A 144,179-nucleotide genomic window follows, 5' to 3' on the forward strand; every position below is an offset into this window, starting at 1 on the left:
TCCTCCAATAATCGGTATCCGCGTTGAAAAATCATAATCGGTCGACCTCTAATTTGAACCTAGGTGTGTGTACAGGCACAGAACAGCAGGGACTTCAGTTCTAACTTTGGCTGTCAAGCCCAAAAACTGCAGTGTGTACACAGTTAATCATAGTCTTTGTCTGGACTGTAGTTAAGTTGCATGCTTTGAAATATTCCACAGATACTTTCCTCCAAAAATGGTCTTCCCAAAAGAGATGTATCCCAGACTTAAGACATCACTTCTAATTGAACTGTTGTGAATTAAGATGAATTAAGATGACATGGTTAGGAAGAAAGATGCCACAACATTATTTACTTGAATAAAACTGTATATTTTACAGATCTTTGTACACTTTAATTACAAAACTGTATGATAACTACATTTTTTAAATCAGTTTTTGGTCAGAGAATATTTAAAATCGTCTTATGTGCAATTACCATGTATTTACAAAGTCTCATGTTAGTGATTTATCAAAGAAAGCAACCAAATAACAACTCCAAAATGTTCATACACAACATAAGACATGGCTTAAAGATAAATATATTAGTAAATAAATATTCAGAGAACATATTTCCATTTATGAAATGTGCTGCTATACAGATACAGAAATATACAGATTGATTTCTAACCTTTTTAAAATGGTAATGATGGAGAAAATAATTATATTTCTTAAATTGTTTTTTAAAAAGCATTTTTTTGTACACATTTTCTTTTTATATAATCTTAAGTGCTACAAACAATTAAAACAAATTAAATAGTGACTTGCGTACCCCCAAATGTTCATTTGCAACACATCTCTATGTAAAGGCAAGATTAGATTCTCAATATCTTTAATTTATTAGGGCTCTGGGTTAACATATAAATATTGTTATTTCAAAACAAATGCCTCTGTGAAGAGAATGGGTACATTTCATAGAAACAGTAGAATACAGTCTGTAAAACAAACAGAAAGAAGGTATGAATGAACAAACAACGTTGATATTGTTTGTGAGCATGGTGTGTATTGTGTGATTTAATCATAAAAAAAAAAATCTAAAATCAGATGTGCTGCCTTTTTTGTAACTGTGTTGTAAAAAAATACATCAACAAAAACACACAGCCACAGTATAAAAGAGATCCCTTGTGAATTATACTTTTTTCCTTTGGCCTATTTTTTTTAAGCAACACAAGAGCCTCATACGACCATCTACATTAGAGCTTAAGTGTTGAGGAGGCTAGATGAGTAATTGCCCCCCCCCCCCCCCCCCCCCCCAAAAAAAAACATGAGCTTCTAAACTAGAAATAGTAACTAAAATGGATATGAAACCAATCCTTTGAAGATTTCCAAATCTCTTTCGAGGAACTCAGAGAAACATTGTCACTATGTGGACCTCTATTCAACCAAAAAGTGACACAGTCCCGCCCCAGATAGTAAGTATGGCTCGCTGGCCTAAGGCTTGGTGTTGGACTGAGTATACCACAAACAGACAGAACTGTAGAGTAGTTTGTATAGCTTAGCTTCATCTTCTCAATGAGAGAAGTGGGCGACTGACTGACACTGGCTGTCCTCCAACTACCAAAAGATCCGAATCCCCAACAAACCCCCTAAAAAAAGAAAAAGGAAAGGTTTTGGTATTCTTACATAATCTTTCATCTGAGTTGGTGGTTTGTTCAAGCTGTATAGGTAACTAACTGTATGTCATAAAATAAGTACAGTACAGTACACACATAGTCAGGTCTAAAAGGTGAGCAAAAAAAGACGTATTTTATGCTAATACTATTGCTCAGAGGGAGATACTTTATTTAACAAGTAATACAAAAAAAGATAGGGGTCAAAAATATTGGTACTCAAGCACTCTCCCCTTGTGAGGATAACAACACTGTCTTTTTCTAAAATGTTTTATGAGATTGGAGAACACATTGGGAGGGATCTTAGACCATTCCTCTATACAGAATCTTTCCAGATCCTTGATATCCTTCATCTGCACTTATGGACAGCCCTCTTCAATTCAAACCACAGGTCTTCAATCAGGTTCAAGTCCCGAAAACATAATATAGCTCAGTATTTGTATTATTTATTGTATACAGTCTTTTTTGCTCATCTTTAACAAGGGTGCCAATCATTTTTGACCTGACTGTACGTATAGTGCATACATACTGCATGTACATCCAGGCATTTGTGTAATAAGAATTAACAAGAAGAGGGAAAAAAAGGGAAAGAAATCCTCAATCGTTTTGCACAAAATGGAGTTTCGATATCATGTGAAGAAAAACAACTCACCAAATCAGAAAATACAATCTCACAAACTGGGCCCAGCTAACACAATTAGTTGATCTTCTAATGGGTCTCATGACTGACCCTGGCTGGCACTGATGGTATGTGGTAGTAGCCTACATGTCGTGTTGTGCCCCTGCCAAGCCAACCACTGAACTTCCACCCATATGTCGTAGCCTGATTCTCTATCACAGCCTGTAGAAGCTGCTGGTGGGGCCACGAGGTGGGCTGAGCCACAGGAATGAACTGGATAGGCCTGGTTACACCAGGCAGGCCATCATATAATTTTCAGTAGAAATCCACACCATCACCATATAGGATTATAACATTCAGAGCTCAGCGAGCAAGGCTTAGAACAAGGCAACTGAGGGTTTGTTGATTGACTGAATGAACAACTGACTGGTTCGGTACCAAAGAGGCTGTTTCTGGGCTCCTCATATACCCCCAAGCCCCTCATCTGTAGCTTTACTGTTTCCCGACGCATCGTGGTTAGTGGCGTTCCGGGGGTGGAACAGGGCCCTGGTCTCTTCCTCCTGGGTGGGGTAAGTTTGACCTCTGAACTGTCCTGAAGTAAAGTACCCCCCTTCACTTGGCTCCACCCGCCAACGAGTCCCAGTCCGCCCCTCGCCCCCTTGCCCTTCCCCCGTGATGATGCTGCCTAGCAGTAGGCTGCTCTGGGTCTCCGCCCCCAAGCCCGGCTCACAGTCTGTGTCCTCATGGATTATGGGTATTCTCTGGCTGAGCTCGCCACAGCAGCCCTGTCCGGAGCAGGCGTCTGAGTCTGCAGCGTGGTGTGCGTACTGCACGTTCACGGCATAATCCTCGTTATAGCGCCCCCCTGTGGCCCGGTGGACCTTCATCTCCTTGTAGAAGAAGCAGGGCAGGCCCTCATAACTCACCTGCTCCGACGGAGCTAACAGGTGCTCCCCCTGGCCGTAAAAGTTCTGCTGATGCTGAGAGGCGGAGCTCTGCTGATGGAACTCCGCCCCCCTGTGACAGCCACGCCCCGAGGAGGCCAGAGACCCAGCCGTGTCCGAGTCCTGCCCCTGCTGACCTATGCACTCCATGTTGGGTGGGAGTACCTCGAAACAGCAGCTACACGCCCCTGCTCCTACTCCCCCCAGGACATGATTCCCCCCTATCTCCTCCCCTGTCTGCCCCCCCTTCCCTCTGTCAGCGGCTCCCTCTAGAGGGCCGGCTGAGGTAGTGCTAGTGGTGCTGGTGTCCCTGGGTTGCTCCAGTGACGAGCGGCTGCTGTAGTTGGGCTCCAGACTGCAGCTGGAGAGCTGGTCCCCCGAGCCGAACCCACAGGCTCCTTGAGGAGGCTGTAGGCTGCAGCCATCTTGGCCCCCCGAGGGAGCTGGGGTTAGGGAGTCCTCGGCTGTGGAGGGACAGCCGGTGGAGGCCCCTGCGGCTGTGGCCCCTGGCTCCCCTTGCGAACCCCTGCAGGGGCTCTTACTGCGGTAGACGTAGGGGTCGTAGTCAGAGCTCAGGGAGCTGCGGAAGGTAGAACAGGAGCCGTACACCCCCTGGTTGCTAACCTCGGTGCAGTCCAGCATAGAATCACTGGATGAACAGTGGCACTGGCCCGAACTGCTGCTGCTGCTGTCGCTGCCCGGACAGTCGGCCAGGTAACCGCTGCACACAGAGTGGTGGCCATGGTAACAGCCCAGGCCTGAGGCACCGCTCCCTGCCTCCCCTATCCTGGAGCTGGTAGCAGGGGCCATGTGGACCACCGTGGGGTAGAGCAGACCCCCCTGGAAGGCCCTGCTGTGGTGGCCCTTGTGGGGCCCGGCACCCCCAGCCACCCCCACAACGCCTGCAGCCCCCTCACCCTGCTGGGGGAAGGTCAGGCCCTGGAAGTAGTAGTGTTGGTACATGGTCTCATACTGCGAGTAGCAGGCAGCACGCGAGAAGCTGCGCCCATGGAATTTGGGCCTCTTGAAGGCTCCATGGTGGGGCCCGGACTGCTGGTGCTGGGGGTAGGTGGGGGGGTTGAGGCCCAGGCCGCGGTGTTGGTGCTCCAGGCCACAGTGGTGGGGGTTGAGGGAGTGGTCCAGGTGCATGGTAGTGTGGGGGTGGTAGCCCCGGAGGAAGGCCCCGGCGTGGGCAGACTGGGGAGGGTACAGGCCCTGGGGGTCTGGGTGGTGGTCCACAGTGAGCATTGTGATGGGGTTACCATGGGGGTCCATGGAGGTGCGGGTGGGGTAGGTAGTCACCTGCCCAGCACGGTGCACCCTGCCTGGGTAGTGGACGGGCAGGACTACCCTCTGCTGCCGGCTGTGGATGGGATTGCCATCCATGCAGACAGGGCCGGGGTTCCCCTTCTTTTGCTCTGAGAAGAGGGGTGTGAAAGAGGGAGAGTGCTTGATTAAGGTTAACCTAGAGAGTCAAAGAAGAGTCTTTCAAAGGTTAACTTTGTTACAGTTACAGTTTCATGTGTTGTAATATTTACTTTATTTCATGAAAAGGGTATTTTACAATCAACTGCATTTTGCTTGAACTGTTTTAGTGGGTTGTGTCGTCTAACAAAAGTGCTGGAAACTCTCATTAGAGAGCCACAGGTGCTCCCCCACTGGCACCCTGTTCCCCATATAGTACACTACTTTTGACCAGGGCCCATAGGGAGTAGTGTGCCATTTGGGATGCGGCCAGTGTGTACCAACTCACCGATAATGTTGTGTCTACAGTGAGGGCAGGTGTGGTGCTGGAGGAGCCAAGGGTCCACACACTTCTTATGGAACCTGTGGGCACAGGGGATGACCCGCAGCTCCTGTTGAGGGGAAGGAGAGCAGGAGAAGAGGAGGAGGAAGAAACAGGGGGAGAGGAGGAGAGGGGGAAGAAGAAGAGTTAAAGGTTAGTTAAAAGGCTTATGCCATCGAAGGACATCATTGTCGTTTGATGGATGAATGGCCAACAGGTGGCAGCAAAGCAGCAAGAAGGTTTCTCTTCTTTACCGGTGTCACATTATACATCGGTATACAGCTACACTGAACAAATCCAACCTCACCATCAAACCCAAGACTACACTACTCATCATGACAGCACAGAGCCCTCAAACTACACCAGTCCCCCTTATTCTCAAACCTGACACCATGCCGTTGGCCGAGCCAGAGAGAGCCTTATACAGAACACAGCAAGACTCACTGACACAAAGAAGGATCGTTATTATTCCGTTCTTGGACAGAGATGGCTCAAGTTTTTCCCTCCGTCTCTCTCGTCGTTTCCCTCTCTCCCACTCTCCTTCTCACCCTTCCTCTCCCACTGCCCCTTAGCATGACTCATCTCCTCTTTGGGCTCTCTCCCTCCCATCTTTTGTCTTACTTCACTGCTCAAACCCCTTTGATGCCATTCAGCCTTTTATATCACGACTATGCTTTGTTGTGTGTTTTCTTCCCCTGGTTTCCCAAGACGACACATAACACACTCACTGACTGGGTCCCCTGGGGGCCCGGGGCTCTGGGTTGGTCCCCTGATGTCCCCAGGCTGGGCCATGATTAGCAATGCTGTTACTGTAAACCTTCAAAGGTCCCAGATTAGGGTCTAGGAAACATCTTTCTACAGTGACTTCCGAAATTCAAGTCAGTTTGACCATGTGCCATAAACTCACCACTTTCAAATACCACTCCAATTAAAATGCCACTCTGATATAAGGCTCTTTCTTTATGAATAGTATTCAGTGTGTGTGTGTGTGTGTGTTCTCTCGCACCTCTCCGTCGATGTACTTCTCCAGGCAGATAGCGCAGTCGGAGGTGGAGCTACTGCTCAGTGAATCCGATGCCCCGCAGCTGCTCTCGCGCTGCCCTTTGACCTTGGCCTTGAACTTCCTGGTCTCCATCTTCTCCAGGGCCTGGATGGCCATCCTGTTCATAGAACTCTGGAGATGGGGAGAGGGAGATGGAGAAGAGAGAGGAGGGATAGAAATGGTCAGGCTGGGAATAATGGTACACAACAGGTACATAAAGAGAGGTACAGTATTGGTAGATAGTGTTGGTAGACAGGTACAGTGCTGGTAGACAGGTACAATGTTGGTAGACAGGTACAGTGCCTTGCGAAAGTATTCGGCCCCCTTGAACTTTGCGACCTTTTGCCACATTTCAGGCTTCAAACATAAATATATAAAACTGTATTTTTTTGTGAAGAATCAACAACAAGTGGGACACAATCATGAAGTGGAACGACATTTATTGGATATTTCAAACTTTTTTAACAAATCAAAAACTGAAAAATTGGGCGTGCAAAATTATTCAGCCCCCTTAAGTTAATACTTTGTAGCGCCACCTTTTGCTGCGATTACAGCTGTAAGTCGCTTGGGGTATGTCTCTATCAGTTTTGCACATCGAGAGACTGACATTTTTTCCCATTCCTCCTTGCAAAACAGCTCGAGCTCAGTGAGGTTGGATGGAGAGCATTTGTGAACAGCAGTTCTCAGTTCTTTCCACAGATTCTCGATTGGATTCAGGTCTGGACTTTGACTTGGCCATTCTAACACCTGGATATGTTTATTTTTGAACCATTCCATTGTAGATTTTGCTTTATGTTTTGGATCATTGTCTTGTTGGAAGACAAATCTCCGTCCCAGTCTCAGGTCTTTTGCAGACTCCATCAGGTTTTCTTCCAGAATGGTCCTGTATTTGGCTCCATCCATCTTCCCATCAATTTGAACCATCTTTCCTGTCCCTGCTGAAGAAAAGCAGGCCCAAACCATGATGCTGCCACCACCATGTTTGACAGTGGGGATGGTGTGTTCAGCTGTGTTGCTTTTACGCCAAACATAACGTTTTGCATTGTTGCCAAAAAGTTCAATTTTGGTTTCATCTGACCAGAGCACCTTCTTCCACATGTTTGGTGTGTCTCCCAGGTGGCTTGTGGCAAACTTTAAACAACACTTTTTATGGATATCTTTAAGAAATGGCTTTCTTCTTGCCACTCTTCCCTAAAGGCCAGATTTGTGCAATATACGACCGATTGTTGTCCTATGGACAGAGTCTCCCACCTCAGCTGTAGATCTCTGCAGTTCATCCAGAGTGATCATGGGCCTCTTGGCTGCATCTCTGATCAGTCTTCTCCTTGTATGAGCTGAAAGTTTAGAGGGACGGCCAGGTCTTGGCAGATTTGCAGTGGTCTGATACTCCTTCCATTTCAATATTATCGCTTGCACAGTGCTCCTTGGGATGTTTAAAGCTTGGGAAATCTTTTTGTATCCAAATCCGGCTTTAAACTTCTTCACAACAGTATCTCGGACCTGCCTGGTGTGTTCCTTGTTCTTCATGATGCTCTCTGCGCTTTTAACGGACCTCTGAGACTATCACAGTGCAGGTGCATTTATACGGAGACTTGATTACACACAGGTGGATTGTATTTATCATCATTAGTCATTTAGGTCAACATTGGATCATTCAGAGATCCTCACTGAACTTCTGGAGAGAGTTTGCTGCACTGAAAGTAAAGGGGCTGAATAATTTTGCACGCCCAATTTTTCAGTTTTTTATTTGTTAAAAAAGTTTGAAATATCCAATAAATGTCGTTCCACTTCATGATTGTGTCCCACTTGTTGTTGATTCTTCACAAAAAAATACAGTTTTATATCTTTATGTTTGAAGCCTGAAATGTGGCAAAAGGTCGCAAAGTTCAAGGGGGGCGAATACTTTCGCAAGGCACTGTACAATGTTGGTAGACAGGTACATAAAGACAGGTACAGTGTTGGTAGACAGGTACAGTGATGGTCATGTAGCCTACATAGAGTCAGCAATATGTTGAGGACAGAGTGTCCTTAGCATGCCCCAGTGTGAACTCAACTGGAAAGAGGTTTCGTAACGTGTGACAAACTGCTATTTTAATTAACACTTCAAGGAAGTCGACATGGCTCATCAGGAACACACACACGCAAACAGAAACACGTGTGCACACACACTGGCAGGTTTCTCTATATTAATCCCAAAAGCAGTCACCTGGAGTGTGTTCCTCTGTCTAACACACACACACAGGTGTGCTGGCAGGATTTCACCTGCTACTGTGCTGCTCTCCATCAATGTTAATTAGATGTTAAAACCTGTTTTGAAGACTGGTTTTTGTTCGGAATTTCGGATGACTGACGTGCCCAAAGTAAACTGCCTGTTACTCAGGCCCAGAAGCAAGGATATGCATGTACTTGGTAGCATTGGATAGAAAACACACTGAAGTTTCTACAACTGTTAAAATAATGCATGTGAGTATAGCAGAACTGATATAGCAAGCGTAAACCCGAGGAAAATCCTTTTGGAATATATTTTTTTTACAAGATGTCTCTCATTAGAAAAGTAGCCTTGTTGGCGTGTGAATGAGGTGCGCACACTTCATTATTTATCTTCCCTATTGAACATACTATTCTCCGTCTTAAATATTATCTTCATTTAAATATTAGCTTCTTATGGCTGGGGGCAGTATTGAGTAGCTTGGATGAATAAGGTGCCCAGAGGTGCCCAGAGTAAACTGCCTGCTACTCAGTCCCAGAAGCTAAGATATGCATATTAGTATATTTGGATAGAAACCAAAGTTTCTAAAACTGTTTGAATGATGTCTGTGAGTATAACAGAACTCATATAGCAGGCAAAAACCTGAGAAAGAATCCAACCAGGAAGTGGGAAATCTGAGGTTTGTAGGTTTTCAAATCATTGTCTATTGGTCATATTGCACTTCCTAAGGCTTCCACAAGATGTCAAGAGTCTTTAGAACCTTGTTTGATGCTTCTACTGTGAAGTGGGGGTGAATGAGAGGGGAAGGAGTCAGAGGTCTGCCAGAGAGCCATTAACAATTTATCTCTACTTCTGCTTTTTATGACTCCTCTCTTTGGTGTTTTTCTGTGACTTGGCTCTGACCTAACATAATCGTTTGGTTTGCTTTCGCTGTAAAGCCTTTTTGAAATCGGACACCGTGGTGGGATTAACAAGAAGTGTATCTTTAAAATGGTGTAAAATACTTGTATGTTTGAGGAATTTTAATTATGGGATTTCTGTTGTTTTGAATTTGGCGCCCTGCACTTTCACTGGCTGTTGTCACATCGATCCCGTTCACGGAATCTCAGCCCAAAGAGGTTAACTAGATGTGGGGACCAGAAGTCCACACAAAGTCAAATGCTATTCCTATGGTTCAGGGTTAAGGTTAGGAATTAGTGTTAGGGTTAGAATTAGGTTTAGTTTTAGGGTTAGGAGCTAGGAGCTAGGGTTAGGTTTTTGGGTTAAGGTTAAAGTTAGGGTACAAGTTAGGGGTTAGGGAAAATAGGATTTTTAATGGGACTGAATTGTATGTCACCACAAGGTTAGCTGCGCAAGTGTGTGTGTGTGTGTGTGTGCGCTCGCTCACCTGGCTTCTCCTCTGTTTTAGTTTGATCTTGATGAGCAGTATGAGGCAGACCAGAGATACCACTACGAAGAAGGCCAGGAAGATCCCCATGTCAAAGTACTCCGTAGGCTGCTGTCGGGAGGGAGACAGGGGGAGAAGTGGTTTGTTAAATTATGTCTATTACAGCCCAAGGCAGACATCTCACACACATGCTTGCATACACACGTGCAGGCACACCGGCACTGACGCACAGGACTGGGCATAGATGCACCCCTGGCACCGTCCATTGATAAAACGACTGTGTGAAAATTGTTGTGATATAATGAAGAATAGAGAGCGAGGGACTAAAGGAGAGGCTCAGATTTCTCTAGAAGAATGTCTTCCCATGTCTGTAACTGTTAGCTGCGGGACTAGACTCAGTATAGTGCTTTGTGAAGTGTGTAGGGTTTAAATAAGAGTTATGATCAAAATATGGTTTGGCTAGTCCATTCACTTGCAGTTGTGTGTGTGCGTACACACACACACACACACACACACACACACACACACACATCTAGCATCTTCCCAGTAGTTCTGGTTTGGCTTGTCTGGCTCTTACCCTTGGTGGTCTGTGCTGGATTCTGGCACGGGCCACTTTCTGCTTGTTGACTATGTTCATCAGCTTAACAGCATCGGCCCCCTTCACATAAACCACTGGCCTCTTCAGAGGGTCCTCCGCTACCTGGTTCAGCTGCAGGAAAGGAGAACACACAACAGGTCAGCTATACAAGAGAACACACACACACACACACACACAACGGGTCAGCTATGTAGGAGAATGCCGACACGGCCAGCTTCCACATTTGGCCCGGCCCACACCACATCAACCTTCAGTATTGTAAATTAAGAATAAGAACTGTGTCCTATCATCAACATACTCTCTAATTTTATTTCCCATTGAGAAAATAACCTGTAGGAGAGAGAGAGAGATGTGGAAACTGTGGACTGCCTCCTCCACTGAGTTCCTCTTTCTCCAGTTTGCTGTCGGCCTCCCTCCCTTCCTGCCCTCTCTAGTCCATGTGTCAAACTTATTCCACAGAGGGCCGAGTGTCTCTGGGTTTTAATGAATTAAGGTCCCCATTTTAGTAAAGAACAACCCTCACCTGGTTGTCTGGTCATAATTGAAAGGATAACCCAAAACCCACAGACACTAGGCCATCCATGGAATGAGTTTGACACCCCTGTTCTAGACTGTCCGCCTGCCTCCCTCCCTCCCTCCCTCGTCTGTCAGCCTCCCTCCCTCCCCCTCCTCTCTAGTCTCTCCAATCAGTCAGCCTCCCTTCCTTCCTACCCTATCTGGTCTCTCTAGTCTCTCAGCCTCCCTCCCGGTCCTCTCTAGTCTCTCCATTCTGTCGTCTCCCCTCCCTCCCTGTTCTCTCGTCTGTAATTTAGAAAGGCCAGGGGAAATACCAGGGATATTCACTTTTCAATTTCTTCCCGTCGTCATGTTACCAAGTGAAATATGCTCGCTCTGGTTACAGTATAGCAAATGGCAATTTCACATCTCTGCCTCTGCTTGTGTTCTTTCCCCCTGCAATCTACAAAGTTAATCTACACTAGACTCTCAAAAGTGCCAACACTTCTAGCAAAGTTATGCTGCATGTGCTTGAATTGAAGAACAAAGTGAATTTGAAAGATGAGATACTCAACCACTCAAAGTCCAATGGAACTTAAAAAAAGTGCTTCTCTATTATCAAAAACCATCATGTTTAATTCTACATTAAATTAAAGCCTTCGTAACAGTAGATAGATCATGTAAATGGCAAGAACAATTTAAAAAAGAGAGGTTAAAAACATTAACTTTCTAACCCTCTCTCTCCCTCCTAATTTCCCCCGGAGTACGTTAACTCTAACTCTCTGTAACCCCTCCTCCCTGCCCCTCGGCCTTGTGGGTCGTGTCTGTACCGATTGGGCAGCTGCGACTGGAAACCCTCTTAGGGGAATTTAACCCCGCGGGCCACACTGCCTTTCATGTGGTCCCTTCTCAAGCCTTTTATCTCTGTGGGTCGCTGCTACACTGCTGCTGTTGCCTACAGCCTGGAGGCCTGAACACAGAGAAACCTGCATGTCCGGGCCTGGTGCTCTGGGCCTGGCTGAATACCACAGGAGAATTCTTCTCTCTGACAAAGCTGCTATCGACGCTGCACCGGTGGAGGCTAGAGGGCGGAGGACAGACTTCTGTATTACAGACAGGGAGCTCACCAGCCAACAACATAGAAACAGGAACTAGCTCAGGTAGAATGGAAGGAGAGAGACAAAGAGAGAGAGGAAGAGAAGGAGAAAGAAGTAGAGAGAAAAAAATCAGCGAGAGAAGAGAAAGAAAAAAAAAGAGTCCGAACGAGAGAGAGATAAAAGCGAACGAGAGACTTGGATTATTCGGGGTACTAGGGGATGAGGTAATGTGTTGGTGTGCAGTAGCAGCTCTAAACTACCTCTGCAGTTATGAGCTCCACAGAGCACGGTCATGGTTGAGTAAAACCCTAACCTGAATATCAATTTAACGTCTCTCTCACACAGTACACTGTTCTTAAGGCAGACAGGGTAGGACTCAGTGTGCATCCTAAATGGCACCATATTCCCTATATAGTGCACTACTTTTGACAAGAGCTCCATGCACCATATAAGGAATAGAGTGCCATTTGGGACGGGTCCTTAGGCTAGACTCAAAGCCCCTAATAGTTGAATGAGCCTGCTTCATCCACATGGGTTTGACCAGAAGGGGAAAAAAAGTATATTGTTGGGCAAACACACAACCTGCTTGTCATAGCAGGGCATGTCTCAGTCAGTTGACAGTGGTCTGTTAGGACAGAAGGTCTTTGAAAAGAGAACAAGAATTTGGGTGTTTGAATGGAGAGGAATATGTTTTTAGCCTTAGCATGTTAGCTTAGCCTCTCTGTTTCCTTCATTGAATAAGTGGAGACTTCGAATGTGTGTGTGTGTGTGTGTGTGTGTGTGTGTGTGTGTGTGTGTGTGTGTGTGTGTGTGTGTGTGTATACTGACCTGATCGATGGCATCAGGGTTTTCGGACACGTCGAAGATGACAGCCGTCGCTCCCCTCTGAACCGCTCGCTTCGCCTGCAAGAAACAGAGAGAAACACAATCATTAGATATGCATCAATCATTCAAATGAAGGCACTACTTTCACTCTCTACTTTTGTTTACAAACATCACCTTGAACTCAAATAAGTACATCTGAAATGGAAATTGAAACCGAGAGCCAGACAGACAAGATCTTTGAGGTCGAGAAATAGACGTGTTGGCACAAAAAAAATGCACGCGCATCAATGTAGCCGGAAGGTGTGTGTTGTTATGATTCTGAACGGACAAATAGCTTGCAAAGATGACAAGAAGCTGCCTTGTGGGGAATCCTAGGTGGCTCGGTTCAGGACGTTGTAGCTTGTTATAGCTAGCTAACCAATGTAATTGAATGTAATTGAACAACAAGTGTGTGGGTTCAAATGGGTTTGTGTTTTCAATAAACATTTGGAGATGAAATATAGTTTACATGCTGTCAATAGTCTAAGACAACCCAGTCTGTTTTGCCCCATAGTTGCGCACTCGTCAGTTTTGTTGCGTAACATCCAAAGTGTGTCTACACTGAGTGTACAAGAAATTAAGAACAGGGTAGCCTAGTGGTTAGAGTGTTGGGCTAGTAACTGAAAGGTTGCTGACAAGGTACAAATCTGTCGTTCTGCCCCTGAACAGTTAACCCACTGTTACTAGGCCGTCATTGAAAATAAGAACTTGTTCTTAACTGACTTGCCTAGTTAAATAAAAGGTCAAATAAAAAATAAATACAATTTCTTCAGAACAGCCTCAATTCGTTGGGGCATGGACTCTACAAGGTGTTGAAAGCGTTCCACAGGAATACTGGCCCATGTTGACGCCAATACTTCCCACAATTGTGTCAAGTTGGCTGGATGTCCTTTGGGTGGTTGACCATTCGTGATATACATGGGAAACTGTTGAGCGTAAAAAACCCAGCAGCGTTACTGTTTTTGACACAAATCGGTGCGCCTGGCATCTACTACCATAACCCGTTCAAAGGTACTAAAATATTTTGTCTTGCCCATTCACCCTGAATGATACATACACATTCCATGTCTCAATTGTCTCAAAAGGCTTCAAAATCCTTCTTTAACCTGTCTCCTCCCTTTTGTCAATACTGATTGAAGTGGAATTAACAAGTGACATCAATAAGGGATCATAGCTTTCACCTGGATTTACCTGGTCAGTCTATGTCATAGAAAGAGCAGGTGTCCTTATAATGCTTTTTAGACTCAGTTGTTTCAATGTATTTTCCCCCCAAAGACATTGCACTCTCACTCCCAGCCACTGGAGGGGGTTGTGTGACTTTGAATGGCCTGACTCTAGCAGCAGCTAGGCCCAGCAGCTAGAGAGAGAAAGAGAGAGAGAAAGCGCGAGCGAGAGATGACCGAGGGTGTCGACCCCAGTCCATGGAGAGGTAAACAACACGATGATAACTTTGGAAGGATGAGCACATGTGGTCTGTCTCTCAACTTTCTTTCTTACTACATGGTGTCACGAGAGACAGACCAGTATACCAAATGACAGCTTATTGCCTATGTAGTGCACTTCTTTTGTCCAGGGCCCAGGTCTCTGGTTAAAAGAAGTGCACTCTAAAAGGGAATAGGGTGCCATTTAGGACACACTAAAGAGCTGCCTGTTTTGGTGGGATGGTGTTTTGGCCTGCTTGGTGACATCACCATGTGGTGAATTAGTTAACAGACCAATAAGACAAAGAGTTCCAAAACTCTGCCAGTAACAGCTCGTTTTCAGTTCTCTTTGAATTGTTCATTTTGATATCTCACATTTGGGGTTCACTAAGGATCGCCTACTCTCGAAAGTATTAATCTAAAACACTCTGTTGGAGACAGACAGGCAAAGCGGCGAATGAGGTGACCCTCAATTCCATCAAAGGATCAAAGGAGACACTCTCCCGCCCTCTGGTTATTCTCACTTCTCTTCCTCAAACGAAGTGTCACTACTCTAGTTCTCCTCATATCGACTGGATACCGGTTGCCAGCTCACAAGTGAACCGTGAAGGGTATCGCTGCCGAGCATAGGTCTTCAGACCCTGTTGAGAGGTTGACTTCTAACCAGGTTTTTGATTTAAGTAGAAATTTCTACTTCTCAGTCTCCGTTAGTAGCTAGTGTCACTGCTAGCTATTGAGACTCAGTTAGCCCATGCTGCAAGGCTTTGGCTAACTTGGCTAGCTTGCTGAGAGGCAAGCAAACCTCACTAGCATACCCTAACTGCAACACGGTAGCTTTGCTAGCTCCCTTCTATTGTCTAGTTAAGCTTCGTTCACCCATTGTGTTAGCGAGACCCACCCTCTGCCTTCACGGCACCGTCGGTCACGGGAGCATTTTTCTCTGAATGCTAACTCGGTCACTCTGGTTCCTTCAGCCAGCACTGAGCTAGCCACAGCACACCTTCACCATTAGGTGGCTGCTAGCTAGCTTACGCCCCACTAGCTTCGCAGCTATAGCGTTACAAAGTGCTCAATATTGCTTGTGCTATAACTAGCTAGCTTGGTGTCGCTGTTTACACAAGCTACTCTTTTGCTAGCCGCCAGCCGCAGGGCTTCTAACTAGCTAGCCTATGCCTTCTGCACGTTATTTTTACAACAGGCATTGTTCGGTCCCCCTTATCCATTGAAATGGCCACTGCTATCCCATCCCAGGATGAGCCTAGCCCAGCACTCTAACCCCCACGTTCTTGTGCTTGTGGCTTCATGATAGCGGGGAAAGATTCCCTCCCTCTATGCATTAATTGCTTGGGTAGGGAACATGTCTAGGAGGCGCTCGAGGACCCCGAGTCCTGTAAGCACTGCAGATTGCTTACTACAGCAGGTCTGAAGAGGAGGCTGAAATGTGCTTTTATCTCGTTATCCCCCTCATGCCTCTGAGCCAAAAGCGACAGCTGAGGCTCAGCTCCCCACAACCGAGCCCAGTTTGGGCAAGGTCATGGATAGCCTCGACTCCCTCCCCTGACTGTCGAAGTAGTGTCAAGGGAAAGCGAGTTAAGGGACAACGAGGATGACGATGGGATCAAGTCACGGAAATCCTTGATAGCACACAGGAGTTGGGGACTGATGACCACGTTCTCCCATCCTCCAGTGGAGTTTGGGCTCCTTAATGTCTACAAGCGGACCGTGTCCAGATTCAAAATTGAGTGGCTGTCTTCTATAGGCGCTCAAGGTCTGTCAAGGTCACGGGGACCATTATATTGATTTATAATGGCAAGGGTGCTTGGAAGGGCCCTCTCCTAGAGGAGTACTCCCTTAGTTTCGGGACCTCCGAGGGTTGCTATGTAGGGACTTCCCTGGCTTCAGAGAGCATGTGTTGCGATACGCAACTTAACCATATCCCCACATGTGAGATATATTTGAAAAAGAATACTTAAGTGTACCTGTGTAACCTCAGTTCTCTGATATTATGAGTGAGATATCTCACAGCATTTCCCTGCGCGCAAGAGAGTGAGGAAGAGAAGCATGCTTGATAATAATCAGAGGGCGGTCCTTAGCGAACCCCACTCAAAATATCACACTCATAATATCAGAGAACTGGGTTTCCCCTCCCCACTCAGACGTCTCCCAGACAGTCCTAGAGCAAATTGATCTTTGCTAAGAAGCTATTTTTGTTTATTTGACCATTTTAATTAAAACAATCACAGTAAGAAGTTTGCTAAGACCGTCTGAGAATGGTCTGAGTGGGGACGGGAAAACTGAAAACTAGCTGCTATTGAGGTTTGTAAATCTCTTGCTTGTTGGCCTATTAACCTATTTAACTCATGGTGATGTCAACAGGCAAGCCAAAACCTCATCCCTCTGTACCCACTGTTTCTTGAATAATTTTACTTATACATTTTGTAAACAAACATTGGAAGGGGCGGCAGGTAGCCTAGTGACCGTTGGGCCAGTAACTTGCCCCTGAGCAAGGTAGTTAACCCACTGTTCCCCGGGTGCCGAAGATATGGATGTTTATTAAGGCAGACCCCCGCACCTCTCTGATGCGGAAGACACATGGCGTGTAAAGGGCCCATGAAGTGGAACCTTTCATCAATTGGGCCAAAAGACCTTCCAGGAGAATGGAACTACACACATGGAACGTAAAGTACCAGTCAAAAGTTTGGACACACCTACAGTACTCATTCAAGGGTTTTTCTTTATTTGTACTATTTTCTACATTGCAGAATAATAGTGAAGACAAACTATGGAATAACACATATGGAATCATGTAGTAGCCAAAAAATGGTTAAACAAATCAAAATATATTTTTTATTTGAGATTCTTCAAAGTAGCCAACCTTTGCCTTTGACAGCTTTGCACACTCTTGGCATTCTCTCAACCATCTTCACCTGGAATGCTTTTCCAACAGTCTTGAAGGAGTTCCAACATATGCTGAGCACATCCCAAACCATCTCAATTGGGTTGAGGTCCGGTAATTGTGGAGGCCAGGTTATCTGATGCAGAACTCCATCACTATCCTTCTTGGTCAAATAGCCCTTACACAGCCTGGGGGTGTGTTGGGTCATTGTCCTGTTGAAAAACAAATTGTAGTCCCACTAAGCGCAAACCTGTCCTATCGCTGCAGAATGCTGTGGTAGCCATGCTGGTTAAGTGTGCCTTGAATTCTAAATAAATCATAGACAGTATCACCAGCAAAGCATCCCCACACCATCACACCTCCTCCTCAATGCTTCACGGTGGGAACCACACATGCGGAGATCTTCCGTTCACCTACTCTGCTTCTCACAAAGACATGGCGGTTGGAACCAAAAATCTCAAATTTGGACTCATCAGACCAAACAACATATATCCACCGGTCTAATGTCCATTGCTCGTGTCTTGGCCCAAGCAAGTCTCTTCTTCTTATTGGTGTTCTTTAGTTGTGGTTTCTTTGCAGCAATTAGACCTTGAAGGCCTGATTCGCGCAGTCTCCTCTGAACAGTTGCTACAGTGCCTTGCGAAAGTATTCGGCCCCCTTGAACTTTGCGACCTTTTGCCACATTTCAGGCTTCAAACATAAAGATATAAAACTGTATTTTTTTGTGAAGAATCAACAACAAGTGGGACACAATCATGAAGTGGAAGGACATTTATTGGATATTTCAAACTTTTTTAACAAATCAAAAACTGAAAAATTGGGCGTGCAAAATTATTCAGCCCCCTTAAGTTAATACTTTGTAGCGCCACCTTTTGCTGCGATTACAGCTGTAAGTCGCTTGGGGTATGTCTCTATCAGTTTTGCACATCGAGAGACTGAAAAGTTCTGTATGTGTGTTACTTGATCATTGGGCTGGGCTGCAATTTCTGAGGCTGATAACGCTAATGAACTTATCCTCTGCAGCAGAGGTAAGTCTGGGTCTTCCTTTCCTGTGGCGGTCCTCATGAGAGCCAGTTTCGTAGGTAGGTGCGTCCAAACTTGACTGGTACTGCACATCTGGCCAGGCCAGGCTGACTGGCAACCCTCCACCTCAATCCACATTCACCTTCATTTTGACTAGAGGAAGTGTGCAGTGAGCTGGCACTGTGTGTGTGTGTGTGTGTTCTTTAATACAGGTTCTCACCTGGTAGAAGGGGATGAATGATTCACTAATGCTTCACCATCGATCAACAACAAACTGACTCACAACAAAGTAGTACTCCACATACGGAATGCAGTATGCAATCCACACACAGAGACCAACGAGTTGATTCTAATGGGGTTAAATAGAACTCTTTGGCTAGTCCTTTCTTTAGGTCTACAGTCGTGTCCACTTTATAGGCGCTAACACGTTTATTTTTTCCCCAACTGCATAAATGCGTTTAAACTTCTGAGGCGAAGACTGAATTCTCTTATTCTGTTCTCTGTGTGTTTCCCTCTCACCCAGTTTCAGCTCTCCATTGCCAGGCTCTGGCTGTAGTCCATTCAATTCAGACGCTTTGATGTTAGCCATCTACGTTAATAATTAATAGCTCTTGGTAAGACGCTTCAAGAAGAAAGAGATCCCTGCTAAAGAATCTCCATTTGGGCATGCGCTGCAGTGTAGGGAGTCGCCTGCCTGATGACAGCAAAAATGTACCTACAGGCAAGCGCAGCTCCCTCTTTTAACGTAAAACACGCACACACACACACACACACACACACACACACACACACGTTGAGAGGAATGATGAGGATTGGGCTGTTTACATCAACAACAACAAAAACTATTTCCCCTGAGCAGAGCAGAGTGGAGTAGAGCACAACAGAGCAGAGTTGAGTAGAAATGAGTAGAGCACTGAAAAACAGAGCAGAGTAGCAGTGTGCTCAAGTCCCTATGAAAAGGGAAAAGGCAGACACTACTCCACAACGTCATATGTCTTGTCACACTAAAACCTTCTACTCCTACTCTTTCACACACTGTTCAAGGGTTTCTGTGAAGTAAAACAATAATATGGTGGTGTTGTACATGTGTAGCATCGGGCAAAAATAAAACAATGTTCTGATCAGTAATTCCATTTGCTTCATTCATTCAAAACCCCTCTGGAATTTCAAGTAATGTTACTTCCACAGCTACTAGATAACAATGTGAATCTCCATAATATATTTGTAGGAGAACTATAGAAAGATATGGCCTTGTCTTTGCGCAAGTAAACAGATGACTGAAATAACAATGTAAAGTTGCCTCTAAAGTTATTACAGTACATTTTAAAGTAAACAAAACATGAAACTCACAGGTCAGAAACTCTAAAAATTCTAGCTGTCTGCCATGCCATGCATATGGCCTGTCTGTCATAAACACTTACACTTACCCAGAGCTAGTTGGAGTCTCAAAGAGCACCCTACTCTCTACATAGTGCACTGCTTATGATCAGAACCCTATGGCGCCAATTAGGACACAGGCACTGACTTAAAGCCAGAGCCACAGTGTGCGGCCCAGCCGCTGGCTCAACGGGCTACATGTTGGCCCTGAGCATGAGAAAGAGGGTACAATCCAACCCAAGTGGACAGAAACCACAGCCTACAACGAGGAGAGGAGGAGAGCCTGGCGTCTAGACACAGAGGACAGAGAGGAAGAAGAAGCCTATGTTTAGAATGGGTACGTACATCTGCCAGCTTTTTTTTTAAAGGAAAGAAGATTTCACCATGCAGTCTGGAAAGTGACTTTTCTCAGGATAGATCAGCATGAACACTAGGTCCAACTGTTAGATACTGTATGTACACCAGTGGAGGGCGGCTCAGAATAATGGCTGGAATGTAGACAATGGAATGGTATCAGCCACATGAAAACCACGTGTTTGATGTGTTTGACACAATGCCATTGACTCCATTCTAGGCTATATTATGAGCTGTGCTCCCCTCAGCAGCCTCCTGGTGTACACAATGTGTGTAATCTGTACAGCTTCACTCACACACACACACACACACAAGTGCACACACACAGGCTGCGTTTACACAGGCAGCCAAATTCTGATTTTTATTCCCCAGTAATTGGTCTTTTGACCAATTAGATCAGCTCTGAAAAAGATCTGATGTGATTGGTCAAAAGACCAATTAGTGGAAAAAAGATCAGAATTGGGCTGCCTGTGTAAACACGGCCTTAGAAGCATGCACACACACACACACACACACGGCTGTGTATACACCTGTAACCTGTATACTTAGCTAAGCTCTCATCAGAGTTTAACTCTCCATTTCTCACTCTCTCCTGCTTGCTCGCCCTCTTTTTTCTTTCCTCTCTTCTCCCCCCCCCCACCCCCCCCCCCCCCCGCCCTGCTCTCCCGCTCTGCTCACTGCTATAATTAAGTGAATTAAGTCTTCAGAAGGTTCTCCTCTCCTCTGCTATTACACAGTCATTTCATGTAGCCTCCTGGCTTCTCCTCCCTTTATTAAAAGATAAAGGCATACTTTTCTCCCATGGATTTTCTTACATGTGGTCAGCTTTTTTTCTCTCTCCCTCCTTTCTTTTTTTAGAGACCGTGTGCCAGGGCATTATTTACATTCTGCTAAAATAAAACGCTCTGTTCTCAGAATGACTCTTCATCCGACACATATATGTAGACATGTTTGCCAATGGCATTCAAACCAACTGAACTTCGTTTCCCATATGTGACTAATGAACACTATCCACCGACTATAGGAGATGACATCACTACTGAGCAACATATCTATGCAGTATACATACAGCAGGAGACGCAAACTAATGGCGTGAGCACAATAGTTTACCTCAATAACACCATGTGAGACGACACGTTTAGCACATACAGTTTACATACAAAATACATTTCAACTCAGTTTTTCAAAATTCCTGACATTTAATCCAAGTAACAATTCCATGTCTTAGGTCAGTTAGGATCACCACTTTATTTTAAGAATGTGAAATGTCAGAATAATAGTAGAGAAAATGATGCCATTTATTTTGTGAAGTGCACCAGACCCTCCTGCAGCAAAGCACCCCCACAACATGATGCTGCCACCCCCAGTTGGGATGGGGTTCTTTGGGTTTGCAAGCCTCCCCCTTTTTTACTCCAAACATAACAATGAGTTTTAAACAAACAGTTCTATTTTTTTTTTCATCAGACCATTGGACATTTCTCCAAAAAGTACAATCTTTGTCCCAATGCTGTTGCGAACCGTAGTCTGGCTTTTTTACGGCGGTTTGGAGCAGTGGCTTCTTCCTTGCTGAGCGGCCTGTCAGGTTCTGTCGATATAGGACTCGTTTTACTGTGAATATAGATACTTTTGTCCTTTGCTGTAATTCTGTGATTGATTTGCACTTTTCGCACCAAAGTACATTCATCTCTAGGAGACAGAATGCATCTCCTTCCTGAGTGGTATGACAGCTGCGTGGTCCCATGGTGTTTATACTTGAGTACTATTGTTTGTACAGATGAATGTGGTACCTTCAGGTGTTTGGAAATTGCTCCCAAGGATGAACCAGACTTGTGGAGGACTACCATTTTTGGTTGATTTCTTTTGATTTCCCCATGCTGTCAAGCAAAGAGGCACTGAGTTTGAAGGTCAGCCTTGAAATACATCCACAGGTACACCTCCAATTGACTCAAATGGTGTCAATTAGCCTATCAGAAGTTTCTAAAGCCATGACATAATTTCCTGGAATTTTCCAAGCTGTTTAAAGGCACAGTCAGTGTATGTAAACTTCTGACCCACTGGAATTGTGATACAGTGAATTATAAGTAAAACAATTGTTGAAAAAATGACTTGTCATGCACAAAGTAGATGTCCTAACCTGCCAAAGTATAGTTTGTTAACAAGAAATTTGTGGAGTGGTTGAAGAACACGTTTTAAGGACTCCAACCTAAGTGTATGTAAACTTCCGACTTCAACTGTAGCTTCAATAGCACACTTCGGTTTACTCTCATAACCAGTGATCGAGGCAGAATAAAAAATAAAATAACCTGCATTGCTAAATCACGACTTGCTACTTATGAGCTATACACATTGTCCAACCAATCGCACAGGGACATACCATACAGCGCACGCACACGCACACTAACCCCTTTCTCCTCATCCTCAGTGTCGTCCCTCACGGCCATGAAATCCCACACTGAAACCTCCGTGACTCTGTACGGCTCTCCAGTTCTATAGGGGGTAAAAACACCACGTCCAGACTCCTGACTGCATGTGGACTTTGAGTGCCCTTGACTTCTAAGTGACATTCTTTTGAAAAAAACTCCACTCTCCCTCCGTCCGTAATTCTCCTTTTTAATATCACTGTGGCAGCCCGTTAAGTTGAGTGTTTTACATGAGTTGAGGGGACGTCAACGATACAATTTCAAAGTATTTTTGGGGGATGTAAAAAAAATGTTTATGAAGCACATAAAAAGCCACTTGTGTGTCCACTAGCCTTACAGCCCTCCTGGTGTAGGACCCAAATATCACCCGGATCCCTTTATAGTGCACTACTTTAGACCAAGGCCCATAGGGGCCTGGTCAAAAGTAGTGCACTAGCGTGCTATTTGGGACACATTCCTTGTGTAAACTAGCAGTTTACTGAATGTAAATACGGACACGGGATCACTTGAACCACTCTGGGAGCCACGGCGGCAGCCATTCATAACCCTGTTCCAGACGTGAGCTACACTGAGCAGAACAGAATCGCTGGTTTTGTTTGGGTATTGTATCCGTCCTTCGTCTCTTCCTTGAAGTAATCACTAATATAAGACAAATGAATGGGGGTTAGTACAGGTTTAAGTACATAGTTTTTTATCTATCCATTATAGTCGGATCAGTATTTACTTCAAGGCAGGGTGGGGGATGTTTTGTTTTTGTTGTGAATGGGGTCTCTGCCTCTTTAAAGGGGCTCCAAAAAGCAAAAGCTAGGAGCTAGGCCCAGGCAGGCAGCTACAGTATGACGAGGGAAGATTCCCCTGATCAGTGTCATCTGCTCAGTCCAACTTGTAGTCAGTCAATGTGATGGGTCTCACCAATACGGAAATGGCAACGTCACAGAATAGTTTTCCAAAATTCTTCCAGCTTCACCACCTGATCGAGGCCCAGAGACAGAAATGAGCCAGCATTAATTCTGGGGCCACCCCATCACCACACTGTCAGCACATGTGTGAGGGTATGTATGGAACCTTACTCGGAACACAGTGGGTACGGAAGGGTACGGAACCTCGATCGGATAGAGAGACATAGAGAAAGAGAGAGACAGATGATGACCTCACTAGTAGAGAGACAAAGAGAGAGAAGAGTACAGCACTTTGGGGCTCTGGTCCTCGGGTCTCACACCGAACACAATATAGCCAGCTACGGGAGTGTGTGTGGCTGATGTCATCAGTAAACCCATTCTGTGGACAACAACATGTTAGATGCTTATGCAAGTTTCTACACTAGATGCTGGCGCAAGGTGCTAATGCTATGTGCTACGCTAGGTACCACTAGACGCTAATGCCAGAACGTCAGAGACTATGCTAAATGCTAACGCTAGATGCTAATACCAGGTGCTCCCCTCTTCCCCTCTCCCATTTCTTTCCCATTCAGTCTCCCCCTATCTCATTCCCTTTCTCGCCCACTCACTCTCCTCCTTTCCTAACTCTTGGAAGACTAGCCCAAGGTAGGCAAAAAGAGATCCTAATAGATCTTCTCAATCTCTCTCCCAAAACTCTTTCCCTATGTGTCTCTCCCTTTCCCCCTCTTTCCTTACCTCCCTCTACCTCTGCTAGGTCCCCCCGCTTTTCCTCTCTCTGCCTCAGCGCACAATGATGGGGGTTGGCCATTCAGCCAGTGTTACATAACCAAAATGATACAATTGAGTTGCACTGTGAGTGTGTGTGTGTGCGTGCGTGCATGAGTATGTGTCTGCATACTTGTGCCCGCGAGTGCTTGAATGACTGCGTGTGTGTGCATGAGCATCAAGTAGGTGTGTGTGCGTGTTCATGTGTGTGAGGTGGGGCACCTCAGAGGGCCAGCCAGAGCAGTGTGACTTGGCAAACAGCAACAGACCCATTAACGCCTACAGTTCTGCAGGAGAGAACTCTCTCATCAGACAGTCTTTCACTCTACACCTCTCTTTACCTCTCACCCTGCCCGCTGTCCTCCATTACACCAGTCCCTCTTCCCTACCTCGCCACTGAGTGTACAAAACATTAGAAACACCTGCTGTCCATGACAGACTGACCAGGTGAATCTAGGTGAAAGCTATGATCCCTTATTGATGTAACTTGTTAAATCCACTTCTAATCAGTGTAGATGAAGGGGAGGAGACAGGTTAAATAAGGACGTTTAAGCCTCGAGACAATTGAGACATGGATTGTGTATGTCTGCCATTCAGAGGGTGAATGGGCAAGACAAAATATTTAAGTGCCTTTGAACGGGGTATGGTAGAAGGTGTCAGGCTGGGTTTTTCACACAACAGTTTCCTGTGTGTATCAAGATTGGTCCACCACCCAAAGGACATCCAGCCAACTTGACACAATTTTGGGAAGCATTGAAGTCAACATGAGCCAGCATCCCTGTGGAACGCTTTCGACACCTTGTTAGAGTCTATGCCCTGACGAATTGAGGCTGTTCGGAGGGGAAAAAGGGGTGCCATTCAATATTAGGAAGGTGTTCCTAATAATTTGTACACTCCATGTGTATACCCATCATCCCTATGCGCGCTCTCTCTCTCTGTGTGTATGTGTGTTATCCACTACCCCGTCCTTAGTTTTACTTAAAACACAGGACCAAATCAAGCACCCATCAGCCACTGCTCTTCCCTGTGTGTGGGTTCTGCCCTGTGGAGACCAAAACGGACAGAGAATGGACAACCGCTAATTAAATATCCTCCACTTTTTCTCGTCTCGATCCCCCTGTTTTTGTTTTCTTACCGGTTTGCTTTTCCAGCCTTTGTGATCCGCAGGAAAATAAAACAACCCTTCTGGTTGGATGGTGGGTCAGACTCGGGAACGCTGCTGCCTTTTATAAAAGTACGCCCATCAACCAACCAACTGATCTCCTCTACTTCAGAACTGAGTACTGTAGGATCCCCAACGGGGAACCTGTAGGCATCCAATCCCAGGTAAGGGATGCATACATCTCCCAAGCCGCTATGAGCGTATCATTGATCTATGGAAGTAATACTAATTTACTATTCCACGGGTCTCTGGCGATTCCTCTGCAGTGAATTTATTACTGATGCTCATTTACCACCATGTGTGGCTGAGCCAACGCTAAACAAAAGAATCACATGACTAACTGCTGAAATAATACCAACTGGGCTTTTTTGCTCACAAATCTACCAAGTCAACTTCTTTTTTTTTCTTTTTTTTTGTTGAGACTCCCCCTAACTGTCAGTACAAAACTGGCAGTGCGGCATTAAAGTTGAAGAAAGAAGCGCTACAAGGAACTAGGCTATTTACTAGGAACATCCTAATGCAAGGACACTCTGCTACAGTCGGTCAATATTTCTCATCAATTTGTAACAAAAAAAAGTCCCCACAAAATCTTGAATCAAGGACATCCTTGCGGGAACATCCTCTTGGAAACATTTAAACCTGTTTTATAGTCGAGAATTGAAGACTTGTCCTTTGGCTCATCAGTAAATAGAAGAGTGGAGAGACAGAATTGGAGGAAGTTAGAAAGTGAAACACTAAACAGGGACGTAGTAAGTCAGCCACTTATCAAAAGGTAGACATCAAAACGACTGTGTTGTATTCCAGTGAAAAGGCTAAGACTACTAGGAACTGGAGTTGGGTTCCTTTTCTTATTAAAACAGGACGTGTGACAAACAAACATCTTACGTCATGTACAGTAAAATAACATAATAACCTTATCTAAATAAAATGTTATAAAGTAAAAAAAACATGACTGCATGACAGCAGAATGATGCAATGTTTCTGGGCATTACATCATCAACGTGTGCCACAGTGTCACTAACTAGCTACCACAATCACACAACACGGTACGTTGACCAACCGTTACAATACCTCACTGTTAGTTATCATAATAATGGAGCATTTAGTCCTTTAGGGAAGGGAAAGGGGGATACCTAGTCAGTCGCACAACTGAACGCATTCAACCGAAATGTGTCTTCCGCATTTGACCCAACCAGTCTGAATCAGAGAATTGCGGAGGGCTGCCTTAAATCAACATCCACGTTAATTAATAAATAGGATTTTCTACAGAAATCAGAAGAAAAAACCATTTATATAATCCTAGGATCTCAACTACCTCATCAGAACTGACCAATGGGAGCAAGTGTTGTCCACCTCCAGCATTTTGCCCATTAAGCTGGGGCGGCAGGTTGCCTAGTGGTTAGAGCGTTGGGCCAATAACCGAAAGGTTGCTGGATCAAATCCCCAAGCTGACAAGGTAAAAATCTGTCATTCTACCCCTGAGCAAAGCAGTGTTCCCTGGTAGACTGTCATTGTAAATAAACATTTGTTCTTAACTGACCTGCCTAGTTAAATAAAGGATCAATTTTAAAAAAGCTCTTTATCTGCCTCCGTCCTTTTCTCGCCCCCTCACTCCCTCCTTTTCAGGAGACAAACCAAACCCAGCAGTCGTAAAAACACAAACAATGTATGGAGAGCAGAATTAGTACGATACCTGCTAATCAAAATTCAGAAAAGAGCCGTTAAATTCTACAACCACCTAAAAGGAAGCGATTCCCAAACCTTCCATAAGAGATGAACCTAGAGAAAAGTTTCCTCAGTCAGTTGGTTCTATGGGCTCTGTTCACAGACGCAAATAGACCCCACAGAGTACCAGGATTAGACCCAACCAAATAATGAGAAAACAAAAAGATAATTGCTTGTCATATTGGAAAGAACTAACCAAAAAAACAGACCAAACTGGAATGCTATCTGGCCCTAAACAGAGAGTACACAGTGGCAGAATACCTGACCACCGTGACTGACCCCAAAATAAGGAAAGCGTCGACTATGTACAGACTCAGTGAGCATTGCTATTGAGAAAGTCTGCCCTGGGCAGACCTGGCATTCGAGAGAAGATGTGCCCACTGCCCACAACATTTGGTGGAAACTGAGCTGCACTTCCTAAACCTCCTGCCAAATGTATGACCATATTAAAGACACATACTTCCCTCAGATTACACAGACCCACAAAGAATTCGAAAGCAAATACATTTTTTTAGAAACTCCCATATCTATTAGGTGAAATACCACAGTGTACCATCACAGCAGCAAGATTTGTGACCCGGTCGCCATACAAAAAGGGCAACCAGTGGAGCACAAACACTGTTCTAAATACAACCTTTATTTATCTGTTTATTTATTTTCCCTTTCGTACTTTAACCATTTGCACATTTTTATAACACCGTGTAGCCATAATATAACATAATATAATCATTATTCCGAAACTCTTGTGAGTGTTATGTTTACTGTTCATTTCTGATCGTTTATTACATTTTTGTTTATATCACTTGCTTTGGCATTGTAAACACATGTTTCCCATGCCAATAAAGCCCCTTTGAATTGAATTGATTCCCCCCTCTACCCCCCCTCCACTGGCAGCCCCTTCAGACGAGTAACAATAACTGGATGTAACTTAGCTCTCACTACTGCCCCCCCCCCCCCCCCCCCCCCCACACACACACACACACACACAACCCCTCTCCCCTTCTATCCCTAGCTACGGGCTCACATAAAGAGCTCCCAGTCAGTCTGTCTCGCTCAGCCTCTCTCCCCATGGCTGCCAGGTGTGTTACTCCCCCCCCCCCCCCCCCTCGAACTGTGATTCTCTTTTTTCAAGAGCTCTTCTTCCATTAGCTCAACCTCTCAAGGCATGGCTAGCTCCAATGGCACTTCTCACTCTCTCACACTTACACACAAACTCTCAGGAGGGTGAACCAAACCCCACCTCTCTGTTCTTACACCTCTGGATGTTCTCTCACATGGACAGAGGAGCCCGCCACCACACCATGGAGAGGACAGACAGCTGATCAGATCGAGTGTGTGTATGTATGTGTGTAGCAGAGAGAGGCCCCTGGCTGCATGGGGCCCAGATCAGGCTCAGGCGTGGTGGGCCTCGGCCCCGAGCAGCTCAGGCTCAAAGAGAACAGGGCCATCACACACAGAGCAGCCCAGTATGGAGGAACTCTCACAGAGAAGAACAAACGCACACGGGCTTAGCTATGTGGAGACCCAGGGAGAGAGAAGAGAAAAGAGACGCTTTGGTGTGGGAGCCATGTCTGATCATATCACTGTGATACGGTTTTAAAATTTTGTTTTATCCATGTTACCTCTTTGGATAGCTAGCCGTTGTATTTTCTGGCTAATAGCAAAAACGGTCAAAACTCACAAAATTAAATATATATTTTTTTAAATCACAAAAAAAATTTAAACAAAAGAAGTCGACTTTTTAACCGTTTACAATTACATACAAATTCAAGCATGTTGAAGAATTTATCATCTCAAATTAATCCATTTAAAAGACCCCCCCCCCCCTCCTCCTCTGTGGCGCTCCGCTCTTTCATTTCCACTCCCCTCTCTCTCTCTTCTCCCTCCCCCTCTTTTGCGCTCCCTCTTCTTCTTTCTCTTTTCTCCCGCTCCCTCTCTTTCGTCTTAAGTCCCCGGGGCTCCTTTATTCTCTCTTTAAATAGGGGCCCGACCAGGGCTGTGAAGTGTAATAATGGTCATTTTTCCTCTCCATTCAGCAGCGGGTAATTCCACCCAGGGACGGCTCACTTTGAGCCACATCACACAAGGAGCTTCCCAGTGACCATGGCAACGTGCTCAGTGGGATCCCGGGGCCGTGAAGCAGTGATTTGGGGGATTTGGTGGGGTGTAGGGCAGCCAGGGTGGCTGGGGCGGTGAGGGCCCGCAGAGGAGGAACAAAAAAGAAAATGCTGTCCAAAATGGAGAGAGGAGAAGAGAGAGGAGAAGAGAGAGGAGAAGAGAGAGAGAAGAGAGGCCCAGTCTAGGTGTAGAGAAAGCCTCCGACCGAGCGAGCGACACCCCACCAGGAAGAGAAGCCAAGATACTATCAGCAAGTTGAGTCGTACAAAACATGAAAGGAGCACCCAAGAGGCAGGCCTCCCTCATGGTGCAGGCAGCTCAACGCTTCACAGGGTTTCACTCTCTCCTGCTCTCCTCCCCCTCCCTCCTATTTTTTTCCCCCCTCTTTTCTCCCCTCTCCCTCCTTCCGCCATGGTATGGCACTGTTTCTGTGATGTGGTGGTGTGGGGAAGGAGGGAGGGAGAGAGGGAACTGAAGGTAGCATGTGAGTTTTATTGTTGGTGCCAAAGTCTATTGATGAACTGATGCTTTCATTGATCATAAGGGAGGATACCTTGGCCTTCTGTTCACCTCTTAAAATCCACCCCAGCACCAGTACATTCACAGGGCCCTCCCCCCCTAACCCTAGAATGTGTGTAATCCACTGGTTAGTTATAGGGGAAACGCTGGATTACCGCTTCATAATAAATCGTCCTACTGCTACTGCGATGACACCGACCACCATTTCGGTCTTCATCACTTTAACGACCACAGCGTCTGACAGTAACATGCTCTTCTGTGGACAAGCTGTCCTCATATGGCATGAAAAGAAGTAGGCCCTTAACTCCACCTCTGAAAGGAGAGAAAATAGTCCCATCGACCCACCGCTACTCCATCTATTCCCTTCCGCCAGCAGAAAGCATTCTTCCATAAACGCTAGGTAATTACGTTGGAATAAAAAGCTGCAGCTGCATCTTAACAATGCACTAAAACTATTATAGGTAATCAATTCCTATTATATTGACGTTCGACAGCAATCTATCTACCAAAGCACTGTGCAAAACCACCTGGCCATCGAAACACAACACTTCGCTCTCCCTCTCTGCTCTGCTATGGAGTCCACCAAGACAGAGAGAGAGACAGAGAGAGAGACAGAGACAGAGAGAGACAGAGAGAGACAGAGAGAGAGAGACAGAGAGAGAGAGAGAGAGAGAGAGAGAGAGAGAGAGAGAGAGAGAGGGTGCTTTATCAAAGCACACCTAATCTCTCAGCCCCCAGATAAACAGTGGATGAGCTCACATAAACCACACACGCACACACTTATTTTTTGACATTTTCATCAGCCAATATTATCATCCACAAAATAAAATGAATGGTGTACAATACAACATAAAGGGTGCAACAGATCAGCACCCCTGCCAGAACCTACCCTATAAAACTCCACAGTACGAGTTTAACAACACTCTGTGTGGCACAGCACCGCATTGGCATACCATTCCATGTGGTCTGGCATTGGCATGGTCTCTAACAAACAGACCGACAGACACCTTTCCCAGGTCAGCTACAGGGCAGGGCATCCAAGGTTTACACAGCCAGAGGTGGGAACAGTTAACCTAACACAGGCCCCAGGCCAGACTGTGTATGTGTGTGTGTGTGTGTGTGTGTGTGTGTGGCTAGCTGCCTCACTCTCATCTCTCTCTCTCTGGCTGAGATGCCAGACAGGGTAAGCATCCAAAAGCCACTTAGCAGTAAGAAGGTGCAGCTGTTTGCTGAGCTCCACAGCAGGCTGTGCCAAGAGAGAGAGAGAGGGGCAGAAACAGAAAGAGGAGAGGAGTGCCAGGCTGCTAGCTAGTCACTGCAGGGGATCTATATCATAGAATTACAGTGCATTCGGAAAGTATTCAGACCCCTTGACTTTTTCCAATTTATTTAAAGTTACAGCCATATTCTAAAATGGATTAAATAAAAAATGTTCCTCAGCAATCTACACACAATACCCCATAACGACAAAGCAAAAACAGGTTGTCAGAAATGTTTGCAAATGTCTTACAAATAAAAAACAAATACCTTATTTACATTGCTATTCAGACCCTCTACTATGAGGTGTATCCTGTTTTCATTGATCATCCTTGAGATGTTTCTACAACTTGATTGGAGTCCACCTGTGTTAAATTAAATTGCTTGGACATGATTTGGAAAGGCACACACCTGTCTATATAAGGTCCCACAGTTGACAGTGCAGGTCAGAGCAAAAACCAAGCCATGAGGTTGATGGAATTGTCCATAGACCTCGGAGACAGGATTGTGTCGGGGCACAGATCTGGGGAAAGGTACCAAAACATTTCTGCAGCATTGAAGGTCTCCAAGAACACAGTGGCCTCCAGCATTCTTAAACGGAAGAAGTTGGAAACCACCAATACTCTTCCTAGAGCTGGCCACCCAGACAAACTGAGCAATCAGGGAAGAAGGGCCATGGTCAGAGGTGACCAAGAACCTGATGGCAACTCTGACAGAGCTCCAGAGTTCCTCTGTGGAGATGGGAGGACCTTCCAGAAGGAAGCCACTCCTCAGTAAAAGGCACATGACAGCCCACTTGGAGTTTTCCGTAAGGGACCAGAAAGAGTCTCAGACCATGAAAAACAAGGTTCTCTGGTCAGATGAAACCAAGATTGAACTCTTTGGCCTGAATGCCAAGCGTCACAATTGGAGGAAACATGGCACCATCATGCTGTGGGGATGTTTCTCAGCGGCAGGGACTGCGAGACTAGTCAGGATCAAGGGAAAGACGAACGGAGCAAAGTACAGACACATCCTTGATGAAAACCTGCTCCAGAATGCTCAGGACCTCAGACAGGGGTTAAGGTTCACCTTCCAACAGGACAAGGACCCAAAGCACACAGCCAACACAATGCAGAAGTGGCTTCGGGACAAGTCTCTGAATGTCCTTGATTGGCCCGGTCAGAGCCCGGACTTGAAACCGATCGAACATCTCTGGAGAGAACTGAAAATAGCTGTGTAGCGACACGCCCAATCCAACCTGACAGAGCTTGAGAGGATCTGCAGAGAAGAATGGGAGAAAGTCCCGAAATACAGGTGTGCCAAGCTTGTAGTGTCATACCCAAGAAGACCCAAGGCTATAATCACTGCCTAAGGTGCTTCCACAAATTCCTAAGTAAAGGATCTGAATACTTATGTTAATATGAAATATTCAGTTGAAGTCAGAAGTTTATATACACCTTAGCTAAGTACATTTAAACTCAGTTTTTCACAATTCCCGACATTTAATCCTTGTAAAAATGCCCAGTTTTAGGTCAGTTAGGATCACCACTTTATTTTAAGAATGTGAAATGTCAGAATAATAGTTGAGAGAGACTTATTTCAGCTTTTATTTATTTTATCACATTCCCAGGGGTCAGAAGTTTACATACACTCAATTAGTATTTGGTACTATTGCCTTTAAATTGTTTAACTTGGGTCAAACGTTTTGGGTAGCCTTCCACAAGCTTGGTTGGGTGAAGTTGGGTGAATTTTGGGTGAATTTTGGCCCATTCCTCCTGACAGAGCTGGTAGAACTGAGTCAGGTTTGGAGGCCTCCTTGCTCGCACACACTTTTTCAATTCTGCCCACAAATGTTCTATAGGATTGAGGTCAGGCTTTATGATGGCCACTCCAATACCTTGACTTTGTTGTCCTTAAGCCATTTTGCCACAACTTTGGAAGTATGCTTGGGGTCATTGTCCATTTGGAAGACTCATTTGTGACCAAGCTTTAACTTCCTGACTGATGTCTTCAGATGTTGCTTCAATATATCAACATATATTTTCTTCCTCATGATGCCATCTATTTTGTGAAGTGCACCAGTCTCTCCTGCAGCAAAGCACCCCCACAACATGTTGCTGCCACCCCACAACATGTTGCTGCCACCCCACAAAATGTTGCTGCCACCCCACAACATGTTGCTGCCACCCCACAACATGTTGCTGCCACCCCCGTGGTTCACGGTTGGGATGATGTTCTTCGGCTTGCAAGCCCCCCCTTTTCCTCCAAACATAACAATGGTCATTATGGCCAAACAGTTCTATTTTTGTTTCATCAGACCAGAGAACATTTCTCCAAAATCTATGATCTTTGTCCCCATGTGCAGTTGCAAACCGTAGTGTGGCTTTTTTAATGGCGGTTTTGGAGCAGTGGCTTCTTCCTTGCTGAGCGGCCTTTCAGGTTATGTCGATGTAGGACTCGTTTTACTGTGGATATAGATACTTTTGTACCGGTTTCCTTCAGCATCTTCACAAGGTCCTTTGCTGTTGTTCTGGGATTGATTTGCACTTTTCGCACCAAATTACGTTCATCTCTAGGAGACAGACCGTGTCTCCTTCCTGAGAAGTATGACAGCTGCATGGTCCCATGGTGTTTATACTTGCATAGTATTGTTTGTACAGATGATCGTGGTACCTTCAGGCATTTGGAAATTGCTCCCAAGGATGAACCAGACTTGTGGAGGACTACCATTTTTTTCTGAGGTCTTTTGATTTTCCCATGATGTCAAGCAAAGAGGCACTGAGTTTGAAGGTAGACCTTGAAATACATCCACAGGTACACCTCCAATTATGTTAATTAGCCTATCAGAAGCTTCTAAGTCATGACATCATTTTCTGGAATTTTCCAAGCTGTTTAAAGGCACAGTCAACTTGGTGTATGTAAACTTCTGACCCACTGGAATTGTGATACAGTAAATTATAAGTGAAATAATCTGTCTGTAAACAATTGTGGGAAAAATTACTTGTCATGCTGATTTGACAAAACTATAGTTCGTGAACAAAACATTTGTGGAATGGTTTTAATGACTCCAACCTAAGTGTATGTAAACTTCCGACTTCAACTGAATATATATATATATATAAATTAGCAACAACAAAAAATGTTTTTGCTTTGTCATTATGGGTATTGTGTGTAGGTTGATGAGGGAAAAAATTGTGTTTAATCCATTTTAGAATACCATAAATTATGTAAATTATAGGCTGATCTCGATCTACACCATGTCGGAGTGTGTGGAGAGGGGCTCTAGCACAGGGTAAACAGTCTAGAGACTTCGGCTCTTATGCTATTATTGTATTAAAAGGGTAGGGTTGTGACGGTAATGGTTTTTAGATGATGGTTACTGGTCAGTCAAATGACAGCGTCACCATAATAACCATTTGATGCTGGCCTTCTAGGCAGAGTTCCTCTGTCCAGTGTCTGTGTTCTTTTGCCCATCTTAATCTTTTATTTTTATTGGCCAGTCTGAGATATGGATTTTTCTTTGCAACTCTGCTTGGAAGGCCAGCATCCTCTTCACTGTGGTGTGTTGCGGGTACTATTTAATGAAGCTGCCAGTTTAAAACTAGTGAGGCGTCTGTTTCTCAAACTAGACACACTAATGTACTTGTCCTATCGCTCAGTTGTGCACCGGGGCCTCCCACTCCTCTTTCTATTCTGGTTAGAGACTGTTCTGTGAAGGTGAGTAGTACACAGCGTTGTACGAAATTGTCAGTTTCTTGGCAATTTCTCGCATGGAATAGCCTTAATTTCTCAGAACAAGAGTAGACTGACGAGTTTCAGAAGAAAGTTCCTTGTTTCTGGCCATTTTGAGCCTGTAATTGAACCCACAAATGCTGATGCTCCAGATACTCTGTCTAAAGAAGGTCAGATTTATTGCTTCTTTAATCAATACAACAGTTTTCAGCTCTGCTAACATAATTGCAAAAGGGTTTTCTAATGATCAATTAGCCTTTTAAAATGATAAACTTGTATTAGCTAACACAACGTGCCATTGGAACACAGGAGTGACGGTTGCTGATAATGGTCCTCTGTACGCCTATGTAGATATTCCATTAAATATCTGCCATTTCCAGCTACAATAGTCATTTACAACATTAACAATGTCTACACTGTATTTCTGATCAATTTGATGTTGTTTTAATGGACCAAAAAAAACATTTCTAAGTGACCCCAAACTTTTGAACAGGAGTGTATATATATATCTCAACAAAAAAAGAAACGTCCTCTCACTGTCAACTGCATTTATTTTCAGCAAACTTAACATGTGTAAATATTTGTATGAACACAACAAGATTCAACAACTGAGACATAAACTGAACAAGTTCCACAGACATCAGCTGCATTAAGTACTGCAGTGCATCTCCTCCTCATGGCCTGCACCAGATTTGCCAGTTATTGCTGTGAGATGTTACCCCACTCTTCCACCAAGGCACCTACAAGTTCCTGGACATTTCTCGGGCGAATGGACCTAGCCCTCACCATCCGATCCAACAGGTCCCAGACGTGCTCATTGGGATTGAGATCCGGGCTCTTCGCTGGCCATGGCAGAACACTGACATTCCTATCTTGCAGGAAATCACGCACAGAACAAGCAGTATGGCTGGTGGCATTGTCATGCTGGAGAGTCATGTCAGGATGAGCCTGCAGGAAGGGTACCACATGAGGGAGGAGGATGTCTTCCCTGTAACGCACAGCGTTGAGATTGCATGCAATGACAACAAGCTCAGTCCGATGATGCTGTGACACACCGCCCCAGACCATGACGGACCCTCCACCTCCAAAATCGATCCCGCTCCAGAGTACAGGCCTCGGTGTAATGCTCATTCCTTTGATAATAAACGCTAATCACCCCTGGTGAAATAAAACCGTGACTCGTCAGTGAAGTCCTGTTTGGACCAGCACCGGTGGGTTTGTGCCCATAGGCGACGTTGTTGCCAGTGATGTCTGGTGAGAACCTGCCTTTACAACAGGCCTACAAGCCCTCAGTCCAGCCTCTCTCAGCCTATTGCGGACAGTCTGAGCACTGATGGAGGAATTGTGCATTCCTGGTGTAACTCGGACAGTTGTTGTTGCCATCCTGTACCTGTCCCGCAGGTGTGATGTTCGGATGTACCGATCCTGTGGAGGTATTGTTACACGTGGTCTACCACTGCGAGGACAATCAGCTGTCCGTCCTGTCTCCCTGTAGCGCTGTCTTAGGAGTCTCACAGTACGGACGTTGCAATTTATTGCCCTGGCCACATCTGCAGTCCTCATGCCTCCTTGCAGCATGCCTAAGGCACGTTCAAGCAGATGAGCAGGGAACCTGGGAATATTTATTTTGGTGTTTTTCAGAGTCAGTAGAAAGGCCTCTTTAGTGTCCTAAGTTTTCATAACTGTGACCTTAATTGCCTACCGTTTGTAAGCTGTTAGTGTCTTAACGACCGTTCCACAGGTGCATGTTCATTAACTGTTTTTGGTTCATTGAACAGTCATGGGAAACAGTGATAAACCCTTTACAATGAAGATCTGTGAACTTATTTGGATTTTTACGAATTATCTTTGAAAGACAGGTTCCTGAAAAAGGGATGTTTCTTTTTTATATACATATTTTTTCCCCCTTTATATATATTTTTCTGCTGAAAACTTGAGGGGCCCCAAAAAAAAACGACCCGCGGACCACTTGGGGAACTCTACTCTACAGCCTTGTGTATTTGCTGTATGCCCTTACAGCCAGCAACAGGTCCAGAACCAGTCGAGCTTAGGGTTGTGTTTTTAGGGTTGCAACGATACCAGATTCGTAATATAGAATTCTTTCCATGGGAAACATGAAAACACATAGCAGACTGAACTATTTGGTCCTTTAAAAACTTGCTGTGTGTAAAATAGGTTGTGCTATATCTTGGAAAATAGATAAAATGTGACTCTGGGTGACAACATAATGGTGTTTGTTTCCAACATTAGGGCTGATTTCGTAAATATGTGAACTCCGCTTAGTGTTTTGTTTCCTTGCCAAAATACTAACGAGTATCACAATACGGGTATCGTCCCGGCCCTAGTGTTTTTGTAAGGGCAGAGTAGAGTACATGGCCCCTGTGTGTGTGTGTGTGTGTGTGTGTGTGTGAGTGGAGAACATGAAAAGGCTGTGAGGGAGAAAAAACCCCAATAATAATTAGACAGCCTCATATCTTGACACAACCCCCCCCCCCCCTTTCCCCTCTCACACCCTCAACCCTGAAACAGCAACCCTCGCACCCCTCCCTGCGTAGGAGGTGATGTCATGCCACAGGATGGAGGGATGAGGGCGGGGATGAAAGGAAGAGAGGGAAAACCCTCATGCCGGTCAGGGCCCATGCGGCCGTTGGTGCGGCAACATGAAAAGTGGAAATATCACGCTGGCATGGCGACAAAAGAGAGCAGAGCCACCAAAGCCATGGCATGATTACATGTTCCACAAGAGACGCCAATATCACACAGAGAGAGGGAGAGAGACTAACGAGAATGAAAGAGAGAGACTAGAGAGGAGAGAGAGACTAGAAAGAAGGAAAGAGAGAGACTAGAGAGGAGAGAGAGACCAGAGAGAAGGAAAGCGAGAGACTAGAGAGGAGAGACTAGAAAGAAGGAAAGAGAGAGACTAGAGAGAAGGAAAGCGAGAGAGAAGGAAAGAGCGATAGAGAGTGTGAGAGGGACTAGAGAGAAGGAAAGAGAGAGAAAGAGGGATAGAGTAGAGGGCGAGAGGGAGAGGGTAGTGGAGGGGAATTACCAGGAAGCTAGGAACATGTCACCCCAGCCAGGCTAGTTAGGACAGAAATACACCACTTAAAGACAGGCAGCACAATTATGAGCACAAAGTTTGTTTTTTCACTAAATTGGTAATTTGCCCAATCAGATCAGCTCTGACAAAGATCTGATGTGAAAAGATTTGATGTGATTGATCAAAAGACCAATTAGGGAGAAAAAAAGATTTGAATTGGGCTGCCCATGTAGACGCAGCAATACCGTTCAACACTACACTTAAAAGAAACCATCATGCGAGGATCTATTCAACACTTCACACAAAACACCACAAGTCAACTTACTGCGCTATAACTCTTTAGTCTGCACAAATAACATGTATAGGCATAGCTACAGCTCTCTGAACAAAGCTAAACCCTGCACGGAAATACAATGTGTAGATGTTAGATGAACAGCTCAGTGGCTATCTACAACGCTACAAAAACAACTCTTCCACAAACACAGGCAAAGGAAACACAAGCTAGAACCCAATCTTCCAGCGCCTCCCCGCTTCCCTGCTGTAGAGGGAGCCGCTGTGTGTGCAGCACGCAGGGAGGGAGGCAGCGGTGGGGGTCACAGGTCAACAGCCCAGCGCCTCTCATAAGAACCAGACAGGAAGAGCTGGGAAAAAACAGTGTACATATATACACCACCAAATGAAGTGGTGGGTTTGGCATCGAAAAACAAAAGCATATGCAGAAAAGTACCTCATACCTACAGTAAAATATGGTGGTGGGGCTATTATGGGACATTTTATGGTCAACGGCAACATGAACTTTACCAAGTATCAGGACATTTTAGCAAAAAACCTGGTTGCCTCTTGGCCGCGAGTTGATCTTCCAGCAAGACAATAACCCCAAGCACTAATCAAATTCCAGAAGAAAATGGTTAATCAACCACAAAATCTAAATAAATGTCAGTCTCCGGACTTGAACCCCATTGGTTTATTTTGAATAGGGCAGTCCATACGTGCAGACGAAGGATATCAAGGATCTGGAAAGATTCTGTAAGGAGGACCGGTCTAAGATCCCTCCCAATGTGTTCTCCATTCTCATACAATGGTTCAGTGTCGTTATCCTCGCAAGGGGAGGGTGCTAGAGCATTGAAAACAGCCAATAATGTTGACCTGTATCTTTTTGAGATTTTTTGTTGTTGTATTACTTGTTAAACAAAATCTCTTTCCCTGAGCAATTGTATTAGTATAAAATAACATAATTCTATTTTTTAACAGTCTTTTTTGCGCTTTATCTCTTTATCAGGGGTGTCAATAATTATGGACCTGACTGTATGTGACACGATACTGGTTTTGGTGTGGAAGCCTGCTCTCTCTACTGCACTAGGACTTCATAGACTAGCATGCCCCACCCCTCCCCTCCATTTTCTTTCACCCTTCTCCTCAAATCCTGCCTTTCACTCTTTCCCGTAAGTCCTGCCTTTCACCCTTTCCCGTAAGTCCTGCCTTTCACCCTTTCCCGTAAGTCCTGCCTTTCACCCTTTCCCGTAAGTCCTGCCTTTCACCCTTTCCCGTAAGTCCTGCCTTTCACCCTGTCCCGTAAGTCCTGCCTTTCACCCTGTCCCGTAAGTCCTGCCTTTCACCCTGTCCCGTAAGTCCTGCCTTCTGTTCATCAAACCTGCCTCTAATGGTGGGTCAGCTACAATAGAAGTAGTTAGTAGTCCTGGCTGCTTTGTTTTCCATTTCAGTAGAGAATCTATGAAGTCAGAATTAGAGTTTAAAAACATCACGATACATTAAAAAAAACGTGAGCTGGCGCACACCCAGAGGAAATTGATTTTGTGTAGAGGTGCTGACTAACGGCGAATAAACTACAAGATGCAAAAATAAAAATAAAGTGTCGCACACTTTATATATAAACTCCCGGTAATTTATTGGGTAAATCACCAACGTTTCGGGCATCAATGTGCCTTCTTCAGGGTGAACATCGTGATGCAAATAGCATATTCGGGGCATGTAGCATATTCTAGAATTGGAATTTAGATCCGAAACTGGGCGGCAAAGTGTGTAGTAAACAGAGAGGAGGGTTGAGTATGGGGTTATACAGGGGGTAAGGCTAGACCGGGCACGGCAGGGTGGGGTGAGGGGGGATATCTGAGCCTGTTTGGGACTACAGTCTGCGGGCACTATGGGAGTAGGGGCATGAGGGCTGGCAGGGGCACTTCGGGCTGTGTGTCTGTCTGGCATTACAGTAGAGTAGTGGCCGTGTCTGGCTCTGGGAACACTACAGGCCCCCAGCTGTGCTCGGGCCCAGGCAGGCAGGGTCTGTTCTGTCAAGATGGGCCAAACAACAATGAAGAGGCCTTTCCCCTCTCCTTTCTCTCTCTCACTTTACACACTAATTATAGACCAGCAATGTCCCACTGTCCCCTCAAAACAAACCAGGAAAGAGAATGGAAGAACAAGGCGCCTCCTCTTCTCCCTCCTCCTTTTCATCTCCATTCTAATGAGGGGATGGATACTGTCATCTAGATCACTTTCACAACACCTCCCCCTGAAAGAGGGCCACAGGTCTGCTGGATGGGCTCTGCTCCTGCACCAAACCCCCCCAATTCCAACATGGCCACCTGCCTACAAAGACAAGAGATCATCCCTATGGTGGCCCCAAATATCAGCTCAGCAGACGTTGAGTCAAGGCCTCACTGCAGTCCAGTCAGAACGCTACTGTACGCCAAAAACACTCGACTGACCCGTTGACTACAACAAATGATACAGTCGGTACTTTCAAGAGAGGAACCTATCGTCCACACTTGTTCCTATTCCCAGGTATAGTACAAGATTCTTCAAGTGTTTGAGTGCCTTCGTTCTAGCATTACCATTAGCTCAGCTTTCAGATCCTGGCGTGTTGCGTGTTCTGTTCTTCTCTGTTCTACTCGGTAGCTAGCATGAGTCGCCAACCGACCGCTAACCGTCGCCTCCAGAGAAAGTGCCTCATCCATTAGCATGTCTATACAGCTACAAGGAGCGCTCTTTCAATTATGAATGGCTGCCCTCTTTCTGTCACTGGGAAGGCGAGGCCAGGCGTGTACAGGATAAACGAGACGATAGCCTCCCCCCCTTCCTCAGGGACAAGTGGTATGTTCCATTAGGAAGGACACTTAATTAAAGCCATGATAAAATACCACTCTAGACACCAGAGGGGAGGTCTGGTGGAGGGGAGAGGGGGAGAGGCAAGTGAAGGCTTCAGTTCCTCTCTTCTGATTATTGAAGCGAAAAGAGGAGAGGTGAAAAACAAAAACAAAACCTGTCAACGAACGGTTCCCTTGACAACCAGGGATCAGAGATAAATAATACTGACAACATTTTAATTAAGTTGCTGAACACAAGTTGTCTTCACTTCAGAGCCAGGACGAATCTGCCCATGCTGATAGGATGAAGGAGTGATGTTGTCTGGCATGTACAGGAGCTGATCCCAGATCAGCACTCCTACCCTGAGACACTTGATACATAGGGGCCACGGTCTTGTTTAACATCCAGCACCTACCCAAAGACATTGCATCATGTTCGTCTGTGTGCATGTATAACCTAGCTGTGTTGCTCACCTTTCCTAGGACAGTGAGACAGCTGGGGTCCAGCTCAGGCTGCTCCAGCTTCACCACTCCCACCCAGCCATACTCGTATAGGTCCTCCTCATCATTGTTGTTACACAGCCCCAGCGGATGCATCTGGAGACACGAGGAAAACCTTGGGTCAATATCACAACATATAAAACAGGATTAAGGTCCTTCACGGCACAGCATAGGGTTAAAATCATTCTAGGGATCCTGGGAAAACATGCTCCTGCAAGAACCTAAATGTCCCTTATTATATTACATACAAGCTGGTGCAGGTGTGTGTGTGTGTGTGTGTTTGCGGTCGGGCTCAAAGAGATTGCCGTTGAAGTGCGCTTTATACACTGTACCTATGAGCTAAGCAGCAGCGCAACGGTTTAGCAGCCAGCCAGGCACATTCATATTACTATAAAAGGATGTAAGGCTTTAAATGAAGAGAGAGAAAAAAGCCAATGGTAAAGTAGCTAAGTTCCACACCACTGCACATTACCCAGTGTCTAGAGTATCTTAAGTGGTCCCCCTATTATCCCTAAGGCTACTAAATGATCTTGGGGTTTGCAGTGCCATTCCTCAGAGCACAGAAAGAGAATGACTAGAATGGAAAAGAATCCCCCTTCAGACCACAGCAATGCTTCAGGTCGAACGCACTGATTATAGGCCTAAGTTGCGCTGGATAAGTGTCCGCTAAATGACTACAATGTAGAATGTCTGTAATTGAAATGCCCAGTCTATTCTATGTCATTGTATTCTTATGTCCTGACGCAGAGGGAGGATGTCTGCAGAGTAGATTAGACCTGAGGACTGAGGATAGGAGGGCAGACATGACAGAGGCTGGCTGACTCACTCTCTCTCTGTGTGTGTGTGTGTGTGTGTGTGCGTGTGGACACGAGGCAGCCCCCTGTAATTACAGACTAATGCATCATGATTCATCTCAGAAAGCTCTTTAGCTACTTTACTTCAGACTTTCTCTTCTTTGATTACGTAGGGGGATTTAGAAATAGACCTATATGTCTGCATCCCAAATGGCACCATGTTCCCTTCCATAGTACACTAGTGTTGATCGTCTGGTTTGGTGACCTACAGTATGTCGTCATCATACATATCCCCCAATGGGAACAAAAACACAGAAACCACGCAAAAATAAATACACTTTTTTTTTTTTTTTTTAACAGCATAAAAAGGAACACTTGACGTCTAGGCTTCTAACTTCACGGAGCCTACTTGCCATTCCCCAAAATGCTTTAAGTATTGCACCAATATTTCTTGTGGTGATGACACGGACTGCTGTGGACTGTTATACTCTATATCTAAAAGCAGCCTTTCTTCCTTCCTGCTCTGTGGGGCCTCAACCTGGCCTTGTAAACTCAACAGGTAAAGACTTGAAGAATTCATCGTATTCCTGTCAGGCCTAAGCCAGTCAGGGATATACTGACCTTACTTTAAAAAGGGCTCTCCACAGTGATTTCACCGTCTACTCACAAATTTCAGCTGCACAAAAGGAAATGGAACGAGGTGGAGAACTACGCAAACAAACCTCCGCCGGCGCTATTGAGTTCTGTGTAGAGCCTTTAACACTCAACATGGTCGGCCATCGAACCGAACCAAATCAAGACAAAAGTTACATTGAAATATAAAAACAAGACAACTACAGCAAGAGAGAAACCTACAGTGTAAACTGCCCATATCTGTTCGAGCATAAAAAGAAAGAGGGTAATTTCACTCCTTCTCCGATACCCAAAATTAGATTAAACGTCTTTAAAAAAAAAAAAATTAAGTTGGAAGCTGGTGTCCTTAAGTCACAAAGACCCATCCCCTCCCCTCTCCACCCTGACCAGTAGCAGCAGCTTAGTGGACCCTCTGGGTCTGAGGATGACCCCAGATACCCTCTCTCTCCCTGCCCTGACCTCTGAACCCTACTTCATCACTTTGGGAGAGAGCTGCTCTGCTGGTTGGAGTTCGGGCGAGGCATGCAGCAGGACCATTGAAAAGGTAGACTACATGGCCAAAAGTATGTGGACACCTGCTAGTCAAACATCACATTCCAAAATCATGGGCATTAATATGGAGTTGGTCTCCCCTTTTGCTGCTATAACAGCCTCCACAGGATGTCAACAGACTAGTTGGAAAGGTGACATCCTATGACGGTGCCACGTTGAAAGTCACTGAGCTCTCCAGTACGGGCCATTCTACTGCCAATGTTTGTCTATGGAGATGTAATGGCTGTGTGCTCAATTTTATACACCTGTCAGCAACGGGTGTGGCTGAAATAGTGAAATCCACTCATTTGAAGGGGTGTCCATATACATTTGGCCATGTAGTGTATTTAGATGGGAGGTTTGTCACTCCATCGCAAAGGGGGGGCGGCAAAGGGGGGGCGGCCCACTGACCTGAGGGTTTTGGGGGAGTGTGTGTGTGCGTGTGTTGGGTGGGGGTTAGAGTTCAGGGCTTAAATACAAATAGCCCAAGATGGTCATTGTGTCATAGGAAAGGAATGCTGACAAAGTGTGTAATGTCGTTTGAGAGTTCTCTCTTCTCTATGAAGTTCCCCATTTCCCCCACTGAAGGATGTAATGTGATAGAGACATTGGATTCTCCACACGAACACCTCTCTATCATTACTAGTCTAGGGGCATACTGGAACCACAGATGCTAAATTTGAGAAATCAAGAGCCTCGGGACAGCCATGGGGAAGGAATATTAAAGACACACACACAAACACGTAAAGCACACACACACACACACACACACACACACAAGTGTACACAGACAAGGGTTTCTGTTAGCAGGTAATAGCCAGTACCAGTCAGAATTTTGGACACATCTATTCAAGGGTTTTTCTTTATTTTTACTATTTTCTACATTGTAGAATAGTAGTGAAGACATAAAAACTATGAAATAACACATATGGAATCATGTAGTAACCAAAAAAGGGTTAAACAAATCAAAACATATTTTAGATTCTTCAAAGTAGCCATCCGTTGCCTTGACAGCTTTGCACACTCTTGGCATTCTCTCAACCAGTATCATGAGGAATAATTTTCCGACAGTCTTGAAGGAGTCCCACATATGCTGAGCACTTGTTGGCTGCTTTTTCTTCACTCTGCGGTCGGGTGATTGTGGAGGCCAGGTCATCTGATGTAGAACTCCATCACTCTGCTTCTTGGTCAAATAGCCCTTACACAGCCTGGAGGTGTGTTTTGGGTCATTGTCCTGTTGAATAACAAGTGATAGTCCCACTAAGCCCAAACCAGATGGGATGTCATATCGCTGCAGAATGCTGTGGTAGCCATGCTGGTTAAGTGTGCCTTGAATTTGAAAGAAAATCACAGACAGTGTCACCAGTAAAGCACTCCCACACCATCACACTTCCTCCTACATGCTACATGGTAGAAACCACACATGCGGAGATCATCCATTCACCTACTCTCCGTCTCACAAAGACACAGCGGTTGGAACCAAAAAACTGATTTACACGGGTCTAATGTCCATTGCTGGTGTTTCTTGGCCCAAGCAAGACTCTTCTTCTTATTGCTGTCCTTTGGTAGTGGTTTCCTTGCAGCAATTTGGCCATAACGCAGTCTCCTCTGAACAGTTGACGTTGAGATGTGTCTGTTACTTGAACTCCGTGAAGCATTTATTTGGGCTCTATTCTGAGGTACAGTTAACTTTAATGAACGTATCCCCTGCAGCAGAGGTAACTCTGGGTCTTCCTTTCCTGTGGCGGTCCTCATGAGATTCAGTTTCGTCATAGCGCTTGATGTTTTTTGTGACTGAAACTTGAAGAAACTTTCAAAGTTCTAGGCATTTTCCGAATTGACTGACCTCCATGTCTTAAAGTAATGATGGACTGTCGTTTCTTTTTGCTTATTTGAGCTGTTCTTGCCATAATATGGACTTGGTCTTTTACCAAATAGGGCTATCTTCTGTATACTACCCCTACCGTGTCACAACACAACTGATTTGGCTCAAATGCATTAAGGAAGAAAGAAATTACACAAATGAACTTTTAACAAGGCACACCTGTTAATTGAAATGCGTTGCAGGTGACTACCTCATGAAGCTGGTTGAGAGAATGCCAATGTTGAGAGAGTGCGCAAAGCTGTCATCAAGGCAAAGGGTGGTTACTTTGAAGAATCTAAAATCCAAAATATATTTTGACTTGTTTAACACTTTTTTGGCTACTACATGATTCCATATGTGTTATTTTATAGCTTTGATGTCTTCACTATTATTCTACAATGTAGAAAATAGTAAAATCAAGAAAAATCCTGGAATGAGTAGTTGTCATTTTTTTTTTACTGGTACTGTATATATATATATTTTTTAAATCAAATAAATACATTTGGCACAGGGCCAATTGTTCGGGAGAAGAATAATAAATCCCGAAATATACTTTTTTAGCCTATTCATTGATGGAAATACCAGGCAATGTATAAAAAAATAAAAATAAAAAAAATATATAAAAAAAACATTTGACTGCTGGTCAAGCTTATCGGTCTAAAGGTACATTTGCATAATTTAGTGGAATTAAAATTGCCGCGTCTGTACAGCATATCCTTATGCATTTTATTTATCACACGCGTACAGCATTCAGATCTTTTGAGTGGAAAATCTCTGACCGAGCGAGAGCTGCTGCTATAGCATCTCAAACCGAAAATGCATAGGCAACGAACTGAAGGCAGGCTTCATCAGCGCATCACACACCACTTTGCATTTTGAAAACATATTTACATTTTTTGAAACCTCAACGTTTTAATACATGAGGTATGTCTTACCGTGCATCAAAGTAGCCTAGCCAAAATCAGACCATATCCATGGACGCAATTATTTTATATAAACTTTCTTTCATTGTCCAGTAGCCAAAGGCACAATTGTCCAGTAGCCAAAGGCACAATCCTAGTCATATTAACAACCCATGCTAGTTGTTGTATATTAGATCACCCCTCTTTCTAAATGTCGGATTTTGTCATCTCTGTCACATGAAACCGCTCGCATGTACAGTGCCCTTTTGACAAAGGTGTTTGCCTGCTAATTGCATTGTGGAACGAACAACCAATGCCTTGTACGCATTGCTGCGCTTACGTGAAGAAATATGTTTATTTTAAGCTAAACCTTCTGATCTGTTACCATTTTATTTTATGTATCCTACTGGTTGTACGAATTTGGGCTCTATCATCCCACAACGGTCCCAGAATCTGTTTGGAATAGGCCATTTCTTTCTCAACAAGCTGACCAATAGGTCCACTTTTCTACAATGGCGGACAGTAAATTGACAAAGGCTAGTGATTTTGCTGTTCTTTGGCTGAGGAAAAGTACATGTGGACAGTTATTCTAACATCTTCAAAGTGCTCTTCAAAGTGCACATCAGAATTCGGTAAGAAGGACCGCACATCGGTGCATCCTCATGTTCTGTTAATATGAATAACCATAATCAAAATGTGATTGCTGTCATTCGGAGCACCGTGGGTGGACGCCCTAATCAGGGCACGCACCTAATGCATATGGGTCCTGTACATTTCTCAAATGTCCGGTAAATTAAAAATGCTGGTGGTCAAATGTCCGGCGCCACGTTTTCGCCACAACTGAAACCCTGACAAAGACACACTCTTGTAGCTGGGTACGCGCACACACATTCTTGTTCTTATTTATTTCAGTGTTGCATTTCAGGTAACGTAAAATTCGAGGCAAAGGAAGCATGTCCTTCAGGCTGTGTCTTCTGAGAAGCCAAACTCCTGACGCAACAACAATACCTAGCAACATTGTCAACAAAAACATTGAATTACTAGGAAACTGTGGGCGAAAAAGAGCGATATTTTAATCAACACAGCACCAAGAAGGAAGCAGTGAAAGCAGCAGACCTTCATATTCAGAGAGAGAAAGAGGGCAATCAGTGAAGAACAAACACTATTTTAAATAAACCCATATTTAGGCTTATTTATTTTCCCTTTTGTACTTTAACTATTTGCACATCGTTACAATACTGTACAGTATATACAGTGCCTTGCGAAAGTATTCGGCCCCCTTGAACTTTGCGACCTTTTGCCACATTTCAGGCTTCAAACATAAAGATATAAAACTGTTTTTTTGTGAAGAATCAACAACAAGTGGGACACAATCATGAAGTGGAACGACATTTATTGGATATTTCAAACTTTTTTAACAAATCAAAAACTGAAAAATTGGGCGTGCAAAATTATTCAGCCCCCTTAAGTTAATACTTTGTAGCGCCACCTTTTGCTGCGATTACAGCTGTAAGTCGCTTGGGGTATGTCTCTATCAGTTTTGCACATCGAGAGACTGACATTTTTTCCCATTCCTCCTTGCAAAACAGCTCGCGCTCAGTGAGGTTGGATGGAGAGCATTTGTGAACAGCAGTTTTCAGTTCTTTCCACAGATTCTCGATTGGATTCAGGTCTGGACGTTGAGTTGGCCATTCTAACACCTGGATATGTTTATTTTTGAACCATTCCATTGTAGATTTTGCTTTATGTTTTGGATCATTGTCTTGTTGGAAGACAAATCTCTGTCCCAGTCTCAGGTCTCTGTCCCAGTCTCTGAAATCTTTTTGTATCCAAATCAGGCTTTAAACTTCTTCACAACAGTATCTCGGACCTGCCTGGTGTGTTCCTTGTTCTTCATGATGCTCTCTGCGCTTTTAACGGACCTCTGAGACTATCACAGTGCAGGTGCATTTATACGGAGACTTGATTACACACAGGTGGATTGTATTTATCCTCATTAGTCATTTAGGTCAACATTGGATCATTCAGAGATCCTCACTGAACTTCTGGAGAGAGTTTGCTGCACTGAAAGTAAAGGGGCTGAATAATTTTGCACGCCCAATTTTTCAGTTTTTGATTTGTTAAAAAAAGTTTGAAATATCCAATAAATGTCGTTCCACTTCATGATTGTGTCCCACTTGTTGTTGATTCTTCACAAAAAAATACAGTTTTATATCTTTATGTTTGAAGCCTGAAATGTGGCAAAAGGTCGCAAAGTTCAAGGGGGCCGAATACTTTCGCAAGGCACTGTAGCCATAATGACATTTAAAATGTCTCTCTATTCATTTGGAACTTTTGTGAGTGTAATGTTTACTGTTCATTTTGCTTTTGTTTATTATCTATTTCACTTGCTTTCGCAATGTAAACATGCCAATGAAGCCCTTTTTAAATGGAATTGAGAGAGATCTTCACTATTCACTAAGCATTCTCTACACGGTCTCTCCTGTAAACTTAGAGAAGGAGCAGAGCAGTATAGAAGGCTCAGGCTACCTGGCACAGATGACTGTAGATATGTAGGATTTAGGTAGGTAGATCGATATTACTGTTGGTAGGAGAAGGGAGAACAGAGGTCTATGCTACACATTTGGTACGATAATTCCATCTTTGAAAGCTGGGGAGGAGGGGGGGGAAATCAGGAGAGATAAGCAGCTCTTTCCCCTATGCCTACATAGTGCACACATTAATCACCATGCTGAACTATTCCACTTCACAAATTGAAATCAACTGAATAAGGATTCATTACCTGCCCTGGTGTTGCTGTGGCTGACATATTGAGAAATGTATCTAAAATGAACTGCCCGTCTCCCTGGATGCCCGTCTCCCTGGCTGCCCGTCTCCCTGGATGCCCGTCTCCCTGGCTGCCCGTCTCCCTGGATGCCCGTCTCCCTGGATGCCCGTCTCCCTGGATGCCCGTCTCCCTGGATGCCCGTCTCCCTGGATGCCCGTCTCCCTGGCTGCCCGTCTCCCTGGCTGCCCGTCTCCCTGGCTGCCCGTCTCCCTGGCTGCCCGTCTCCCTGCCTCTGAGTCTAGAACACTGTTCTATTGTGTTGGTCCTTTCCCTGCACCTCCAAAGGGCCTTCTATTGTTGTTATGGCCAGCGCTGTTATTTAGAGGCTGGCCACCATTATCTCCATCTGTACTGCTGATACACAGCTAGAGAGAGGCTGGTTGGTCATCGGGGGATGTAAAAACATGCCTTGATTGAGGGAAGGTTGTTAATACGGAGTTGGGATCGAATGAAGGGGCAAATGTTTGTGTCTTTGGCACACACACAGTGCAGAAACAGCAGAGCTTGTCATGTGCTCACTGCTCCAGAAGCTATCCTCTCTAGGTAGAGCCCTGCTACCCGACCTGAGCCCGACGGCCCCTGACATTATACATCAGGTTAGGGCAGGGTAGTGTCTGTTTTTTTAGGAATAACTACGGTACGGGCATAGCTCGGGTATCACCAAATTGTTAACTAACATTTTGAAGTGGAGCCATTTGCTCGCGCTCTGCTGCGCAGTACATCTATCGAAGCTCATAACATGGTGTCAGAAGTGCTTCAACCTCGTCAAATATAAGACAGGAGAGATTATTTCAGAGAAAATAATAATATTCCTTGTGCTGTCAGAGTTTAGAGTGACGAAAAGTAGCTAAGCGCTAACTGCTCTCATGTGTCTTCATTGAGCAGGGCAACCCAAGCGGAGCCGTTCCTATGGATACTCAGACTCGGAGCCGCCATGAACAGAGCGCATGGAGAGCGAGCTGCGGATGGGACTGAGTGACAGACCGAGGAGGATTTACTAACGGAGGAAGTAAATTCTGATTTCAGGATTCGGGCAGGGCCTTACATTTGGCAGAAGCAATCGGGCCTGGGTACGGTAGGGCCTGAACATTGTGGGCATGGGTAGGGCTCAGGCTTAAAATGTATGCCCGTGCAGGGCTCTACCTCTTGGCCCCACAGCTGGACAAGAGCACTGCCTACCATGACACTTCACTTTGCTTTGCGCCTCTCCTTCCTTCCTTCCTTCCTTCCTTCTCTCCCCACTCATCCCCTATCCCCTCTCCTCTATTCTCCCTTTCCCCCTCTCCTAGATGGTGTCTCCAGTTCTGCCCTGCTCGCCCCGAGGGGAGGCAGTCTTTCACATGGGTATCCCCTTACACACAGCCAACACTCTCAATGAAATCATGGCAGTGATCTGAACCCAGCTTGTCACTCAACTGGTCCCTCCCATGCTCCATCTACAGAAAACACTGTAAAGACTTGGGTTGTATGCACTAGGGCTAGGCACGAAACAGAAGAAAACGGACTGAAACAGGGAGCGACTACCTGAACTTCTCCAATGAGAAAGGCTTGTTTTCGTATTTTGTCGCTAATCATTTGGCTGTGGCATACACTAATGAATACAACCCTGAAGTTTGGTTTGGAACAGGAGTGGGTTGCAGCTTTGCCAACTAATACTGTACATATAAATCATCTCAATCAATAAATACAATACAGAGTTAACAAAATATGGGTTATGGCTGTTGCTTGTTGATTTGTCTTAGGTGCTTTAAAAAAACATCATCATAGCATTATGGGGGATGATATACTATGTGAAGACGTGAAATGCAGTCAAATGAAAAGTGGGCCCCCACCATCCCCGAAATCCCACCCCCAACTCTTTATCCCGCTCGCTCTCCCCTATAGGAGTGGACTGAGCCGATTTGGGTTTGTAGTGGGATCAAAACAAGCCCTACTTCTAGGACTATTTCTAGTCCTCCCCTCTCAACGGACATCTAAATGCAAGTCACACCATTCTCCTCTGTCAGTGACACGATTCACTCTTCCTTTGATCATTCAACAACAACTAATTCAGACCCCCCCTCCCCCATCCCTCACTTTCCACCATCGCTTTGCACCCCTATTTGCAGCACCACCCCTGCCCCCCCCCCTCCTACATCCTCCTTTCCCGCAACCCCCAACATTTTAAATCGCTCCCCACGTTTTGTTGTCCGAGTCGCAGCATGCTATACCGCCCCTGCCTGAAAGAACTTGATAGGGTTCAGAGCTAGGAGGAGGAGGAAACTCAAGGCAGGACAAGGCTAGCTAGTTTCCCCTACTGCTCTCCAACTAAACTCTCCACCTTCCTTCAGCCCCCCCCCCCCCCCCCCCCCATCTTTTATTAACTTAGGGCCGTCTAAAATCAAACTAAACGGAATAAGGCAACAACAACAAACAAAAAAAAATCTCAAGTTTTGTTTTTTCCAGCTTTCAGATCGCCCTCAAAACCACACTTTTATTAAATAGAAAAACATCAACATGGAATGTTCTAAGTCTACAACAATGCTTAAAATCACATCAGGAGACCACTTTTGAAGTCTGGGAAATGTTTTAAAGACATTTTAAGTGTGTACCAGCAAGAGACTTGTTGGTTAACAGTGTTTCTGTAGCACATGTGATTGCAGAGTATGCTAAACAAATTGCCACTGGATTGATCCAAATATTCATGGTATCATTCTGCCAGGGAAGGCATAGGCTACTTTGTAGCTAACATTTAATTGAGAAGGTTTTTGGGAAAGCCTTTCCATCTAACCAGAAGACGTTTATCATTAGCATCATCCGTAATGGCTCCACAAAGCGGCAGTTCTCCGCATCGTGGATTTTATAGGGCCCCTACTAACTTAAAGAAATGCTGTGTGGGTCAAAGATTTCACAAACATCCGCCCCGGCTCTGGTTTAAAAGAACCTGTTTGTACCATTACAGCTTCAAAGGGTGCGTTTGACTGTGGGAAGATGGTTGTGTTAGCTGCAACACTACATTCAGAGCACAGTGCTCCTGTACATGATCATCTTAGACAGTGCTTCTGCTGATGCACCAGGTAGTCAACTTCAAAACAGCAGGCAGATTGGAGGACATAGCAGACAATTTGATTCCTCAGCTAAAATCATCACGTGCCACAGACTGAAAGACAGACGGAGAACGAGATTACACACGCATAATAGCAACTTGTTGTTTATCCTGGATATGGAGCTGTGCTCAGCTTAACCAAAGGAACAACTGAAACGAACCCTCTGTTTCACTCTCAAATCCCAGTTAAGAAAGGAAATGAAACAGACTCCTAAAAAAAAAAAACATCTTGGGCATTGGCACACAAAAAAAGCCACGAGCAAGCCCACTACCATGTCACAGAGCAGCTCAGCACAGGGACTTACAGTATCCCAACTACTGTGCTTCTAATATAGTCTAACATTGCATGAAATCGCACCCTATTCCCTTTATAGTGCACTACTTTTGACCAGGGCCCCTAGGGCTCAGTAGGGAATAGGGTCAATTTGAGACACAGTTTAGGACACTGTCTGGTGATGACAGAATTTAGGTCGTAATGCAGATCGGTTTCACTGACAATCAGAAGGGAGAGAGCAAGCCCACAGGCACACCGTGCCATCACAAACTAGGGCCGGGGACAATGCCAGTATCGCAATATTTTGTCCGTGGCAAAAGTGAAAACACGAAGCAGAAGTCACTCTTTGGTCCTTCAAAAACTGCAGTATGGAAAATATTGTGTGCTATATCTTGGAAAATAAATACATGTGACTCTGGATGACAACATAATGGTGTTAGTTTCCAACATTAGGGTGGTTTTCCTAAAGTTAAATACGCTTCGTAATTTGTTTCCTTGCCACGATACTAACGAGCATCGCAATACTGGTATTGTTCCGGCCCTACCACAAACACCATGCCACCACGAACACTATGCCATCCCACGCACCATGCCACCACAAACACCATTCCACCACAAACACTATGCCATCCCACGCACCATGCCACCACAAACACCATGCCACCACGAACACCATGCCATCCCACGCACCATGCCACCACAAACACTATGCCATCCCACGCACCATGCCACCACAAACACTATGCCATCCCACGCACCATGCCACCACAAACACCATGCCACCACAAACACTATGCCATCCCACGCACCATGCCACCACAAACACTATGCCATCCCACGCACCATGCCACCACAAACACCATGCCACCACAAACACCATGCCACCACGAACACTATGCCACCACGAACACTATGCCATCCCACGCACCATGCCACCACAAACACTATGCCATCCCAAACACCATGCCACCACAAACACTATGCCATCCCACGCACCATGCCACCACAAACACTATGCCATCCCACGCACCATGCCACCACAAACACTATGCCATCCCACGCACCATGCCACCACAAACACTATGCCATCCCACGCACCATGCCACCACAAACACTATGCCATCCCACGCACCATGCCACCACAAACACCATGCCACCACAAACACTATGCCATCACAAACACTACGCCACCACAAACACTATGCCATCCCAAACACCATGCCACCACAAACACTATGCCATCCCAAACACCATGCCACCACAAACACTATGCCATCCCACGCACCATGCCACCAAACACTATGCCATCCCACGCACCATGCCACCACAAACACTATGCCATCCCACAAACACTATGCCATCCCATGCACCATAAACACTATGCCATCCCACAAACACTATGCCATCCCAAACACCATGCCACCACAAACACTATGCCATCCCAAGCACCATGCCACCACACACACTATGCCATCCCACGCACCATGCCACCACAAACACTATGCCATCCCAAACACCATGCCACCACAAACACTATGCCATCCCAAGCACCATGCCACCACACACACTATGCCATCCCAAGCACCATGCCACCACACACACTATGCCATCCCATGCACCATGCCACCACAAACACTATGCCATCCCAAACACCATGCCACCACAAACACTATGCCATCCCACGCACCATGCCACCACAAACACTATGCCATCCCACGCACCATGCCACCACAAACACTATGCCATCCCAAGCACCATGCCACCACACACACTATGCAATCCCATGCAACATGCCACCACAAACACTATGCCATCCCACGCACCATGCCACCACAAATACTATGCCATCCCACGCATCATGCCACCACAACCACTATGCCATCCCACTCATCATGCCACCACAAACACTATGCCATCCCACGCACCATGCCACCACAAAGACTATGCCATCCCACCACAAACACTATGCCATCCCACGCAACATGCCACCACAAACACTAAGCCATCCCACGCATCATGCCACCACAAACACTATGCCATCCCACGCATCATGCCACCACAAACACTAAGCCATCCCACGCATCATGCCACCACAAACACTAAGCCATCCCACGCATCATACCACCACAAACACTATGCCATCCCACGCATCATGCCACCACAAACACTATGCCATCCCACGCACCATGCCACCACAAACACTATGCCATCCCATGCACCATGCCACCACAAACACTATGCCATCCCACCACAAACACTATGCCATCCCACGCACCATGCCACCACAAACACTATTCCATCCCACGCACCATGCCACCACAAACACTATGCCATCCCACGCACCATGCCACCACACACACTATGCCATCCCACGCACCATGCCACCACAAACACTATGCCATCCCATGCACCATGCCACCACAAACACTATGCCATCGCATGCACCATGCCACCACAAATACTATGCCATCCCACGCACCATGCCACCACAAACACTATGCCATCCCACGCACCATGCCACCACAAACACTATGCCATCCCATGCACCATGCCACCACAAACACTATGCCATCCCATGCACCATGCCACCACAAATACTATGCCATCCCACGCACCATGCCACCACAAACACTATGCCATCCCACGCACCATGCCACCACAAACACTATGCCATCCCACGCACCATGCCACCACAAACACTATGCCATCCCACGCACCATGCCACCACAAACACTATTCCATCCCACGCACCATGCCACCACAAATACTATGCCATCCCATGCACCATGCCACCACAAACACTATGCCATCCCACGCACCATGCCACCACAAACACTATGCCATCCCACGCACCATGCCACCACAAACACTATGCCATCCCACGCACCATGCCACCACAAACACTATGCCATCCCACGCACCATGCCACCACAAACACTATGCCATCCCATGCACCATGCCACCACAAATACTATGCCATCCCACGCACCATGCCACCACAAACACTATGCCATCCCACGCACCATGCCACCACAAACACTATGCCATCCCACGCACCATGCCACCACAAACACTATGCCATGAAAATACAGTGTTCAAAAAGAGTTCCATCAAAACAATGCCATCGCAAAGTGACACCACAAAATGGTGCCATGAGCTACAGTGCCATCAACAATGATATGGTTGTGGTGCCACCAGGGTCTGGCAGAGTGACAGGTTTCACTAGATGTTCTCTAGGTCAGTCAGGTCCAATGATTAACCACTAGAGCGGTTGGTTAAGGTTTATAGGTTTCTCTATTTTGGGAAGGGGAAGAGCTAGCACCTTTTCACGTGTACACAGAAATATACCGGAGAAGAAGAACCCGGGAACCATGCCAGTCTACTGTACTTAGTCAATGCCACTTCGACATTGCTCGTCCTAATATTTATACATTTCTTAAATCCATTCTTTTACTTTCAGATGTGTGTATTGTTGTTAATTGTTAGATACTACCGCGCTGTTGGAGCTACGAACACAAACATTTTGCTACACCCGCAATAACATCTACTAAATATATGTATGTGACCATTAAAATTAGATATTTGGTTTGAGTCCTCTTCTCTTGTCTCACCCACCTGTGTTCCCTAAGCTAGGCTACAGACGTGTGTGTTCCAGTGTGTGTTTGAGGGAGAGAGAGAGTGTGTGTGTGTGCTTGCGAGAGAAAGAGAGAGCTCAGGGCACTACAGCTCTCAATGAATGATACTGGTACTGGAGAAGGCAAGTATGTGTGTCCTCCCCAAAAGTCTTCCACCGTGAACTCAATGACCCCACTCCACACCCCCCACACACGTTCACACACGCATGCAAAAACACACACACCAGCTGCACTGACCCGGGGCATTGACAGGCTAGGGCCTCCCACTGCATCCCCCTACCCCATTCATCTTCAGAGAGGTGTGAGGTAGCCCTTACAACGATCCCAGCTTATGTGTGATACTATCGTAGTTCAACATTGTCGCAGGTTTGCAATGGGAGAGCGTACCTGTATTAGCATATCATCGCGTCATGAAGATATTGACACTCCCCTTACATTGTGTGGTTGGTGGATTTAATCAATGACCTGCGCAAACGTGTGTGAGTCTGCTCTGAACACACACATCAAATACCCTCAACCTCAAATGGCCCCCCAGCTGCCAAATACTTCCAGTGATACCTCATCCTCAGAACTGGATGCTCGCTCGCAATAACATGCCCACACATAGCGGGGAGAACACACACACACACACACGTGGCCGTGCCAGTTTCCTGTCGATGCATGTCATTTAAACTCTGTCCCAGCAGCCAAACAGTGATTTTCACAGAGAGTTATTGCCACACAGTTCCACTCCATCTGTTAATCCATGAGGAGGACCGAGCCATAGTATAGTAGTATAGAATAGTCTCTCTCAGGGCCTCCTGAGTGGCGCTGCGGTCTAATGCACTGCATCATAGTGCTAGAGGCGTTACTACAGACCCGGGTTCATTCCCGGGCTGTGCCACAACCGGCCGTGGTCCCTTAGGACGACGCACAATTGGCCCAGCGTCGTCTGGGTTAGGGGAGGGTTTGGCCAGGGGGGATTTACTCTCAACCTAGCAACTCCAAGTGGTGGGCCGGGTGCCTGCAGGCTGACTGACCCCGGTCGCCAGTTGAACGGTGTTTCCTCCGACACATTGGTGCGAATGGCTTCCGGGTTAAGCTGGAGGGTGTTAAGGGGTACGGTTAGGCTCTACCTCTGAGCCCGTTGTGAAATAAGGGGGTCAAAAAAAGTATAATAACAAAAATAAATTCAAAAGACTCTCTCTCTGACATCGCATGCATCTTTATCCAGCTCTTCTCATTGTTGGGATGTCAAGTCTATCTTTCTCAATCAATCATGTTGTATCGAAAGCTTTTTCTCTCCAGTCTGAACAGTGACTAAGGACAGATGCACACAGAGAGAGAGAGAGAGAGAAGATGAAAGTGAAAGAGAAAGAATGAAAGTGAGAGACCAAACCAAAACATTCTGACTGACCAGGCCTATGAAGTACTGTAGCAATTGAGTAGCTGTCTCCTCTTTCTACTTCATTTCTCAGCACTGTAAATAACTTCAAAGGGGGCTGGTAGCCTTGAGGAGCGGAGAGAGAGAGAGAAAGAGAGCGAACGAGAAGAGTGAGAGAGACGGGGGGGGGGGGGGGGGGGGGGAGTCCAATTACAGGAGTAGCAGCTGGGAGGACCTACAGGTGGGGCCATCCCTCCCCTCTCCTCTTCTCCCCCCCTCTCTTCCTCTCCCCCCCCCCCCCCCCCCTGTATATTATGACTCCTATAAAAGACTCTTGCATATTGTCAATTGCTGGGCTCATTGCAATTTATGTTGTTATTTTAATGTCAACACCTGCACATTGGATTTGTTTACCTATGGTTGTGTTGTTCTTACGTGCACATTGGATGTGTTTACCTATGGTTGTGTTGTTCTTACGTGCACATTGGATTTGTTTACCTATGGTTGTGTTGTTCTTACGTGCACATTGGATTTGTTTACCTACAGTTGTGTTGTTCTTACGTGCACATTGGATTTGTTTACCTACGGTTGTGTTGTTCTTACGTGCACATTGGATTTGTTTACCTATGGTTGTGTTCTTACGTGCACATTGGATTTGTTTACCTATGGTTGTGTTGTTCTTACCTGCACATTGGATGCGTTTACCTATGGTTGTGTTGTTCTTACATGCACATTGGATGTGTTTACCTATGGTTGTGTTGTTCTTACATGCACATTGGATGTATTTACCTATGGTTGTGTTGTTCTTACGTGCACATTGGATTTGTTTGCCTACGGTTGTGTTGTTCTTACGTGCACATTGGATTTGTTTACCTATGGTTGTGTTGTTCTTACGTGCACATTGGATTTGTTTACCTATGGTTGTGTTGTTCTTACATGCACATTGGATGCGTTTACCTATGGTTGTGTTGTTCTTACATGCACATTGGATGTGTTTACCTATGGTTGTGTTGTTCTTACATGCACATTGGATGTATTTACCTATGGTTGTGTTGTTCTTACATGCACATTGGATGTGTTTACCTATGGTTGTGTTGTTCTTACATGCACATTGGATGTGTTTACCTATGGTTGTGTTGTTCTTACATGCACATTGGATTTGTTTGCCTACGGTTGTGTTGTTCTTACGTGCACATTGGATTTGTTTACCTATGGTTGTGTTGTTCTTACCTGCACATTGGATTTGTTTACCTATGGTTGTGTTGTTCTTACATGCACATTGGATGCGTTTACCTATGGTTGTGTTGTTCTTACATGCACATTGGATGTGTTTACCTATGGTTGTGTTGTTCTTACATGCACATTGGATGTGTTTACCTATGGTTGTGTTGTTCTTACGTGCACATTGGATTTGTTTACCTATGGTTGTGTTGTTCTTACGTGCACATTGGATTTGTTTACCTATGGTTGTGTTGTTCTTACGTGCACTTTGCTTTACTTGTGTTGCTTTTTATATGCACATTTGATTTGCTTACTTAAGGTTGTGTTCATTAAAAACCAGCACTAGTGAGACTTTTACCTCTCGTGGCCACATGGTACAATCGTTAATGTTAATGCTATTATTTTAATGCTTATGCACACAAAAGGTGCATAGTGCTGCTAATTGTATCTGTTGTTTGTTGGTTTTCAATATAAAACGTGATGAGATGATTTCAGTTTGTGTATTCAGGACTTTTTGAACATTTCCAGCACATTTTAACAATACCGCGATAATACTGATAACCGTGACTATTTTGGTCACTATAATCGTGATATGACATTTTCATACCGTTTCATCTCTAAATACAACTAGGTTTTTCTCTTAGAGGCCCAAGGGCAGCAGGCAGAACCAGTCTGTGCTTCAAACTCCCCTCTCAGTATGCCCGTCTGTTTAAATGGCATTACCCTCCAGCTGGCGAGCCCACATAATAAGCTGACCCACTATGTTACATGCTGAGAGCTTTGCCATCCCAACACTCACACCCCCTGCCCTTGTCCTCTCTTTAACCCCCCTAAACATCACCTCCGCCCTCACAACCATCTTCATAGCAACGGGGAAAGCAAACAAGTGTGGTGGTTTCAGTGTGTATGGGGGACACTGGGAGAAGACACCTAATACCATGTCAATATTCTGATATGTAGCGCAGGACTCTGGAGCTGACAGCTTTAACACAGAGAGACAGGCCGCATTGGTGACTCTATTAGCTTAGAGCAAAGCCTGAGATGGTGTGTGTGTGTGTGTGTGTGTGTGTGTGTGTGTGTGTGTGTGGACTCAACTCCCTCTGTGGTGTCACTTTCAGTCTTCAAAGGCGTAACAAAGGCCGACAAAGTTCATAGGTCAAAGTTGGTCGGATGCCATCATTTTGGGGAGTTGCAACATGCACACACGCTCCCCCCCTAAAGAGCAGCAGAGAATATCTACATGCATAGTGAGAGTAATAAGCATATTGTGCTAACTGCATTGGCAGTAAAAGTGGGTGAGTTGAGCATGATTCTCAATATGCATCAATTATTCACCGACTTCAAGGTGTCACAGAGACTTCATTAACATAGCTTACATACCATATCACTGACAAGAGACATGGAGGATGTTAATAAGTGATACAGTTGGCACACACACACACACACACACACACACACACACCCTAATAACGTATTTGTAGTTATTGTCTCGAAGGGAAGGACCCCTGACAAAAACGGGAACTTTGAAAGAGACCGACCTCCGAGCAGAGTTAGCTGTGTTTAAAAGAACAAATCATTAACTTTGTTACATGAATGATCTAACAAGAAGCACATTTCCAGAATAAAGCCAATACATTGAGGGTACACCCCCCTTCTGAAGCATAACATTACTTTTCGTAATCGTTTTACAGTACACTCATTTCTCCCATACAACTAATTATGCAGCTCTGATAACAGTTGGATCTCCCTCCATAGTAAAACATCACCTAGCTCTCACCAGTCCCTCAAATCATAATTCCTGGAAGTAAAACCAGAGTGAATGTCACAAGTTAATGGGTCCTGATTAATGCCACAGCCTGGCTATGGAACCCACCCGGACCCTGGGCTGATCTAAATATCTATCTGGAGGGCTGTGGCTCGAAGTCCGGAGGGGGGCTAAAAGTGGACCAGTGGCGGATTGCAGTGATCAACACCTAATCTCAGCGTTTCCTTTGAAGTGGCCAGGGCCCTTTGATGGCTCCGCCGGGCGGGGGAGGGGAGGAGGGAAGGAGGGGGAGGGAGGAATCTGTGGCGTTCTGCTCGCCCTCCTCTTGGAAAGCCCCCAAAGTTGTGGAATGCAGAGCAAGCTGAGCACGGAGAGCTATTGCTGCTGGTTGACCGACAGACAGTCCAGGCCAGAGCCTGCTGGAATGTGATTAGAGCAGAAAGCACAGAGCAGGCCCACAACCAGGCAGGCCTCCCTCCCTCCTCCCTCACTGACTCTCTCTCCCTTGATCATTCATTCTCTCCCTCTTTACACGCACTGGAGTGGACAACATGGCTACCACAATATTGGAGTTGAGAGAGAGAGCTAAACTGGTTTGAGGCAGTGGATAGAACGGAGGATTGGTACATGAGCTGGTCTTTCTAGGAGCAGAGATTAAGTGAATGACATCCATCCCTTTTACTTCAAACCTATCCCTTCTAGAGTTCTCAATTTCAGCCCGAACCCGGCGGGACCCGACAGGTTCAGGATGGAACTTTGTTTTCAAGAATGGACTTAGGCCGCCATGTAAAAAAAGAAAAAGAAGTAATAATTACAGCGTGTGCCTACCTCCCTCTCCTCCTCCCTGTCAGCTGCAGGAGCAGGGACAGGCTGCACTGTCTGGGTTGCTGAAGCTGCTATCTTATTACACTTAACTAGTTTCTTACTTGCTATTTTTCTGACTGAAAAGTTGAAAGAAATCCCTAATTTCTTGAGAGAGCAAAAACATTCCTTATTTGCTAAATGTGCCTTCCATTTTCATGTGACACATGCATGCACATGTGACTGGCCAATAGGGTAGGGAGGGTCTGAACGTAGGATAGCCAATCATACACTGAATGTGCAAAACAATAGGAACATCTGCTCTTTCCATGACAGACTGACCAGGTGAAAGCTATGATCCCTTATTGATGTCACTTGTTAAATCCACTTCAAATCAGTGTAGATGAAAGGGAGGAGACAGGTTAAATAAGGATTTTTATGCCTTGAGGCAATTGAGACATGGATTGCGTGCGTGTGCCATTCAGAGGGTGAATGGGCAAGACAAAATATTTAAGTGCCTTTGAACAGGGCTAGGTGTCAGGCACACTGGTTTGTGTCAAGATCTGCAACACTGCTGGGTTTTTCAAGAATGGTCCACCACCCAAAGGATTTCTAGCCAACTTGACAACTTGTGGGAAGCTTTGGAGTCAACATGGGCCAGCATCCCTGTGGAATGCTTTTGTAGAGTCCACACCCCAACAAATGTAGGCTGTTCTGTAGGCAAAAGGGATGCAGAAGGGATGCAACTCAATATTAGGAAGGTGTTCCTAATGTTTTGTACATAGCGTATATCACATCAACACATTGGTTACAACATCTCTGTTATACCATTATAACGCGTTGCAACGAAATGGATGCCAAGGATATTAAAAAGAAACTTGCCTGCGGGGGAATCTATACTGGTGGCTCAGGAGGGAAAGTCAGATGTGAGAGGCCTTTCTACGCTGTGACAGCGAGATGACCGGTACTTCTTCCCTGCAGTGCCAATTTGCACAACGCCGTGACGCGACAGCCTCCTCCTCAGGCCAAGCTTCGGTAACCATCTCAAAGAAAACAAAACGGGCAGTGACTGACAAATGTGTCAGTTTTTGTTGCAAATTCAATGTCATCTAAGGCCCAGGCTTTCAGGGGCTTGTCCAGGAGCTAATATACGTGGGAACCACTTATGGGAGGGTGTCTGCCAGCTCTGTTCTACCCAGCAACAACACCGTCTCTGCCAGGTGCAAGAGTATGGCAGAAGACAAAAGAAGGATTTACAGATAAGGTAAATGATATCCTGAAAGAGGGCAAAGTGGGGATGACGACAGACATGTCTGATAATAACATGTCATTTCATAACTAAAAGGAGTTCCAGTTAATTGGAAGAAACCAGACCGCGGCTGTGTTTCCAGCTAAAGACTTGGTGAAGCTGCTTGTGACAAAGTTTGACCTCGTCGCTACGTCACTGAGCAGCATTGTTTGGGTGACTGACCAGGGCTCAAACATCCTTCTTGCCCTTCGGCCGTATCAGAGGCTGGACTCTCAGGACCACGCTCTAAACATGGTGCTATGTCATGACCTTGACAGAGCAGTACTGGCCATTGACGTGCTAGACATCGCTGAAACCCTCACCGTAGCAAAGTCACTGGTCAGGTAGGCTATATGATAATTAATTTGTGATTTATATATACCCAACCAACAATACTTTATAGGAATATAATTAATATAATGTTATGTAGCCTTCAATGTGGACATTTCCATGTGGATAAGCTTATTTTTCCATGCACCGGTTTGGAAGTTTAATGATGTGTTTATCATGCCCTCTATCTTGCCAGCACCATACCACCCTGCATACCACTCCTTTCTTGCTTCTAATGCTAAGCAGAGTTAGTCCTGGTCAGTTCCTGGGTGGGAGACCAAATGCTGCTGGAAGTGGTGTTGAAGGGCCAGTAGGAGGCACTCTTTCCTCTGGTCTAAATATCCCAATGCCCCAGGGCAGTGATTGGGGACACTGCCCCTTTCTGTGTACGGTGCAGTCTTTCGGATGGGACGTTAAACGGGTGTCCTGACTCTGAGGTCATTAAAGATCCCATGGCACTTATTGTAAGAGTAGGGGTGTTAACCCCAGTGTCCTGGCTAAATTCCCAATCTGGCCCTCAAACCATCACGGTCACCTAATAATCCCCAGTTTACAATTGGCTCATTCATCCCCCTCCTCTCCCCTGTAACTATTCCCCAGGTCGTTGCTGCAAATGAGAACGTGTTCTCAGTCAACTTACCTGGTAAAATAACGGATAAATCAATATCAAGTATGTCTAGCAGTCTGGACTGGCTGCCCAACTCTATGATCCTGCTTCGGATGGGAGACACAAGATTTAGCACAGTGTACCTGACCCTGAAGTCTGTCCAGGTACGTGTACAACTACGTGCACGGAGAGTTGGAGGCCCATGGAGAAAGTGTGAGAGTAAAGAAAATGTAAATCGCCCGATTACTTGCAGTTCCTCGAGCCGTTTTATGACTCACAGAAGGAACTGGAGGGGGACAAATACCCCACTCTGAATCTTGTGTGTCTGTGGTCAGAGAGACTAAAGCACTCTCCTAAAATATGTGTTCTTCTGTCTTATTATTTAAGCCATAGGTTAGCCTATAGCTAATAATATCCAGAACATTATTTATTTAACTATTCAAGGCTCCATTTGTTAGTTTATTGACATGTTGTTCTGTTCTGTTGTCTTAATACTTAGGCCATAGCCTAATCAGCCAGAACATTTCATTTGTTATTTTATTTTCAAAATAAAAAGATTGATTGTATTTAAAGGCATGACAGACTGACTTGTACTTATATAGGCAACTATAGTACTAATCCTAAGGAGAAGGTGGGTCATTTTTACATTTACATTCTAGTAATATAACAGATGCTCTTATCCAGAGCGACTTACAGTAAGTAGTGAGTGCATACATTTTTCCAACTTCTTTTCCGTACTCATCCCTGGTGGGAATCGAACCCGCAACCCCGGTGTTGCAAGCACCATGCTCTACCAACTGAGCTACACAGGGGGACGTGGTGTGTGCGTGTGCCACTGCCAAATAGGTATTAGAGTACAAGGTTTGTTTTCTGAACAGTGTAAACGACACCTAACAAATAAGATATCACAATGAGAACTCTGATCCCTTCGTCTCCCTCCTCTTCACTGTGGATCCTTCTGAAGGCGAACATGACAGAATTCGAAAATACATGATCAGATATAATTCATGCTAGTAATTGTTCGCTATCAGAATAAATCCCCCAGCTTCAATAGGTAACTTTTATTCCATTCAAGTGCAGTCAATCTTCTTTGACATTGCAATATTCGAATGGGGATGAGAGAGAGAGAGCATTGCACCATGCAGAGATCAAACGTTAGCCAAGCGCTTTGTCTATCATCAAATGCCACAGATCCCCCTACCCTACGTGAAGACTGAGATCACACACACACACACACACACACAGCTTTAGGTCTGCATCCAAAATGGCAACCCATTCTCCTTTATAGTGCACTACTTTTGACCAGGGCCCATAGCGTTCTAGATGACCAAAGCCACCTGCTGATTATGCAAACTCCTCTCTGACATCAAAGTGTCCTCTGCTAAATAAATAAATCACAAAGTGGCTTCTTTTGAATCCTCAATCAAACCAGACTTGTTGGCCTTCCCTTTGTGTGTGTGTGTGTGCGTCATGGTCTCCACTGGCTGTTAAGAGTACTGTATAGCAGCTGGAGGTAGAGGACTACTCTAATCTAGACACTCCTTAGAGGAGGCAGGCAGCCAGGGTTCTGTTAAAGGTCACACCATCAGCTCCATACCCTCCCTTCCCCTCATCCCCCCTCTTCTTACACCGCTTCTCTGCACCAACCAGACAGCACAGAGCAGCACAGACCATGACCTTCTCAACAACTGTACAAACACAGCCATATGTACCGACTAGGGATGCACAATATATCGGTGGATATTAGCTAAAAATGCTAGTTTAACGCAGATGTGCAAAACCGATGTCAAAGCTGACGTGCATACCTATTAGAGGTCGACCGATTAATCGGAATGGCCGATTTCAAGTTTTCATAACAATCGGAAATCTGTATTTTTGGGCGCTGATTTGCCTTTTTTTTTTTTTACACCTTTATTTAATCCTTGGCAAGTCAGTTAAGAACACATTCTTATTTTCAATGACGGCCTAGAAATGGTGGGTTAACTGCCTCGTTCATGGGCAGAACGACAGATTTTCACCTTGTCAGCTCGGGGGATCCAATCTTTCAACCTTACAGTTAACTAGTCCAACGCAATAACGACCTGCCTCTCTCTCGTTGCACTCCACAAGGAGACTGCCTGTTACGCAAATGCAGTAAGCCACGGTAAGTTGCTAGCTAGCATTTAACTTATCTTATAAAAAAAACAATCAATCATAATCACTAGTTAACTACACATGGTTGATGATATTACTAGATATTATCTAGTGTGTCCTGCGTTGCATATAATCTGACTGAGCATACAAGTATCTAAGTCTCTGACTGAGTGGTGGTAACATTCATTCAAGCAGCACTCTCGTGCATTTTGCCAGCAGCTCTTCATTGTGCGTCAAGCATTGCGCCGTTTATGACTCCAAACCTATCAACTCCTGAGATGAGGCTGGTGTAACCGAAGTGAAATGGCTGGCTAGTTAGCGCGCGCTAATAGCGTTTCAAACTTCACTCGCACTGAGCCTTGGGGTGGTTGTTTCCCTTGCTCTGCATGGGTAACCCTGCTTCGATGTGGTGGCTGTTGTCGTTGTGTTGCTGGTTCGAGCCCAGGGAGGAGCGAGGAGAGGGACGGAAGCTATACTGTTACACTGGCAAAACTAAAGTGACTATAAGAACATCCAATAGTCAACGGTTAATTAAATACAAAATGGTATAGAGGGAAATATACCTATAATTCCTATAATAACTATAACCTAAAACTTCTTACCTGGGAATATTGAAGACTGTTAAAAGGATGTTAAAAGGTACCACCAGCTTTCATATGTTCTCATGTTCTGAGCAAGGACCTGAAAAGTTAGCTTTCTTACAAAGCACATATTGCACTTTTACTTTCTTCTCCAACACTTTGTTCTTGCATTATTTAAACCAGATTGAACATGTTTCATTATTTACTTGAGGCTAAATTGATTTTATTGATGTATTATATAAAGTGAAAATAAGTGTTCATTCAGTAGTTGTAATTGTCATTATTACAAATATATAAAAAATAAAATACATTTTTTTTAATTTTTTTTAAATCAGCCGATTAGTCGGTATCGGCTTTTTTGTTCCTCCAATAATCGGTATCGGCGTTGAAAAATCATAAATCGGTCGACCTCTAATACCTATATAACGTAGGTACATGAAGTAATGACGCCACGTAAAATGTGGCGTGCAACACAGCATTTCTAACCTAGCCCACAATGTCTGCAATGTGGATCGAGCAGTCAACAAGTCGAGCAGTCATTTGAAAGAGTAAGAACATTTCAGTGAGACAACTCAAAGGCGAAATCCATTAAAGCCAAGATACTGGAATTCATTGCCCTTGACAATCAACCGTTCTCTGTCGTGGGTGATGTTGGCTTCGTCGACTGGTCGAGCACCGTGCACTATTTTTCAGATGTTGCACTACCGGAGTTACACAGTAATAGCGTCACTGCTATTAGCTTCATGACATACATACTATGGACGGCCGTTTGGATCTTTGCGTGTCAACAAAATATACAGTAGCACTATCAAAGCTGTGCAACAAAAGTCTACAAACAAGCAAACACCGGCTACGAACAATGTGTTTTCAATACCGAGTTGGTAATAAAGCCTCATTTGTTGGGCCGTAACTTCTGGGGTAGCTAGCTTTAGCTTGGTACCTAGATAGCACCAATACAACCTGCCTGAAAACAATGACCAGTAGAAACTGCAGTCATTTTCATTATTCTTAGCAATGATTTAGGAATCCTTGTGAGTAAGTATTAGCTTGGTTGCCACTTGGTGTTCTCCTATTGAAATTGAACTTCAGTTGATGAAAATAAATAGCTAGCCAGCTACTTAACCCTGCTGCCCAAAGCTAGCGTTATAAGCAGCCAGCTAGCTTCATCTGGCTAGTGAGGCTCAACAGGACCGGGTTATGTGTTTTGAAGCTATCTACAATAAGGATTAGGCACAATAGTGGAATTTGCGATTTGCGTTCAAAATAACAGTATGTCATTTACGGTGATGCAAATTAATACAAATAGTATAATTATGCCATACTTTTATTTTGAAGGCTAACCGCCAAGTCCACTGTTGTGGCTAATCCTTAATGTGGCTAGCTTCACACAGATGGGAGTGACCACCATTAATCAAATAAGAACTGTCTTATAAATTAGGGTTATTTTGGATGATGTTATCTAGCCATATAGTTAGCTAGCTAACTATAGCTACAGAAACAGATCATGTCGTTTTGATATGTTTTTGGAGAAGAGCATAGTTTGCATCCATGAGCTAGCTAGCTTTTTTTTTTATGACCAGCACTGTAGGTGCGCGAGACAACTTTACCAGCATCATAGCATATGTATCGATGAATCGTTGTGACATATGAAATACGAGTGATTGTGTAATCAATGTATAATTACTACGTAAAAAATGTATGAACGCGTTAAATTATTATGTGACTTGCAGTCATATTCAGGTTCTGATTGGTCAACAAGCTTAATTGACACATCAAATAGTGTTATATAGTATATTTTTTGACACGCAAAGACCCAAACGGCGTTCCATAGCAAAGACCCAAACAGCTTTCCATAGAAATCCTGGTTGAGAATGAAATAACTGAACAAATGAACAATGAAAACAGCACAGCAAGTAAGTGAAAGAAATATGTTTTGATTATGTTTTTCTGGTAACGGGAACATACGTAAATGCCAACAAAATAACTTTTCGGTCAGTGTGCTGTGTAACCTTTATTTAACTAGGCAAGTCAGTTAAGAACAAATTCTTATTTACAATGATGGCCTACCCCGGCCAAACCCGGACGACGCTGGGCAAATTGTGCACCGCCCTGTGCACATGTGATACAGCCTGGATTCGAACCAGGGACTGTAGTGACGGCTCTTGCACTGAGATGCAGTGCCTTAACACACACACACGGACGCAGTGGTTTAACTATTTAACTGTACTAGAATGCTTAAAAGGCCGCTAGAATTGTAAATATCGGTTATCGGTATAGGGTTTTTTGGCAAGGAAAATATTGGTTATCGGTATCGGACAAAACTGTCATATCGGTGCATCACTAGTACCGACTACTGAGTGCTTGACAGAGGCTATGTGCTGAACTCTAATTTGCACTTAAAGTCGACTGGAATAGGCAGAAGTACTAATTCTAGGTGCCTACCTGTACTCTTTATATTTACAGTGCCTTCAGAAAGTATTCATACCCCTTCAGCTTGAATTCAAAATGGATTAAATGTATTTTCTTAAAAATCACACAATACCCCACAATGACAAAGTGAAAACATAAATGGAGCCAAATACAGGCAAATCCTTGATGAGAACCTGCTTCAGAGTGCAAACGACAGACTGGGGCAAAGATTCAGGACAACAACCCCAAGCATACAGGCAAAGCAACACTGGAATGGCTTCAGAACAAGAATGTGAAAGTCCTTGAGTGGCCCAGCCAAAGCCCAGACCTGAATCCCTTTGTTGAAAATCTGCGGAAAGACTTGCAGACTGCTGTTCACCGCTTCTCCCCATCTAACTTAACAGAGCTTGAGAAAATCTGAATGGAAGAATGGGCGAAAATCCCCAAATTCAAATGTGCAAAGCCGATACAGACATACCCAAGACAACTCAAAGCTGTAATAGACACCAAAGGTGCTTCTACAATGTATTGACTTAGGAGTGTGAATACTATTGTAAATTAGATGTAGTTATTTCATTTTTAATACATTTGCCAAAAATGTCTAACAACATGTCTTCACTTTGTAATTAAGGGGTATTGTGTATAGATGGAGAGAAAAAAATCTATTTAACCCATTTGTAAATCAGGCTATAACACAACTAAATGTAGAATAAGTCAAGGGGCATGAATACCTTCTGAAGGCACTGTAGGTGCCAGTACTCATCACATTTTAGACTGTGTTCCTCAAGCCATAGAACAAGGTAGTGGTGAGCACCTGGTGGTGAGCGCACACATTCATATGCAGGCCATGCACCAGTCAAGCATACATGTTTAACTAAATGTTGTGCACTTCCTTTGGCCTGTGTTTGAGAGCTACCCCTGAGAGTGGAGCAGGTGGGAGACAGGGGCGAGGGCTACCCCTGTCCTGTCCCCTTGGCAGTGGGGCGAGGGAGCAGGCCGAAAGGCAGATGGTGAAGGCAGGAGAGAGAGGCAGAGGTGGGATGGATGGAGGAGAGAGAGAGAAGTGATGCAGGGGTAGAGGGGGGGGGGGGGGGGGGGGAGAGGGGAGGCAAGCGGTATTAGCGCTGGGTTCAGGTTTCGGCCTTGGTCTTGTTGTCTTTAGGAAGCACTCACTTCCGGGTCATACGGTCGAGGTCACGCTGACCCTCGTGGGAGAGAAATGGGGTCTGGAGGGAGGCATGCGGACAGACCACATTTGGAACTCATAAGGTTACCAGCAATTAACCCCTACGATACTTTCAAATATACAGACGTAAAAGAAAAACACAAAGGAAAGAGAGACTCTCCCTCTCTCCCTCTCTCTCTCCAAGTGAAATAGATCATCTCCCTCTTCCTATTGAAACTACAGACACCTTCCTGGCTCAGTTTCAACCCTCTTCCTATTTTTTTTTTTTTTGTCTCCTTCCTTCCACTCTCTCTCTCGATTTGGTGAACGGCAGCGGGCCATGGCGGGGTGGCGGCAGTGCTATCACCTTTCAAGACAACCTGGAAAGGAAGCGGTTGGGAGGCGGTCGGATCGGGAGGAAAGCCCTGCTCCACCATCCAAGAGGAACATTAGGACGGGAGGCACTCCATCTAATGATATTCCAGAGGAAATGAGAATGTGAATAAACAATACCCAGGCTATTTCCTGGGAATAACGGAGAGACGGAAAGAGAGAGAGACAGACAGAGGGGGGGGGAAATGGGAAGCAGGTCTGTCCGGAGCCAGAGAGCCAGTGCCAGGAGAGGAGCAGTACAGGCCCTTTCAGGTCTCTAGTTATATTCCTTGAGGGAAAGACCTTGGACGACACGCACAGGAGCACCGGAAGCTATTTGGAAACACTTCAAACCAGAGACTTCTGTCTCTCTGCCATGGCTGGAGGGGGTTAGAGGGGCTGGAGGGGGCCAATTTGTGTGTGTTGGGAGACTGCATTATAAAAATTCTCAGCCATGGCTTGGCATGTCTCCTCTTCCAGATTGCAACCAGAAGACAACTTATTATGAATTAATAACAACATACTCCTGCCCCCACCTATGGGTGGAGAATAACCGCTATGTCACAGCGGTTATTCTGTGGGGGAGGCAGAGGCAGGACTTTCAATAAAGCTGCACCATTCTCAGCACTGGAATATCGAGAAGCTTTTCAACCAATTTTGTGTTTCCCAAAATGCTACCAAACGTCAGAGACATAGATCCTATACTATTCAAGTGTTAAAGGATCATGGAACCATTACCTAAGCCACAGAATAAAACAGTTATAGAGTGGACAAATCTCAGATATGAAAGGTGAAACTAAACAAGGAATCATCTGATCTGCCAGTGGAGTAGGGGTTTACCGCTGAGACCTAGAACATCTGCTTTCAAATGCCACCCTATTCTCTATATGGCCCCTGATCAAAAGTAGTGCACCAAATAGGTCATTGGGACGCTACCAGTGAGCCGCTCCCTCCATCGCTTTCTTATTCTCCCCAATGATCAGGTTAGGCAAGTCGCGCCATTCACCACTACACAGTAATACCGATATCCACCCCCAAAAAAAAGAAAGATGAAGGGGGGAAAAAAAGAGAAAAATCCTATATCAGAGATGAACTGGCAGCACCCAGGCGAGGCTGTGCTGGGTTCAGTGTGTGTGTTTGGGGCGAGGGAGGGAGCCAGTGAACCTATCTTACCCACTCGTCTCTTGTTCTGAAGCAAAGCAAGGCACAGTCTCAAACAGCACCCTATTCCCTATATAGTGCACTACTTTTGACCAGCCCCCACAGGCACTATATTAGGGTATAGGGTGCCATTTGGGATGGGACTTATGTCTTTGATACTTGACTAGGAGGAATCCGGAGGCGTTGCAGGTTTCTTTTGTACTTAGCGCTTGCCGTGCCACACAGAAAACCCATGTGTGTGTGCCAAGGCTGGGATTTCTTTCTTCTCTTTACCCCTCCCTCTCCTCTTCCCTCCTTCCCCCCATCTCCGTCCTTGGCCTTTACCCCCCCCCCAACCAAAGCTCAAACCACTGAATCAGAAACTACTTTTTTTGTCAAACTTTTTCATAAGGTTATAACTAACTTTTTATTTAGTGAATGTCCAGCTAGAGCGCTCTATGACCCTGCTGGTCATGGTGTTGAGTGTTCAGAGCGGCCATATTTGGGTGATGACGAGCTTCTGAGGGGTTTTCTGAAGGAAAAGAGGGTGGGGGCGATTTTGGACGGCAGGAGGGGGGTGGGTTTGACTCCCCTTCAAGATTTTCTTAAACCTATTACATCAGATTTTCTCTGCTTGATGGACTCAGAGGCCTTGGCCTTTGTGAGGGGAGAGAATGACCTAAACTGACATTCAGAAGGGTTGTGGATGGTTGTGGTCAGGCATTTACAAATAAAAGGGAGATTCCTGAGGCCCCTTGACCCTTCTGAAAATCATTGATCAGTTAGTAAGAGCAGCTTCCTCTTGGACAGCAAAATAAATAGCTGACTACGTGAATGTGAGGATTTACGAAAACTGAAAATATGCTCTGAGGATTATTAGCATAAATCACAGAAAGACACCATTTAAATAAGAGGTGATAATATAATCTGTTCCTGCTCTCTTGCCAACTCCTTATGGAATTATCATGCTAAACATGGCATGACAATGACAATTGAGTAGGCAAAAGCACAAACAGATCTAGGACCAGGCTAGTGACAACTAGCAACACCTGTCACCAGGTAAATAAAAACAACTTTTCCCATAGAGGATGGATGCTTCATACAGATTTGTTTTGTTTTGTTGCTAATGTTGACATTTGCAGCCCAGCTCAACACAAACCATTTTTAAATAGAAGAGAATCAAAAGGGTGTGAAACAAGAAATGGACCAACAGGGCAGTTAATCTGTAGCCCAACATGATAAACAGACCCACAATCAACAACAGGCTAAACGTACTGAGAGAAAAATATAACTCTGGTGGGGCCGGACATACCATTGGTCACCAAACAGGCACTATCAAAAGACCCTGGGAGACTCAAAGCTACCACTCCGTCTCCCCTACTGTGATCAAACAGCTACACTCGACAGAGAGGAGAGAGAGAGATGAAGAGAGAGAGGGGAGCTTTTTTCACCTCCACAAGACAGCCACCAGCACAACTGAGCAGTTGAGGAGTCACCTCAGTCAAGACCGAGAGAGAGAAAGCAGGAAAAATACTCTGTACCCTACTATACATAAACACTACACTAAAAACTCTAAAAAGCCCCCCCTCCTGAAGACTAGAAGCAGGAAAACACATCTGTAGTCAGGAAGAAAGAGACGGATATATTATAATCTCCTCCCTGTCAGCTTTCAATACAGACGGACAGCCCCCCTCCATTTCAGCCCCCCTCCATGAAGTGTGTGTTCTGTGAAAGACTATTCCTGCTAGAGGGAGGATCCACACTGCAGCCTGTTTATCTCCCTCTCTCTGGGTAGTATCTGTTACACAGTCGTCCTCCCCTCCCGGGCTCTCTCTGGGTAGTATCTGTTACAGTCGTCGTCGTCCCCTCCCTGGCTCTCTCTGGGTAGTATCTGTTACACAGTCGTCGTCGTCCCCCCCTCCTGGGCTCTCTCTGGGTAGTATCTGTTACACAGTCGTCGTCGTCCCCCCCTCCCGGGCTCTCTCTGGGTAGTATCTGTTACACAGTCGTCGTCCCTTCCCGGGCTCTCTCTGGGTAGTATCTGTTACACAGTCGTCGTCCCCTCCCGGGCTCTCTCTGGGTAGTATCTGTTACACAGTCGTCGTCGTCCCCTCCCTGGCTCTCTCTGGGTAGTATCTGTTACACAGTCGTCGTCGTCCCCTCCCGGGCTCTCTCTGGGTAGTATCTGTTACAGTCGTCATCGTCCCCCCCTCCCGGGCTCTCTCTGGGTAGTATCTGTTACACAGTCGTCGTCCCTTCCCGGGCTCTCTCTGGGTAGTATCTGTTACACAGTCGTCGTCCCCTCCCGGGCTCTCTCTGGGTAGTATCTGTTACACAGTCGTCGTCGTACCCCCCTCCCGGGCTCTCTCTGGGTAGTATCTGTTACACAGTCGTCGTCGCCCCCCCCCTCCCGGGCTTTCTCTGGGTAGTATCTGTTACACAGTCGTCGTTGTCCCCCCCTCCCGGGCTCTCTCTGGGTAGTATCTGTTACACAGTCGCCGTCGTCCCCTCCCGGGCTCTCTCTGGGTAGTATCTGTTACACAGTCGTCGTCCCCTCCCGGGCTCTCTCTGGGTAGTATCTGTTACACAGTCGTCGTCCCCTCCCGGGCTCTCTCTGGGTGTGGATCTGTATGGCGGCGCTACTCTATCCCCTTCATCTCAGCAATGTCACCTCATACCCACCATGCCTGAGGACATAACTCATACATTCTGACATTCCACTGTGTGAACATTAAAGAGGGATATGGTTATAGTATGGAGACTAGAGAGATATACAGTTTACAGTTGTAGATTCTCCTCTTCTTAAGTGGTTTTGACTTTCAGGATTTCACAAGATTTTTAGAAACCAACTAACTTGAGGAGATTGAGATTTTAAAAAGACTTGGGGGGGGAATGAAAAATACCAAATCCTTGTAAACAGATCTTGTGTTGTTCAGGATAGGAGAAATTAATCTTGAGGTAGGGTTTAAAAACATTATCTTCTCTGTTCAAAATATCCCCAAACATCAGGGACAAACATGCAGATATAGTGGAACCAGCTGGACTGCCAAGTCTGCGCACACACACCTCCCAGCAGAAAGTAAAACATACATACGTTTGCAACTGACCAACAGAATGTTTCTCTACTTACTGCCATACAGGAAGACAGTAAATAGTCTACATGAGGGCAGCAAGGAAAGAGAAAAGTAAACTTGAATTAGGGTGGAAAATCCATGACCATATAGTCCCTATAAAAAGGTGATGTGTTCTTTTGACAGGCTAGGCCAGGGCAGTTTGTTTCTGAAGTAGCTGTGGGATGGGCCAGCCCCAGCCCGGGCCGAGGGGCAAGGCCACTCACCAACCAGAATTCCCTCCAATATTTGTTTAGCAGCAGGTCGAGCGCAGAGCAGTGCACAAACACAGTATTGTTCCTTCCCCCCCTTCTCGCTCTCTATCTGGCCTCACTGTATAGCCAGAGTTAGGAGCTGCCTGACAGAGTCATGGAGAAACTCCTTAGTTGTCCCAAATGTCACCATATTCCCTATGTAGTGCACTACCTTTGACCAGAGCCCTATGGGAGAATAGGGTGCTATTTGGGACGAAACGCTTCTCCATGCCTTTTTATGGAAGGAGGATATTTAGAGAGTTGGAGGCGAGTTGGTTTATCTGCTCTGAGAGTTCATGACTCCAGTGTTGTAAACCTCCAGAGATCCACGTTATTTGATTAGTTTATTTTTTATTAGAAACAAGAAATCACTTAGCTGACTGTAACCTTTGGGGCATTTGGCCCAGCTTCAGACAGAAAGAAAGGACTGTGACTCACTGCTGCTACTCCACGTCGGTCACATTTTTTCCCCAAAGCGTTTTTTAAAATAGCTATGGCTGTCCTGCCCCTAACAGACACAGCCTGCATCAGGAGATTAAAAAACAAAAAAAAACAAAGGACGGAGCAGAGGGCAGTAATATGCTTAGTGAATTTATGCGAGAAGAGATCATAATGCATCCAGAGCGAGGACCATGCAGCAATGTGTAGATTTGGCAACCCATATGTCAATAAATATACCGTTGAGGATTCCTCCTCTATTCAAGCCATTCTATCCCTCGAGTGTCTAACATCATCATCCACCAACTCAGTCTCTCTCAGAGCAACTCTACTTCACTTCTCTGTGATTGAACTGAAGTGTTCAATGTCGATACAAAAGTCAATACAAATAGGCAGCCATTTGTCAAATGGAGGAATAGATTTTGCAGTGCAGTGGTGAGTACAGTGAGAAGCTATTATTGGCACTTATCTGAACCATTGTCATTTCACAACACCCAGACCGATGAACGGTTAAAAACAGAGAGAGTGGCCGCGGTGTGTAGGCGAACACCTGCTGGGAGTCGATTCAACATAATCGTGGGTAAATTAAGAAAATGATGGCAGATGTTCTGGTCAGAGGCGATTGGACGGCCACGCCACCAGCTGCTTTTAGCAGGTCGTCTTTGCGGTGTGTCTCTTCTCATACATGCAGCAGAACATTGTTGGGGTCAGAGGTTAAAGGTCAGGTGGATGCCAGAGAGAAACCACTAGATCCCAAAGATGTCAGACTTCCATACGACCCTCTGAGGACACCTTGAAGATGAATACTAAAAACACTGAACATCATGAATGCCAATGAAGGACCAGGGTTGGAAACTTTCCAGGAAATTTCCAGAATTTTTCCATGGGAAGTTAAGCCCAGGAATTTTGGGAATTTTGCTTTAATCCATCAACAAAGTTAGCTTATAACAGTAAACTTTTTTTGTGGGATACACATAAGGCAATTCTAGGTCTTGTGGCATATTTTGGTTAAACTATCCCCAATCCAATGGAATTGCAATATAGTTTATATGATATACATAATTAACTAGTAAATAGTAGCCTACAGCAAAGTGTGTTTCAATCATTTCTATCTTGTTAACAATTTATGCTAGTTAGTTTTTGCTACCATGTGGGTTTTAGCTTGCTTGAGCCTGCTAACTGAGGATTGTTAATTCACCTGTTTCCATACATATTTCATTTTAAAACATTTATCTTACAAAAGGAGTTGTTTAATCTAACTGCTTAACTATTTACCTGTACATGGAATTATATTTGGATTTTTTTTACTTGTTTTTTTTCTAATCTTTACAGGCAAATGCCACGGGTACTATCTGATGTGTGGAGACATTTCACCGCAGTTAATGTAGAAGGAAAAGCTGTGTACATTTGCAAATACTGTGCCAAATCATATGTGAAGAATGCAACAAAGATGCAGAATCATCTGGCCAAGTGCATCAAGTTCCCACAGCACTCACAACAAGCAACCTCTGACAAAAGTCCCTCTATTTCTATTTGAGGTGAACATTATGAATCAGACACCTTATAAACAGCAACAGCTCATGTTATTTTGACTCAATGGAGGAATGGATTCAGAGAAATGCTGATGAATGCCTTGCTCGAGCTGTGTATGCAACTGGTTCACCTCTGATGCTCACAGGCAATGTGTATTGGAAAATATTTTGGAATGTTCTTCGCCCAGCATACACCCCTTCAACCAGACATGCTTTATCTACTAATTTGCTGGTTGCAGAGTTCAAAAGAGTTCATGTGAAGGTCAAGCAAAGCATAGAGAAAACTGACTATTGTAATCATCTCTAATGGGTGGTTGAAAGTTCGTGGGCAAGGAATCATTAACTACATTATCTCCATTCCTCAAACAGTATTCTACAAGAGCACAGACACAAGGGACAACAGACACACCGGTCTCTACATTGCAGATGAGCTGAAGGCTGTCATCAATGGCCTTGGACCACAGAAGGTATTTGCACTGGTGACAGACAATGCTGCGAACATGAAGGCTGCTTGGCCTAAAGTGGAGGGGTCCTACCCTCACATCACACCCATTGGCTGTGCTGCTCATGCATTGAATCTGCTCCTCAAGGGCATCATGGCACTGAAAACATGGATACGCTCTACAAGAGAGCCAAGGAAATGGTTAGGTATGTGAAGGGTCATCAAGTTATAGCAGCAATCTACCTCATCAAGCAAAGAGAGAAGAATAAGAGAACCACATTGAAGCTGCCCAGCAACACCCGTTCAGGTGGTGTTGTCATCATGTTTGACAGTCTCCTGGAGGGGAAGGAGTCTCTCCAAGAAATGACCATATCAACTGCCATTTACAACTGCCAGGTCGCAGTTGTAAATGAGAACTTGTTCTCAACTAGCTTACCTGGTTAAATAAAAGGTGAAATTTAAAACAAAATTAAAATCACTGTCTGCCGATATGGACAGCCCCATCAAGAGGATCTTTCTGGATGATGTATTTTGGGAGAGAGTGGTAAAGCAGCCTGAAACTCCTGAAACCCATAGCAGTAGCCATTCCACAGATTGAGGGAGACAATGCCATCCTGTCTGACTCTGCTTGCAGATGTAAGAGAAGAAATCTGTACTGCCCAGCTACTTCCCTGTTGCTCCAAGCAGAGGAAACTGCAGTTCTGAAATGCATCCAAAAGCGTGAAGACTTCTGCCTGAAAGCCCATACGTACGCCGCAGCATACATGTTGGACCCCAAGTATGCTGGCAAGAGCATCCTGTCTGGTGCAGAGATCAACAAGGCCTATGGTGTCATTACTACCGTGTCGCCACCTTGGCCAGGATGAGGGCAAGGTTCTTGGCAGTCTGGCGAAGTACACTTCCAAGCAAGGGCTTTGGGATGGAGATGCAATATGTCAGTCATGCCAAAATATCTCATCAGCCACCTGGTGGAAGGAATTTTGTGGATCTGAGGCTCTTTCCCCTGTTGCCTCCATCATCCTCCAAATCCCACTAACATCAACCGCCTCAGAGCGCAACTGGTCCTTGTTTTGAAACACACACACCAAAGTGCGCAACAGGCTGACCAATACAAGGGTTGAACAATTGGTGGCCATCAGGGCAAATTTTTGGCTTTTTGAGCCTGACAACGAGCCATCAACAAGGTTGGAAAGTTACAGTGAAGATGAGGCCTCAGAGTCTGATGTTCAAGAGGTGGACATTGAGGAGGACCAGGGAGAAGACATGGAAGCCTGGGAGGAAGACAACCAAAAGCTTTAGTTTCTAGACTATTATTTTACAGATGCATGTTGAAAACGTTTTTGGGAGATACGATGGATCATTGGGGATCATTCAGTATTCCCTTTCTTTTGTTGTTCAGTGAAATCATCCCATATGAAGAGTCATCTCATTTATTTCAAGTTCAATTTGTAACTACATTTTTTTATTTCTATTGGAAGGATTTAATACATTTGCAATTATGTCTACTTATGATAAGGTAAAAGGTTAATGTTTCTGTTTCCATATGATATGGTAAATCTATCCAATGCAAAAAAACATCTACATTTAAAATGGTATTAATATTAATTTGCATATATTCCCATTAATTCCCACAGAAAGTTTCCATCACTGAATATTCCCCAAAATGTGCAACCCTAACCACAGCTATGTCCATTTTAACTAGAAACGGGGAAACCTTGGTTACAACTATGTCCATTTTAACTAGAAACGAGGAAACCTTGGTTATATTCATTAGGGCATACCCTAGCTAGCTATAGTTGTGCTAAATGTTGGCTAGAAATACAGAAAAATATGAAAATGAAATATAACAATATTGCATTTACATAAATATTCACACCCCATAGTCAATACATGTTAGAATAACCTTTGGCAGTGATTACAGCTGTGGGTCTTTCTGGGTAAGTCTAAGAACTTTTCACACCTGGATTGTACAATTTTTTAAAAAATTCTTCAAGCTTTGTCAAGTTGATTGTTGATCATTGCTAGACAGCCATTTTCAAGTCTTGCTAGATCCCTAGTCCTTTGCCGATGATAAGCATACTCATAACATGATGCAGCCACCCCCATGCTTGAAAATATGAAGAGTAGTACTCCGTGATGTGTTGGATTTGCCCCCAACATAACACTTCGTATTCAGTTTTACTTTAGTACCTTGTTAAACAGAATGCATGTTGGGGAATATTTGTATGCTGTACAGGCTTCCTTCATTTCACTCTGTCTATTAGGTTAGTATTGTGGAGTAACTGCAATGTTGTTGATCCATCCTCTCCAATTGCAGCCATTTAAAGTCACCATTTGCCTCGTGGCGAAATCCCTGAGTTAGGAAGGGAGCCAGTACTAGGTGACTAGGTGTATTGATACACAATCCAAAATGTAATAAATAATAACTTCACAACAATCAAATTTCTTTAACTAAGCAAGTCAGTTAAGAACAAATTCTTATTTTCAATGACAGCCTAGGAGCAGTGGGTTAACTGCCTGTTCAGGGGCAGAACGACAGATTTGTACCTTGTCAGCTCGGGGGTTTGAACTTGCAACCTTCCGCTTACTAGTCCAATGCTCTAACCACCAGGCTACCCTGCCGCCCCATTTAAAAAAGAAATAAAATGTACCCAGCAACACCAAGGTGTTGGTGCCCTTCTTTGCGAGGCATTGGAAATGTGTTTTAAATTCACTGCTAAAGTAAAGGAGTGTGAATACTTTGAGGCACTGTAAGTTGAACCATAGACCCAAAGCTAGGTTGAACCATAGACCCAAAGCTAGGTTGAACCGGACATCTAATCAACAACTTTATTTGAAAATCTAAATAGTAATACAATAAATAAAAAGGTACTTCTACAAGCTTATTTCACATCATTGCCTGCTGAATTGCAGAGATAATTAAATAAATTCATTTGTGCACAACTTAAAATGTGTCACTGACTCGCCTCTGGATTGATGTTTCAGATGTTTCAGCTCAATGAAGAGTTCGGCGTTAGATTAGCCATGTACAACATGCCCCCACAGTTACAAGCCTGCTAGAGTTAGCGGCAAGCGGACAAGCAATGTCCACTGTCGTAGTAAGGATGAAGCCTGAGCTGGAATGTGACGTTAACTGAAGCTGGCGAGCTTTAGAAAACACTGAGTAGGCCTAGCTTCCTTCGTAGTATACCCCTCCGGTCTTGGCTGATGTGTGTACCTGGCATGTCACAATAACAGAACAGAGAGTCTTTTGTAGACAGGCAGCGGGTCCATTATGCAGCCACCATCCACCATCCCCTAGCTGTAAGTAAGCCTCCCTGCCCCCATGAGCGCTGCTACGTGTCCTCCCTCGTCTCGACCATAGAAATATAACCCTTAGAACCGGTATCCCTATTGAAGTCAATTGGTGGGTGGAAGGTAGACGGGCAGCCATATTGAATGAATCCATAAACATAATTATATTTCTATGGTCCTCCTGGCCCCAGTGTCTCAGTGGCCCAGGCCAAACCCAGCCCAGGCTGCCAGCCTGGCTGTCATCACTGCCACAGAGGCCTCTATTCATTCTATTCATCCCGGAAAAGACAAAGCCCAAAGTGTACAGCAGCCATCCCAGGCATCCCAAGCATCCTGATATCCACCAGCGATATCATTTTAGGCTTTTGTGTTCCCCGTGCTTTGGTACGTTGCCTCCCTTCTTCCCTCCCTTCTTTGTGTTCCACCATCACTCGTTCTCTCTCTCTCACTTTCTCTCTCTGGCATAATGCAAGGTGTTGGTGCAACACCATTCTGCCACTATGTTGTTTGTTATTGTCTCGTATCGATACACACATTATAAGCATCATAACACAGCAACACAGATCAGGAACCGAGAATGTGTCTGTGGAGGACAGATGAGAAAGACACTCTGGTGGCCTCTTCTTAAATACAACATCCTTCCTGTGCACCTCGTTTTACCTTACCCCCGCCACCACATTCTGGCCCTATGCAGGCCCCTCTGGTTAGCCCTCCCCTGGCCATGTCAGTCCCCATTGGATCCTGGAGCCCAGTGGTGGACTTAATTCTCCAGCTGCAGATAGCATTATCACCCCCCCCCCCCCCCCCCCCCCCCCTCTCCGCTATGGTGGGCATGTGTGTCGGCCACTGATAAAGGAAGTGGAGATAAGAGGAAACACAAGCTGTGTTGAGGAACACATTGCTGACAGAACAGAACATAACTGCAGATGTGGGGAGGGAAGAGAATGAGAGAGAGAAAACAAGCATATGCGAGAGGGAGAGTGCATCGCAGCAGCAAGATTTGTGACCTGTTGCCACAAGAAAAGGGCAACCAGTGAAGAACAAACACCAATACAAACCATATTTATGTTGATTTATTTTCCCTTTTGTACCTTAACTATTTGCACATCGTTACAACACTGTATAAAGACATAATGACGACATTTGAAATGTCTTTATTCTTTTGGAACTTCTGTGAGTGTAGTGTTTACGGTTTCTTTTTATTGTTTATTTCACTTTTGTTTCTTATCTGCTTCACTTGCTTTGGAAATGTTTCAAAAATGTAAAAGGAGAGAGAGAAGATCAGCCTGTGACATAAACAAAACAGAACAATAATAAATGTAAAGGGCTGAGAGTGACAGAATATTCCTGGAGGGCCATGCCTCTAAACTCCACACGGAAACCATATTTTTGTATCTAGACCAGTTTGCGCTTGAGATGTAGGGACTCATGTGTGAATAAAAAGTCTGTATATATCTGAATGATGCCCAAGTGAATGCCGATAACATAGAAATTTGAATAAGTAAACGTAGCTATATTGTAAATATGCTGCACCACACATAAACCACAAAGCATTTCTCTCTGAGATTTACACTATTCATTCATTTAACTCATTGTTAATATTCCAAATTCCAAAATGCGAGAGGTGATTATGATTCTACTGAACTTCCCTAGTTTCCCAAGAGGACAGAATGTAGATACATCTGTGCCAGCGTTAGGACTGAGTGGAAGGGACAGGTGCCACCCTGACAGTTGTGACCTCCACCCTCCTGGGGACATACAGTATGTATATATGCTTCCCATAAAGCATCCAATAGTGCCGTGGTGTCCCCTTTCAAGATGGGTGCCACGCTAGGGGACAAACCAGGGCAGGCCTGCTGCCGTGTCGTGGTGTGGTCAATGAACGTACGGTAGAGTCGCCCTTTCAAAACACTACAGGCTTAGGCTACTTAGAGATGAATGAATGTAGACTACAGCAGATATAGTATTGTCATACAGAATACACTAGGCGAAAAGGGTCCATATCAGGGGATATCTTTACATGACAAGTTTTTTGATATTCTAGAGAATACAGACCATTTCCCATGCATATTTTCAGTAGATATGCACCATAACCTGACAAATTCTGAATCCAGGTGTGTCTTTTAGACATATATGATATTGGGATTACTCCGAATATTGCATTTCCTATGGCCGGTTATGGACTCATTCAATATCCTGAGATATGTGAGATCCTATTTTCTCTCTCAATGCTGACAAATACGGACTGTATGCATCGCATATATTTGTTTCAAGATATGAAGCTACTATGTTGATTCCAAATATGCTTCTCTTGGCTGAGGTTCATATCCGGATCTAATATGCTTTTTTTCAGCTGATAATGACGACGATTTCTGATTAATTTCTGTGTTTTCAGCACATGCTCAGTAATTTGATCAATATGAAATCCATATTTTTCTTTCATGCACAAATCATTTTTGGATTTCATCAAGATATCAGACATTGTATGGCCAGATATTGACTCATTAGATGTCCTGAGATAGGCTTATGTGGACATCTTGCTCAATAATTTGGCAAAAATAAAATCCATATCATTCTTTCTATCTATAATTTTTGTATTCCCTCCGGATAAAAGGCACGTGCAAACCGGAAGCTAAAAGCACTGAAACTGGTAGCTTAGCAACAACAATCATGTATTTTCTGCTGTAAATGTCCATCTTTGGGCACCACAAATGAGTGTGTAAACAGTGTGTGGAGAAACAAAGAAGTGAGAAGCTGTTCAGAAAATACCTCAAAAGACGTAAAGGCTAAAGTAAGTAGCTAATTTGAGATGTTTTATTCATCTTAGTAGCTAGAATCAAGAAAGTTAGCTAATTTGGCCAGCCACAAGTAAAGCAGTGGTCACCAACCTTTTCTGAGTCAAGATCACTTTCGCAGTCAAAAGCAAGCTGAGATTGACTGCTCAAGATTTTGTTTTTTTAACATTAACTTCACACCAAGTTTTGTAGGGTTGAGGTTTGGGCAGTAGGCCTAATACATTATCACAGCATATTGGCTATATCATTGGCGTGCCAATATTGTTAATCAGACCATATTATATTTCAAAACTCAAGCTTTGATAACAAAATAGATCAGTTGGTTTAGCACTTGCGAGGCACTGTGGAGCATGAATTGAAATAATTAGCTTTTTTATTTTACTGGACTGATGGTACCTGCATCTGATGGTCAACGAGGTCAAATCACGGCATCAGTGATCTTCAGGTCGAAAAGTCGGAGCTCTAGAAAGATGCCCGGGTTTCTGACTTGGAATTCCGAGTTGGATGACCGTTCAAAACGATTTTTCCCAACCGCCTCTCACAGTCCCTGCTCTCTCCTTCCTTTCCTCTGGTGAGACTGACCAGAGAGATGTGACACCGTCTTCCAAACTCAAGTTGCATCGCATCTGCCTCATGCACAAATTCATTTTGTTCCTCTGACCAGAGAAAGTGAAATATTCCTTAATATTAAAATCTACACGAGCTGGTAATAATCATAAAACACAGGGCTATCAATACTTGGCTACTCATTAATTGCAGCTGCAGCCCGAGCGGAAGTACCGCGAAGCGCGTTTTGTAATAGAGTTGATGAAAAACAGTGACAGTGCTGAATATAAACTTAAACATGAACTCACTCATAAAAACAGCAGCTCTTTGCTGTATTAATTGACGGTCTCTCTGTGGTCATGGTTTTAAAAGTTATAAAATCTTAAGTAGCCTAGTAAACTTGGCTGTGGTCAGGGAAGCCACGGTGATTTGAGCTATGCGTTCTGGAAGAGCAGTAGATGCACTCGATTTAGTCACAGCTATGCCGGTCCGCCGGGTAGGCGGAGTTTGGCTGATGGGAACACTTTGCTTACCCTGTGTGCAGGACTTTTGAATCAAGTGCAACAGCTCAACGCGATTTTTAAAAAAAAGTTGCAAGAATTTAACTTCTGGGATATAGGGGGCGCTATTTTAATATTTGGATGAAAAACGTTCCCGTTTTAAACAAGATATTTTGTCACGAAAAGATGCTCGACTATGCATATAATTGACATCTTTGGAAAGAACACTGACGTTTCCAAAACTGCAAAGATATTGTCTGTGAGTGCCACAGAACTGATGTTACACAAAAAACCCAGATAAAAATCCAATCAGGAAGTGCCGCATTTTTTTAAACCGCCTCATGGCAATGACTCCTTATATGGCTGTGAAGGAGCTAGGAGTAAGCTTACGTTTTCCACGTTTTCCCCAAGGTATCTGCAGCATTGTGACGTATTTGTAGCCATATCATTGGAAGATTGACCATAAGAGACTACATCTACCAGGTGGTCGCTTGGTGTCCTCCGTCACAATTATTGCGTAATCTCCAGCTGCAGTATTTTTCCATTTTCTTCTGATGAGAAGGCAACTGCCACCACTGATAGATTATCGAATAGATATGTGAAGAACACCTTGAGGATTGATTCTAAACAACGTTTGCCATGTTTCTGTCGATATTATGGAGCTAATTTTGAAAAAAGTTTGGCGTTGTAAGTGACTGCATTTTCCGGTGTTTTTCTTAGCCATACGTGATGAACAAAACGGAGCTATTTCGTATACACAAATAATATTTTTGGAAAAAATGAACATTTGCTATCTAACTAAGAGTCTCGTCATTGAAAACATCCGAAGTTCTTCAAAGGTAAATTATTTTATTTGAATGCTTTTCTTGTTTTTGTGAAAATGTTGCCTGCTGAATGCTAGGCTTAATGCTATGCTAGGCTATCAATACTCTTACACAAATGCTTGTGTAGCTTTGGTTGAAAAGCATATTTTGAAAATCTGAGATGACAGTGTTGTTAACAAAAGGCTAAGCTTGTGTTTGAATATATTTATTTCATTTAATTTGCGATTTTCATGAATAGGAAACGTTGCGTTATGGTAATGAGCTTGAGGCTATGATTACGCTCCCGGATACGGGATTGCTCGATGCTAGAGGTTAACGTTCGTTGGCTTTTCTACAGAAATATTTGGTGATCGACGAGGAATGCCTTGAAGATAGACCAGTCGACCGCTTGGCGACCACTGCAGTAAGGCTAGCTACTTACCTAGTTAGGCTGGATGAGTGGGGGGGGTGTAACGTTAAAAGCTAACTGGTAACCTAGCTAGCTAACAAATAACAAAATGGCCCTTTTCACCCCCTATCAAGCCTCAATGTGACAGCTAACGCTTTAAAATGTTACGTCGTAGTTTGTATAAGCGTGATAAGCTCGCTAACTGACTTAGCTAACTAGAAACTTGGCTAGCTAGCAAGCTTGTTCAAGTTTTCTTGTCATGAATTAAGGTAGAGTAGCTACCTTGTGGTATGTATGGTTATGTGAAATGACAATATTTTCTTGCAATATCAACAGTTTGGAGTGGATCACAGACCAACACTATCACCACATTGGGTCTGGACTGCGAGGGACCACCGCTGATGACCCAATCTGCATCCATCGTCCATAACAAACAGGGCAGGCAGGGGTATTATTAAGGGTGTACAAATGGTATTTTCTGTTAAATTAATAAAATAAAAATGTATACGAAAAGATCGGCCTACGTTTGCATCTTTACAGAAAACTTGTTGCGACTGGATTTGCTTTGGAAGTAGCAACTTGGTTGGTTTAAATTTGACGACGTTTGCCTTTCTGTGCATTGTATAGCCTACTAATAAATGCTCAGATATGTCACCATGTGAAGAAGCACAGTGATATTCGGTGCTTGAACAGGTAAAATAATTTGGCCGCTGGACATTTCATATGAGTATGATTAAGCCCATTATCAATCAGACACTTTTTTTATTTTACCTTTATTTAACTAGGCAAGTCAGTTAAGAACAAATTCTTATTTACATGAGGATATTACATATCATGTAACAATATCTATTAATATTATTTATTTTTTATAATGGTACATAAATTATCGGGTAATGACTACAGATATGATAATATTTCTAAAATATGTGAATTCGTTCATGTCTAAGTATAAAGGCTTAGACACATACCTTTTCAGGAGAATATCCTACAAATATGTACAGTGCCTTAGGAAAGTATTCAGACCCTTTGACGTTTTCCACATTTTGTTACGTTACAGCCTTATTCTAAAATGTATAAAAAAAACAAAATCCTAAATCTGCACACAACACCCCATAACGACAAAGCGAAAACAGGTTTTTAGCAAATGCATTAAATATAAAAAACTGAAATATCGAATTTACATAAGTATTGAGACACTTTGCTAAGAGACTCGAAATTGAGCTCAGGTGCATCTTGTTTCCATTGATCCTCCTTGAGATGTTTCTACAACTTGGTTGGAGTCCACCTGTGGGAGACTGGACATGATTTGGAAAGGCTAATAGTTGACAGTGCATGTGCATGTCAGGGCAAAAACCAAGACATGAGGTCGAAGGAATTGTCAGTAGACCTCCTAGACAGGATTGTGTCGAGACACAGATCTGGAGAAGGGTACCAAAAGATTCTGCAGCATTAAAGATCCAAGAACACAGTGGCCTCAATCATTCTTAAATGGAATAAGTTTGGAACCACCAACACTCTTCCTAGAGCTAGCTGTCCGGCCAAACTGAGCAATCAGAGGAGAAGGGCCTTGATCAGGGAGGTGACCAAGAACCCGATGGTCACTGACAGTGCTCTAGAATTCCTCTGTGGAGATGGGAGAAGCTTCCAGAAGCCAATCAAATTTTATTTGTCTCATGCTTACTAACAAGCCCCAAGCCCTTAAATTTTTTTTAAAGAATAAACAAAATTGTAAAAAATAGATAAGGAGGACAACCATCTCTGCCGCACTCCACCAATCAGGCCTTTATGGTAGAGTGGCCAGACGGAAGCCACTCCTCAGTAAAAGGCACACGACAGACCGCTTGGAGCTTGCCAAAAGGCACAGAAATACTCTCAGACCATGAGAAACTAGATTCTCTGTTCTGATGAAAGCAATATTCAACTCTTTGGCCTGAATGCCAAGCGTCACACCTGGAGGAAACCTGGCACCATCCCTACGGGGAAGCATGGTGGTGGCAGCATCATGATGTTTTTCAATGGCAGAGCTGGGAGACTAGTCAGGATCGAGGCAAAGATGAACGGAGCAAAGAAAACCTGCTCCAGAGCGCTCAGGACCTCAGACTGCGGCGAAGGTTCACCATCCAACAGGACAACAACCCTAAGCACACAGCCAAGACAAAGCAGGAGTGGCTTCAGGACAGGTCTCTGAATGTCCTTGAGTGGCCCAGCAAGAGCCCGGACTTGAACCCGATCAAACATCTCTGGAGAGACCTAAAAATAGCTGTGCAGAAAGAAAAGCTCCCCATCCATCCTGACAGAGCTCGAGAGGATCTGCAGAGAAGAATGGGAGGAACTCCCCAAATACAAGTATGCTAAGCTTGTAGCGTCATACCCAAGAAGACTCAAGGCTGTAATTGCTGCCAAAGGTGCTTCAACAAAGTACTGAGTAAAGGATCTGAATACTTATGTAAATGTGATAGTTCAGTTAATTATTTTTTAATACATTAGCGAAAATGTAATTATGGGGTGCAGTGTGTAGATTGATGAGGATTTTTTTTTTTTTTTATCAATTTTCTTTTTTATAAATCCAATTTAGAATAAGGCTGTAACCTAACAAAATGTGGAAAAAGTCAAGGAGTCTGTATACTTTCCAAAGGCACTGTAAAGCGGGTGCACGCACATCAGTGGTTAGAGCGTGGGCCAGTAACCGAAAAGGTTGCTGGATAGAATCCCCAAGCTGACAAGGTAAAAAAAATCTGTCATTCTGCCCCTGAGCAAGGCAGTTAACCCACTATTCCCTGGGCGCTGAAGACAAGTTTTATTTATTTTACCGTTATTTTACCAGGTAAGTTGACTGAGAACACGTTCTCATTTACAGCAATGACCTGGGGAATAGTTACAGGGGAGAGGAGGGGGATGAATGAGCCAATTGTAAACTGGGGATTGTTAGGTGACCATGATGGTTTGAGGGACAGATTGGAAATTTAGTATTTGTATTTGATTAAGGCAGCCCCCCGCACCTCTCTGATTCAGAGAGATTGGGTTAAATGCGGAAGACACATTTCAGTTGAAGGCATTCAGTTGTATAACTGACTAGGTATACCCCTTTCCCCCTTGAATGTATCTCACCCCAGATAGCTCCCTGGACTCGTTCGGTAGCTGGGAGATTTCTCAGGTCCGGATTGGATGCATGTAGAAACTTTCCCATTATGGGGAATATACTAGGTCTGTATATGAAATTAAGGACATTAATATCTGAATCATGTCTACGCCTTATATCGAATAAATGGTTAGATATCCGGAAATACATAGATAAAGATATCCCCTGATATTGACCCTTTTCGCCCAGTGATAGAAATAACATATAGATCTGACACCCATCCCTATCTAACTGGCCTACTCAACGCACCACAGGGTTTGGCTACTCAGGACAGTGCAGCATTGCAGAATTTGAAACTTCAGTTAGAAAATGTATTTTATAGAGCTAGAAAAGCTTCTACCCCCAAGCCATAAGACTCCTGAACAGCTAATCAAATGGCAACCGGGCAATATTACAGCAGAAACTGACTCAACCACACGAATGCCCGGCCATCCCATCTTCAGTCAGCTGTTCCGACCACACAAAAAAACATATTATTTTTTTTAAACAGTTTAACATTATTATTATTATTTTTTTTACAGTTAACATCAATTTTATTTTCATGGCGCCGGTCCATAACCGTCGGTTACACCGTTATACCATAATTGTGCCAACCCTAGTGTCAGGTCAATATGTTATATTTCTATCAGATTCTATTATTTAGAACGTCCAGTTTTGACTGACGAACAGTCAGCATTTGAGCTAGCCACACTGTTTTTTCACAGAAACATTTTGCACAAAGCACAGTCCTTACAAAGTTAGGTCCTGAATGTAACCAGTTTATTTTTGGGCACAATGTTCTGGCATTCACGCAAGTAGCGAAAGAATACACAATCATGCAAACCGGAAAAAATGTGGGCTGCATTAGTCCTGGCGCTAAATGAGGAAATATTGACGTAACACAAGTGGTCATTTTTAGCTAATTCTCGGCTGACAGAAACCACAATATGAATTAGCTAATAGCAATTATTATTTATAATTCATCACATCACGGGTGAGCTCACCATTGATCGAAATAATTGAGTAAAACACTTTATAGAAATCGAAACTAATCCGACAATAGGTGGTTTGTGCGCGCCGCCATGTTTGTATTTTCATGTCAACCAAAGATAATAAGAGGAGACAGGAGACTGTTTGCAGTAAGCATGTTGAAGGGGGTGTGTCGTCTACGATAATTCCCTTCCAGACGTTTACTTGAAAGATGTGAACCATTCCTTCACCTCATAACATCTTTGGTCTGACAGAAGTTTACGTGACAGCCAGAATGCATTGTATAATGTGGCGCCACACATAGCTGGCAAATAGCTTAGCCTTAGCTCATTGTTATCAGTACAACCTTCAAAAAAGTATTTTACACACGTCATAGGTGTCCATTACAATCTATGGAATAATCAGAACGCATATTTTGTCACCAGTACTTGAAAACTGTAAATATATTATGCTCCATACATACATGTATGCTACAGTAGCAAGGACAACACGATGTACAGAAAATATGGCACTTACTTTGATAGGAACACACACGTCCAAAGCAATTATTTGAAAGGAAAACAACAATGAAGGCAATGCGAGCGCAGGGATCTTGGGATCTCCTCGAAGAGAGAAGTTTGTTCAGCTCAGTAAAGCCTCAAACATAAATTGTCCGCAACATTGAAATGGGCTACTTCTATGTGAATTCATGAGGAGGCGGAACACACCTCGATTCAAACTGTTTGAAATTGTCAAGTTGAAACATAGCCTATAGATAATAAGCAGGAAGTGCATGTTAATTGTCCTGTTGCGTAACAATCACATTTTGGAACAGTGAGTCCATTTTGACATCACGTGCATAAAACAACTCACGCTGGGTTGACCGTTAGAGATATTTGGAACTGACGTGTGAAAAGATGAATATGGATATAAATAACAATGGAATTGGGGTAGTGGAGAGTGAAAAAACATGGGATGTAACAAATAATCATCTTCAAAGTGTAGGCTAGAACCAATCATTGACAATACACTACTGCAAGGTTGAACGTTTCCAGTTCATTCCTTCCTGTAGGTTTGCATTTAGCATTTCCAAGATCAAGGTTATTTTAAAAATCGAAATATAAAAAAAAAAAAAACAATTATTTCAGATTTCTTCAATCCTGGTACTAGCCAGCCAAAACACCTGCCACCCCAGCAGCCCACTATCACCACACAATGGAGAACGAAGTGTTGGAGAAACGAGTTCTTTGAAGCGGCGGATCTGATGCAATCAGAAGTGGAAAGAAGATTCTACCAGAAGGGGTAGGGATATCAGCAAGACAAGAGAAAACCACACTTTACGCAGAAAAAGAAAGCATAACTCAACTGGATGCACAATCCCTTGACTCCCTCCACATCCCCATGCAGCGTCGCCTGCTGCTTCAACACCACATGTTGGGAGTCATCACAAAAAACACCCCATGCAGCTCTCTCTCAAAAGGTGGCTTAAACTCTGGCCCAATTTCACCCACAAACAAGGTCTCTTCAGAGAAGTAGAACCCCTAATCCAACTGTGCCTTTGTCTTCGTGCTCGAGAGCACGTTCTCCACCCTTCGCCGCCTGAAGACTTGCCTGCGCAGCACAATGAGCCAGAAAGGGCTGACAAACCTTTCCCTTATGCACATTCACTGTGAAACTTCTCATATGATACCGTTTCGGTATCGAGTATCGTTTCGGTATCGAGTATCGTTTCGGTATCGAGTATCGTTTCGGTATCGAGTATCGTTTCGGTATCGAGTATCGTTTCGGTATCGAGTATCGTTTCGGTATCGAGTATCGATTCAGTATCGAGTATCGTTTCGGTATCGAGTATTGTGATACTAAACCTGGTATCGAAGTCAAAAATCTGGAATCGTAACAACACTTGGCTGCAGTGATACGGTTACCGAATCTTGTCCTATTCGTAGGCTACTCACCACTTTAGGAATTGTATTTAATTGTTAGTCTGCATAGATGGATGTAATGCTTTACTATAAAAGGTGATTTTCCTCCTCAATTTTCTCTTTATTTTCAGTCAGCACCCCCTACTCAAAACTTCATCCCGCGGCTATGCAATAGACCCCCACTGAGTGGCCAGGTTGGCCATGCCTCTTATCTCTTCAAACAGCTTCCCATTGGATCACAGTCAAAGACAATGTCCTGTTAATCCAATCCAACAGTTGTCTGGTCTGGTCCCTCTGAAAGTGACCTCTGACTGAATAAAAAGGTTGCCTCCCAAATGGCACCCTATTCCCTAGTGCACTCCTTTTGACCAGGGCCCATAGGGAATAGGGTCCTTTTTGGTACATACCCACTAAGTGGCTGAGCACTAGGCTAGCCTAGTGGCTGAGGAATCTCTAGGCTCAACATACCGGCTCCCGGATATCCTTTAGTTAAGGAGGCCCCTATGCTAGCACCATGCATTCGCTTAGCTAGGGCAAGGGCCAGGGTGAAGTATCCTAGACACCGGTGATGCTTAAAAGGCTTTCGAGGTGACATCAGTGTCCCTGTGAGTCATGTAAGTCGCCACTAGCATGACAGACTAGGCTATTGAAGCAAGACTATAGAAACCAATCCATTTCACTGCCCCTAGATCTATGAAGCACCGTGTCTGTGTGTGTGTGTGTGTGTGTGTGTGTTCCCCTGGGCTAAGTGTGCAGTTGCTCCTGCTGTAAGCCCCTGGATCTCTCAGTCGACTCTGTGAATGGCTTTTGTTGTGCACGCACACACACATGCACACACACACACACACACAGGATGAGGGAGCTCAGGTTGCTCGAGCTCTCCTCTCCTCTCCTTCTGTTATTGGTCTCGCCATTGTGTCTAATTATTCCAGTAAACATTGACACAGCATGTGTGGTCTCCCATCTCTCTGAATCCACCCGCTCCAGCCCAGAGACAACAGACAATGTGTGTGTGTTCTGACATCATCTTCATCTTGTTGTTTCAATCAGCAAGAGAGAGAAAAAAACAAGAGAATGTCTTTACCAATGTAAGCCGTTAAATACATACACAGTCAGAGAAAAAAAGCGTTAAGAAAAAGAAAAAAAAAAGGGCTGTTGCCATGGGCAATTATCATAACTCCACACAACTCCAGAAAATAGTCATTATGACCAACATATGTTCGCACCAGTCCAGTAACTCACCACTCACTAAACCCTCTGGAGTCTGACCTAAATACGCTACATGTGGTTTAATACCCTGGCTATAGGGGCCAGACAGAGGTAGAATTATGCCGACTTTAGCCTGCTTCAAGCCCCTGAAATTATTTTAACGTAACTGACGTAACTGTGGAATTCATTCAAAAACCAATCAAACACTACCGTAAAACATACTCTCACTGACCCCACTGTTAAAAACCCTCATTGACCCCATTGTTTTATCACACCTGGACTACTGCAACGCCATTCCCTTCGACCTCCCCGCCAAAATACTTGACGGACTTCAACACATTCAAAATTCAGCTGCACGTGACCTCACACACACGACTTTGGGAGCACATCACCTCCACGCCCACCCTCATCAAACTCCACTGGCTCCCAGTTCAATACAGGTTCATCTTCAAACTGCTCTTGCTCACCTACAAAGCACTCAATGGATTGGCCTCCGCATACCTTACTGACCTCCTGCACCCCAAACTCTGACCTGTTCACTGCACTTCTCTGACACTGTGCTCCTCACCTTCCCTCACACCAGCCCCACTCCATGGGAGACCGTGCTTTTTAACAGTGCAGCCCCCGAACTCTGAAACTCCCTCCCTCTCCATGTCAGAACCTCAAAATCCATACACATATTCAAGTCCACAGTAGACACACCTCTTCACACAAGTGTACCCGGTCTCTCTGTCGTCTTAGCTTTTATCCCGTGTAGTTCACTTCCCTGGTTAGTCTGTCCTAATGTTTAGTGTACTTCTATAAACTTACTTATTTTTAAATGTATGATTTTCTAGCTTTTTATACTGCTGTTTATCTTGTGCATGCAAAGCGACTTTGGATGTCTTGAATAGTGCTTAAAAGAAAAAAAATGATATATATGTATATTATTATTATACATGAACACAGCTACATTGTTAGGCATGACCATGCAGATTGAGGACAAATCACTAAAGGTATTGATGCAGAATCTGTTGGTATGGTGTTTGGCCGTCACCTACCTACCCATGGGCCTTACGCTAGACATCAGCGCTGCCCTGAGGTTACCCTACCCAGCGCCTAGCCTCAGATCCCACCTAGCAACCGGCTTCAGGTGGTAACAAGAAGGGAAGGAGGGGGGCTGACTTGCATTGTTGCATTGATGTTACTCACTGTCAATGTCGCTGTGTAGCGCTGCATTGGTGTCACTGTGTATCTTGCTGTGTAGTGCTGTATTACATTTTATTGTGGATGCTGCTGTGTAGTTTCGACCTGTCAATTTGTTTATCTAACCACAGCATGCCGTGCACTGAGCCATTTAGGGTGGATGTGATGTGACAGAACGTGGGTTGACAAGGCCAGCGTTAGAGAGCCGTCTGTCACATCGATGGTTGACTGTTCCAGGTATAAGACCTGATGTTGACGACGTCTCTGACTGAAAAATCTCAAGTTGAGTCCAAAATGGCACCCTATTCCCAATGGGCCCTGGTAAGAAGTAGTGCACAATATAGGGAATAGTGCCATTTTGAACGTAGCCACAGTCTCTCTCCGGCTGTCGAAATTATGAAAACTGTCTGTCTCTCAGTCAAGACAAGATCCGGTTCATGGACTCTGTATTAGGTGCATCTGGGGTTGAAAAAGACATGAAACCGAGGCGTGCAGCACAAGCCATCTTTGAGAGAGTGAGAGTGAGAGTGAGAGAGATCAATAAAAGTCTCAGTGAGGCCAGTGTCCAAATCTCAGGACCGCTTTCTGGCAACGTTTATTCAGGAATGCTCTGTTGCGGAATGTGTGTTGCCTCAGGACCAACTATTTGACTTGTGTCACATGCCTGTGGGACGGGTATGACGGATGTGTTCTCCCTTTCCTTTGTCGTCTCTGTGTGTGTGTGTGTCTCTGTGTGTGTGTGTGTCTCTGTGTGTGTGTGTCTCTGTGTGTGTGTGTCTCTGTGTGTGTGTGTCTCTGTGTGTGTGTGTCTCTGTGTGTGTGTGTCTGTGTGTCTCTGTCTGTGTGTCTCTGTCTGTGTGTCTCTGTCTGTGTGTCTCTGTCTGTGTGTCTCTGTCTGTGTGTCTCTGTCTGTGTGTCTCTGTCTGTGTGTCTCTGTCTGTGTGTCTGTGTCTGTGTGTCTGTGTCTGTGTGTCTCTGTGTCTCTGTCTGTGTGTCTCTGTCTGTGTGTCTCTGTCTGTGTGTCTCTGTGTCTCTGTCTGTGTGTCTGTGTGTCTGTGTGTCTCTGTCTGTGTGTCTCTGTGTCTCTGTCTGTGTGTCTCTGTGTCTCTGTCTGTGTGTCTCTGTGTCTCTGTCTGTGTGTCTCTGTGTCTCTGTCTGTGTGTCTCTGTGTCTCTGTCTGTGTGTCTCTGTGTCTCTGTCTGTGTGTCTCTGTGTCTCTGTCTGTGTGTCTCTGTGTCTCTGTCTGTGTGTCTCTGTCTCCCTCCCTCCCTCTCCCGTGGACTTCTCTGATAGAAACAAAAACTAGTGATGCGATTATAGAGAGAGGGATTGATGGATGGCATGGAGGTAGACAGAGACACGATTGAACTGCTGTAATTGCCATGACCTTTCCTTCCGTCCGTACGCTGTGCTCCAGGCGTGGACGTAGAGACCGACAGGGGTGAGTGGACACAACAAACCTTACCAATTTACTGGGGTATGTAACATGGATTGACGTTGTTTTGCTGTCCCAGTCTTCTTCTGTCTCTTGGTCTTCCACTTATCGCTCTCTCACTCTCTCGCTCGCTCAATCCCCCCGTCTGATCTGAAACAACCGCTTCACATGACAAATCCAACCTCCAACAGTGAACCATATCCAAATAAAAAAATAAGATTAAATGTTCTTACGCAGGTCAAAGTCATACTCAGTTATTTGGAGATTCAAGAACTAGATGGTCATTTTATAACCAAGTGCCACACTCTACAAACTGTGACAAAGGCAGAAGGCATATTCTTCACTAGCTACAACACATATTGGCCCGTATTGAGAAAGCCTCTCAAACGGAGTAGGAGTGCTGATCTAGGATCAGTTTAGACTTGTACTTCATAATGAATAGGCTATATGGCTATATAGACAGTGAGGATCTGATCCTAGATCAGCTCTCCTCCTGAGACGCTATGTGAATACAGGCCCGGGACACACAGGTTAAAAAGAAATCATGAACTCTGTGAACTCCAAATAAATACAAGCAGATAAACGTCACTGCTCATTAACAACAAAGGGACAGAGAGACACTATCTGGAAACCAAAAGAAAAGCTTCAGACTTCAATCAGAAGCATGCAAATAACCCTAGTGAACCACATCAACAATACACACACACACACACACACACACACACACACACACACACACACACACACACACACACACACACGAGGGTGTTATTCCAGTGCATTAATTAATTGAAGCCACCTGGTGTCCCAAATCTAAATCAGTCTCTGATTAGAGGGGAACAATGAAAAAAGCAGTGGAACGAACTGGCTTCAAGGCCCAAAGTTGAGTTTGAGGGCTGCAAAGTGACTATGGGGCCTGGTCAAAAGCAGTGCACTATATAGGGAATAGGGTGCCATTTGGGAGGCATTCTTTCCTTCAGCGTGAGCTTCCAGCTGTCATGGGAGCTGTCAATGAGTTATCTGTCTGATGATCTTGGCGGCATTTTGAAAGCGTCTGCAGTCACACATGCGCATGCCTGTTCTGTCACACACACACGCACACACACACACTAGGGCTGTAGACTGCGACCATTTAGTTGCATTTTGCGACCATTTGACTTGGCTGTGCAAGTTTTAAAAAGTATATTGGTCACGTCGGTGCGTGCTGCACATTCTACATGGTCACGTAAAAAAAAAAAAAAAAATGTTTAAGGCTAAAACCCTTATGATTTGGTCAAACTGTAAAGTACAATTTTGGAATGAAAGTGTCTGCCTGCCAGTGTACATGTTTGGCTGGGGCCTGCTGCTGTTAGAGATTGCCAATCTCGCCCTCCTTTCCTGGAGGGGAAAAAAAATGCTTGAGGAGAAAAAAAAATGGTTGTGATTGTATAACATTTTAAAGTCCAATTTCCGGGAGAACACCGCTATTCCTGTTGTCACAGTAACCTGTTGGGGAGAGGAGGTTATCAGCTTTCTGTAGGTATACTTTTTATTTCTCAACTCTACATTTTTAGCTAAATAGCAACTATTTTACAAACAAGATATTTGATATGGCGTTAAGATAAGGAGTGGGCGAAATGCGCATTGGCCATTGCGAGTGCATCGAACGTATTGGGCGGTAGGCTACAACTGCACAAAAAAATGGGACATTAAATTGACTGTTAAATGAATACATGACTCGTTCTCCGTGGCCGACGGAGCCGCGTCCTCAGGGCATGCGCAGACCAGCTGGCAGGTGTGTTTACGGACATATTCAATCGCTCCCTATCCCAGTCTGCTGTCCCCACATGCTTCAAGACGGCCACCATTATTCCTGTACCCAAGTATGCAAAGATAACTGAACGAAATGACTACCGCTCAATAGCACTCACTTCTGTCATCGTGAAGTGCTTTGAGAGACTAGTCAAGGATCATATCACCTCAACCTTACCTGTCACTCTAGACCCACTTCAATTTGCTTACTGCCCCAATAGGTCCACAGACAATGCAATCGCCATAACACTGCACACTGCCCTATCCCATCTGAACAAGAGGAATACCTATGTAATAATGCTGTTCCTTGACTACAGCTCAGCATTCAACACCATAGTATCCTCCAAGCTCATCATTAAGCTTGAGGCCCTGGGTCTCAATCCTGCCCTGTGCAATTAGGTCCTGGACTTTGATGGGCCGCCCCCAGGTGGTGAAGGTAGGAAACAACATCTCCACTTCGCTGATCCTCAACACTGGGGCCCCACAAGGGTGCCTGCTCAGCCCCCTCCTGTACTCCCTGTTCACCCATGACTGCATGGCCATGCACGCCTCCAACTCAATCATCAAGTTTGCAGACGACACAACAACAGTGTGCTTAATTACCAACAACGCAGAGGCAGCCTACAGGGAAGAAGTGAAGGCACTCGGAGTGTGGTGTCAGAAAAACAACTTCTCACTCAACGTCAACAAAACAAAGGAGATTATCATGGACTTCAGGAAACAGCAGATGGAGCACCCCCCCTATCCACATCGACTGGACACCAGTTAAAAAGTGTACATTTTCTCGGCAGCCTACACATCACCTACAAACTGAAATGGTCCACCCACACAGACAGTGTGTGCAACAGCACCTCTTCAACCTCAGCAGGCTGAAGAAATTTGGCTTGTCACCTAAAACCCTCACAAACTTTTACAGATGTACAATTGAGAGCATCTTGTTGGCTGTATCACCACCCTCAACCGCAAGGCTCTCCAGAGGGCGAGGGCAAACTACCTGCCCTCCAGGACACCTACAGCACCACATGTCACTGGAAGGCCAAAATGATCATCAAGGACAACAACCACCCGAGCCACTGCCTGTTCACCTCGCTACCATCCAGAAGGCGAGGTCAGTACAGGTGCATGAAAGCTGGGACCGAGAGACAGAAAAACAGCTTCTATCTCAAGGCCATCAGACTATTAAACAGCCATCCCTAAGAGGCTGCTGCCTACATACAGACTCAAATCATTGGCCACTTTAATAAATTAATCACTAGTCACTTTAAATAATGCCACTTTAATAATGTTTACATATCTTACATTACTCATCTCATATGTATATACTGTATCTTATACCATCTATTGCATCTTGCCTATGCCACTCTGTCATCGCTCATCCATATATGTATATGTACATATTCTTATTCCATTCCTTTAGATTTGTGTGTATTAGGTAGTTGTTGTGGAATTGTTAGATTACTTGTTAGATATTACTGCACTGTCACGCCTAGAAGCACAAGCATTTCACTACACTCGCATTAACATCTGCTAACCATGTGTATGTGACATAAAAGTTGATTTGATAGCAGTGGGTATTAGATTTAGATATCTAGATAATAATGTGTTTTGAGTTTCCACTTACTCAGGTAAGTTAGCCCCAAATAAATTAGCCTAGGATATTAGTTTACATGAAGATGCAGGCAAATTCATCTCTTTTCAACAAAAAATAATATATATTCTGGAGCCTTATTTTAATAGTAAAATATAACAGCCTAATTGTCAACACAAAATGTAGCCCTTTACACGCGTACCCCTATACAGGTTGAAAATTGCAGATTTGGACACTGATAAGTGCCTGAACTGAAACGCAGTGGCTGTAAGTAATATGCTATAAATGACATCAGAGCTCAGGGTCTCAGCTTCACACATCTGTATGAGTTTTGACTGACAGCCATTTTGAACTTGAGCACCGTGCGCGACAAGAAGTTGCACCCCCATCCCTCCCACTATGTTTTGTTGTCTAAGTGAGGGAAATGTTGTAAATTAAGAGGACTCAATGTAAGTTGAAAGATGTGACGTTGAGGATTATAATAAATACCGCTTTGATGTCATACATGCAAGACAAACACCCGTGAGTTCAAATGTGCACTTCACATTTCCATATCATAAAACCCGTGCAAAAAAACAGTGTCAACGTTTATGATCACTACGTCTGATGTACAGTTACAAGATGGCATGGTGTTATACCCTGGGTTGTCCTGAACAGAATTAGCCTGTTGTATTGAGAAGGACATCTGATGGGGACCATGCATCTGAATGCACTCGTGAATCTGTTCTACGCGCACCAAAATTACGATCTGCTTCTCCGAATTACCTTGTGAAAACGCTACGGTCGCATTTTCTAATTTAGCTAGTCACGTTGGCAATAGAACAGCTTTCAAATGACCCCCACCTGAACCAGATTGCGATTTATAATGGACTCTTTTTTTGGATCGTGTAAACAACAACATTAATTGTGTGTGATGGCGAGGATGCAGAGCTGAGTTTTTTTTAAGTCATAAAAGTGCATTGAAATTACTGTGCACACTTTGGAGAAGTGCCTGGCCACTTGGAGACACCGGTTCGTCCTCTCACTCAAACCCCCTTGTCATGTTGCACCTACCCCAAATTTTACAAGAATATTCTAATCATGTTACTGAATGTATCCAGAGTATTTTCAAATTGTTATCAACAAATTCGGCAAAAAGTACAGTAAATGTAAAATGCACATAAAATAAACATATTTGGATTCAGTCTTGTGTCAGGTGAACTGTTGTGTCCTCACCTTTAGTCTAATAATTTTCCCATAATCTCCAAAAAGGTTCCCTTTTAACTTCTTCGAGATAGGGGGCGCTCTTAATTTTTGGATAAAAAACGTTCCCGTTTTAAACAAGATATTATGTCACGAAAAGATGCTCGACTATGCATATAATTGACAGCTTTGGAAAGAAAACACTGACGTTTCCAAAACTGCAAAGATATTGTCTGTGAGTGCCACAGAACTAATGCTACAGGCGAAACCAAGATGAAATTTCATACAGGAAGTCAGCCAGATTTTTGAGGCGCTGTGTACCAATGTCTCCTTATATGGCTGTGAATGCGCAAGGAGAGAGCCTACACTTTCTGTCGTTTCCCCAAGGTGTTTGCAGCATTGTGACGTATTTCTAGGCATATCATTGGAAAATTGACCATAAGAGACTACATTTACCAGGTGTCCGCTGGGTGTCCTCCGTCGAAATTATTGCGCACTCTCCAGGTGCGCGCATTTTTTCCATTTTGAACAGAGGAGAAACCAAACTGCCAGGAGTGACTTATCATCGAATAGATATGTGAAAAACACCTTGAGGATTGATTCTAAACAACGTTTGCCATGTTTCTGTCGATATTAATGGAGTTAATTTGGAAAAATGTTTGCGTTGTTATGACTGATTTTTCTGGTTTTTTTCTCAGCAAAACGGAGCGATTTCTCCTACACAAATAATCTTTTTGGAAAAACTGAACATTTGCTATCTGAGAGTCTCATTGAAAACATCTGAAGTTCTTCAAAGGTAAATGATTTTATTTGAATGCTTTTCTTGTTTTTGTGAAAATGTTGCATGCTGATTGCTAGGCTTAATGGTATGCTAGCTATCAATACCTTTACACAAATGCTTGTTTAGCTATGGTTCAAAAGCATATTTTGAAAATCTGAGATGACAGTGTTGTTAACAAAAGGCTAAGCTTGAGAGCTAATATATTTATTTAATTTCATTTGCGATTTTCATGAATAGTTAACGTTGCGTTATGGTAATGAGCTTGAGGCTATAAATAGGATATATAAATATATCAATATAGCCCTATCCATATATGGGCTCCCGAGTTGGGCAGCGGTCTAAGGCACTGCATCTCAGTCACTAAGATATCATAACCGCCATCGATAAAAGACAGTACTGTGCAGGCGTCTTCATCGACCTGGCCAAGGCTTTCGACTCTGTCAATCACCGTATTCTTATCGGGAGACTCAACAGCCTTGGTTTCTCAAATGACTGCCTCGCCTGGTTCACCAGCTACTTCTCAGATAGAGTTCAGTGTGTCAAATCAGAGGGCCTGTTGTTCAGACCTTTGGCAGTCTCTATTGGGGTGCCACAGGGTTCAATTCTCGGGCCGACTCTGATCCACCTCTACGCAGACAACACCATTCTGTATACATCTGGCCCTTCTTTGGACACCTTGTTAACTTCTTCGGGACTGGGGGGCAGTATTGAGTAGCTTGGATAAAAAGGTGCCCAGAGTAAACTGCCTGCTACTCAGTCCTAAAAGCTAGAATGTGCATATAATTAGTAGATTTGGATAGAAAACACTGACGTTTCTAATACTGTTTGAATGGTGTCTGTGAGTATAACAGAACTCATATGGCAGGCCTGAGAAAAAATCCAACCAGGAAGTGGGAAATCTGAGGTTTGTAGTTTTTCAAGTCATTGCCTATCGAATATACAGTGTCGATGGGGTCATATTGCACTTTCTAAGGCTTCCACTAGATGTCAATAGTCTTTAGAACCTTGATGCTTCTACTGTGAATGATGAGGGAATAAGAGCTGATTGAGTCAGGGGTCTGGCATGAGCTGATCACGCATGCTCACGTGAGAGTTAGCTGCGTTCCATCGCATTTCTAAAGACAAAGGAATTCTCTGGTTGAAACATTATTGAAGATTTATGTTAAAAACATTCTAAAAATTGATTCTATACTTCGTTTGACATGTTTCTATGAACTGTAATATGACTTTTTGTCTTCTTTCACCTGGACTTGCCACGCCTCGTGAGTTTGGATTGTGTACTAAACACGCAAACAAAAAGGAGGTATCTGGACATAAATGATGGACTTTATCAAACAAATCAAATGTTTATTGTGGAACTGGGATTCCTGGGAGTGCATTCTGATGAAGATCAAAGTTAAGTGAATATTTATAATGCTATTTCTGACTTCTGTTGACTCCCCAACATGGCGGATATCTGTATGGCTTGATTTGTTGTCTGAGTGCTGTACTCAGATTATTGCATGTTGTGCTTTTTCAGTAAAGCTTTTTTGAAATATGACACAGCGGTTGCATTAAGGAGAAGTGGATCTAAAATTCCATGCATAACACTTGTATCTTTTAGCGATGTCTATTATGAGTATTTCTGTAAATTGACGTGGCTCTCTGCAAAATCACTGTTTTAGAACTACTGAACATAACGCGCCAATGTAAACAGATTTTTGGATATAAACATTAAGCATCTCCAATCCAAAATTAAAACTTGAATTGGCTTCCTATTTCACAACAAAGCTTCCTTCACTCATGCTGCCAAACATACACTCGTAAACATCCCCATATTGTTATTTTTATTTATTTTTTGTTCTTTTGCACCCCAGTATCTCTACTTGCACATCATCATCTGCACATCTATCACTCCAGTGTTAATTGCTAAATTGTAATTATGTCACCTCTATGGCCTATTTATTGTCTTACCTCCCTAATCTTACTACATTTGCACACACTGTACATGGATTTTTCTATTGTGTAATTGACTGTACGTTTGTTTATCCCTTGTGATACTCTGTGTTGTTGTTTTTAAATCGCACTGCTTTGCTTTATCTTGGCCAGGTTGCAGTTGTAAATGAGAACTTTTTTCTCAACTGGCATACTTGGTTAAATTAAGGTGAAATATATACATTTTTTTTTTTTTTTAATTTAACTACAGTTCCTGGTTTGAATTCAGGCTGTATGACATCCGGTCGTAAGAATTTGTTCTTAACTGACTTGCCTAATTAAATAAAAGTTAAATAAAAATACAATAAAAACAATAGGCCAATTCCCACAAGTGTAAAGGGTTAATAAAGCACTGTGAACGACGTAATAAGATGACTCGTTCTTTCTATTGCTTGACACCACAGAAAAAAATTTGGTGAGACCAAATCATGGGCTGGTGCCACCAACTCAAAAACGAAAATGTTCGTCTGGAGCCCTGCACATGCAAACACAAACACAGGCAGGCAAACACACACACCAGGCAGGCCCTGTATAAACTTTACAAAGAACAGAGTCAACTGTGTTCCACCTGTTGTGTACTTTAGGAACGCCCAGTGGATTAGCCTGTCGAATAAGGTAAAAACTCCCATCCAAGATCATCAAGTCCATCTCACCAGAGCTTCTCCGGTCCACAGCCCAGCGAGCCAATGTTCTAAAACACTAACTCCACTTTACACAGTTGAATCAAGTTCCTTACAGAGAACATCTAGGATTAAATCTACCCCTCCCTCCTCCACCTACAAGGTGTCTGTAACTATGTTGGGCCTCAAACGAAATCTCACTGCTCACCAAAAGTATTTTTCCTTCCATTCGAGCAGGCAGCAGGCAGAGAGGGAACACCTCCACCTTTATTTGAAAGGGGAGTGGAACAGAGCAAAGCGTAAGGATTTAGCTCCAGGCCTGACATTACATCATCGTGGGGTTTCTCAGCAGAGCGGTGTATCAGGGACCGGAATTATTCACTGAACCCTTTGAAGAACTCAGCCTGGCCCTGCCTCTCCCTCCCGCTCTCTTTCTTCTTCCTCTCTCGCTCTATCACCTTGTGTCTCTCTCTCTCTGTCGCTGTCCCTCTCTCTGCCTCTCTGTGTCGCTCTCTTTGTCTCCGCCTCTGCCTCAGAGTGGCAGGTCCTTTGATGCTAGTACTGTGAGCTGTGTTTGCGTGAGCACGTTGCTGCCTCCCAGCCCTCCCCTTCCCGCCCGATACTATCTGCTCAGATAGTGTGGTTTATCTATGCAGCACAGCCAGACTGCGGTAGCCTTTCACCCTCCCATCCTTCCCTGCCTACCACAGGCCCTTCCCTGTTCAGGGTCCAAAACTGGAAAGGTAGGTAGCCAGGCAGGGCAGGGCAGAAAAGCAGGCATGCATGCAAGCAGGGCAGGGCAGGGCAGGGCAAGGAGGTAGGTCAGGAAGCAGCTTGGCTTTGATATGGTGTAGTGTAATCCTGTGTATTGGGGGGGGGGGGGGGAGAAATCACACACACAATCAAGGGAGCTATTTTTCCAGATGAGTAGACCCATTTCTCACTCCCAAGATCTGGGACACGTCGCTTACATGAGCTCTGGGAAGGGGAGGAAGGAGATTGGGGACCAGAGATGATACATCTTCCTCCTGTACTCAGGGGACGCCTGACTACGATGGCACTTCACCAGGAAAGTAAATGAAGCTCCCAGCCAACCCAGTCTGGTCCAACCAGCCAGCCCCAATTCATCATACCTCAGGCCCCATTGTCAAAGAGCCTCCTTGGTTGGCTGGGTCCTCCTCATTACTGGAACCGCCACCACCACCAGGGGGGGGGGGGCACCAACAGGGGGATCGGGCTGGTGGAGGCCGGGGCTTCCACCTCCACCAAATAATCCCAGCCAAGCTATTTGTCCCCATAGGGCAGCCTTATAAATGACCCTTATACCACAGTTGTGTAAGAGTCCAAAAGAGGAAACAATGGAGGAGAGAGAGAGAGAAATGGCCAGGCTGTGACAGAGGATGTGTCAGCTTTATGGTTTGTGCAGACCCCTAATAACACTGATATGATACATTAGTCTTGGGACAGATGGAGGCACAAAACCAATAATGCCTTCCACTGAGTAATAACAATATAATGCTAATAAGCCTGGAACACAGAAATGGCATCAATGGACTTCCATTAGCCAAACTGGCTTACTATAATAAACCTGTATGAAAGAGCAGGGAACAATAGATATGGGATTTGATGATTATGAAACTAATAATTAATTCTCCTTACAATGAAGCACAGTGAGTGGAGGTTTATATAGATCAAAGGAAAGCAGTGGTAAAAAAAACCTCTGAAAGACCTAAGAGGCTGATGTAATTTATGTCACGATGTACACAAAGAGAGACCTTTGAACACCGTGGGAGTGAGACAGATTTGTGATAAGGCTTCTCCTCTCATGACGGCGTGAGCAAACCAGGTTAACGGGCGACAAGTGTGTGCGTGTAATTGACGTGCAAAAGTGTGTGTGTGTGTGTGTGTGTGCGCACAATCTGAGCCTGTACGTACGTGCTTGTGTGGAGCCAGCCAGACAGAGGGCAGAGGACTGAAAGCGACTCCAGGCCATGCAGCTAGCTAGCTACCCAACTACCTTCCCCAGTCAGTTCACAGTCCCAGAGTCTATCAGTCTATCTATCGGTGTATAGAAGCACAACAAAAGGGGGGCTGGACTGGTGTTATAGACCTCCCTCCAGTAGTCAGCACATTCCTGACCAACAACAAAGCCTACCTCTGCTCTGCCTGGACCCGCCATGGATAGAGAGCATTGTCATCTCCCTCCTAACCCAAACTCTAGCCCCCGTCGTAGCCCCACAGCCTTTGTTTTCTAGCTAGACCCCTGTGTCAGGGAAGAGAAATTTAGGCTGACTGAGGCCGGATGCAGCCAAGGGATGGACTGGCCCTTTCAGCACGACAGTCAACAAAGAGGGGAATGATGACCACGATGGGGCTTTTCAGAAGTTAATGCAACCCAGTCTCAGTCCCCTCACTGTGGTTCTGACTCAAAAGACAGACAGAGAGAGAAGCTGCCTGCTAATCTCTCAGAGAGGAGCATCAAAGCCTCTCTCCCGCTCTCACATCTCTCACTCAGCCCAGTGGAAAGTAACTTAGCTGTTGAGGCCACCAGAACTAACACGCACTGGATCCAGCTGTTGTGCACAGATACACACACAGAACGGGGCGGAGAGAGAGAGAGAGAGAGAGAGAAGCAAGAGGCAGAACAGGTCTGTGAAAACAGGAGACAGAAATGTCCCCCAGGTTGTTGGTTAGTGAGATAAAGTCAGTGTGTCGGCAGCTGAAAGACAGGGGGAGAGGTATGAGGCAGTTAAGCTGTTGGTCTGATTTAGAATGTCAAACAACACCTCCGACATCCATCACAAGCCCACGGTGCTTTGTGGCAGGCCGTGATGCAACAACGTACAGATTAGTGATAGGGAGTTGCGATATACCGGTACACGTTTGTTGTGAAGGGAAAAGGCAAGTGTTAGGGCCTGGTTCCTCGTCTGTGTGTCAAAGGAGGAGGAGACAGCAGGGGAAGAAGAAAGCAGAAGAGTGAGAGTGAGTGAGAGAGAAACTTCTGTTCTATTCCCGAAAAATACAAACCCAACCTCAAATGACTTTGGCTGGGACTTAAAAGCGGAGCCGGGCGGCGGTTAAAGAGACGATAGCACTTAAAATACAGCTGCCACCGCGAAACCAATAAATGGAGAAAGTAGGCGAGCAGGGCGCTTTTAACCTTTTAAACCCTATAGCTATATAGTGCTAGCTGCTTGTGTACTGCTTCTGTTGCTTGGCGGCAGGCGAGGCGGGCGGCGCTGGGAGGGGTCCTGTTCCGGGTACCTCCCGTCCTTTGCCCATTATGGCCTCCTCTCTTGGGGTTTCTAGTCTGTGGTCGAGAGCGAGCGAGAGAAAGCAGCGCTGCCTGGATCCCTCAACCACACCAAGCTCTCATTATAGTCTAAATGCAGCGGGACATAACTCCTGCCTGGCCCGCTCACTTTCTCTGAGCTGAGAGGAGCCATAGGCTTCAGTATATGGGCTTGGGATCCTCGTTTTCTAACTTTGTTGGTATGTGCAATGCACAGGCTTTTATGACTGGTAAGTCAGATAAAGCTACTGTATAGGCTATCCACTCCCAAGGAAATGACTCAATGTCAAAATATCAACATTTGATGCAGGTTATGGGTGGACTTCAAAAAGGTGGCAGGTTGAGACTGCGAGTGAGACAAAGAGCCTTAGAGTCTCAGAAGAAAGCCAGCAGTCACTTTATTTCACAGGAAGTTTGAGACATTCCAAGGATGGAAGTGAGACAAAAGCCACATTCTGGTTCTGGTTTGAGTTCCATCTGGGACTGACAGATGCTGCCACAACTCTGTCCCTGCCTTGGCCCCTGCCTGCTCCTCTGCCCCTGCCTGCTCCTCTGTCCCTGCCTGCTCCTCTGTCCCTGCCTGCTCCTCTGTCCCTGCCTGCTCCTCTGTCCCTGCCTGCTCCTCTGTCCCTGCCTGCTCCTCTGTCCCTGCCTGCTCCTCTGTCCCTGCCTGCTCCTCTAGCATGCTGTGGACAGCATAGCCAAGCTGCAAGGAAATCAGACGCAGATGTGTGCTCTGCTCTGCTCAGGCCATGAGATGAGATGCAGGCAGCTTCCTTTGCCAGGCTAAAGGAACAGACAGCTTGGACCGGGGAGAGACAATGTGGAGACAATAGGAGATATGATGAACAGATGGGAAAACCAAAACCAATGGCAAAACACTGGTAACTGCAAATATAATGCATTATGATGCAGTTATAATGCATTGTAAGATGTCTTATAAGCATATTTGAACAATTATAATACTTTATAATTTCATAATAAAAAAAAAAGTGTCATGCCGCTGTATTTACTGATTGATATACAACCGATGTAAAAAAGAGCAACATAAGCGTTGCTATGGAGACAGATTGTCGTAACTCTATGTGCATCCGATAATAAATGTCATCCCAAACCAGGAAGTAGTATCAGTAGCTTCTACCAACATGCAGGTCCGGTTTAAGTCGGCACCCTATTCCCTATATAGTGGACTACTTTTGACCAGAGCCCTATGGGCCCAGGTCCAAATTAGTGCAGTAAATAGGGAATAGGGTGACATTTGGGACGCAGTCCAGATGGTGATGACTGATGGGGATACCCCCCAACTGTGTAAATATCGGTTGGCATCGTGATGGTGAATCTGAGCTCACTGTCACCCGGATCGTCCACCTGAGTGAATCAGGCGGGGGTGGCCGTGTGGTCCCGCCATCATGGCCCCGTGTCATGGTATTTACCGTGCGGTTGTGCCGATGAGGTGACACACTGCCCGTTGTTTACAGCAAGGTTTGGAGTTAAACACCATCATATTCACACACTGCCTCCTGTAGTAGGGTTCAAAGTTAGTGGATTCCCGAAATGATTGACCCCCTTGATAAAGACGAGGATACTATATAAAATTAAATCATTCAAATACTGAGCTATATTCATATTGTATGCTAAAATACAATTGGGAATTTAAACTGCTACAATTGCAAAGAGAAAGAGATGTTGTTTAACAAGTAGGACAGCATACTGTACCTATTAAACCTACTTCGATCTTCCGATTTAATGTTTCAACCAATGAATCTGTCTGTTATTATTCTACGCCAAAAGCCAATCAGATGTTTTACTGTCAAGTTATGTGCAAGTTCCCACGAGTGGACAATTTGAAAGCTGCAACAAAAACTTGGGTTGAGGCGGCCTAAGATATATTTTGTGTACCTTCTCGGATAAGTGATCATACTTTATGTACAATTAAGAGAGGAATGTACTGATATGCACACGGTAGCATATTTTATGGGCATCAATGACTATTTCTTGCCAATTGAAAATCTGGGCTTTTCACGCTCGTCAAAGTCACACAGTAGCAACATCACTTGGTGAACTACAACGTGATAGTAGACTTCAGGCATTAAACAGCGAACATTTTGAAATGCCTTTTGTCTTATTTTACTCTTAAAATGAACCTTGCATTATTATACATAGATGACATTTTTGTACATTTGCCATTTCTCATGTGGGCTTAAAGGGCGCAGTAGCACAAAGAGCACTCCCTCTATACAGAATGTAAACAGCAATAAAGAAATATTGTTCAATATGATCAATGCTACATTTGCATAATATTGTAGACTACAGTGTATATTTATACCCCATTGGTTTTTAAATATATGTTATGAGTAAACGTTGCTATTCTGTCTATTTTAACAATATATCCCTATTGTTCCAAAAGCCCAGCATGCTCCGATTGAGACGAGTTTGCAGAGACACACGGGGATAGTGTGTTGATAGCCCAAATATTCAATGATCATGAGCATAATAGTTTTAGGTTCAGATTTAAGTTGATTAAAAACACAAAAACTACAGTTAGGCATATTGTGAATTTAGCCATGGTGTCAATTAGAATCCTCTGTACTGTCCCCAAGACGTTTGGAGTGGCGAGTTGGAAAATTACTATATAATGTAGCTCAGTACTGGTACTTGTTCTATAGTCTTTTTTGTTCATCTTTATCAAGAGGGTCAATAATTTCACTGTATAATTTCACTGTAAATGGTGCCACACTCAAACCCACACAAAACGTATTCATTGACGATGAAGACAACCGTCACAAATGACTAAAAACTGCAGAGACGAAACATGAAGTGACAACAATGTACAGTGCCTTGCGAAAGTATTCGGCCCCCTTGAACTTTGCAACCTTTTGCCACATTTCAGGCTTCAAACATAAAGATATAAAACTATTTTTTGTGAAGAATCAACAAGTGGGACACAATCATGAAGTGGAACGACATTTATTGGATATTTCAAACTTTTTTAACAAATCAAAAACTGAATAATTGGGCGTGCAAAATTATTCAGCCCCCTTAAGTTAATACTTTGTAGCGCCACCTTTTGCTGCGATTACAGCTGCAAGTCGCTTGGGGTATGTCTCTATCAGTTTTGCACATCGAGAGACTGAACATTTTTTCCCATTCCTCCTTGCAAAACAGCTCGAGCTCAGTGAGGTTGGATGGAGAGCATTTGTGAACAGCAGTTTTCAGTTCTTTCCACAGATTCTCGATTGGATTCAGGTCTGGACTTTGACTTGGCCATTCTAACACCTGGATATGTTTATTTTTGAACCATTCCATTGTAGATTTTGCTTTATGTTTTGGATCATTGTCTTGTTGGAAGACAAATCTCCGTCCCAGTCTCAGGTCTTTTGCAGACTCCATCAGGTTCTCTTCCAGAATGGTCCTGCATTTGGCTCCATCCATCTTCCCATCAATTTTAACCATCTTCCCTGTCCCTGCTGAAGAAAAGCAGGCCCAAACCATGATGCTGCCACCACCATGTTTGACAGTGGGGATGGTGTGTTCAGCTGTGTTGCTTTTACGCCAAACATAACGTTTTGCATTGAAACCAAAATTGAACTTTTTGGCAACATCTGACCAGAGCACCTTCTTCCACATGTTTGGTGTGTCTCCCAGGTGGCTTGTGGCAAACTTTAAACGACACTTTTTATGGATATCTTTAAGAAATGGCTTTCTTCTTGCCACTCTTCCATAAAGGCCAGATTTGTGCAATATACGACTGATTGTTGTCCTATGGACAGAGTCTCCCACCTCAGCTGTAGATCTCTGCAGTTCATCCAGAGTGATCATGGGCCTCTTGGCTGCATCTCTGATCAGTCTTCTCCTTGTATGAGCTGAAAGTTTAGAGGGACGGCCAGGTCTTGGTAGATTTGCAGTGGTCTGATACTCCTTCCATTTCAATATTATCGCTTGCACAGTGCTCCTTGGGATGTTTAAAGCTTGGGAAATCTTTTTGTATCCAAATCCGGCTTTAAACTTCTTCACAACAGTATCTCGGACCTGCCTGGTGTGTTCCTTGTTCTTCGTGACGCTCTCTGCGCTTTTAACGGACCTCTGAGACTATCACAGTGCAGGTGCATTTATACGGAGACTTGATTACACACAGGTGGATTGTATTTATCATCATTAGTCATTTAGGTCAACATTGGATCATTCAGAGATCCTCACTGAACTTCTGGAGAGAGTTTGCTGCACTGAAAGTAAGGGGCTGAATAAATTTTGCACGTCCAATTTTTCAGTTTTTGATTTGTTAAAAAAGTTTGAAATATCCAATAAATGTCGTTCCACTTCATGATTGTGTCCCACTTGTTGATTCTTCACAAAAAAAAAACAATTTTATATCTTTATGTTTGAAGCCTGAAATGTGGCAAAAGGTCGCAAAGTTCAAGGGGGCCGAATACTTTCGCAAGGCACTGTATGTAAGTTGTATTTTAACAAAGGCTGTGGCTACAGTAGATCCATCCTTTATTTTCTTTCACAACACATCACACCAGTTGAACTTAAGGTAGGTCATTTGTATTTATCAGTGAAGGCTGCTGCGGGGAGGACAGCTCATAATAAAGGCTGGAATGGTTTTCCATGTGGTTGATACCACATTACTATGAGCTGACCTCCCCTCAGCAGCCTCCACTGGTATTATTATATTCCGTGTTCTAAAATCTACATTCTATGTTCTAATTCTACGTTCCACATTCTAATGGCAGGTAGTCAGTCACAGGGTAGATGTTGAGGGGACCGCTACACCTGCAGAGAGAATAGCCCATATAGTTTCACTGAGGGTGATTTAAAGAGACATTGATACCCCCCTATTATGTAGTCAAATTGTAGGCAATCAGGGACCTGGGAACTGGCCTGGCTGGTAGGGAGGGATAAAGAGAGAGAGAGGGGGATAAGCTGATCGTTCTGGACTCTGGCGTCTCATCCACATCAAGTCATCTCACTTTCCCCTTAACGGCGCAGAGCAAGTAGAAAATTGACTTAATTTATTATTTTTGGCCCCGCCGGCACATGCCAGTTTTTTTTTTGCACTCATGGGGCAGAGCTCAGGGGGTGTTCGCTTTGGGGAGAGTAAGGGGGGAAAGCGTAGTGGTTACTGAACCACTTTGCTCAGGAACCATGCCAAGCCCCCCCAGTCCTTCTAACACCAACCACTACCTACTGAGGTCTGGAGACCACTGTACATAAGAGGTAGAGCAAACCCCCAGGGGCCAAACAGCTGGGACTGACTGAGGCCTGCCTTCCTAACCTGGCCGACTCGGCCCTGTAAACCACCTCTCAAGACTCAGACGGTGCCAAGTAAAGGCCTCCATTCACACTGACTGGGAGAATGCTGAAACAAAGACAGCCAACGGCGGCGAAGTGGAGTGGCTAAAGAGAGAGGGCAGTGTGAGAAATACATGGAGGGGACTAGTGATTTGGGGGTGAAAGCTATGATCCCTTATTGATGCCACTTGTTAAATCCACTAAAAATCAGTGTAGATGAAGGGGAAGAGCCAGTTAAATGAGACACGAATTGTGTATTCATTCGGGGTATGGTAGTAGGTGCCAGGCGCACCGGTTTGTGTCAAGTACTGCAACGCTGCTGGATTTTTCATGCCCAACAGTTTCCTGTGTGTATAAAGAATGGTCCATCCCCCCCAAAGAACATCCAGCCAATGTGACAACTGTGGGAAGCATTGGAGTCAACATGGGCCAGCATCCCTGTGGAACGCTTTCAATACCTTGTAGAGCCCATGCCAAGGAATTGAGGCTGTTCTGAGGGCAAAAAAAGTGTATGTGGGGGGGGGGGGGGCAACTCAATATTAGGAAGGTATTCCTAATGTTTGGTTTACTCAGTGTATTGAATCATGAGAATTACACTACATATCGTATCGGCACATAAGTATCATGATAATATCGTACTGTGAGGTCCATGGCTATTCCCAGCCTAGAGGGGACAATAGTGAAAGTATTTTGGTATGATAATAACAAGTCTTACAATTCATTATAACTAGGGCCGGGATGAAAGTATCGTGATACTCATTGGTATCAAGGAAACAGAACACAAAGTGGGTTTAACTTCATTAGGAAAACAACCCTAATGTTGGAAACAAACATCATCATGTTGCCCTTCAAAGTCACATTTGATAGATTTTACAAGCTATAGCACACAATATTTTGCATACAGCAGGTTTTTAGAAGACCAATACTGGTATCTTCACAGCCCTAATTATAATTGCATCATAATGCATTATACCTGTGGGTACAAAGTAATCTTTACAGAAACATACACAAGAACCTACCCAGTTTCATTACACAAGGCTTACTAACGCAGAATAGCAAGGCCTCTATGGTTTGAAATGCCATTACTTTAACAATTCAAAAATACAGTCTTAAGGTTGCCATCTCTCTTAGTCAATCATTCACAAAACACATAAACAACCATCAGCGACCGCTGAAACGGAACCAGTTGGACATGGTGATTCTGTCCTTCTGTACTGGACAAAATGTCCCTCCTCTTTACAAAGAAGGACAACGAATGCAAGCTGCCACACAGTGGTCACTATGTTAGCAAATAAATGAAAACCTAAATAGATGTTTTCAATGTAAAGTTGAGGTCCCACATTTCTGTGTGGTTAGCAAGCCAAGCCAGAATGGCCAACAAATGCTCTGTGTAGAAACAGGATCCATTTCAGTGATAAATATTCGCTCTCCTTTGATCCTGATGGTCTTCCCTCAATGTGCTACTTTCATTGCAAAATATGACAAATGGTTGTTATTTTTATGAAAACACACTTGTGAGTGCACACACACACACACACACAATTCATTCAAGTTCTCTTCGGGAAAGTGTATTCTTTGTGGCTCTGTAATGTAACTTCACTGTATGAGTTAGAAAGCAGTAATAAATGAGTTACAGACATCATTATAGATTCCCGCAACAATCCTAACCAGACCCAGATAAGGTATGCCATATATGAAGAGTGATGTGCAAACAACTCACACTGCTACTTCATTAAACCTGTAGGTTAGCACACTAATAGTCATAATTGGAGTCATCTTTGAAATTAGACAATTTCTAGCAAATCATGATCATGTGTAGGCTACTGTAGCAGTGCAAACCACCACTAGGCTGAGATAGTTCTCCAAATCATGACGGGTAGTAATCTAGACCACATCGTCCCGGTTTCATGCAGGGTAGGTTAGGCAACAGCGGGGTTGGAGGGGTCCGTGGCGTGGCCCGAAATCCACATGGCTGCAGGCTTGGTGGGCCATCAAAGGATTTAGTAGGCTGCTCTTTACGGAAATGATTACGAACATTGCATGGTTGGTGAAGTAGTTATGTAGAAAGGCCATACCAAAACTAAGTAACACGCTGGTACAATAAAATATATGGGAGAGTTTGTTCAATTTTTTAGGTTGTTACAAAACAACCACACAATAATTTAGCCTAGGCCAACTTCAAAGAAATTGTCTGTTTGATAATTGATAATGTATCTTCGCAGCGAGGCGGTACAGTAGGTAGGAGGTTTGTTTAGTTATATTGGTTGAACTAAGAATTAAAAAAATAAGTCAATAATGAAAACAAACAACCATCCACCAATTAATTGGGAACGAAATGACCTATAGGCGTACTGCTGAATGAAATCATTAGACGTTATTTGACGTTATTCTTGAGTACTCCCAGACAATATTTGATGGAACTGTGACCAACCATCTATCAGTTGTAACTCTGATCAAATTGTGATGAACAACTTCTATGATTTTCCTGGGAACGTTTACAAGTGTAATAACCATGTTAATCCGTGAAAAAAAAGGTTATTGAATGTATATGCCATGGCAGATTCTGGGTGAATCTGAGCTTTTATCCCGAAAAGAACCTGCAATGTACATGTGAATGAGTTCCAAAAGATAGAAGCCATCTTGTAATCACATTTGGTAGCAATAGGAGGCTAGTACCATCCTCACACATACAACACACACAGTGCAACTCAACACCCCCCCCCCCCCCCCCCCCCTCCCCCCTCGATAAAGTTTTAGAGTAGAGTAGCGAAGTAGAATGAACGCCCAGGCTCAGTATACTGATAAGCAAACAGAGCCGTAGCAACATATTGTATATGTCCTTCCCACAACTTAACTGAGTTGTACATACTTGCACGATCTCGCCCTCCGCACTGATAGTGGCTCCTGCCTTTGAGAATCGTCCTTGCAACCCCGTCGTGTATGTAGTATAATCTCCATTTGGACTTGACTCAAACAGCACTACTTCCACAAAAGCCGTATCCTTGGCGAAAACCGTTCCAAGAGAAGTGGTGACCACGAAGATCACCAAGACCACCGAATCGGCTACACACTCTAACCTTCTCCTTGGTAAAATCATCATCTTGCCGGTTGGATATGCGCCGATCGGAACATAATTTCCAAGCGTGATTAGGTGATGGTGCTGAAATTCTGGAAATCGAATCTGAAGCGAGATCGATGCGTCAAAAGAGTGCCGTGTTTTCGCAATTGTGCAGCGAAATCTGTGCGTTGGCCGAGAGTGATTATTTCACCATTGCAGCCTTGTCAATTACGTTGCTTGCTTGCTTGCTTGCTTGCCCGCTCGCTCTCTCTCTCTTTCTCTTTCTCACTCCCTCTTTCTCACTCCCTCTCTCTCCAGCTCTACAAAGCGGATCTTCTTTGATCTCCAAACACGTGATTGTTTTAGTTTTTTTTCCTTCGAAAAGGGTTATCCCCACCCACCAATTTTCCTGACCCTCTACTTTCCACTCCCGGCTTTCGAGTGCCAGCATTCTGTTAAGGACGCACGGCGCATTCGTCGTTAACACTTCCTATTTAGGAGCCTAATAGGTCGACAAGTATACCTCGAATTGAAGCCAGACATTTTATCAAACGTGATACATTTGAGCTGACATAGCCTAATCGAGGTTTAGTTTAGCTATGGACAAGAGATTTAACAGCCAACATGATTAAAATATTCATAAACACTGTCTTTTAGAAGGGGTCATTCGTTCAGAATTGAAGCCCTTAAAGATAGGAACACGACCTTAAAATAATCATTACCCTCTTCAAAACACTTCATTATTTAACCCGGCTAATTTTTCAATCTCATTTCTGATATATCTGTGTCACCACGCATTAATGGTAACTTGTTACATTAATGATACATTTGCCCCTATTGTGAGATTAGAAAGTTACTACGCAGCCTGTAGTTGCCGGTAGTTTTTGAAGAAAAGATCACGAAGCATGCCGCGTGTTCGTGTTTAAGAAATAACAGGGACACTTTAACCAACACTTTATACAAATCATGAATAAGGGCCTTTATAAATGGTTCATTAACGCTTATTTATGAAAAGTATTATAAAGTGTTGCCCAAATAATTAAGTTATTTTGGTATTATTAACATAATATGCATTACAAGTTGTCAAATACCCATGTCAGTGTTTTGTCTAGCTGCATTCCTCTCATCTTCAAAGGGTTCTTACCCTAATTGTTATTAAGACTGAGGCATGACAGGCTAATTACACGTACTTTCGCTGTCAAAGGTGTTTAAAGCATATCAATGGTTATTTGTAACAGAAATGCATCATCACTTTGGTGTAGGAGAGATTGATGCCCAATATTAGGCATGTATAGGGTTCGAGTTTTGCATTACATTTTTTTACACACTGTGAACGATTGAGGTGAGTAAACTATTGCAAACCATAACACAAACAATTACACAAAAATAGAGGACAAACATAAATATAGTGTATTTGTTTTTTGTTTTTAATCTAATAAGAATGAAATAAAGTATATTGTTACATGGATTATTTTTCAGTAGACAATAATATTGCTGTGAATAATATAATGGTGTTTGGACAGAGGACCAGTCTGATGACTTGTCTTGAATCCTTTATCCAGGCAGGCGTGTGAGAGAGGCGTTTGTTTGTGTGCTGCATGGGGCATGGCAGTGCCTGGGTGCTGGAGACAGCCTGGATCATTGCATCCCAAATGGCTCCCTATTCCTAGTCCCATAGGGCTCTGGTCAAATGTAGTGCACTATGTAGGGCATATGGTGCCATTTGGAACACAGACAGATCTTATATGTATAATTCCAGTGTCGGAATCAGAGGACCTCTGTGCAACATTTTATTTGTTCAATGCATTTAACAAAATGCAGGCCAACATGGGCTACAATATTTATCACATACATATCTTGGTATGATATTATAGAAACAGATTTTAAATTGGAATCAAGTGACATTTAATTTGATTACAACTGCATTCATTATCTACCCCTATCTTGTCAACAGCTTTTTCATCATTGACTGATCTAATTTCAGCTGCAAATAGATCTATCAAGTAAAATGATGAACATTCTTTTTTTTAAACAGAAGCAAGGTCTCATCTCACAACTCTGTCAGTTGAGTAGCAGGGTGATTATGAAAACCAACTGCACGAGATGGAGACTAGAGGCCTTTTTAGGTCAAAAATGCAGCAGCCCTTGGAAAAAAAGCTGCTTTCTGGTCAACATATGTTCTGATTCAAATGGCAGCAATGCAGAGGAGCAAAAAAAAAATCAAAGGAGTTGAAGCTAGCAAGCTGATTTTGAAGATGTTTTTTTCTTCTTCTTCCACCTCAAGCATGACAATTATTTACAGATCACCTTTGCCTGGTGACCATTGATTGTGATCAAGTCCACAGACGGACGAACGGACGCGTGCACGCACACACACACACACACACACACACACACACACACACACACACACACACACACACACACACACACACACACACACACACACACACACACACACACACACACACACACACACACACACACACACACACACACACACACCAAAGTCATCTTTAGCTATTTCTAGTCTTGTCATCTGAAGTGGTCAAAATCACTCAATTATTAAATACTTCGCTTTCAAACGTACGACATGCCGTTTGTTTGAGCGCCCATCAAAATATTTTTATAAATATTTAATGGTATAGCAGCTCTACACTACACAGAGTGGCGCAGCAGTCTAAGGCACAGCATCTCAGTGTAAGAGGTCCCTGGTTCAAATCCAGGCTGTGATTGGGAGTCCCATAGGGTGGTGCACAATTGGCCAAGTGTTGGTTTGGCTGGGGTAGACTGTCATTGTAAATAAGAATTTGTTCTTAACTGACTTGCCTGGTTAAATGCAAAAATGTTTCTGGGATTTCCCAAATGTCAGCATTTGTAAAGACTGTTTTAATATACTCCGAACACTGTCTGTCATTGATTGTTTACACCATTGACCACAGTTATCGGACATGTTCTCCTAAACAATACAGATTAAAAATAATAACGCAAGATGCCAATACATGATCAACACAATATAACATTCCATTGTCTCTCGTCTCGAGTTATTTCAAATAAATTGAGATTGTTTTCCCATAGAGGTTAGTTGTTGAAGAAACATGAAGCTATAGTGTAGCATTATCATTTTTGAACAGGTATAATACAATGACATCAAAACACTACATTATAATAAACCAGTAGACAAGGGGAACTTATTTTGTCAACAAGTCAACAGCTATTGCTTCTCATAACGGTAGATTTAAGTTTTTACATCAAGCCTGCCCTCTGCTGGTTTGTAAAAGACCTGCAAGCACAATGGCATGAGTCCCTGGTTTTGTCGCAATCGTTCACTACTCCCCACACATTTTAAAGCATTTGATTCGTGGTGGAATGGGCTTGAGGGAGTTTCCATACATACCACCATTTTCCTTCCAAATCAATGAAAGGGAGTGAACAAGTGCACAATTCAGGAGAAAGGAGATTATTGGGATGCAACCCTTAGCTAACCTGCTAGGAACTTGAAGTTGATCTGAACAAATGTAATAGGTAACCTTGTCAGCTCGGGCATAACCTTGTCAGCTCAGGGATTTGATCGTGCAGCCTTTCGGTTCCTAGTCCAACTCTCTAACCACTAGGCTGCCTGCCACCCCAGAGTAGGGCCTATGGTCTAGAATAGGGTCTAGGGGTTGTTTCTATACTGATAAAAAAATACAAACGCAACATGCAACAAAATCAACGATTTTACTGCGTTATAGTTCATTCAAGAAGATCAGTAAATTGAAGTAAATTAGGTCCTAATCTATGGATTTCACATGAATGAGCAGAATGCAGCCATGGGTGGGCCTGGGAGGGCATAGGCCCAGCAAATCAGAATGAGTTTTTCCCCACAAAAGGGCTTTCTACAGACAGAAATACTCCTCAGTTTAATCAGCTGTCCGGGTGGCTGGTCTCAGATGATCCCGCAGGTGAAGAAGCCGGATGTGGAGGTCCTGGGTGGCGTGGTTACACTTGGTCTGCGGTTGTGAGGCTGGTTAGACATACTGCCAAATTCTCTAAAACAACGTTGGAGGCGGCTTATGGTAGAGAAATTAACATTACATTCTCTGGCAAGAGCTCTGGTGGACATTCCCGCAGTCAGCATGCCAATTGCAGTCTCCCTCAAAACTTGAGACATCTGTGGCATTGTGTTGTTTGAAAAAACTGCACATTTTAGAGTAGCCTTTCATTGTCCCCAGCACAAGGTGCACCTGTGTAATGATCACACTGTTTTATCAGCTTCTTGATATGCCACACCTGTCAGGTGGATGGATTATCTTGCAAAGTAGAAATGCTCACTAACAGGGATGTAAACAAATTTGTGCACAACATTTGTGAGAAATAAGCTTTTTGTGCAAATGGAACATTTCTGGGATCTTTAATTTCAGCTCATGAAACATGGGACCAACACTTTACATGTTGCGTTCATATTTTTGTTCAATATAGATCAATCGCTTCCTCTGTCTTTAAAGGTCAACTGCCCTTGAAAACCAACTTCTCCTTTTGAAAAACGGCCCATGTGGCATTGATATGAGTCAGAAAAATTTATTAAAGTATCAAAATTGACTACAAAGTGTAAATAGTATATTATTTTGATGATATAGTCAGGTTCGTCCAAAACTGAGTCTTGTAAGTGAGTTCGTCACGATTTACTGGAGGGTTGGGTATGGATTACTTACATGCCCACTTTCGCCAATGATGCCCAATTCAATCAATTCATCAATCCAATGTATTTATATAGCCCTTCTTACATTAGCTGATGTCAAAAAGTGCTGTACAGAAACCCAGCCTAAAACCCCAAACAGCAAGCAATGCAGGTGTAGAAGCACGGTGGCTAACAAAAACTCCCTAGAAAGGCCAGAACCTAGGAAGAAACCTAGAGAGGAACCAGGCTATGAGGGGTGGCCAGTCCTCTTCTGGCTGTGCCGGGTGGAGATTATAACAGAACATGGCCAAGATGTTCAAATGTTCATAGATGACCAGCAGGGTCAGATAATAATAATCACAGTGGTTGTAGAGGGTGCAACAGGTCAGCACCTCAGGAGTAAATGTCAGTTGGCTTTTCATAGCTGATCATTCGGAGTAACCTCTACAGCTCCTGCTGTCTCTAGAGAGTTGGAAACAGCAGATTTGGGATAGGTAGCACGTCCGGTGAACAGGTCAGGGTTCCATAGCCACAGGCAGAACAGTTTAAACTAGAGCAGCAGCACAACCAGGTGGACTGGAGACAGCAAGGAGTCATCAGGCCAGGTAGTCCTGAGGCATGGTCCTAGGGCTCAGTTCCTCCGAGAAAGAAAGAAAGAAAGAAAGAAAGAAAAAAAGAAAAAAAGAGAGGGAGAATTAGAGAGAGCATACTTAAATTCACACAGGACACAGGATAAGACAGGAGAAATACTCCAGATATAACAGACTGACCCTAGCCCCCCGACACAAACTATTGCAGCATAAATACTTGAGGCTGAGACAGGAGGGGTCAGGAGACACTGTGGGCCCGTCCGACGATACCCCCGGACAGGGCCAAACAGGCAGGATATAACCCCACCCACTTTGCCAAAGCACAGCCCCCACACCCCTAGAGGGACATCTTCAACCACCAACTCACCATCCTGAGACAAGATCACGATCACAATTGCTTAGAGACAACATTTTGTGGTCTGCCCCCCAACCGCAATGTGGACATTTGCTGTGAAGTCTGTGTAAGGGTGCAACGCACTCACATTTAGTTTGGCAAATAGGGGCTTCCAAAAAGTTGGCACAAACTTCCAATGCATTTCAACAATATCGCGAGTGAATCCGACCTAAATTATTAATCCTTAAAACATCTAAATAACATAATAAGAAAATCCCCATCAACATCTGTCAATTTAAGCTAGATATCTGCATGGGCTGCGTCTCAATTCACAGCATCCGCCCATGTCAGCCTTCCGCATCTGCAGTGGAAAGTGTCAGAGCTACAGCGCTGTTGGTCAGATCAGGAGACATCCCAAAAATATTCTCACAAAAACATTTGTAGCATCCGATCAGTTAGTAGCATCCTACTAACTAAAATGACTACTCTATGGAAAGATGAGACTCTGCGATTTGCTCTATGACCCTCACAAGTGTCATGGGACTAGTCTGAAGGTAACCTGGTACTGGTTTAAAAAATGTACGATAGTACGGAAGTAGATTTGTGCCAACAAAAAAAGGGTTAAATATGTGTTGAAAAAAACCTAAAATATTTCCTGAGCTTTCTTATATCTCCTAGTCATAGGACAGACTTCAAAACCTTACTCCTTATGATTTATTTTTTGACTGTCTGTTTTGCTATTTATGAATGTATTGTTCAATGCGTTTCGATGTGTTATAGTTATAGACTTTTAGTTAAGCCTAATGAAGAGCCATAAGAATTGAATTTACATGTACTCTCAATGGAGACAAGTTTCAGTCGCATGTCAGTTTATTATTTAAGATTTCACCATGAATGCAGTGGAAGTTGCTGAGGGGAGGAAGGTTTATAATAATGACTGGAAATTGGAGAACAGCTTTTTCCTGCAATCTAGAGCCATAATCCTTATGATTATTTCTATGTAAAAAAGATACAGTTGAAGTCGGAAGTTTACGTACATTTAGGTTGAAGTAATTAAAACTCGTTTTTCAACCACTCCACAAATTTCTTGTTAACAAACTATAGTTTTGCAAGTCTGTTAGGACATGAACTTTGTGCATGACACAAGTAATTTTTCCAATAACTGTTTACAGACAGATTATTTCACTTATAATTCACTGTTTCACAATTCCAGTGAGTTCAAAGTTAACATACACTAAGTTGACTGTGCCTTTAAACAGCTTGGAAAATCCAGAAAATTATGTCATGGCTTTAGAAGCTTCTGATAGGCTAATTGACATAATTTGAGTCAATTGGAGGTGTACCTGTGGATGCATTTCAAGGCCTACCTTCAAACTCAGTGGCTCTTTGCTTGACATCATGGGAAAATATAAAGAAATCAGCCAATACCTCAGAAAAAACAATTGTAGACCTCCACAAGTCTGGTTCATCCTTGGGAGCAATTTCCAAACACCAGAAGGTACCACGTTCATCTGTACAAACAATAGTACGCAAGTATAAAAACCCTGGGACCACGCAGCCGTCATACCGCTCAGGAAGGAGACGCGTTTTGTCTCCTAGAGATTAATGTACTTTGGTGCGAAAAGTGCAAATCAATCTCAGAACAACAGCATAGGACCTTGTGAAGATGCTGGAGGAAACAGGTACAAATGTATCTATATCCACAGTAAAACAGGTCCTATATCGACATAACCTGAAAGGCCACTCAGCAAGAAAGAAGCCACTTCTCCAAAACCGCCATAAAAAAGCCAGACTACGGTTTGCAACTACACATGGGGACAAAGTTTGTATTTTGGGGGGAAATTTACTCTGGTCTGATGAAACAAAAATAGAACTGTTTGGCCATAATGACCATAGTTATGTTTGGAGGAAAAAGGGGGAGGCTTGCAAACCGAAGAACACCATCCCAACCGTGAAACACAGGACTGACAGCAACATGTTGTGGGGGTGCTTTGCTGCAGGAGGGACTGGTGCACTTCACAAAATAGATGGCATCATGAGGGGGGAAAATTATGTGGATATATTGAAGCAACATCTCAAGACATCAGTCAGGAAGTTAAAACTTGGTTGCAAATGGGTCTTCCAAATGGACAATGACACAAGCATACTTCCAAAGTTGTGGCAATGTGGCTTAAGAAGAACAAAGTCAAGGTATTGGAGTGGCCATCACAAAGCCCTGACCTCAATCTCATAGAAAATGTATGGGTATAACTAAAAAAGTGTTTCCGAGCAAGGAGGCCTACAAACCTGACTCAGTTACACCAGCTCTGTCAGGAGGAATGGGCCAAAATTCACCAAACCTATTGTGAGAAGTTTGTGGAAGGCTGCCCGAAACGTTTGACCCAAATTAAACCATTTTAAAGGCAATGCTACCAAATACTAATTGAGTGCATGTAAACTTCTGACCCACTGGGAATGTGATGAAAGCTGAAAACAGAGTGGAAGTAAATCATTCTCCATACTATTATTCTGAGATTTCACATTCTTAAAATAAAGTGGTGATCCTAACTGACCTATAACAGGGCATTTTTACAATGATTAAATGTCAGGAATTGTGAAAAACTGAGTTTAAATGTATTTGGCTAAGGTGTATGTAAACTTCCGACTTCCGACTTCAACTTATGCTTTCGCCGAAAAGCCTTTTTGAAATCTGACGTGTTGACTGGATTCACAACGAGTGTAGCTTAATTTGGTATCTTACATGTGTGATTTAATGAAAGTTTTGAATTTGGCGCTCTGCATTTTCCCTGGCTACTGGCCAAGTGGGACGCGCCTATCCCAGAGAGGTCCACCCGATATGGATAAAAGTATCCTCCAAATGAAAGGGGACAGTCTGCACTTTAACCTCATAGTCATTGTATCATTTAAAATCCAAAGTGCTGGAGTACAGAGCCCCCCCCCAATAAAAAATATCACTGTCCCAATACTTTTGGAGCTCACTGTGGAAGTATAGGGTAATTTTTCTGCACACAAATGTATGCCAAGCCTATAAAAGTGGGGATGTTTGGAAAATATTAGCTTTTTGTGCATATGTGAAATATCTTGGATGTTTTATTTCAGCTCGTGAAAAATTTTGTTTTAGTATAAATATATAATAACAGGGTATGGACAGATGCTGGCCTTCTAGACAGAGTTCCTCTGTGTTTGTGTTCTCCTGCCCATCTTAATCTTTTATTTTTATTGGCCAGTCTGAGATATGGCTTTTTCTTTGCAACTCTGGAGTTGTCTCTTCACTCTTGACGTTGAGACGGGTGTTTTGCGGGTACTATTTAATGACGCTGCCAGTTGAGGACTTGTGAGGCGTCTGTTTCTCAAACTAGACACTAATGTACTTGTCCTCTTGCATAGTTGTGCAACGGGGCCTCCCACTCCTCTTTCTATTCTGGTTAGGGCCAGTTTGTGCTGTTCTGTGAAGGGAGTAGTACACAGCGTTGTACCAGATCTTCAGTTTCTTGGCAATTTCTCGCATGGAATAGACTTAATTTCTCTGAACAAGAATAAACTGACGAGTTTCAGAAGAAAGTTCTTTGTTTCTGTCCATTTTGAGCCTGTAATCGAACCCACAAATGCTGATGCTCCTGATACTCAACTAGTCTAAAGAAAGCCAGATTTATTGCTTCTTTAATCAGCACGACAGTTTTCAGCTGTGCTAACATAATTGCAAAAGGGTTTCTAATGATCAATTAGACTTTTAAAATTATAAACTTGGATTAGCTAACACAACGTGCCATTGAAACACAGGAGTGATGGTTGCTGATAATGGGCCTCTGTACGCCTATGTAGATATTCCATAAAGAATTTGCTGTTTCCAGCTACAATAGTCATTTACAACATTAACAATGTCTACACTGTATTTCTGATCAATTTGATGTTATTTTAATGGACAGAAAATGTTGCTTTTCTTTCAAAAACAAGAACATTTCTAAGTGACCCCAAACTTTTGAACGGTAGTGTACATTGATACACTAGCCTATTAGCCACATTATGACGGACTTGTGATCATTTCCCTTGCTAGTCTAATTGTATTGACATTCCCAGCCTTAGTTACATTTGTCTGTTCTTGTTCAAAATATTGAGTAATTGAAACTGAAACAGTGCATACCTAATGGAGGCAGTAAACAATGTACCAGGCCAGCTGTGATTTACAACCTGATAACAATATTTTTTTGGAATATTTTTTTATTAATCATGCATTGAACTGCATCCAACTACTCTGCCAACAATGCCTTTGTGTATGTCATGGAATGTTGAGTCAAATATAACCTATTTTTTTTAAACCTCTTATGAAGTTGGTTTTGTAGTGCAAACTGGGAATTTGATATGTTTTTCTGATATTATGATTGTCTGTTTGTTTCATATCTGCAAAGTAGTTAAAACACTGTCAGTTCTGTCACGTCCTGATCCGTTTCACCTGTCCTTGTGATTGTCTCCACCCCCTCCAGGTGTCGCGGATTTTCCCCAGTGTATTTATCCCTGTGTTTCCTGTATATTATATTATATATTATATATTATATATTGTATATTTTTCCAAGTTAACCAGTGGTTTTCCACTTCTGCTTTTTGCTATTCTCCTTTTTCTAGTCCTCCCTGTTGTGATCCTGGACTCTGTACCCGCCTGCCTGACCATTCTGCCTGCCTTGACCACGAGCCTGTTAGCCACTCTGTACCCCCTGGACTCTGATCTGGTTTTGACTTTTTGCCTGTCCACGACCATTCTCTTTGCCTACTCCTTTTGGATTAATAAACATAGTAAGACTCCAACCATCTGCTTCATGTGTCTGCATCTGGGTCTCGCCTTGTGTCATGAGAGTACGAACTGGCCATGACAGACCCAGCAGACTTGGACCAGCTCCGCCACGCTGTCTCCTTGCAGGGAGCCACCATTAGGAGACATGAGGAGTTGTTACAAGGAATTTTGGAAGGGCTCAGTTCCTTGGCAGGAACGCCATGACCATGGGTTAAACCATGGGTTATGGAGCAAATCAGGGAGTTAGCTCAGAGGCTGCCTGCCACCTCTGGAAAAAAAACTATCACCCAAGTAATTTTTTCCCTCCCTGTGGTGAGTTTGTACAGCCTATTCCAGCTCCACGAGAACCCCTCTTACCACCTCCGGAGTGATATTCGGGGAATCCTGGTTCCTGCCAGGGTTTTCTTTCTCAGTGCTCGCTAATTTTTGAGCTATAGCCATCTTCGTTTCCTTCAGACCAATCGAAGATGGCGTCTATCATTAAGCTTATGTCGGGAGGGCGCTCTCCTGGGCTACGGCAGTTTGGGAGCCACAATCTGCCATTTGTGGTCATCTGGAGGAATTTATGGCAGAGGTGAGAAAGGTATTTGAGAGAAAGGTGGCCAGTAAACTGCTTGACTTATGTCAGAAAACCTGTAGTGTGGCAGACTACGCGGTTGATTTTCGCATGTTGGCCACCGAGGGTGCCTGGAATCCGGAGTCTCTTTTTGATACTTTTCTGCACAGATTATCTGAGGATGTAAAGGATGAGCTAGATGCTTGGGAATTGCTGGTGGACCTAGACTCACCCTACCATCAAAATCAATGGACGCCTAAAGGAACGTAGGAGTGAGAGGAGGACTGTTCTCGGGCACACTTGTGCACCCTCTATGGCTCGTTCACCTTCGAGGGAATCCGGAAGTTTCCGAAGGCGGTTTTACAGAGGATTCGAAGCCACACGAGCACTCTCGTGAATCTACGATGGGTGAGTTGGATACTCCTGAGCCTATGCAGTTGGGAAGAGCTAGGTTATCAGTTGGGGAACACTCACAGAGGATGAACAGTAACTGTTGTCTGTACTGTGGAGGGGCAGTACATTTTATAGCTACCTGCCCTGTTAGGCAACCCTTGTCTCTAGTGGGTACCAGCACTATGGTGAGTCAGACTGGGCGTTCCCTAATTCCCATCACCGGCACACCCTTTTTTTGTGCTTGTGCTGTGGGGAGACCAATCTAACTCTCTCCGAGTGCTCATTGACTCTGGGGCTGATGAACGTTTTATGGATGACAATATTGCATCGGAGCTTGGTATTCCCACTCAGCCTCTCTCTGTTCCCATGGATGCTAGGGCACTGGACGGCCGCTCTATAGGGGAAGTCACTCATAGTACTGTGCCCGTTCAATTACGGGTTTCTGGTAACCACAGTTAGACCATACAGTTCCTCCTCATTGAATCTCCCCATGTTCCAGTCATTTTGGGATTTTCCTGGCTACAAAAGCACAATCCGGTGATTGACTGTACCACAAGCTCCATCCTGGGTTGGAGCCTATTTTGCCATTCCCACTGCCTTCAAGCAGCACAGCCTCCCCAAGTTGTCTTCCTCAGGATGTTAGCACGACTGTGGATGTCTCAGCTATTCCCACTGAATACCATGATTTCAGTAAGGCACGTGCTATGTATGACTGTGCCATTGATCTTCTCCCAGGCACTACACCACCCCGGGGTTGGTTGTATTCTCTGTCCGGACCAGAGACCAAAGCTATGGAGGAGTACATAGAGGAGTCTCTGGCCACTGGGGCCGTTCGTCCGTCTGCATCTCCTGCCGGCGCAAGGTTTTCTTTGTGGAAGGGGACAAGACCCTGCGTCTGTGCATTGACTACCGGGACTTAAAGACACTATGGTAAAAAAATGTATCCCTTACCTCTAATCTCCTCAGCGTTTTGAACCTCTCCAGGGAGCCACCATGTTTTCCAAGTTGGACCTTCGGAATGCCTACCACCTGGTTCGGATACGCGAGGGGGATGAGTGGAAGACAACCTTCAACACAGCCAGTGGACATTATGAGTACCAGGTAATGTCATTTGGAGTACCAGGTCATGTCATCGCCCCTGTTTTCCAGGATTTGGTCAACGTTGTGCTCCGGGACATGCTAAACCATTTTGTTTTCGTTTACCTTGACGACATCCTGTTTTTTACCCGATCTGCCCAAGAACATGTACTTCATGTCAGACAGGTTCTTCAGCGCCTCCTGGAGAACCAATTGTTTGTGAACACTGAGAAGTGTGAGGTCCACCGCTGTACAATCACCTTTCTGGGATATGTCATTGCTGAGAGCAATGTTCAGATGGATCCTGGAAAGGTGGTGGTGGATTGGCCTCAACCAACGCCCAAGGTGCAGTTGCAACGGTTTCTTGGTTTTGCTAACTTCTACCGCTGTTTCATTCGGGATTATGGCACCCTGGTGGCCCCTCTCTCGGCACTCCCCTCTCCCAAGGTACCATTCAAATAGTCCCCAGCTGACGACAAAGCCTTTGTGGACCTGAAGCATCGGTTCACAACAGCTCCCATCCTCATCCATCCGGACCCCTCGCGTCAATTTGTGGTGAAAGTTGATGCTTTGGCTGTTGGAGTGGGGGCCATCATGTCCCAGCAATCTGCCCAGGAACAAAAGCTTCATCCCTGTGCCTTCCTGTCACATTGTCTCAATCCTGCAGAGAGGAACTACAATGTAGGCAATCGAGAACTCCTGGCTGTTAAGATGGCCTTGGAAGAGTGGAGGCACTGGCTGGAAGGAGCAGAACAGCCATTGTTTGTCTGGACCGACCATAAAAACTTGGAATATCTCCGTACAGCCAAGCGCCTCAACTTCAGGCAGGTCCGGTGGGCCCTCTTGTTTACAAGATTCAACTTTACCATTTTCTACCGCCCAGGGTCAAAAAATGTGACGCCTGACACTCTCTCCCGCCTATACAGTTCCTCTGCCACACCCTTCACTTCTGAAACCATTCTTCCTACCTCATGCCTCGTTGCCACTGTAGACCGGCTGTTTGTCCCTAACCCAATCCGGTCCTGGAATGGGCTCATTCCTCCAGGCTGACCTGTCATCCAGGGTCCCGTCGTACACTAGCCTTCCTCCGACAATGTTTCTGGTGGCCCACAATGGTTCCTGACGTCTCTGCCTTCGTCGCCGCATTCACAGTGTGTTCTCAGAACAAGACTCCACGGCAAGCTCCTTCTGGCCTCCCTTCAGTCACTACCAGCCACTACCACAGTCCCTCATCATCACTGATCTCATATATCTGGACTTGATCACTGGACTCCCTCCTTCTGATGGCAACACTGTCATTCTGACGCTATTCTGACTGTCATTCTCCAAGGCCACCCATTTAATCCCTCTCCCCAAACTACATTCTGCTAAGGAGATGGCCCAGCTTATGGTGCAGCATGTCTTCTGGATCCAGGGACTCCCAGTAGACCTGGTCTCCGATCGGGGTCCTCAGTTCTAGAAGGCATTCTGCATCCTAATCAGTTGTTGGCCAGCCTGTCATCTGGATTCCACCCCCAGACCAATGGTCAGTCGGAGCGAGCCAACCAAGATCTGGAAACCACCTTGAGATGTCTGGTCTCAACCCCACTACCTGGAGCTGTCAACTGGTCTGGGTGGAGTATGCCCAGAACACCCTTCCCTGTTCTGCCATGAAATTCTGCCCTTTCGAGTGCTCCATGGGGTATCAGCCTCCACTCTTCCCAGAACAAGAGCAGGAGGTCAGCGTTCCCTCGGTCCAGATGTTTGTCCGCCACTGTCAACGTACCTGGAGAAGAGCTCGGGCGGCTATTCTCAAGACCAACTCCAGGTATTGTCGGTTCGACCACGGGGCAGGGGTATCCAGTACCTGGTTGACTGGGAGGGTTATGGCTCAGAGGAGAGGTGCTGAGTTCCTGCTAAAGACATCTTGAACCCGGCCCTCATCACCGAATTCCACCGCCGTCAGCCAGGTAGGACGCCAGGTGGCGTCCCTAGGGGTACTGTCACACCCTGATCTGTTTCACCTGTCCTTGTGATTGTCTCCGGGTAATCGATGGCCAGCCAGCGTACACGGTGAGACGCCTCTTGAAGGTTCGACCACGGGGTAGGGGTATCCAGTACCTGGTTGACTGGGAGGGTTATGGCCCAGAGGAGAGGTGTCGCTGATTTGCCCCAGTGTATTTATGTGTGTGCTAATTCATCTTGTATATTTTTCCAAGTCAACCAGCATTTTTCCCTTTCTCCCGCTATTCTCCCTTTTCTAGTCCTCCCGGTTTTGACCCTTGCCTGTTTCTGGACTCTGTACCCGCCTGCCTGTCTTGACCACGAGCCTGTCTGCCATTCTGTACCTCCTGGACTCTGATCTGGTTTTGACTTTTTGCCTGTCCATGGCCATTCTCTTGCCTACTTCTTTTGGATTAATGAAAATTGTAAGACTCCAACCATCTGCCCCCTGTGTCTGCATCTGGGTCTCACCTTGTGTCATGATATAGTTCCACTTTAAAACAGTTAGAGTTTAATGGCTGTGATAGGAGAACTGAGGATGGATCAACAACATTGTAGGTACTCCACAATACTAACCGAGAGTGAAAAGAAGGAAGCCTGTACAGAATACAAATATTCCAAAACATGACTGCTGTTTGTAACAAGGCACTAAAGTTATACTGTAAAATAATTGGCAAAGCAATTCACTTTTTCACCTGAATACAAAGTGTTATGTTTGGGGCAAATCCAACACATTACTGAGTGCCGCTCTCCATATTTTCAAGCATGGTGGCTGAATCATGTTATGGTATTATTGTAATCAAGGCCTAGGGAGTTTTTCAGGATAAAATGGAATGGAGCTAAGCACAGGGGAAATCCTAGAGGAGAACATGGTTTCCACCAAAAATGTCTAAAAACGTGTTAATTTAGTCATTATGGGGTATTATGTGTAAATGGGTGAGGGGGAAAAAAATCTATTTAATCCATTTTTTGAATTCAGGCTGTAACACAACAGAATGTGGAATAAGTCAATGGGTGTGACTACTTTCTGAAGGCACGATGTCACGACTCCTACCGAAGGTGGCTCCCCTTCCTGTTCGGGTGGCGCTCGGCGGTTGTCGTCACCGGCCTACTAGCTGCCACTGATCCCTTTCCCCCCTTTTCTGTTTATTAGTTGCACCTGTGTTTAGTTTAGGATAATTGGTTGGGCTTTATTTACCAGCCGGCCCGCCTGCTGGTTGTGCGGGATTGTTTTCAGTGTACATGTTGTACACGGCTGTAGGTCACGGTTGTCCGTGTATTTTGTATTTTGCTGGACTGTTTAAGTTCCCCGTGTTTGAGGCATTTGTTTGGGTTGGTGTCGTTTCACCATTGTGGTGCAAATAAAGTAGCGCTACCCTGAACTCTCTGCTTCCTGTGCCTGACTTCTTCCTCCACTACACCCCGTTACACACGATCTATGGCAGCAAAGAGTTAAACATGTCATCAAGTATTCAGTATCATACACAGCTGGCTGTATAGTAACAGTGTCAGCTTACATATTTTTTACAAACAATCACCAAAATGAACTAGACAGTCAGGGAGAATATAATGAATTAAATGTCATGGCTTGGGGCCCCCATTCATCTTGTTATGTTTGAGTCACTCAACATAAGAACATCGCATAATCAAACTCATACTTTAAAATGACTTAAACCAAATCGGAACTGTGTAGACATGATAATGGACCTGTATCAGTGGAGGCTGCTGAGGGGTAGACGGCTAATAATGTCTGGAACGGAGCGAAAGGAATGGTACCATTCCGCTCCAGCCATTACCACGAGCACGTTTCTCCCCAATTAATGTGCCACCAACCTCCCGTGACCTACACTATATTCAGACAGTTTCTTGACTGTCCAGCTCACTATTAATCACTAGACAGGACAAGAGTCTACGACGGGAAGAATGGCTCATAATGTCCGGAAGAGAGCAAATGGAATGGCTTCAAACACCTGGAAACCATGCGTTTGATGTATTTGATACCATCCCACCTATTCTGCGCCGGTCATTACCATGAGCTCGTTCTCCCCAATTAAGGTGCCACCAACCTCCTGTGACAGTCAGGGAGCATAAAAAATAAATAGAAATGAATATTTTTCAAAATCAGTACCGTCGCCCAAACCTCGTTGAGGACTGAATGCGTCCCCCGAGTCAAATGAGTTCTACACCCCCGATGTAATCGGTACTGTGTGTATATACAGTGGGGGGAAAAAGTATTTAGTCAGCCACCAATTGTGCAAGTTCTCCCACTTTAAAAGATGAGAGGCCTGTAATTTTCATCATAGGTACACTTCAATTATGACAGACAAAATGAGGAAAAACATCCAGAAAATCACATTGTAGGATTTTTTATGAATTTATTTTCAAATTATGGTGGAAAATAAGTATTTGGTCATCAACAAACAAGCAAGATTTCTGGCTCTCACAGACCTGTAACTTCTTCTTTAAGAGGCTCCTCTGTCCTCCACTCCTTACCTGTATTAATGGCACCTGTTTGAACTTGTTATCAGTATAAAAGACACCTGTCCACAACCTCAAACAGTCACACTCCAAACTCCACTATGGCCAAGACCAAAGAGCTCTCAAAGGACACCCGAAACACAATTGTAGACCTGCACCAGGCTGGGAAGACTGAATCTGCAATACGTAAGCAGCTTGGTTTGAAGAAATCAACTGTGGGAGCAATTATTAGGAAATGGAAAACATACAAGATAATGATATGATAAACCACTGATAATCTCCCTCGATTTGGGGCTCCACGCAAGATCTCACCCTTGTGGGGTCATAATGATCACAAGAACGGTGAGCAAAAATCCCAGAACCACACGGGGGGACCTAGTGAATGACCTGCAGAGAGCTGGGACCAAAGTAACAAAGCCTACCATCAGTAACACACTACGCCGCCAGGGACTCAAATTCTGCAGTGCCAGACGTGTCCCCCTGCTTAAGCCAGTACATGTCCAGGCCCATCTGAAGTTTGCTAGAGAGCATTTGTATGAGCCAGAAGAAGATTGGGAGAGTGTCATATGGTCAGATGAAACCAAAATATAACTTTTTGGTAAAAACTGAACTTGTCGTGTTTGGAGGACAAAGAATGCTGAGTTCAATCCAAAGAACACCATACCTACTGTGAAGCATGGGGGTGGAAACATCATGCTTTGGGGCTGTTTTTCTAGGGACCAGGACGACTGATCCGTGTAAAGGAAAGAATGAATGGGGCCATGTATCGTGAGATTTTGAGTGAAAACCTCCTTCTATCAGCAAGGGCATTGAAGATGAAACGTGGCTGGGTCTTTCAGCATGACAATGATCCCAAACACACCACTCCGTCCTGGAGTGGCCTAGCCAGTCTCCAGATCTCAACCCCAAAGAAAATCTTTGGAGGGAGTTGAAAGTCCGTGTTGCCCAGCAACAGCCCCAAAACATCACTGCTCTAGAGGAGATCTGCATGGAGGAATGGGCCAAAATACCAGTGTGTGAAAACCTTGTGAAGACTTACAGAAAACGTTTGACCTCTGTCATTGCCAACAAAGGGTATATAACAAAGTATTGAGATAAACTTTTGTTATTGACCAAATACTTATTTTCCACCATCATTTGCAAATAAATTCATTAAAAATCCTATAATGTGATTTTCTGGATTTTTTTCTTCTCATTTTGTCTGTCATAGTTGAAGTGTACTGTACCTATGAGGAAAATTACAGGCCTCTCTAATCTTTTTAAGTGGGAGAACTTGCACAATTGGTGGCTGACTAAATACTTTTTTGCCCCACTGTATGTGTCTTGTATGTTATAAGGAGATACCCACTGGGTTGTGTGTAGCCTACATACCATGTCAACAAATATCAAACCTGTTGGATTTATAGAAAATATGTCAAAGGTGTGCAAATTCAAAGTGGAGCGAGAGGGTGACAAATGTGTTCAAATATTCACAAACACGTGTATATACACACATGCACGGATGCATGAGTACACACACCGATAACAAACATAACAATTGTCATGTGAATCACACAAACTCTTCTCTCTATCCCAGAGTCAATAGTCAGCACACTGTCATGGGGAAAGCATCTCCCTCCAGTTGGGGGTGTGTGGGGCCCCTTAATTGCTTTATGTAATAATACACTGCAGTGCTGCTAAACCCTGCCTTCCCCATCATCTCCTTTCTTCATTAAAACACAACGTCAGCACCCCGGCAACAAAGAGACAATTCACAGAGAGGAGAAGAGGAGGCCTGGTTTGTGCATACAGAGCAGTGTAGTGCGCAAATCGTAGGCTACACATTCAAATGACTCTTTTTCTGGAAAAATAGTAACTCATAAATAGTAACTGTTGTTGACACTTTTTTCTGTCTGGGATCAAAAGCAGAAGAGACGGGAAGGGGGGAGAGAGAAATGGAAAGATACAGCTTTGATACACTGTAGATTCCTTTATTTGTTTTCAGACGTACAATATGTCCAACTCCAAAATAGTCTAGGCTGGAAGTCTATTGATTCCAGTATATAAATAGTAATGTCTTTGTTTACAAATAACGGTATGTTCACATCTTATTCTTTCTGGTTTTAGTAGTAGTATGGTTTAACAGTACCTAAAACCTGGCTGTAATTTTATTTGACCATGGGAAAAATAACTGCTATGTAAAAACGTTAACCTTTAGCTTTTACTCTTCATAGACAACGATTCATAATAATGAACTCTAGCTCTGCGTTGTGTCTTTAAATGGATTTCACTTTTCAAACAGTTCATGACAGAATATTTGAGGTTTTGAAGTGTTAAGCATTCTGAGACAGCGCTAGCCTCAGTCGGACCGCCCCTTGGACGGATCTGCCCCGGGGAACACTGACTTTGAAGTGTAGATTAGGGGGAGTTATTTCAATAGGCCCTAATTCCACAGTGAACGCATACGCACACTCTGTGGGATGAATGCTGAAATCGTCTGGGGGGATGGTAGGAGGGAAGTGGAGTCTTCAGAGAAAGAGAGGCCCTGTTGCACTGAGGTTCTCTCTGTGTGTGTGTGTGTGTGTGTGTGTGTGTGTGTGTGTGTGTGTGTGTGTGTGTTTGTGTGTGTGCGTGTGTGTGTGTGTGTGCGTGCGCGCGCGCCTCAGTTGAGGCACCTGCACCTTTTAAGGCTTGCAGAAACAGGTATGATCTCAGGGGGGGGGGAATGAGTGTTAGAAGTCATTTGAATCATCTTCACAGTAATCATCATTCCTCAGATTAATGAACTATTATTAGTATGAGAGGAGATATTCTGACGATAAAGTAGATAAACATTTGTGCTACCCTGATGAAGACAGCTTGGCTATCAAAATGTTGGCTATAAAATGATTGCATCTGAGCACCTAGTGTACGGCGCTCTTTTTCTTTTTCAAGTCATATGTGCTCACACACACGCACACATACACACACACTGCACCCCCGCCGACACACACACAAGCAAACAAACAAATAAGAACTAAAAACAAAAGTGTTGTTCTGAACAACAAATGAGGCCAACCCAGATCGGTCCGGTCCGCGAGTGTGTCTTGTTAAAAGAGAAACTTAATCCAACAGCATAACTAAACAGACTGGCATATTTGCTAACAATCTTGGCTGTGGGTAATGTGCTGTGTGGGATGTTAAGGTCAACCCGGATCAATCAAGCCTTCGCTTATTTTAACCAACTGAAGTTTGAAGCGGCAAATCAATGCCTGACCACTTAAATGTTCTGTAGTTAAGTTCAAAGAGCCGCTGCGCGAAGGTGTTTGACAGGTAGTGACATGTTGAGGGGGGAAGTGGATGTGGAAGTGAGCCTGGGAACGAGGGGGAAAGGTAAAGAACCCAGAGGAACACAGAGTATGAGAAAGCGCGCAGACGGTCTGTGACACAGTCTCTCCCGCTCCTCCATCTCTCACCCTTTGCCATTTTCTTTCCCAGTTCTCTCTTTCCCCGTTCTCTCTTTCCCCGTTCTCTCTTTCCCCGTTCTCTCTTTCCCCGTTCTCTCTTTCCCAGTTCTCTCTTTCCCCGTTCTCTCTTTCCCAGTTCTCTCTTTCCCCGTTCTCTCTTTCCCAGTTCTCTCTTTCCTAGTTCTCTCTTTCCCCGTTCTCTCTTTCCCAGTTCTCTCTTTATCCCGTTCTCTCTTTCCCCGTTCTCTCTTTCCCAGTTCTCTCTTTCCCCGTTCTCTCTTTCCTCGTTCTCTCTTTCCCAGTTCTCTCTTTCCCAGTTCTCTCTTTCCCCGTTCTCTCTTTCCCCGTTCTCTCTTTCCCAGTTCTCTCTTTCCCCAGTTCTCTCTTTCCCCGTTCTCTCTTTCCCAGTTCTCTCTTTCCCCGTTCTCTCTTTCCCAGTTCTCTCTTTCCCCGTTCTCTCTTTCCCAGTTCTCTCTTTCCCCGTTCTCTCTTTCCCAGTTCTCTCTTTCCCAGTTCTCTCTTTCCCCGTTCTCTCTTTCCCAGTTCTCTCTTTCCCAGTTCTCTCTTTCCCCGTTCTCTCTTTCCCAGTTCTCTCTTTCTCCACTCCCTTTCTACTTGTTCCTTTCTCTGCTTTCTCACACTTGTCTCTCACCCCGCTCTCTTGCTCTTTTTTTTTCTCTCTCTCATCACCCCCCTCTCTACTTCCAACATGTTCCCAGGCCTCCCGTACTACTGCAGTGCTTGACTTGGCAGAGTGCTTGACCGCTGGGGGAGAACACTAATCATAAAAGGAAAACGATCCATCAGATCAAAGAACTCACAAATCACAAAGGACTAGCAGAAGAGAGAGTCAATACAGCAGCAGGGACCTATCTTACCATAGGTTCGGTTTGTCTGCCTGTGTGAACAGTGGAATCTGGGTTAGCGAGCTGTTCTCAGTGCCACCATATCAAAATCTCATTTTATTTGTCATGTGTCGAAGACAACAAGTGTAGACTTTATTGTGGAATGCTTACTTACTTTCCCAACAATGCAGTTAAAAGTAAGAAAATGAGCAAATAGATAAAAATAGTAACACAATAAAATATAACAATAATGAGCCTATATACAGGGAGTACAGGTCAGTGTACTCAGTGTCAGTGTACTCAGAGTCAGTGTACTGGGGTATGAGGTAGTTGGGTTGATTGATTGAGGTAATATGTACATGTAGGTAGGGGTTGAAGAGGGTTAAACCAAGGCCTTAAACGTTTAAAAATGTTAATAAATGATGTTATGATAAACTGTAAGGTTTCTTCAGGAGACCTCTGTGTGTGTGTGTTAAAACCTTTTTTTGAGGGTTGTGACTTTCAGACACTATCAGAAGGCGTCTACATTCAGACTCCTGTCTGGATCCCACCGTGGTTCTCTGTTTTTTTGAGAACACAAGGCTGCCACAGACCTGATGAAACCAGCCACCTGTCAGAAGATGCTTACACTCATTCACCTTGTTATGACCCTATACTTGTGATGAAAGGTCACGTTTCAGTCAAACCCACTTCTGAGCTTTTACTTGCTGATAAGATGGTTCCTGCTGTCAGAGGGAGGTTAGATTTATTAAAATGTTGTTGCTAGGGAAAGTTATGTAAGGGGGATTGGGGAGGCTATATGAGTTACAGGTTGTCTTAGACATTTTGCAGAACTTTGGGAGAGCTATCATATACTGTTATGCTGTACTCTGTCCCAACATCTGCCTACAATTGTATTACTAAAGGATTATTTTAATAGTTAAACAAAGAGTCTGTGTTTCCTTTCCATTACTAATGTATGTTTGATAATTATATAGACTTGATCATTTGTTGAAGAAATTGACCAACAGGGTGAAAAGGAGAAAGTCCCAGTAGTCATTTGATTAACTGTTCAGCAATCTTATGGCTTGGGGGTAGAAGCTGTTCAGGAGCCTTTTAGTCCCAGACTTGCTGCTCCAGTACCACTTTCCGTGCGGTAGCAGAGAACAAACTGTGACTTGGGTGGCTGGAGTCTTTGACCATTTTTGGGGCCTTCCTCTGACACCGCCTGGTTAGAGGTCCTGGTTGACAAGGGAGCTCGGCCCCAGTGATGTTCTGGGCCATACGCACTACCCTCTGTAGCACCTTGTGGTCGGATGCCGAGCAGCAGCCAGTCAAGACGCTCTTACTGGTGTAGCTGTATAACTTTTTGAGAATCTGAGGTCCCATGCCAAATCTTTTCAACCTCTTGAGGGGGAAGAGGCATGATAGGTCCTTAGTGATGTGGACACAGAGGAACTTGAATCTCTTGACCGTCTCCACTGTAGACAATTTGAAAGGGGGCATGCTCGGCCCCCCGTTTCCTGTAGTCCACGATCAGCTCCTTCGTCTTTCTGACGTTGAGGTTGATATGGTGTTTGTGTGTGTACAGTGGAAGCTGAGCTACAGAGCTATTCTCTGTGTCACCCTGTGGTTGACTTGCATCCATTTGAACTTCCTCTGCAAGAGACAGCACAAATAGATCTGGGGATCAGGCTAGTAGTTCACATGAGAGGTAGGTCAAAAGTATTGCAATATACGGGGAATAAAGTGTTATTTGGGATTCAACCAGTGACTGGGAATGGAGATTCCCTTACCACTCTGAGGCACTCTGTTCTAAACTATTGTGCTGATGTGACATTATTTTCAAAAAAAGTCAGTGGGAAATGTCTGGTTTTCGTAGCTCACCAAGAGAGCCAGGGGAATCCTAGGTAGGGAGGGAGAAAGGATGGAGGGATAGGGCAGCGAGCCACTCAGACAGACCTATAGGCTCTGGAATGCTGCACACTCCCCTTCCCTTGCCAGAGTCAACACTCATTAATTAGTTGTTTCCAACTGTGTGTTTGTGCTTGTTATAATGACGGGGACAGGCATGGCTGGGGATGGGGTAGGCGCACTCATCTCTGAAGGAGAGCGGGAGCAGGTTACAGTAATTCCAGAATTGCAGTGTTGTAGAATTTTTTAATGGAGTCTACACACCTACAGCACACTGCGTGCACAATTATTAGGCAAATTGTATTCATTTTATTATTGAACAAACACAATGCTCTCAGTCAATCCAAAATGTTATTGAACCTCAAACCTGAATGTTTAACAAAGGAAATGTGAGTTTTGTCTTTCTCAGTGTAACATATAATGGTGTAAACATTTATTAGACAACTATTAGTGTGCAGAATTATTAGGCAACTAAATTACAAAAATAACTTCTCCGAACTCAATTATTTATTCTAAATTTTTAGAGTAAGTGTAACAAATAAGTAACACAAAATGACAATTAAATAACATTTTTGGCCTTTCAAAAATATTCAGTGACCAATATAGCCACCCTTCTTTTCAATGACTGCCATGAGCCTTCCATCCATGGAGTCTGTCAGTTTCTTGATCTGTTGACGATGAACTTCCGCTGAAGCAGCAACCACAGCCTCGCAAATGCTGTTCAAAGAAGTGTATTGTCTTCCCTCACTGTAAATCTCATGTTTGAGATGGGCCCACAAGTTCTCAACATGATTTAAGTCAGGTGAGGAAGGGGGCCAGGTCATTATTCGGGCATCTTTGAGGCCCTTACTGGCTAGCCAAGCAGTGGAGTACTTGGATGCATGTGATGAAGCATTGTCCTGCATAAAGATCATGGCCTTCTTGAATGCTGAGGACTTCTTCCTGTACCACTCCCTGAAGAAAGTATCTTCCAGAAACTGGCAGTAGGTTTGGGAGTTGAGTTTCAGTCCATCTTCAACCTGAAAAGGTCCAACTACCTCATCCTTAATGATAGCAGCCCATAGCAGTACCCCTCCTCCACCTTGCTGGCGCCTGTGGTGCCCTGTGTCCATTACTGATCCAGCCACGGGTCCATCCATCTGGTCCATCAAGAGTCACTCTCATTTCCTCTGTCCATAAAATCTTAGAAAAATCTGTCTTCAGGAATGTCTATGCCCAATCTTGACGATTCAACTTGTGAATTTTATTCAGTTTCAGCCTTCTCGACCTGTGTTCTTCAACCCTGGTCCGGGAGATTTATAAACTGTGCAGGCATTTGTTCCAGCTAGGGTTGCAAAGCTACCGGTAATTTACCAAAGTTAGCAGAATCTTCTGAAATGTTTGTAATTAATAGGTACTCTTATGGCAGCTTTGGTCATTTAAACATGAATAACACATTTTTTTTGTATTCATATAAAATACTCCTTTTTAAATCTGTGTCCATATGTTTCTAGTGGATAGATCATATGGTCCCTGGATGGGAGACCAGATGCTGCTGGAAGTGGTGTTGGAGGGCCAGTAGGAGGCACTCTTTCCTCTGGTCTAAAAAATATCCCAATGCCCCAGGGCAGTGATTGGTACCCTACACACTGCCCTGTGTAGGGTGCCGTCTTTCGGATGGGACGTTAAATGGGTGTCCTGACTCTCTGAGGCCATTAAAAGACCCCATGGCACTTATTGTAAGAGTAGGGGTGTTAACCCTGGTGTCCTGGGGGTGTTAACCCTGGTGTCCTGGCTAAATGCCCAACCTGGCCTTCAAACCATCACGGTCACCTAATAATCCCCAGTTTACAATTGGCTCTTTCATCCCCCGCCTCTCCCTGTAACTATTCCCCAGGCCGCTGCTGTAAATGAGAACGTGTTCTCAGTAAACTTACCTGGTAAAATAACGGATAAATAAAAAAAAAAAAAATATGGTTCAAGAGAAAATTGCCTAATTAATGAAAAAAGCATCCAATCAACAATGTGCATTATTTTCTATGAATTTCGTACATCTCTTACAATTACTGACTTATTTCATAACTGCCATCAATTTGGTGCCAAAACATTTACAACAAAGACATAAACATAGTATTTAAAAAAAGTGCTAAAAATAATATATACTATATACACATATGTAGTTGAAATCGGAAGTTTACATACACCTCAACCAAATACATTTAAACTCTGTTTTTCACAATTGCTAACATTTAATCCTTGTAAAAAATGCCCTGATATAGGTCAGTTAGGATCACCACTTTATTTTAATTAAGAATGTGAAATGTCAGAATAATAGTATAGAGAATGATTTATTTCAGCTTTTATTTATGTCATCACATTCCCAGTGGGTCAGAAGTTTACATACACTCAATTAGTATTTGGTAGCATTCCCTTGAAATTGTTTAACTTGGGTCAAACGTTTTGGGTAGCCTTCCACAAGCTTCCCACAATAAGTTGGGTGCATTTTGGCCCATTCCTCCTGATAGAGCTGGTGTAACTGAGTCAGGTTTGTTGGCCTCCTTGCTCGCACACACTTTTCAGTTCTGCCCACAAATTTTCTTTAGGATTGAGGTCAGGGCTTTCTGATTTTCCACTCCAATACCTTGACTTTGTTGTCCTTAAACCATTTTGCCACAACTTTGGAAGAATGCTTGGTGTCATTGTCCCTTTGGAAGACCCATTTGCAACCAAGCTTTAACTTCCTGGCTGATGTCTTGAGATGTTGCTTCAATATATCCACATAATTTTCCTCCCTCATGAGGCCATCTATTTCATCAAACCAGAGAACATTTCTCGAAAAACTACGATATTTGTCCCCATATGCAGTTACAAACCGTAGTCTGGATTTTTATGGAGGTTTTGGAGAAGTGGCTTCTTCCTTGCTGAGCGGCCTTTCAGGTTGTTGATATAGGACTCGTTTTACTGTGGATAGAGATGCTTTTGTAGATGTTTCCTCCAGCATCTTCATAAGGTCCTTTGCTGTTGTTCTAGGATTGATTTGCACTTTTCGCACCAAAGTACGTTCATCTCTAGGAGACAGAACGCTTCTCCTTCCTGAGCGGTATGATGGTTGCATGTTCCCATGGTGTTTATACTTGTGTACTATTGTTTGTACAGATGAAAATGGTACCTTCAAGCATTTGGAAATTGCTCCCAAGGATGAACCAGACTTGTGGAGGTCTACAATTTTTTTATTTTCAGTTTCCCATGATGTCAAGCAGAGGCGCTGAGTTTGAAGGTAGGCCTTTAAATACATCCACAGGTACACCTCCAATTGACTCAAATGATGTCAATTAGCCTATCATAAGCTTCTAAAACCATGACATTTTCTGGAATTTTCCAAGCTGTTTAAAGGCACAGTCAACTTAGTGTATGTAAACTTCTGACCCACTGGAATTGTGATACAGTGAAGTGAAAGTGAGTGAAATAAGTGAAATAATCTGTCTGTAAACAATTCTTGGAAAAATTACTTGTGTCATGCACAAAGTAGATGTCCTAACCAAGATGCCAAAACTTTAGTTTGTTAACTAGAAATTTGTTGAAAAACAAGTTTTAATGACTCCAACCTAAGTGTATGTAAACTTCTGACTTCAATGCTGAAACTCTCATATTAAACACCACTGTATTCACTAAGTATATTTAGGATAATGTTTTACAGCTTTGTCATTCTAGTTTTTTTAAATTACTATTTGATTATTTTATATATTCTAGCTCCTGAGTGGTGCAGCGGTCTAAGGAACTGCATCTCAGCACAGGAGGTGTCACTATAGTACCTGGTTCGAATCCAGGCTGTGATTGGGAGTTCCATAGGTTGGAGCACAATTTGCCTAGCTTCATCTGGATTTGGCCTGAGTAGGCCGTCATTGTAAATAAGAATTTGTTCTTAACTGACTTGCCTAGTTAAATAACAAATGTTATCCCAAAAACTTGAAAGCTACCAACATTCTGGTAGTTTACAAGTTTCCAGTATCATACCCTCACTTTGCAAACTTAGTTCCAGCCCAACAGTAACACACCTGGTTAAACAAATTAAGAAGTGGGTTGGAATAAACGTCAGTACAGCCTATGGGTCTCCAGGAATTAAACAACATTCTGCTCTGAAGTCAATCCAGGTTGGAGATGAGGACATGACACAACAAATCAACTATGGGATATTCTCCAAGTACCCTTTCCTCAGGATTTTAGGCTACAGCTTTTAGTTTGGACATCTGTTGACATGTGATATCTAGATCCTATGGGATTATTGTTAGTCTGGACTACTGTTTTAAGTGTGATATGAGATAGACATCCTATAGGGGGAATGGTAGTTTCACAACCCACTAAGCTGGTGTCAACTTGTTCCTCGAGGTGCCACTCATTTTGGATTTTAGTAGCTACTGACAGCTAGGCTCATCTAGAATGATTTACTGTCAACTTAGCAGATCTGAACCCCTGGTTTCCTGCAGGGCAGTAGTATGCAATCCAAGCCAGGACTAGAAGAGAAGACATGTTTAAACTCATTATATTGAGTAGGCGTTAATATACAGTGGTAGATTTTACCATTAGGCAGAAGAGGCAATTGTCTCAGGCCTCACATCCTCAAGGGATCTTGTGTGCTGGACACAAGAAAACCTTTTTAGTTTCTTTATAATTTCTCAGTTTAAGGTCCGTCCATGCTCCGCAAGCTGCAGCAATGGGGCGCTATCAGAGCGTGGCAGATAAAATAAAAAGTAAGAAAGACGATTTAATTTTAACAGAGTAATTACTTAAATTAAGGAATTTCTTTAGTAAAAAGACAGGTACTGCGGATTATACTGCCATCATTGTCGAGGCAGATGACATGAACAGTGCATTCGGAAAGTATTCAGACCCCTTGACTTTTTCCACATTTTGTTACGCTACAGCCTTATGATGTAATGGATTCAATTGTTTTTCCCCCTCATCAATCTACACACAATACCCCATTATGACAAAGCAAAAACGGGTTTAGAGTTTTTTGCTAATTTTTATATATATATATATATATATATATATATATATTAAACTGAAATATCACATTCAGACCCTTTACTCAGTACTTTGTTGAATAACCTTTGGCAGCGATTACAGCCTCGAGTCTTCTTAGGTATGTAACTACAAGCTTGGTAAACCTGTATTTGAGGAGTTTCTCCCATTCTTCCCTGCAGATCCTCTCAAGCTCTGTCAGGTTGGATGGGGAGCGTTGCTGCACAGCTATTTTCAGGTCTCTCCAGAGATGTTCGATAGGGTTCAAGTACAGGCTCTGGCTGGGCCACTCATGAACGTTCTAGGAAGAGTCTTGGTGGTTCCAAACTTATTCCATTTAAGAAATGATGGAGGCCACTGTGTTCTTGGGGACCTTCAATGCTGCAGAAATGTTTTTGGTACCCTTCCCCAGATTTGTGCCTCGATGCAATCCTGTCTCGGCGCTCTACGGACAATTCCTTCGACCTCATGGCTTGGGTTTTTAGCTCGGACATGCACTTTCAACTGTGGGACCTTAAATAGACAGGTGTGTGCCTTTCCAAATCATGTCCAATCAATTGAATCTACCACAGGTGGACTCCAATCAAGTTGTAGAAGCATCTCAAGGATGATCAATGGGAACAAGATGCACCTGAGCTCAATTTCAAGTCTTATAGCAAAGGGTCTGAATACTTAAGGTATCTGTTTTTTATTATTAATGTGCAAACATTTTTAAAAACCTGTTTTCGCTTTGTCATTATGGGCAATTGTGTGTAGATTAATGAGTGAAAATATTTTTATTAAATCAACTTTAGAATAAGACTGTAATGTAACAAAATACTTTCCGAATGCCCTGTATGTTTAGCCCATGTAGAGTACCAGTCAAACGTTTGGACACCTACTCATTCAATGGTTTTGCATTATTTGTACTATATTCAATATTGTAGAATAATAGTAAAGACATCAAAACTATGAAATAACACATATGGAATCATGTAGTAAATCTATTTTCGATTTTATATTCTTCAAAGTAGCCACCCTTTGCATTCATCCCAGCTTTGCACACTCTCTCAAATCAAAGTTTATTTGTCTCGTATATTCGGCACGAATATAACAGCAGACCTTACAGTGAAATGCTTACTTACAGGCTCTAACCAATAGTGCAAAAAAGGTATTTGGTAAACAATAAGTAAGTAAAGAAATAAAAACAACAGTAATGAGACAGTCTATATACAGTAGCGAGGCTATAAAAGTACAGACATACAGACACCGGTTAGTCAGGCTCATTGAGGTAGTATGTACATGTAGATATGGTTAAAGTGACTATGCATATATGATGAACAGAGAGTAGCAGCAGCGTAAAAATAGGGGTTGGGGAGGTACAAAATGTACCGGGTAACCGGTAATTGGGTAGCCGATTACCTGTTCAGGAGTCTTATGGCTTGGGGGTAGAAGCTGTTCAGGAGCCTTTTGGTCCCAGACTTGGCGCTCCACCGCCTGGTGTAGAGGTCCTGGATGGCAGGCAGCTTAGCCCCAGTGATGTACTGGGCCGTACATAGTTCTGTAGTTCCTTCCGGTCGGAGCCCGAGCAATTGCGTACCAGGCAGTGATGCAACCAGTCAGGATGCTCTCGATGTTGCAGCTGTAGAACCTTTTGAGGTTTCAGGACCCATGCCAAATCTTTTTAGTTTCCTGAGGGGGAATAGGCTTTGTCGTGCCCTCTTCATGACTGTCTTGGTGTGTCTCATCTGTCTTGGCATTGTCTCAACTAGCTTCACCTGGAATGATTTTCCAACAGTCTTGAAGGAGTTCCCACATACGCTGAGCACTTGTTCGCTGCTTTTCCTTCACTCTGCGGTTCAGCCCTTACACAGCCTTGAGGTGTGTTGAGTCATTGTCCTGTTGAAAAACAAATGATTGTCCCACTAAGCGCAAACCAGATGGGATGGTACCGCTGC

General features: G+C 44.1%; 1 protein-coding gene across 2 annotated transcripts; it reads right to left on the minus strand.

The window, feature by feature from the left end:
- Positions 1-336: 336 nt before the first annotated feature.
- On the minus strand, positions 337-114,619 carry znrf3 (zinc and ring finger 3). 2 transcript variants are annotated; one of them, XM_036980190.1, is made up of 8 exons: positions 114,033-114,619; positions 40,936-41,058; positions 12,635-12,709; positions 10,194-10,325; positions 9,617-9,724; positions 5,985-6,152; positions 4,946-5,048; positions 337-4,610 (listed from the first exon to the last, which is right to left on the minus strand). In XM_036980190.1, exons 1-8 carry the CDS (start codon positions 114,261-114,263, stop codon positions 2,710-2,712), a joined length of 2,841 nt encoding a protein of 946 aa, XP_036836085.1. In that variant the 5' UTR covers positions 114,264-114,619; the 3' UTR covers positions 337-2,709. The 2 variants fall into 2 exon arrangements, with proteins under 2 accessions (XP_036836085.1, XP_036836084.1); XM_036980189.1 differs by having other exon boundaries at positions 9,617-9,727; positions 114,033-114,618.
- Between the last annotated feature and the right edge of the window lie 29,560 nt (positions 114,620-144,179).

Source organism: Oncorhynchus mykiss, chromosome 6 (assembly GCF_013265735.2).
Source record: "Oncorhynchus mykiss isolate Arlee chromosome 6, USDA_OmykA_1.1, whole genome shotgun sequence".
Lineage (NCBI taxonomy): Eukaryota > Metazoa > Chordata > Actinopteri > Salmoniformes > Salmonidae > Oncorhynchus > Oncorhynchus mykiss.

Excerpts from the sequence above, each read along its gene's own strand:
- znrf3 (XM_036980189.1), bottom strand. The coding sequence starts at position 114,263 with ATGATGATTTTACCAAGGAGAAGGTTAGAGTGTGTAGCCGATTCGGTG. Across the intron at positions 6,153-9,616 it reads TAAAACAGAGGAGAAGCCAG|AGTTCTATGAACAGGATGGC; the intron begins GTGAGCGAGCGC and ends CCCCATCTCCAG. Across the intron at positions 5,049-5,984 it reads AGAAGTACATCGACGGAGAG|GAGCTGCGGGTCATCCCCTG; the intron begins GTGCGAGAGAAC and ends TCCCCTCAACAG.